This window comes from Mercenaria mercenaria, chromosome 4 (genome assembly GCF_021730395.1).
Source record: "Mercenaria mercenaria strain notata chromosome 4, MADL_Memer_1, whole genome shotgun sequence".
In the NCBI taxonomy this organism is placed as follows: domain Eukaryota; kingdom Metazoa; phylum Mollusca; class Bivalvia; order Venerida; family Veneridae; genus Mercenaria; species Mercenaria mercenaria.
In genome coordinates this window covers 3,839,888-3,943,030 of record NC_069364.1, presented here as the reverse complement: position 1 = coordinate 3,943,030, position 103,143 = coordinate 3,839,888, and the positions used below count along the sequence as shown (strand labels likewise).

At 35.1% G+C, this 103,143-nt stretch overlaps 2 protein-coding genes across 4 annotated transcripts; one reads left to right on the top strand and one right to left on the bottom strand.

Annotated features, from left to right (window-relative positions):
• Positions 1 to 3,430: 3,430 nt before the first annotated feature.
• LOC123550854 (uncharacterized) lies at positions 3,431 to 17,948 on the bottom strand. Of its 2 annotated transcripts, XM_045339271.2 has the most exons (13): positions 17,786 to 17,942; positions 17,580 to 17,682; positions 16,623 to 17,265; positions 15,567 to 15,821; positions 14,287 to 14,553; positions 12,525 to 13,069; positions 12,073 to 12,246; positions 11,660 to 11,767; positions 9,869 to 9,908; positions 7,009 to 7,086; positions 5,618 to 6,019; positions 5,101 to 5,230; positions 3,431 to 4,743 (listed from the first exon to the last, which is right to left on the bottom strand). In XM_045339271.2, the coding sequence occupies exons 2-13, from the start codon at positions 17,586 to 17,588 to the stop codon at positions 3,918 to 3,920; spliced, it is 3,477 nt and encodes a 1,158-aa protein (XP_045195206.2). In that variant the 5' UTR covers positions 17,589 to 17,682; positions 17,786 to 17,942; the 3' UTR covers positions 3,431 to 3,917. The 2 variants fall into 2 exon arrangements, with proteins under 2 accessions (XP_045195206.2, XP_053396165.1); XM_053540190.1 differs by lacking the exon at positions 17,580 to 17,682 and having other exon boundaries at positions 17,786 to 17,948.
• Positions 17,949 to 27,485: 9,537 nt separating this feature from the next.
• On the top strand, positions 27,486 to 90,225 carry LOC123550852 (uncharacterized). 2 transcript variants are annotated; one of them, XM_053540189.1, is made up of 14 exons: positions 27,492 to 27,619; positions 59,173 to 59,331; positions 60,307 to 60,423; positions 65,818 to 66,457; positions 71,911 to 72,165; positions 72,779 to 73,048; positions 73,389 to 73,873; positions 76,977 to 77,150; positions 77,771 to 77,878; positions 79,327 to 79,366; positions 84,339 to 84,416; positions 84,868 to 85,284; positions 86,194 to 86,323; positions 88,802 to 90,225. In XM_053540189.1, exons 3-14 carry the CDS (start codon positions 60,415 to 60,417, stop codon positions 89,649 to 89,651), a joined length of 3,456 nt encoding a protein of 1,151 aa, XP_053396164.1. In that variant the 5' UTR covers positions 27,492 to 27,619; positions 59,173 to 59,331; positions 60,307 to 60,414; the 3' UTR covers positions 89,652 to 90,225. The 2 variants fall into 2 exon arrangements, with proteins under 2 accessions (XP_045195203.2, XP_053396164.1); XM_045339268.2 differs by lacking the exon at positions 59,173 to 59,331 and having other exon boundaries at positions 27,486 to 27,619.
• Positions 90,226 to 103,143: the final 12,918 nt, after the last annotated feature.

Sequence of the window (103,143 nt, the reverse complement as noted above, 5' to 3'; positions counted from 1 at the left end):
TCCTATGCCCAAGCGTTAGGAAACCGATTGGTCTACAGACCGACCAACATCCATCATCAAACAATAATATTTACAATATACCCGTAGGGCAATCAATTTTCAAGTTAGAATTTGTCCATGTCTCTACCAATGAATAGTCGTAATAGGCAAGAAGCTAATAGAGGATAGGAGCGAAAGACAAAGAGACAATAATGGTTGGCAGCAATAGAAATCATCTACTCGGCATGATCAATCACCCTATGAAGTTTAAAAATTCTGGGTCAAGTGGTTCTCAAGTAAACCGTTTTCCATGGTTCAGGTCCCTGTGAACTTGAGAGCTCAAAATCAACAGGGGTCATCTACTCTGCATGTCTGCAAGTTTCATTATTTTGGGTCAAGTGATTCTCAAGCTAATAACCGGATGCGCAGGCTGGTCTGGATCCATGCTGGTCGCATATTCAGTTTACGCAGTTTGTACCTGGAAAAAACTATATTATTAAATAACCTTTATAGATAGCTGACGGACGACACGGTAGCGTAATAGTAAGGTGTCTGACTTCCACACACGTTAACTCGTGTTTGAAATCACCTCAGACCATTTTTATGTCAGCGTAATGCACAATTATCAATATTGTTTTTATCCTAACTTACATTATTCTATTTCACGAATTGTCACCGTTGGTCTTGTATATATGTTCTGGGAAAGCTGGTGACAAGTAATCTTTTTATTTAAAACACTTTTTGAATTTTTTATTCGATTTCTTCACAACGGTTAACTTGAATACAAGAGTATTGAACCATACAGCTTACAGATGAAAGTTGAAACTAGAATTGTGCCGAATGAATACGGATGCCCCCCCAAATATTGTGCTATCCTCTTAAAAGCAAACTTTTTAGTAAAGACCATCTTCACAAGTAGGATGTTCGACTAAAAGTTTGCTGCAAATTGTATTCAGATAAGGTTGTGCATCTGAGTAACTTTGATTCAATTCCTTCAAAAAGTGTATGAGAAGTTGAACACACGAAATTTCTTCACTATGGCCTATTTTGTGAAATTAAGATTGGGCAAAATTCTAGAAAGAATAGCCAAATAAAAGTCAACTATTTATGGTCATATTCACACGAAAGTCCTTCAGCTGAAAACTTTCAGGCATATCCTTTCAACAGCGTTTGAGGAGTTGAGACCCACAAGTTGTTTCTATATTCTTTAAAGCAAAGCTGACAAAGGGCCATAACTACGGTAAAAATAGCCAAAGCAAAAGTTTCTTCCTTATGGTTATCTGCACATCACGCTTGTCCATTTGTGAAAGTTTGAAGCAAATCGGCTAATAGTCTTGGTTGAGTCGGAAACACAAAAGTTTTCCCTATATTCTATATATTAAACTTATCAAAGGGCCATAACTACGGTAAAATAATTGAAGAGAAAAATCCTTCCTTTGTGGTCACTTACACATAAAGCTTGTTCATTTGTGAAAGTGTGAAGCAAATCAGGCAAATAGTAAGGGAGGAGTTGAGCATACAGTATATTTCTCTATATTCTATATAGCAAAAGTATCAAAGGGCCATAACTGCGGTTAAATAGTCACAGAAAAAATCCTTCCTTTATGGTCATCTGCTCATGAAGCTTGTTCATTTATCAAAGTTTGAAGCAAATCAGGAAAATAGTACGGGAAAAGATTTCGGGACTGACGTACGGACGTAAGGACAGCAGAAACGATAAATTCCCCACATAAATGTGTAGGGGCATAAAAAGACGTCGAATACGCAACCCGGGGATTGGCAGGTAAACGTTTTGTCCTACAAATGTGGCATTACGGAATTAATTAAGAATATGATTATTTTATGCAACAATTTTAGGCCTAAAAAAATCTTTGTTTCCGGTAACATGCTCAAGAAAATTAGGATAGGTAGGTCGGAATTTTTTTTTTTGATCTCTTTTTTTAAGGGAGACTTCGGAAATTATCTTTGTGTCAAAAAATGAATATAAATAAGGGGGTAATGCCTTTAGAGCATCAGTTAGTTGCTTTCTAGCACCACTGGCCATGTTTAAAGCATAACAAGAGGGCCAAGATGGCCTTAGGTCGCTCACCTAAGAAACACACCATAACAGTGTAAAACATGTTTGACCTAGTGATTTCATGGAAACAAATATTCTGACCAATTTTCATTAAGATTGGACCAAAAAATTGGTCTCTTGAGATTAAACAAGCATTTTCTTAGATATGACCTAGTGACCTAGTTTTTGACCCGAGATGACCCATGTTCAAACTCGACCTAGATTTTATAAAGGCAATCATTCTGACCAAAATTCATGAAGATCAATTGAAAAATACAGCCTCTATCACATACACAAGTTTTTTCTTTGATTTGACCTAGTGACCTAGTCTTTGACCCAAGATAACCCATATTCAAATTCAACCTAGATTTCATCAAGGCAAACATCCTGACCAAATTTCATAAAAATCAATTGACAAAATACAGTTTCAATGGCATACATAATTTTTTTTATTTAATTTGACCTAGTGACCTAGTTTTTAACCTCAGATAACCCATATTCAAACTCGACCTAGATTTTATCAAGGCAATCACTCTGACCAAATTTCATGAAGATCAGTTGAAAAATACAGCCTCTACTGCATACACAAGGTTTTCTTTGATTTGACCTAGTGACCTAGTTTTTGACCCCAGATGACCCATTTTCGAAATCGGCCTAGATTTTATCAAGGTAATCATTCTGGCTAAATTTCATGAAGATCAGTTGAAAAATACAGCCTTTATTGCATACACAAGGTTTTTCTTTGATTTGACCTAGTTTTTGACCCCAGATGACCCATTTTCGAACTTGGCCTAGATTTCATCAAGGTAATCATTCTGACTAAAATTCATGAAGATAAATTGAAAAATACAGCCTCTATCGCATACACAAGGGGTTTCCTTGATTTGACCTACTGACCTAGTTTTTGACCCCAATTGATCCATTTTCAAACTCAGTCTAGATTTCATCAAGATAATCATTCTGACTGTAATTCATGAAGATCAATTGAAAAATACAGCCCCTATCGCATACACAAGGTTTTTCCTTGATTTGACCTAGTGACCCATTTTCGAACTTGGCCTAGATTTCATCAAGATAATCATTCTGATCAAATTTCATGAAGATCAGTTGAAAAATACAGCCTCTATCGCATACACAAGCTAAATGTTGACGGACGACAGACAGACGACGGACGCCGGACATCGAGCGATCAGAAAAACTCACCTGAGCATTGCTCAGGTGAGCTAAAAGGTGCAGTTTTGCAAAGTTGAAAAAAATATTCTCCAAGGCAATATAAACATTTAGGGTCGGGCCAAAACTTTAGGGTAGGTCGGGATACCAGAAACAAACATCTTTTTACGCCTTATCGCTACACAGAGATATATGCCAGGTCAATACTTACGGATAATACTGATATAAAACATACCAGGTTTTATTGCATTATCGTAAAGAATACAGAATACAGATGATTTTTTGGGGGGCGTAGCAATGTCACAAAATTACTTCTGGGCTAATCTAAACAGTATTTACCCGTCTTTGAATATATGCAAATACAATATAACATAGAAAAAGGAAAATATTTAGATCATTTACCCTAGACATATAATATCGTGTTATAATATTACACATTCGTGTTATTGAAAGAGAAATGTAATATATAGAAACATCAATAAAATACTAACAACATTTAAGTAAATCATTTTCATCAGTTTACACAGTCATCAAGAATAAAAGTATTCAATCACAAAGTTGGTAGTGCACTAAACATTTCTACAAACATCATGTTTTGCATCCTCAACATTTATTTACAAAAGTATGTATTTGTGCAGTTTCGTTTAAAAGATTTGTATAATAATATGTTTCAGCTAGTTTCCCACAGGACACTCAGAATGTAATCATTGTCCTACTGAAGGTCATAGAATTTTATATGATCGTGGCTCGTGCACCCAACAATCATTCTACGTCTCCTGCTATCATAGCACAACAATTTCGTGTCAGACTTCTTCATGACAGTTCCAAGTACTCGTTCACCTCGACAGTCAACATGATGTACGTAGCCCAGCTTGTCCAGTACCAGCAGAGTGCCATCATCAGTAACGCAGACATCCTCAATATCTTTGAATCCGTCAGTCCTTAATGTAGAGAGATTATTGCCTTGATTGTCTATTACTGTAAGACCAATTAAATTAACTGCTACGTAAATTCTCTCCCCATCATTACTGACGGCAATACGCAAGAAAGGCCTTTTCTCGCAGAGAACTCGTTTCTGCTGGCGTTCTAAATTATAGGTGTATACTGCGTCATTGCAAGTGTAAAAGAGTGTATCACCATAACAATCTAGACCCCAGCACTCATGGTCAAGCTGGATAGTATTCTCCTGCTTCATTCTACCATATATACATTGTGTATTCACAAATTGAATACCAGTCTTCCTCAGAATCACAGCTGCTCTATTGCTACCAATATAACACACGTCACGAGGCGAATGGGTAAATCTACATTCACCGACAAACTTGTATGAACTGTCAAGTTTCTTAAGTGTGTCGTTTCTAGCATCCACAATGAGAATATTACCATTTGGTAGCACACATATGCTTCTAACAGTGCATGAGTCTTCTTTGTTAACTCTCACATCATACTCTCCTATCTTACTTGTGATAGACAGACTCGTTACATCCTTTTCCCTGTACGTTCTGTCTGATAGGACCTGCTTCATACCCATACATGATCTGAAAGTATTATAGATAATAAATTTAAGCGAATGTACAGTAATTGATACATATGTCTCCACTGGCGGGGATTAATGCATTATCAATCTGGTATGTAAGCAAAGAATGTAGCCAAGCAATTAGAGCAGACTCTATTTGATCGAGTCTGTTAGTGAGAGTTAACGAAATGTCCAACAACTGCCATGTCGAGACGCCAACATGTCATTTTTGACGTCATATTAGACGTCACAACTAAAGCTAGTAGTCCCACCAATGATACTGTTTTCTATATCTGATGGTATTGTATTCATTGCTGACGTACAGGCTGTATTTCAGGCAGAAAATGCGTAGGTATATAATAATAGAATACATTATTACCCGTGGTCCTTTTCCTTACAAGTTGAGCAGCAAAACTTGACATGGTCAGAACAATACCATCTGCATGGCGTACCGTCATGCTTTTCACAGGCAAAGTCATTGGGTAAGTCTTTCACAACACCCTGGTCACCTGTAAAGAAATATCTAGGAGTCTACATCCATCTCTCTTTTACAACGCAATGACTTATTCTTTCAGAACCTTCACGCACAATAGTGGAAAGAACTTTTGATATTTGCCAACCGAATGCATGTTAGTCATTTATATATAGGATATTAATTACATATTGAATTTATTAAGGTAGTTCTGCACGCTTGACAAACCGGAATAATAGCGTAATGTCACTTATCCGGAAAGCGTAGAATAAAGTCTGGATATTCGGCGTACGGAAATGAAAACCTTTTTGTTAATTTATGGCAACAGGTGGGTTCATTTATTACAGCGGCGACGTTACTATCTTTCTAAGACACTAGTTTTATAATATACATATATTAAAATATAACATTGGCTATTACTTACGAAGACTCTTTCTGGTAGCCTCTATACTCTTAAAAGAGCAGCTTGCAACTATTTCATACGGTTTTGCCAGTTCTTTTTCCAGGGATTTTCTCAACATCATTATCTTTTGGTGGAAGTCACTCCCATTTATAACCTTGAGAAACTCTTCAATTGCCTCACAAGTGAAACAGTTGATGTTCAATCCAGCAGACGACACACTGACAATCTGAAGATCTGCCATGGAGCCCAAACAATCAAGAAGTTGGCATACTGATTGGTCAGTAGACCGTTTTGTTTCTCCTTGCTGTAAAGACTGGTTATCTAAGTAATGTCTCATGACTTGATAAACACGTTCTCTTGCTCTTGTGGAGTCATCTGCTGTTGGTCCATCAACTGATACATGTAATATGAGTTCGAACGGCACTAGAAATATAATATAATAATAATATAACTATTTTCCTTCATCAGTAGTTGCCACATTAAGTCTTTTTTGCATTTATGTATTTTTCAATTTTGTAATTGGCCAAGTTTCCTTAATAATTTTAACCAAAAGACTGAAGCCGAGTGACTTATCTTATTTTGCTTGCTATCTCATTATTTTATTTAAACTTGACGGTTTGGAATATTGATTTTGTCAGATCCCCAGTAATTTTTCTCAGTTAACCTTTAGCCTGCTGGCGGCAAGTGTTTCTGCCTTTGCGACCAGTGCAGACCAAGACCAGCCTGCCGGGCTGATCATGGTCTGCACTGTTCGTTATTCAGTCTGTGAACACCTCTTCAGTGAACACCTATTTTCAGTGAACACCTTATCAAATGATAAATGGTACTGCCCAAATTGAATGATGGACCAGTCCATTTTAGAAATTTAGCAGGGAAAATGTTATATATTTAGCTTTCTAAGACCGCTTCATTGTGCGTCTGCTTTCAAAGTTATTCAACAATCAAGTTTTTAGTTAATAAAAAGAAACTATAAAAAGAAGTATGTATAAGACTGGAAGCTGGCTAAAACAGATCTCTTTTCTTAATACTTCCAAGAATTTTTTTATCAATTTTGGGGTCATTGTTCTTCTATTTTGCAAATGGCATACTTCAGCTTTTCTATTTTCTGATTCACCTGTATCATCGTATGTCAGACAAATTCCAGGACGTCAGACGACTAAAAGGATAGGCAATAATGATACAAAATCAGACACATGCTTAATTAACTAATATTGTGTATCAATGGATTTTTTTGTTAAACATTACGTCTATATAGATGATATTAAAGTAGTTTTCAACATATCTATTCAGTTAAATAAAATGCAACATGAAATATAGTACAAGCGGTGATGAAAGTGGTAAAATCGGTGATATTTAGGAAAGCGCCATAATTAGATTTCTTTGGTACTAATATAGTGCTAAACACTTAATACCTTGTCTGTCTATAGAGTGTTTACTTTTCCGAGGTGACGACCTGAGTTCGCGCATCAATTTAAGTTCCTGCTCAGTAACTGAAAAAAAATATTCTATTTCGTTAAATTATTTTTTGATATTTTCAGTTTTCAAACATAAAAGGTTAACTGGGTTTCGTCCAGTCTGATTTTAAATTTTGGAAATTACATGGTTTTGTTATGCAAACAAGAAGAGTTATGCTTGTCCGTATGGCAAATGTTGAACTTTTAAAATGAACTCTACTGCAAATGAAATAGTATATATGCACAACAGCTTAATATGCCATTACGATTTTAAAGTAAGATGTATGCCTAAAAGTGTTCATAGTGTACGCGATTTCTCTTTGAATAAGCAAGAACAGTGAATATATTATTAATGGAACGGCTTTAAAGAAAAAAAAAGGGTACTTGCAATTTCTATGAACTTGGGAGTAAATTGTTTGTTCTGTTAAATGGAAATAATCCACACTGTACTTAATTAAATTTGATTTCAGCATCTAAGTAATTTGATGACACATGTACATTCCGTAATTCAGACTTACAGTTTTTGAATTATTCAAAGTTTCAATAATAGTTCAGAAAAGAGATAACATTGCATTTATTGGTTTCGAAGTACTGTCCCGTTGCTCTACCAACGGAACTACCCGGCTGCCTACATATATTAATTTCTACCTTTTACACCCTACTGACGTCTTTTCGCCAGACGCTTCACATGCGTACAGCCACTCGCCTAATAGACATTTACGGATTAAGTCTACGTGGACTGTGGACACCTAAGGCGATAGATTTTTCAAGGGGACCGTCTCAACATAGTTTAATTATATTATGCGCGATATGAAAAAGAGTTTATAACGACAATAGGGTTCGAGTTATTATATCATCACTATGCGATATAAAATTTGGATGTGCCTGTTTTCAGCTCGACTTTTCGAAGAAAAAGTAGAGCTATTGCATTCGCTCCGGCGTCGGCGTCGGCGTCGGCGTCTCGGTTGGTTAAAATTTTTGATAAGGTCAAATATCTCTGTTACTGTCAAAGCTATTGACTTGAAACTTAAAATACTTATTTACTATCAAAGTCTACACAAGGAAGAACAATCCCCATAACTCTGATTGAATTTTTACAGAATTATGCCCCTTTTTAATTTAGCATTTTTGGTTATAGTTTTTGATAAAGTCAAATATCTCTGTTACTATCAAAGCTATTGACTTGAAACTTATAATAGTTATTTACTATCGAAGACTACACCAGGAAAAATAATCCCCATAACTCTAATTGAATTTTGATAGAATTATGCCCCTTTCAACTTAGAATTTTTGGTTATAGTTTTTGATAAAGTCAAATATCTCTGTTACTATCAAAGCTATTGACTTGAAACTTAAAATAATTATTTACTATCGAAGTCCACACCAGGAAAAACAATCTGCGTTACTCTGATTTGAATTTTGATAGAATTATGCCCCTTTTTAACTTAGAATTTTTGGTTAAAATTTTTGATAAAGTCAAATATCTCTGTTACTATCAAAGCTATTGACTTGAAACTTAAAATACTTATTTACTATAAACATCTACCTCACGAGTGGGCACCTGGGTAGAACCGCCGACCTTCCGTAAGCCAGCTGGATGGCTTCCTCACATGAAGAATTCAACGCCCCGAGTGAGGCTCGAACCCACATCGATGAGGGGCAAGTGATTTGAAGTCAGCAACCTTAACCACTCGGCCACGGAGACCCCCAAATATCAGAGGATGGGAGCAAAAGTTAAAGAACCTGTTGAAGTCCTAAGGAAAATGACAACAAAGGGAAGAAATTCCCCGAAAAACTCTTAGTCCACTAAAATTATTAACAGGTACAGATGTGTCAAAATACACCATAACTTTGCAGGTACCATCCATGTTGTACCAAAGAAAAGTGGTCTCGGTTTTTACCTACGGCTAATATTAAAAAAGTTACAAAATAACCTATTTCTAGTAACATAAAAGGGAAGTAATTCAATAAAAAATATTGTAAGTGAACTAAAAAAAAAAAAAATCTGCCAAATAAAAACAAGAGCACCGCAATGCAAAGCAACATAAACACAAAACAAAGTCATGTGACCTTTAACCTCTAAGTGTGACCTTTACCTTGAAGCGAGCTATGTGCTCTGCACGTCTTCTCAATGTGGTGAACATTTGTGCCAAGTTTTTTTTAAATCCTTCAAGCAGTTTAAGAGTTACACATCGCACTCGAAACAAAGTTATATGACCTTTGACCCCTAAGACGAACACACAGACAGACAGACGGTCATACGAACACCAAAATACGTTCCTTCGGGCGTATAATAACAACAAAGGAATGGAGACGCAAGATATTACGTTTTCTACAGTTTTCACAATGTTTTACCTGCTGACCTACATTTTGATCCCAGCTAACCCAGTTAAGATTTATTTTCATTTCGGACGACGACGACGATGGAATACGGATACATTGCGAACAGATAAGCTCATCTTTTCCACTTTGTCCCATATGCGCAACTTATAATATTGAAGAACCTTTCGGGAAAGTGTTATGACGCTAGATCAGATACTTTTTGCGATATGCATAACAAAAGACCTCTCTGGCAAACAGACAGACGGACAGACAAATCCAAATCTTATCCTGTGCGGTAACATAATAAGCCAGACCTTACCATCATTATTGGAATGTTTTCCTACCACACATAAATTAAAATTATCATGTTGAGACGGTCCCCTTGAAAAATCGATCGTCTTAGGTGTTCACAGTCCACGTAGACTTAATTCGTAAATGTCTAATACTAAGTCATACATGTATAAACAACGGATATATTGTGCTCAGTAATACATACGTTTCAGTTTTTCTTCCAACAGCTGAAGCTTTTTCATACTCTGTAAGACATAAAAAGAGAACTGATTAAATTGCTAAATGTCCGATCTAACAATTTGACCGAAGAGACGTCAAACTAGAACGACTCACTCAAAATGTTTTCAACCTTTGGTCCAGGTATGACCGTGACCTTTTATTCTATGTTCGAAACACGTTTATATGATAAATACTACATGAAGATTTTAACCTGCATCGAATTAGTCTTACAAGTGACACATTGTTTTGTAATGGTGCATTGTAACTTGCAGAATATTTTACTTTCCATTCTTAAAAGTATAAATGGAATAGATCGGGACGAAAAATGGCATACAGCATTTTACCTTACAGTAAAACCATGGACCTTGAGCTAGGGCAATGCCTTTTGCATGCAACATGTCATTTTGTTTTTATGAATGTGTGTGTCATGGTTTTCAGCTATATTTCACAATAACAGTTGGACACAAAATACCTATATGGTCTTTGACATCTAAATACGCCATAGCCCTTTGAGCATGGGGTCTGAATTTTATAACATTGAACGTCATCTGGATCATCTATAAAAATACCTTTTGGAAGGAAGCATAGAACACAACCAAGCAAAAATATTAATAAAATCTGTAAGAAGATCCTTTAGAAGCATAAAACGCAACCAAGCAGCAATAGCAGACTCGGTTTGATTGAGTCCCTCCATAAAAGGTAAAGAAATGTGCAACACGCCCCCCACCCAGCACCGGCTCCAGCTCTCTCAGGACCAGAAAAAAGAGCAACATTAAGTCCAAGTATGGAGCCGCCACACAGCACTTAAAGTCTGCTGATGCGACAGTTAATAAAATATGTATCCTTTGGAGGCATAGAAAGCAATCGTGCAAAAACAATAGTAGACTCGGTTTGATTGAGTCTGACTTGAGTTTTGAGCTAGTGGTTTGAGCTTTGCTAGCAACTCCTATTTTTGTTATGGTGGATGTTCGTGTTTATTTATACTGCTTTCCACCTGTGCATACCAGGAGCGTCTAAATATGAATCCTATCGAGTATTTAATCTTCTGCATATTCATGCAATTCAGATGAAAGCGTACATAGTCATGTGTACATACATGATATATGAACTTTCCCAAATACTTTAACCTGGGACGAAACATGAATTCATTTTCTGGAGTTTCTGTGAAGGGAGAACAACACGATATGACTACAAGACATGACAATCTACAATTGGTGTAAAGAAGGTCACGTTTGTCATATTCTTTACAAAATCAGGGTTCTGCTCTTTAAATTGAAAGAGGCAACTATACTTAGGTGCAGTTATACAAGTCTGACACAATGTATGCAACGCGCGCAAACAGTTTAATCTTACAAAGCCAACATTGTCATGAAATATTTGAAACAAGAAAATGCAATGCCTAACTCATAGCGACCTGGATCGTTTAGGGGATTGATCGATGAATCTGCAAAGTTATTTGAAAATCCATGTCAACATTATTTACCAGCTTACAGTGTGACGGACTACAACACTAATGAGCTGATGGGCACAGTGCCGTTAGCAAGAATGTTGACTAATACACAAACTAATTCTATATAGGCAAAAACTAGCGGAAGTTGTTGCTCCTCACAACAAAGATCGAAAACATAAATCAAGTAAAACATCAATACTTATAAGTAAATGTATTAATAACCATCAAACGTAATTCAAAAATGTACATTATTTTGGTATTGAAACTTTCTTAATAATTTGTAACAAAAACGTGTTTATGTCTAAGTACATAAACTGAGAGTTTTACCTCTTCTTGGAATTCTTTAACTTTCTTTGCGGCTTCTTCCATACCATTATCTCTTATTTTTTGTTGAAGGTCTTCTGTCGTATATAGTTCAATGTCATTCTGTTGTAACTTTAAAGAAAAATGTCCAAAATACAAATCAATAATTACATTTTGTATGTTTTAACGCGTAAGAAAAACGAGCAAGATCAATTTTTTTCACGTCTTTACCTCTTACGGTTAGTTACGTGAGATAATGCACGGTGGGGCACCTGGGTGCCTTCCTCTATCATCAGAATCTAGAAACCCGCCATTTAACCAAAGCTGTGTCGGTGTGACATGTATGCTTTTCTTCCAAGTGTTTCTTTTATTTCTTCAAATGATAAAATGAAAAATCAGTACATTAGTTTGTATACGAATATGTACAATATTTCTACCTCATTCAAACTGACGATAGCTTCTTTCACTTTTGGTTCCTGTAACAGTGGTGATCCGCCAGATTTATCCTTGACCTCCAGCACACTCTTGAACAAATCGATATAATCACACAGTTCAGCTGTTGACAATTCATAATTTGGATTATGAAGTAGTTCATTCCTCACATCTCTTGCCTGTAAAGTTACACGTTTCTTTACAATGTTAAGTATTATATTATAAATTAATTGATAATCCATGCCAGTCTAACTGTAAAATAGTTAATTACAAATGACTTTTGTTTACTTCCTACTATAAGAATAAGACATTTTAATAGGACTGATTAATGAAAACTGATAATGTAAGGAAAATACATTTACTCATTCAACGTGCTAGATATCTTCTCTTATTGCAATCTGACAAGCAGTGCAGTTTGCTTTTATTAGATTTAACTTAGAATAATATCTGGTTTTACCTTTTTAAAGCAATCCGTTTGACCGTCTATACCAATGTCACCAAGATCTGAGCTGAACACTTTGTTGTTGATAAATATACTTAATAGCCCCGCACAGTCTACCTCTTTCGCTGATGTTTTACCTTTGTAACCTGGGGTACTAATAAAACACGTTGCAAGGCTCCAGTGCTCGCTGCTACTCCATTTTTGTATATCTGTGTTTTTTAGCAATGGTTCATTATAGCGATGATCAGCAATTACAAAATCAAAATACTGGCCGCAAAAGTTGTTTGGACAGATTATTCTACCTCTTCTTTTACACAAACAGCTTTGTATTTTACATTTACTGCTATTGTGGGAAGGAACAACTGTTGCTGCAGTACATTGTGTACATTGTGTCCCATTAGACGAAATACCTGACAGATAAGTCGAATGTTGTTTCTTTATAAGTTTTTCTGTCACATCTTCAAGACCAGATTTCAGATATTTCAAACCTAACACACCTCTAATCCAATCTTTGAAAAGTCCTTCTTTTAGTTGCTTTTTATGTTCAGTATCGTAATCTCCTGCAACATAACAAAAGACATTCAAGTGTAACTAAAATCCGTAAAATCATTTATTATAAGTACTGAAGTAAAAATTGAAAACAATTCTATAGAATTACTAATAGGGAAAAAAATGAAAAAGGTGTCTGAGATATAAACCTTCAGGTATAAACGATGCCATAATGGCAATTTCACGTACAGTATAAATAAATTATTGGAGGTCCAAATTTAGGTGAGACAGACTTTAATATATTCAAGTAATAAAGTGGTTTTTATAAAACAATTGCGATTTTCATAGCTTTAAGAAGAGACTTGTTGAAAACCTAGTGTTCAAGCTATTCATGTTAGACCAGTCTTTTGTATGCGTAAATGCATATATTGACGTTGTGAAACTAAAATAATGCTTGGTGCGTTTTATTCTTCAGCAAATATATACGTGCCTAAATCGGTAACATAGCCAAATAGTCCCATTATAGAAGATATAAAATCTATCGGAATTTATATAAAAGTAATGAAGAATTGTGCCGAAAACACAGTTATGACTCAACTTACCTAACGAAATTTAAGCGTAAGGCGCAGATCTTAGGATGAAAACGATTTGAATTATGAAAATAACATTTAAGTTTTCTTGGCCTACATTTGTTCCCAGGTGACAGCAATAACAAACAAATATATAATAGGAACAATTAAATCACCAATGCAACATATATACATTTATGTATGTATCTAAAACAGATATTAATTCAAAAAGTTTTCTCTAGTTATCAATGAACTGTCCCGATACTACGTGTTTAAATGTGTTTAGATTTAGAACAGAATTGATATCTCCTGCTAACTAGTCTAAGCATGCTCGTTTGGAAAGAGATTCGTTTTTTTTAAAGTCAATAACACTTTGTAATATACGTTGCCCTGTGTTGAACCGACATTTGGCTTCAGATACCAGCTAAGGAATTCTAGCCAAACATACACGCACAATTTTTTAATAAATTTGTCCCCATATAGCCGACAAAATCAAAAGAGGACAAAAATTTTGACGTATAAAATCAGGGACAAAATTCCGAGTTTAAGGAACGATCGTGTCTGTACGGGTGAGTAAATGTCTGACGTTTTATGCAGTTTCCAAATCTCGATGCTAATAGAATAGAATATTTTTTGGCGGATGACTTTCGTAAATAATAGTTAAGGAGTTCGATGACGACCTATACGAACAGACGCCTTAACATGATTTTAAAAAGTACCTTTCACGGTTAAATAAGTCTTCAATGTCAAATCACCGAAAGTTACACTGTATTCACCATCATCTTGAAAGATTGCTCTCGAGATTGTAAGCCGGTGTTCCAAACGTAGTGAGGAGACACGTACTCTTCCATCTGGTTTTATTTCTTTGTTGTTGTGTCTCCAAATAGGTTTCTCTGTATACAAATATACTTTGCAAACAAGGGAAACATCCATATTCTCTGTGATTTCATGCTCAGCTAAATCCTGGATTACATCCAAGGGTTTGTCTGTTTTGATAGAAAATGTTAATATTACAACGTATATCTAAATATTTGCGTTTAATCATTTTCATTGTTTAACTGTTGGTAGTACTGTATTTATTCTTTTTTTATTTATTCAAAAATATTCATGAACTGTACTCTAAATAGGCGTATTACATATTATGACGTTAAATATATAAAGCACACTTGTCGGACGTTTATTAAGACAGATATGCAATATAAAAATATACCTTTTAGAAGTTCTTTGGACAAAAAGTTATAATAACGCATTCGCTTAGTGATCATGGCTGTTCATGACAGGTAATGGAACGCCCATCCGAACTAACCAGCGTAACATGTAAAATAAATGTGTCTCTGAATGTCTTTCAGAGTTTTCAATAGATATACTGCTATCGAAAAGAGTTTACACCTCTTACTGGAAAGCAACATTTTTCACTTTCAATATCTTTTGTAACAGATTTAATGAAGGAACAAGTCCGTTATTAAAAGCTTCATCCTTGTCAGGTATTTAACTTGTGTTGTTTCTTATTTATATGATTTGTAGTCACCTTCCATTGTGATTGAAATATTTAAAAAACGTATATTTTATTTATTTTTGTGAGTATAAAATTCCTTTTTCAAATTTCCGCTAGATATCAAGAATAATGTATAAAAAATCAACACTAACAGTAATGTCAGTTGTGCTTGCAAATGTTGACATACCAAAATGGAAATTTGTATTTCTACTCCACCTTACATTTTTACTTGTAACAATGTTGTTATCATTGAAACTCACTAATTGAAAGAATATTGTTTCCGGCAAGGTCTAGTCAGCATTTTACAAGGTCCATGTGTAATTTTTCAAGAAGATATTCAAATATTGACTAGCTGGAAGTATGACAATACTGCCGAATAAGCAATTATCAAGAATCCTATATTATTACACAGAACAAGGAAATAGACTTCAGTCACAACTATAATAATGGTTGGCTCACTGTTCCCTCTCATGTACTACATAAATTAGACGCTCATATAATTACCTGAAATTTTAAGCACAGCAGATGTTGAAATAGTTCCACAAACACAAGAATAGAGGCCTGAATCTTCCACCTTTGTATCAGATAGTACCATCCAGTGAGAACATTTATCGTTAACAAACTTCAAAGTATTTGTTTCTTCTAAAAGATCGTAATCTTTAAGCCATTTGACGGATGGTTCAGCTGTGTTTTTTGTACATACTAAAACTGCTGACTCACCAACGTAAGCAAATTTGTCTTGAAGTGCTTCTGTAAATACTGAAATATTTGATAAGAAACATTTTGTTTTATATGGATACTCCTTGTATCACCATCCTTACATATGAATTACAAATGTACATTGCATTTTGTCATTGATTTCCCCAATTTTGTAAATAAATTTTTGTAACAGTATCATCTAATAAAGATGTAATATACATGGTATTCTTCTGTTATTAAGCAACTGCCTACAAGTTAATCATTTCATATAGTAAAGGTCAGTTCTGGGTTATTTTACGTTCAGATATGATAATAAAATCTACTTGGGCACGTGAAAAGTCATATGTTAATTTATCTTATCATGTATGCTTATATGCAGCAGAAACAGTGAAATACGTATCTGAATGTTGATCTTTAAACGGGTGGTGTAAATTACTTCCAAACTGGTTTTTGAAGACAGAATTAATGTTTGAATAAAATCTGTGAAAAGATCCTTTAGAAGAGTAGAATACAACAAAGACTTGAATTGACCGAGTCTATTCATGAGAGGTAATAGAACATGTAACATCTAACGCCCCTAGCACCAGCCTAATCCTATTACGTAGATATTTAATGTACTCCACGACCCAAAAGAATCAGAAAAATAACAACACTGATTCCTAGTAAGGGGAAACTTTGAAAATATGAACTTTTTTGACAACAGTCTTAGAATATTTTCCATTTATAAGAAAATAACATTGAATTTATAAAGTCGGAGAATAATACTGCATTTTGTTAGGCTCTATTCAGACTTTATTTCAGTAGCCTTTTAAATAACATATAAAATGTTATAATAATTTAACTGATGTGAAGAATTGTTACCTGTTTCAGGCGTCATATCATCCATGTCATCAGGTTCATCAGTTTTTTCTTTTGTCCCATGTATTGTTGTAGAGACTTTCTCTTGTATCACCATTTTAAGTTGAACGTTAACATCTTTTGCCTGCTGCATCTTGCGTATTAGTGTCCAGTCAACATGAATGGGTTCCGAGTAGAAGGAATGCATCATTGTTTTACATTCAAGTGTGACTTGTTCATTAATACCTTTCATTAGTTCGAGTAATGCATGACTTAAGCTATTCCATTTACATTCAAACGTGCTGAAACTTAGTTCAGCAGAACGAGCATAATTGTCCAAGTCATTTTGCTGATCTCTTATGCATTTCACTGCTTCAAGTTTACTTTCGGATAAATGTGATTCAAACAGGACCAATGTTACAAAACAAATTAAGCGTATGTCCCAAGAGTCGAGATGCGTGTTCACTTCATTGTCTTGAAAGAGTTTCTGAAATTCCTCATTGTTGTTCGTCTTGATGTTGTCTTTGTGTTCAAGCAATAGAGATTCCAGAGTTTTCCCGCTCTCTGATGCTGTACAATTTATCACAGCCTTTAAAGCCAAAGGTGCAGCTTGTTCCAAAAGCAGAAGATGTCTGAGATAACGTTTGCTGTCACCAGTCTCTTCATTCTAGAAGAAAATCCACGTGCACGAAATAATATTTAGTTAAGTTAAACAAGCATCCTTTGTTTCAATGGTGAAATAGAAAAATACGATAACTATAAAGCTATATCCCTCTACTTATATTCATTTAAACAAAATGATCAATTTCCTTTCATGAAACGTTTGCTAAATCAGCGTCACGGCTCCGAAGTTGTAAATATTTTTAGACCAACCTTGACCAATTTATGCTGTGAATACTAGCTAATCTTGGACAAGTGCATTAATTGTATTACCACTCTAACACCTATCTAGCATAACAAGTATAAATATAAATACGATACCATTGCCATGTCTCCAGCTATTGTGTCTTTGAAATACTGGACACAGACTTAGGTGCTTACAGGTAGCATACATTCATTCAGTGCATATATATCTCAGACTGTTCTGTAAAATATGAAACAAAAGATAAACATTATTCAAATATCATTTCATGCCTCATTTACAGTTACCAAACATATTACCAAAATATTAATCTGTATTAACCTACCTTCCATTTCATTTTTTTTTATACTTGAAAAGAAGTACGAGTTTTTCAGAAATTTTAAGCTCCGACAAAAAAATACATATTCAAGTAAACTAAGTATATATAACTATTAAGACCTTGAAATATTAATTTAATGTAATCCATGCAAAGATAACTATCATAAATCACTAATTGAATATACAGGATATGCCTTAAAATTAAATGTAGAATGAAGATCGACAGGGAAAATAGCACGAAAGTATGGTGGCTGATTTCTGCCATTTCGCGTTTTCGCCCCGCGACCCCGCCGAGCGAAAACACGAGAATCAACAAGTTTAAATGGCGAGGGCGCGGGGCGAAAACTCGCTATTAAGCGTGGGCGCGGAGCGAAATGTCGCTGTTTAGCGGGGTCGCGGGGCGAGATTTAGTAACTGGTATGTCGGGGGCGCGAGACGAAAACGCGATAATTAGCGCTGCTTAAACGTCGAGTTTTCGCACCGCGCCCCGTTATTCCAGTTACTAAATCTCGCCCCGCGCCCCCGCTAATTATCGTGTTTTCGCTTTGCGCCCCCGCTAAATAGCGAGTTTTCGCCTGGCGCCTCCGCCATTTTATCTTGTTAATTTTCGTGTTTTCGCTCGGCGGGGTCGCGGGACGAAAACTCGCTATTTAGCAGGGGCGCGAAGCGAAAACACGATAATCAGCGGGGTCGAAAGGAGAGATTTAGGAACTGGAATGTCGGGGGCGCGGTGCGAAAACTCGGCGTTTAAGCAGCGCTAATTATCGTGTTTTCGCCACGCGCCCCCGACATACCAGTTACTAACTCTCGTCCCGCGACCCCGCTTATTATCGTGTTTTCGCTCCGCGCCCCCGCTAAATAGCGAGTTTTCGCCCCGCGCCCCCGCCATTTTAACTTCTTAATTCTCGTGTTTTCGCTCGGCGGGGTCGCGGGGCGAAAACTCGAAATGGCAGAAATCAGCCACCATACGAAAGGCTGCCACTTACCGCATGTAGATAGTACTTCAAGTAACAATTGTACGATATAGACTAAAACTGAAACCTACCCAGAACACTTAAAACTCCGGAAAATGATTCTTCAGTTAAGACTCCTCCATTGTTGTCTATTCATAAAAGAAGTTTATTAAAGAGGATTGACATAAAAACTCTTGACCCTCATTGTTTATTAAAACAGGTTGTTATATTTTTTTTGTCCTTTGAAATAATGGAGTGCACTGAGTTTTATTAATATAAGGTAAATGACGGGGGGTTACACGTTACCAATGGACCGTTTGTGAATAGACTCATTCAAACCGAGTCTGCTATCATTTGGCTTGCGTTATATGCCTCCAAGGGCTCTTTCTATAGATTCTATTGAATTACAGAGAAGGGACGCAACTTAAAGCATTTGGAAAAATAAATTTGATACTGTCAACAAAATATACAATAGAACGTCAACGAACACATTATTATGAAACGTTCCTGAAACGTTAACTTTCGCCGAACTATTTTTAGCAGATACAAAGCAGCCAATGTGCCCCTTCTTCAGCAATTCTTTGTTTTAAAACTTTTCACTGTATGTGCATGCCTTACACTATCAATGTAATAATTAATTTATTAACAATGAGAGGTCTGAAGTAAATGATAACATGTGGGATTCTTGGCAAAATCAGAATGAAACTGCTTGAAATCTAATCCTTATCATGCTGGACACGATTGATTATGCCTTTGCGACCAGTGCAGATCAAGATCAGCCTGCATATCCGTGCAGTCTGATCATGACCATTCAGTCAGTATCTTTTTGGTATGCACCCCTTTTAACAGTTAATGGTACTGTCCAAAATGAAAAATGGACAGAAATTTAGCAGGGTAAGGGCTAAGCATTTTTTACTGGTATCCTATACGCTGCCGAGAATAGAACAGAAAATACAACAAGAGTGAGTAAGTCATATACTGTATCACGCAGTGTTTATCTACGATAAAGTAAAACAATCAAAAGCCTTGAGTGATAAAGTAGAAATACTAAGGAATACTTTCAATTCATTTATTTCATTTTGTAAATATTTATAAATGAACAACTTGTTTACCATTATTATTATTGTTATTATTATTACATACCAACTCATTATCATTTGATTGATCATAACAAACCGATGTGTGATGAGACCTTAGTAGAGGATTAATCTTCAATGTGTAAACTTTAGGTATACCAGTTTAGTTTAACATCTGTTTGACATGTCGACTTACTTGCGGGGCAAGAACAGATTCATTTTGGAATTGAATTTGGGAGAATGCAGTAAAGTACAAAAGTAAAACTCGGTAATGTTTAGCCAGAGCCATTTTGAACAAGATAATGGATTTCACAGGTTAAGTCTGTGACTGCTCTACCAATTGAATATCTGGTTATACATAAAAACGCTTTGAAAACGCACACTTTTTAAAGTTCTGCCAAAATATATTGGAAATAAATGAAATATTTCATAATAAGATAATTTAGACCTGATTATGAGCAATTTCTAATGTTTAATTTTGAAATCACTAATGCATGACATTGAATATGATCATTTAGTGAGAACATCATGTTTCTAGGTCTCTACAACGAATTTATTGCGATATGTGTGGTAAACTCTCTTGTCTTAAAACTGCCACACGGAAAACGTTCCTTCTTTTAATAGATGTAGATTTTAATGGTAACATTTTCAAAACAAGGCATACGAAGGGTATACATAATTTAGGTAATATGGCGACTTTCCAGCTTTGGCGGTGGAGGAAGACCCCAGGCCTCAGCAGGGAGAGTCATTTAACACAACATTCTAAGTTAGTATGCACATATAGGCTTCTTCATCGGCCTAGAAACTGTTTAATAGGCATCAGAACCTACGCGAAAACTGAGTCTGCTGATCTGCTCTGAGTATCAGGTGAAAGTATCCTAATGAATGCGAGTCATTTTGTGACTTTTTATCTCCGCCATGGGTGCCCCTGACGAGTACACGCAAGTGAGTTTGCGTTTTTCTGTCTACGAAATTTTCACGAACATTCGTTTGAGATGTGCACACATTTAAGATGGATATTTTTTTAAAAAAATGTAACAATCACATATCTAATTTTTTTTATTTAACTGCTTTCTGAATATTGTTAAAGAACATTTTATAAGACAGAAAACAATGTGCATTTCAGTGTTATAAAATCAGGCATGAAAAATGTACTCTCAATGCAGCTTATAACTGAAACTGAATATTCAATATAAACGAATAAATGTTGCAGTTTAAAGAGCTTGTGTCGTGGAAACCGATTTGATCGCTACAAGTATTTGACCGTTTACTATACCCATTTGCGGAGGTCAGTGAATCACACGTCTATACATTAACGGCAAAATCTTTACTTGGAAAGGTCTGTAAATTCAAGAATGATTAACTTGACCTGTGCATAAACTTTTACTGCCATTTTATCTTTGAATATTTGAAAAATCTAAAAGGTTTATGTAAAAAATATTGTGTTGTCTGAAAAGCCCTTTTATTTTATTCTGTGCTGTGCCATATGTTTTTAAAATCCATATAGAAATAATGACATTATCGTTACAAAACTTACCTGAATCGACGCTAAAAATAGTAACAGACGTGGTCCTATCCCAGAACATTAGTTACATAAGATAGCCACTTGGGAAAGGATCACAAGTTGTCATTATAACATTCGGTTTTGTTCAATATGTTATTGGCATCAAATCAAAAAGAAAAGTAGTGATTTTAAATATCAAGTGTTGAGGTTGTAAACACTCCTCAGTTTGCTGTATCAACAATCTGATAACCTCGGCCTTCATGCTACGCAATAGACCTCTGACATAATAAGGCGCCATCTTGGACTACTTTCAGTCACATGACTTTAAAATGGCAGCCTCCATGCAATAACGTACTTCTACTTATTGATAATTATACTTTAAATTTGATAAGCGTCAGTGTTTCCATTTCATTTTATTTCCTTCTCGGAACAATTTGATTGAACATAGAGGGAGATGTAGAAATAAATCATCTGAAATCTACTGATAGTTATTGAATTTATTTCTTTGAACTGCTGGATTAACCATTCTGCTGGATACATGTATATTAAAGGATATATTGTATGATTCATCACAGGTTATCATCATTTGATTAAAAGGGAATTTTTAATTAATCATTGTTAGGCTGTGAGTTATACTAGTCTTACATTGATTAGATCACTTGAGGATAACCTATGACACCAGACAGAGAAGTTATTGGCAACTTATTCTGGGGAATTCAAATACCTGAGAAAATTGAGGTGGATAAATAAACTGTAAAATCATTTAAATCAGTTAATGTATACACCATGAATTGTGAATAGGTAATAGTTTGTCTTAGAAGATGCTGGATGTTAGTGTTTCAATTGCATACTTTCTTTTGTCATTGATTGGCAACAATGCTTCTGATGTGTTTGTTTTCATTAAAACACACACATCTCCTGTTAAGGGTTTTCTAAACTTTTCATTGTGAGTTTTACCATTCCAATAGAATTGTTAAGTTATTCAGTTTAAAATACAAAATTTCCTTTTAAATTATTAAAACAGAATTAATCACAAAGAGCTCCAAGTAAATGTAACCTAATTTACACATCTCTTTCTTTTTACTATATTTTAACATCAGATTCATATGTATATGTCTTCTTAGTACTTTGCACTCTAAGTATGACTAAGACTGTTCAAAGTATTAATTTATAGTGTTATATTTCATAATTTTCAAACAATACACAATCTGATTATGTATAAAAATTGGAAGTCCTTGGTGATAAAAGAAATAGTTCAGGTCATTAACTAAAGATAGATCTATCAATTTTTATTATGAAATAAATACCTTTGAAAACATAAATAGCCTTAGCGAAGATGTTAACTATAAGACATTAGGCTTAAATGCCATAAAAAGATTTATTGAAAAATGTCAGACTTGTTTAGATTATGACTTTTTTAGGAAATGAATATTCAACAACAGCTGTCTGTTGACAGCACACTTGACTATTCAAAGAATTAAAGTTAATATGGGGTCAAAATATCAAAATAAAACAAAAAGGAATACATGCTTTTAGAGGATTTCAACATGAAGCATGGTTTCTAGTTATCACTGGCTTTTCAGTGCGTAATGAGCCTCCCTGATAAAAGTTGCTCACTTCAGCTCTCCAAGATGCTTGAAACACTTTTTAAACCATACTCCCCTATGGAAAATATAAAATTGAAGGAGCAATATATATTTTTGAATATTTGTCAATATATTTTTGACAAAACTGGAGTTTATAAATGTGAGGACAAGTGCCAGATCAGGATTTGAACCTGAAACCTCCCCATAACATTGTACTTACATGTTTGGGGTGCTCTAACCAATTGAGCTACCTGACACAGAATGTCCACATTGGAAAACATATTGGAATTTTCAATTTCCAAGCAAGCTAGGAGATCTTTAAGTCATATAGATTTGCAATATTATGGAATAACCACATTAAAACAACAACACTATTTAAACATTACAGTATAAATTGACCACTCTGATATCATAACATTTCCTGTGAACAGAACTGTCTATTTGAATTAAGATTAGGAAATGAAATGAGCCGTGCCATGAGAAAACCTACATAGTCACTTTGTGACCAGCATGGATCAAGACCAGCCTGCGCAGTCTGGTCAGGATCCATGCTGTTCGCTTTCAAAGTCTATTGCAACTAGAGAAACTGTTAGCGAACAGCATGGATCCTAACCAGACTGCGCGGATGCGCAGGCTGGTCTTGATCCATGCTGGTCGCAAAGCCACAATGTTGATTTTCTCATGGCGCGGCTCAAATAGCTTTCTGCTAGCTAACAAACAGTTCATGTATTGCTGTATTTTACATGTAATACATTAAAAAAGAATCAAAACTACTTAGGTAGTTTGTTACAGATGTTTTTGTATTGATTATTGATGAATAGTTGATTCCTGTTTAGTTAATTTCTTTTTCATGACTGTTGTAACCTAGGCAAAGATATAAAAACAACAACAAATGTATTTTATCTAATGAAATACAGCTTTTTCTCTAGGTAAATCAAAGTCATAAGACAAGTACTGTCAAGCAGTTTTTGTACTAAATTAAGTTTGTGTTAACAGCAGTGTAATGTGCACTTTCCCATGCAGACAGTAGATTAAAACATTTTTTATGAATTATTGAAAACTGACCACAAACGTTTGGGGGTCACAATAAATTGAAAAGTAAGTCGATATATTTAATGGTTGAAAAATATCAATCAGCTTAAAGTAATATGTGCCCAGCACTACAAGACCAACGAGGTCTGACTGTAAATGAAATCTTGTATCTAGGCCATGGCTTTCTCTGACTCAGAAGATTATAGTATTGTGGGACTTCACTTGTGCTGTATTTTCTGTCATAAATATTAATTAAGGCCTCACCAAATTAAAAAGTTGTTCATCGGATTTGCCGCTCGTATATTTTCAGAAACACAAAAAACATATTTTTTTTTGTTTTTGGCTTGCGCTCGCCCCATTGAAAAAAATCAATCCAAAATTTTTTGGTGCACTACTTTTTACGGACGTTAAAGTGTATAAATGCTTATACTTCCAGTCCCAGATTGTTCTCAAATGGATTTTAATCAAAATAAATACATACTACGCACACATCGTCTATAATAAATCGTAATACTTATATTTAGTTGCATTAAAGTTATTTCCCCTTTATGCAGTTACGCCATTTTCTTCAAATGTTTACCAAATTACGTACTACAAAAATCGATTTATTTCATTGAAAACTGGATGAAGAAAAACATACTAATTTGTTTGATAACACCAATCTACATTATTTTGGTAAGGGTAAATACTTATTGATGCATGTCACTTATCTGTTTTCTGTTTTTTCCTGTCCAAATGATCAGCATTTGCATACGAAAGTTGGTGGGGTAAGGAATTTACATTACGAGTTGTTTTCAGGACAGTTTTGATTTTCAAATTTTCCAGTCATTTAGTAGACTAATGTTAATGCACGTTAATCTCCATTTCAGACTTTAATTGAGACTTTGTTTCAATAAATTTAATATGTTATGAAAGTTTAAAGTTAGAAAAAAGAGCTGTACATAAGACATCATGCTCGACTTTTCTAAATCAGAGCTTTGCCAGTAAAAGGGGCATAATAGTCAGAAGCTATTAAAGTACAGAGCTGTTGGTCATTATATAAAACTTAATTAAAAATATTGTATGTTAAAAAGGGGCATAACTCTGTCTAGATTCAGACTTAAGAGTATTGTTTCTCCTGGTGTAGACTTTGACAGTAAATAACTGTTCTAAGTTTCAAATCAGAAGCTTTAATAGATCTAGCAACACTCACATAGATATTTGATGTATCAAAAACTTTGTAAAGTCAGCTAAGAATGCTACATTTTCATAGCAGTAAATATTCGATTCAATATTTGATTACAGTGTACTGTATGACAATGTTATCACCTTTTTTCACGAGTTCGCTTCGTTGTGCATCTGCGGGTTAAATTTTTTCAATCCCTGGGGACTTACTTTTTAATTTAAAAGGGCTATACATTCTATTTTAAGGTTTTTATTAGTCAGTCGAGAGCCAAATGAAGACAAATATATTTCTTCGCTCGCTCCTGATTTTCTCAAAAACCAAAAAAAATATTTAAATTATTTTTTCGCTCGCCGCCTCAAATTTTTCAGAGAAAAAAATCCGATGAACAACTTATCAGTTTGGTGTGGCCTAAAGTAATAACTTGTATCTAAATGTAATGTAATGATGTTAAAATATATTCACTAAGAATACAATGTGATAATTCATTTCTACATGCAATTCTTTGTCACACTTCTGATTTTACCTGTTGAGTTTCAGGTTTGAACTTGTATTTGTATACAGTTAAATATTGCCACCTTAGGCATACAAGATAAGATAAATAAAATAAATGGTTAACTGTTCATAAACAAATCAAGAACCGACAGTCCTAGTGCTAAGCACTCTTTAATCAAAATATATATATGTCTGATGATGAGAAAATGATTATAATTTTCAGTGATGAAAACTTTGTATATATATCTGCCAAATCCTGCTTTCATATTTTACTTGAAAGGAGAAAGAAACTGTACAACAGAACATGAATTTAGTATTTCTTAGAATAAATGTAAATAAGGGTCAGTAGTACATTTTAGCTAACATATTGTCTTACTTTGATCTAGGGAGTAGTAGCTAATCAGTTCATTTACAAAAGGATTTTCAACTTTTTACAGACAGGGGATTTCAAAATAAAAAATAGCATTCTTATTAATACGCAAGTTATGTCTTATGTGTTCACCTTTGTTTTGTTTTAGATACATCCTTTTAATCTAATTTCATGTCAGCATGATTGGCAGCTGCTCCTTAGTCTTACTAGTCTCACTATGTGATTAGACAGATTACCCATACTTTATAATTTTCAAGAACAATATTTTGTTTCTACCATTTGCCAGGTAAGCATTAAAGCGGAACCATATTGCTTAATTCAGTCGTCACTGAGACACACACCTATATAAATATACTGGGCGTCATTGAAAAGTTACTACTTAATATATACCTATTTTCTTTTTTATACTATATCGACGTCATTTTTTCATGGCCTGTGCGCGGTATATTACTCATAGACCCTGTCTGATCATGTCTCCTAACCCATTTCATGACTGTCAGGTGAGAACAGCACATACGACGTGCAATTTCACGACATGAAAGTTCGGCGTCAACCATGCCAATGGCACGATGGCGTTGACCGTGCCTTCATTAAACGTGGCATTCTTAGCAAGGATATTCTGTTTTTTTTAACGTATTCGTTTTAGTCTGTCGACTAACTTTCAAGTGCGATGAATGATTTGCGATAGAATTTTCGTACATGTTGACATTGCTGGAAAAAGTCGTTTTGCACGTGCAGCCCGTGCCTCAAATGGAGTTAATCGAATTTGACAAATCTTTACACCAGTGACGTCTCAGTTGCGTCAAATTGTAGTCGTGTTATGCTTTTAACACAGTCCAATGCGATTTTTAAAATATAAGGGCCATTAGGGTGGTAACTTTTCAGTGACGCTGAGTATATATCTACCAAAAAGTCTTTCACTCATCCACCCACTCATACAACAACTTGTCATTCACTAATTATAACTACATTTATCATCATATATTCCTATGGTTAAAAAATGTTTTAAAGACTTATTTTTATCCAAGTGTTGTATTTGTATAGCATCTTCGATATATTAGATTGGAAGGGATTTTGCCCTAAAAGACCCCTTGGACAAACTGTTTCAAGAGTTCACCAAGGGCAGACCCCGCTCAGATATGCCCACCCTTTGAAATGGACCAAAAATTATGTAATGATAGTAAATTTATATCGGCCACTTCCAACAGCCTTGCTGTTGGGTTAACAATTTAGCGACGTGGTCAGAGTGCCCGCCTACGGATCATGAGGTTCGGGGTTCCAGTCCGAGTAAGGACCTTGGTCTTTTCTCTGGTAGAATTTTCTTCGTTTCGTGGGGGTCTGATTTAATAGAATTAAAAATATAACCTGGAATAGCCCATTGTCAAACCTTAGACATTTTATTATGCCTTCTGCATGTGAATATCTGAACAATTACCTATTATTAAGACTCGTTTGGTGGTACAGTTAACGTGTCTTTAAAAATCAAAGTTTACTTCCGTGTTTGAGAGGACTGTCATCCGCGATTTTTGTTGTTTGTATACATGTATTTTGACAATACAAACTTTGTACAATGGTATGGATAAAATGTTAAACATCAGACTAATGTAAAAAGATTTAAGCTGACATGAGAAGAATGAAACGAATTTAGAAGTAGCGTTGAATGGTATGTTATTTCTATATAATAAATTGATAAATGTTTAGTGCTTAGATACTTGTTTTCTAAATTTTATCATGCAACTACTATGCAAAGTGCCTGATATCACTTGCCTGATATTTTATTTTGTTATCAGGCCCCGTGTTCACAAAGCATTTTTCGGTCTCAACTAAGTTTGAGCTTGAAATTGTAATTGTAATTTTACTAAAACTTCAAGACTTAATTCCAATTAAAACTGAGCATCAATACTGAAAGTTCATTTGAAAATAGTTATTAACTTAGAATTTAGTTTTAAACATGCTATTTAGATATAAATGACAAATAAAGTTTCATTATCAAACTCGGCTGAGACTGAACATGTTTTGTGAACACGGGGCCATGTCATTGACCTGATTCGGTTCCCTCACCCCTTCCAGCCCATATCAGCCTCGACCTGATAACATTGATATCAAAAGACAGTAGCCTGTTATTCTCTATAAAGCGTATTGGAACCACATAAGCCAAAATGTTCAAGCTTGCTTAGAGCATCTGTACATAGGATAAGAAAGGTGTTTATCGTGTTATTTATTTTATGAAAATTAACACCGCTGCATAGAGTTAAACAGTTGCTGATAAAAAAATAATTTCCGCAGTCGTGTTATTTATTTTATGAAAATTAATACCGCTGCATAGAGTTAAACAGTTGCTGATAAAAAAAATATTTTCCGCAGTCGTGTTATTTATTTTATGAAAATTAATACCGCTGCAGTTAAACAATTGCTGATAAAAAAATAATTTCCGCAGTCGTGTTATTTATTTTATGAAAATTAACACCGCTGCATAGAGTTAAACAGTTGCTGATAAAAAAAATAATTTCCGCAGTCGTGTTATTTATTTTATGAAAATTAACACCGCTGCATAGAGTTAAACAGTTGCTGATAAAAAAATAATTTCCGCAGTCGTGTTATTTATTTTATGAAAATTAATACCGCTGCATAGAGCTAAACATTTGCTGATAAAAAATAATTTTCGCAATGGTGACAAGGTGTCATACAACAATTTTATGGTTTTTTTTCTCTATTCTTTATTAATCTACTGGACTACCATGAAATATGTATTTAACCAAAGAAATGTTTATAAACAGTATTAAGAATACGTGCAAAATGTCACTGAAACTAAACTAAGAACTATATATCTTAAAAAGGATGAAAAACGGCGTAACTCGTAACCAGGCACAGATGCAAGCAATTTGTACAACTTTTTACGGTATTTGCTGTTATATGTATGAGGTTAGTGAAAATAAAAATGGAAAAACGTAAGAGATGTTTTTAGTCGTAAAGATACAAACGGACGTGATTTAAAAAGAAGGTTCACTTGACTACGTTTGTTAACTTCCCCAATCACAAGTCGACCACATCTTCTCAAGTGTTTATCTTTTCCTTAAGTAAAGCGCTGTTTTAGTATTCACAGTTTTGTATATTTTATCATGCAACTACTATGCAAAGTGCCTGATATCACTTGCCTGATATTTTATTTTGTTGACCTGATATCAAAATTAAGCTCCTCCCATATTGACGGACTAGTTTTTTTTACATCAGTTTCCTTCCAGATTGAATTTTATTACCGAGTCCAGTTTCGATGTTGCACAACTTTTTTCTAAATAGATTCTGTAATCTCAACAAATTTCCTTGAATATGGTTGTCTCTAATTTTATCACACAGGCAATAGCACTGAATGACGTCATTGTGAAACGTTCATCATGACATCACAATGTTTACATGGATCAATTCTTGGAAAGGTTTACAATACACTTGACAATGTATGTTATTATACCTCACTTTTGTCTACAATGATAAAATCCCATTACCCATAAAAGAGATATTATGACTATCAAACACATTTTCAAACTTTTTGCCACGTGACCGAGCGAAAGTGACTGTCAGGTCATGTGACCGCGCTGATATTTTGAATGTCATATAAAGGCAAATAACTGCTTCAATGTTTTCAGCCAAATCATGAAATGATTGCCTCCCTTGTACACATATAGTAGTGACGTCACTGTTTAATGTGTAAACAGACGATTCAGACAAAAGTTAAAACAGTTGAATAAAATGAATTAAAAACTTTTTTTTTTAAACTTTTTTATGTACTTAATTTTGTTCGGTATAATAAAATAAATATCATATGGCAGCGTGTGTGACATTGATATTGTCAACCCTCGAAACAGAATGTCACCACTCGGCTTTCGCCTCGGGTGACATTCTGCCCTCGGGTTGACAATATCAATGTCACACACGTTGCCATATGATATTTATATAATATACTTATTCTTGATTTATGCCTTATTTAAGGCATGCACATTTATTAAGTATTAGCAAAAGTGTTTGTGTTAATTATTATTCTTGAATCAGTTAATTATAATTCTTGGATCAGTGTAAATTTTAAAAACTTTAAAGTCTGGAACTGGAAGTGAAATTTTCAGCGCTTTGGACATGTACAGTAGTTGTCTGAGTCAAATGTTGTATAATATGGAAATAAAGCATGTTCTGGTTTATTCAAGAGGATGATTTTTGATTTTTACGCAGGTAAGAAATTATTTCAATGTTATTTTTTTTACAAAAATATCAGAAAGTCAAAACATTGTCGAAGTTGAATTCAATATGGCTGCTGTATTCAAACAGTATTCACGGGTATGAAACGTTGCCTGCGGCACAAAATGTGCCGCACTGAAATGAAGGCATCGCACCTCCGACGGCGCAGGCATTGCGCAGGATGTTTACAAAAATAACGAGCGAGGAGAGTAAAATTGAATGTTTTTGGTTATTGTCTTTTTACAGTAAAAACTTTTTAGAAATCGGGGAATGCAGCGGGATGTAGTTGTGTCTTGCCGACAAATCCATGCCCAGTTTTTGAACAAATATGTAATATTGTTATTTTGCGCGTGTTTTTCATCGGATACAGTAACGTGAAAATTACAAAAGCAGTGAATATTCCGAGTCATTTCACCTCCTGCTGGGAAAGGAATGATGTATTTCTGTAGTATATCATATAAATACATGATATCTGATGGATTGAGATAAAATACATGCCTAGGAAAAGGCATATCCCTTCGTTCTGCCGACTTTTCAGTCCAGTGCCGCAGGCATATCGATGGTGCCGCAGACATCGTGAGAGGCGCAGTCATCTTTAATACTATTGTAGTCAGTAGTACGTGTAATTTCGACCTTCTAACATGTATTGAAGTACAAAAATATCAATAACAATGTTGTTCATCCAGTTATTGTGTAAGATAAATCTGCTTAATCCGAACTTTGTAATATTAATAGCTATTTTAAGAAGTTTGCAATATTTTTTCTTGCTCTTTTGGGGGATGGGACCAGGTGCCTCCCAGTTGAGAAAATAACGTCATTTTGTATCGAATTTGGATTATTTTCTCCTAAAAAAAAACAATATTCAATTACCAAACATTCTCAGTTGTAACAATTATTGATGCTTAGTTCAAAGCAAGGTATGAAAACCAGCATTGGAGCACAAAAACTGTCATAACTTTTGTCATTTTTCAACCAATTTTGATGTTTTTGTTTCAGCATCAAGTTTTGTTGTTTTATTTTTCTTTACAGTTTGTGCGTACTATTTTGATAAGCGATGAGCTGAATTTCACCCCCAACCCCCGAAAAATAAATGGCGAACAATCACTGTTTTGGCTTTCCGAAGAAAAGGAACGCAAAAAAAAAAAAACACTCCAAAAAAAACCCCGTAAATTTAAAACATGAAACTTCCCTTAAAATGTTACCGTTTCCAAGTTTTGTGTGGAAAAGAAGCAATGAAGTTATTGATAGTTAAATATCCTGTTTATATTATATTTTCAGATGGATGTACATGCATTCAGTGTATATTAAAAATAAAAATAAAAAATCATTTCTCCTTATGATCAGACGAAAACATTATGTGTACAGTCAGTGCACAGACCTAAATCATAGTTGAACGACAAAGAGTAAGTAACATACGTTAATATTTTTGTAGAATTTCAGAAATAATTAGAACAAGAGCGCCGCCAAGCGGGGCAATATACGCCCGAAGGCTTACATCATAGGATGGGAGCAAAATTTTAAGAACTTGACTGTTGTAGCCCCAAAGGACTGGAACAACAAAAGGAAAACTTCAAAAAACAAATCTAAGTCCACAAAAAAAATATTCAAAGTCTACAAAAAAATCCTTATCAGGTACAAGTATGTAAAAATACACCTTAAAATTAGAGGTACCATCCATGTTGTACCACAGAAAAGTGGTCTCGGTTTTTCCCTATGGCCAATAATAAAAAAGTTTCAAAATAAGCTATTTATAGTAACATAAAAGGGAAGTAATTAAAAAAAAAATATTGTAAGTACAAAAATGAGATCTGCCAAATAAAAACAAGAGCACTGCAATGCAGAGCAATATACACAAAGCAAAGTCTTATATGACCTTTGACCCTTAAGTGTGACCTTGACCTTGAAGCAAGTCATCCGGAGCATGCGCTCTGCACATTGTTACAATGTGGTGAACATTTCTGCCAAGTTTCTTTGAAATCCTTCAAGGGGTTCAAGAGTTACAGAGCGGACACGAAACAAACTGATATGACTTTTGACCCCTAAGTGTGACCTTGACCTTGAAGCAAGTCATCCGGAACATGCGCTCTGCACGTCGTCTTGGTGTGGTGAACATTTGTGTCAAGTTTCTTTGAAATCCTTCAAGGGGTTCAAGAGTTACAGAGCGGACACGAAACAAACTGATATGACCTTTGACTCCTAAATGTGACCTTGACCTTGAAGCGAGACATCCAAAACATGCGCTCTGCACATCGTCTCAGTGTGGTGAACATTTGTGTAAAGTTTCCTTGAAATCCTTCAAGGGGTTCAAGAGTTACAGAGCGGACACAAAATTGCTAACGGACAGACACAAAATTGCTAACGGACAGACAGACAGACGGACACCAGCGTCATAACATAATACGTCCCTTCGGGCGTATAACAAGTTAAGCCCCATTTTGGACAATTTTTTCATTAGTTCTTTTCTACACAAAACTTGGGAACAGTATCGTTTTAAATATTCTTCGTTCCTATCTAAATATCTTGACTTAACAGTGAAATTTGTGCTGATATACTGTTACAGAAAAACATGGCGCGAGCTGAGTGAGAGAATTTTTTATGTTTTTATGTGTGTGTGTGTGTGTGTGTGTGTGTTTGTAAACATAGCCAACTGGGTAATTTCGTATGAATACACACCAACAAACCGGGGATACGCCACGAACCGGGGAATTCCCCAGTTCAATCTAACAATGCCATGTTAATCCTGACCTTAAACTTAGTCATCTCTCGAAATTTGAGCCTATTCTGAGCGATAGAAATTTATTCCCCGGTTTGCAGGTTCTAATCATACACATATCTCACACACAATTAGAATTTTACCAGAGTGTGTACCCTTCGCAATTTTCTGCTCTTCCCCAGTTGACCTGTATACAACTCGTAGTTCATACACTCCAAGGTTTAAATCATTATCACTGATCTAACACATGTTTTCGTCATTTTAAGCTCATGGGTGAAATTATAATGTTGATAATTAATGAGTTACCAATTATATATGTTTTCACCTTCACAAGACGATATTATATATCTGTGTTTCCGAATATCTTGTCCGGCTTATCGTTTCACCATTTCGCTGTTATTTCCATGTTAATTAAATGTTTGATAATAGAAATATTGAATTGAATATATTATAATATTCAGGAGCATCACTCAAAAAATATAGTTTATTTATGATCTATCAATATATATTCATTTTACAAACTTTCAACTTCAAGCAGTGCTTATAACATATATGCATTGCTTTTTCCGGAAATATCTGTCAGTATTAGATCTATAAAGAATTCGCAACGGTTAATGCAATATGTTGACAGATGACACCACTACAGCTATAGTTGTTAAAAAGATCGTTTGAACCCGCTAAAAGAAAAGCAATATGAATATATTGAACAAATTTTGTTCGAATAAATATACTTTTTCCACTTTATTTGCATTTCGTTACCTCTTTTAAATTCTTGATACCATGTATATCTTTATTTATATTTCGTCAATTCTTCTAAATTATTGATATCATTTATTTCTTCATTTTAAGTTTACTTGTGGTAATTTATTCGGTATACAAACGGCCTGTTACCTGTAAACTGAAATTTATGACTTGCAACTTAAATCCGGCATGAATACTTATTTTCAATGAACTTGCTATGTATTATTTATAGGGTTAGGTAGGGGCACCCGAACAGTCACTGGTATTTCAGCGGGATTCACACGGTTCCTGTGCCCTGTTTGGGGATTATGTGTGATTTCATAATTAAGCCAATTCTTTTTAAATTCTTCAACATTTCAAACCTTCATCTATATATAAAACAATTGAGTGGTATTGATCATATCAATAAAAGCTATCGAATAATCTTAATTATTTCCTGTATAGGTACAGCAGTACTTTAAGATTTTTCGATAGAAAATAAACTTTACACTAAATTTCTAGCGAAAAAAAAAAGGTTGTCGGCCAAATCAGTTCTTTTAATTTGGCCATATAACACTACTGATTGAACAATACTTGTTCATTCACAAAGCCAGTACCTTAGTTTTTTTGAAATGCAATAATTATATTTTTCAGCTATGTTTTATTCATGTATTTTGTAAATATTCGCACTAACTTATATTTGTCTCCGCCAAATAGCGGTTACTTTGAGTACAAAATTGAGTTTTACATTGCATATGTTGCCTTTTTAATACCGTTTAATTTAGGGTCTCGGGTTTATTCATCTTCAGCCGACATAGGTGCTTATTATTGTTAAAAGGCCAAAGTTTGCATGTCTCTCAAGGCCTCCTTTTGGTTAAGGGAAAGAAATAAGTTTCATACCTCTAACTTCACTCCAACAGTTTAGCAATAAAATACAGAGTTTTTGGTCTCCCAAAAGTAAAGTAGATATACTTACACCTCCCAAATTACTGTGCTGCATTTTTCAAAACGGCTGCATTTTTTATGTTCATTACCTCCTACGATTTTTATATAATCAGCTGTCTACTAGTAATGCAATTATCTATGTCAACAGTAATAAATACTGCAAAGCCGAGATATTTTAACAAAGTTTTATTTATGAAGTATTTGTCAAATTTAGAGACCACAAAAATCATAACACTAGTACATTATCTGAGTGATATTATCTGCCACAAATCAAAGAAAAGGTCACAAGGATCTGACTCCAGTACGTTGTTAATACTGTTTAAACAAGCCTAGATCATAACTAACTCATGCAATTATCTTAACACGGAATTTTCATGCTATTTTCGCGCGGTTTTTGTTCAGCGATCGCCATGTATAGATATTCATGTTACAAAAATATTTCAACAAAGCATAGGCTACGAAATGTGTTGCACATGTCCGAAATATTTGTAGTTTACGACGGGTTTATTAACATTTGTCAAAATATGGAGATCGTGAGACATCAACTAAACACATGAAAACCAACAACAAAACAATATTAAGCTTATATTCTTATGCAAAAGAAAAATACAAAAAAAAAAACTTAATATAATTAGATGTTCACGTTACGGACAGATATATCCTGTGGAAAAATTGTCAGTTCTACAGAACCGTCTATAATTTGCTGTATTTTAATAAACGTCTTATAGTGGACGCAACTTGACCCCGATGGTTGACCTTTGTATTAAAATACACAAGTCAAAAGATTTCCTGCGGCCAGAAGTTATACAGACCAGAAATTGTTATTAATGTATGTGTGACCATTCCGCCTAAAAAAGAAACTTATGGGTGAATAACGTGCTTGTTCATATCGAAAAATCGATAATGCAACAGGTATGATCGTTATCGCCCGTACATTTTACGTAAACTTCCGAGATTAAGCGGGGGTCATAAGTCACCTCATCTACAAAATCGATATTTATTGCCTTCAGGTCATTACTCTACATAGCATTTATGTTATAAGCGAATTAAAGACACTTGTATAGGGATTATGTGACATCAGCGAAGGAAAAGTAAAGTTTGAGATATAATAAAATTCAAAGTCAAATAATAAAGAAAATAAGTACTTAAAGTGCATATCATATATTTCCCTTGCGTCTTTATTTACATATTTAGTTGGTAGTACCAGAAATGTATGTAGTCGTTCCAGGTAGTACTTAAAGGTCTTTTTATCCGTGAAAACATTTTATCACATAACTGTGTAAGGCAACATTGTAATATTTCAAAATTTATTTAGCAATATACATTTTTACATCAACACAAACTATAACAATGTACGTATATAATAACCATAAAAATAACTTCAGTTTCATTTATGATCATAGCATACTGAAAACATACTATGTTAATATGCAATAAACTTATAAAGAAAATACAACTGTGTACGCATGTTAACAACTTTTCTCTTTTTTATATATTGACCAGTATGAAAATAGAATGGCTTAATTCACAGTCAAGTCAAACGTTTGTTTTAATTTATAACTTTGTTAAGTATAATAAACTCGGGAACTAACTGAGGATATTTAACTAAAAAGGAAATGCAACATTGTGTATTTTGTCCATTTCTTTCTGGGCCTAATAAAGCGGAACGAGACATCTGTTTGAAATAATTCAAATTATCATTGCTATGTATAAGAAATAAATACAGTTTTATTTTGAAAATAGAAATGAAAAACCGACGTTAAGTTGCAATACGTTTTGTTTATTGGATATACACATCATCAACAGCTTACAAACGTGTAGTATTTTTTCAGAGTAGAAAGTATGACATATATAAACACATTGTAAAGATATAAAGAACTGACAATCATTTCAGCTTAAACGTAGAACACGGCAAAATTTGCAGTTTCCTGTGTGCCTTACACCCAAGTTTCACGTGCAAAATATGTACTTGAAAGAGGGGGACAAAGTTATTCAGAGATTGATGCCCACGGAGCGATGTACCCTGTTTTCATGTACGGAAGCCTGCACACTTCAGAAATTGTAACATTCAATTTAAAAATCAAAAGTGTCGCTTGAATAAGCAATAAACAGAACAGATAATGATCTTGAATATGGGATACAAGCGAAAGCGTAAACTTACAACATTTAAAAGTATATCATCATTTAGATGAAAGATTAAATCAGCGAATGCCACCGAAGCAAATTCGTTATTTTAAACCATTTAAAAGACATAGCGAATAAATCGAAATTATCCTTCTTTATCTAATATATCAAAAAACCGATAATATCGATTATTGGAAAAATTGAAAGTTCAATATGACTAAGTAGCCATTTGAAGATAATTATTAACTTAAAGTTTAGTTTTGATAATGCTATTTAGATATAAATGACAAATAAAGTTTCATTATCAAACTCAGCTGAGATTGAAAATGTTTTGTGAACACCGGGGGGGGGGGGGGGGGGTCCCATACACCGGCTACGCACTTGATGTACTAACATCAACTTCATCCTATCCCAGGTATAAAGTTCAAAAGTTAATATTTATCTAATTTTTATCATATTGTTCGTATCTGGTGATAAAACGGGGTGGTATGTGAGGATATAACCGTTCCCTTAAACTAGGAGCTGGTAAGTCATTTACTCTTTGTTTTCATATATTTATTTCTACCCTCATTAATAACGTCATGGTGCCTGGGAAACAGATATTTTGATCCGACATTTCCAATGAATTTTGATTACAAGTCCCCTCCCAAGCACCAAATTATTAATTAGCATTTGTGTAATAATTAGAAAGGACATATAATGTACTTAGTTTATATTAATTTATTTTAGCTCGACTGTGATGAAACTTTGACACTTATTTAAATTGCTCTCGAGCTCGTTCCCTTGAAAACAATCCAAGTACTAATATCATTTGAAAAGACGTGGTCATGATCCAAGTGGGGCCCGAACACTTGTTCTCCTGACTGAGCGGCCGATAACCTTACCACTAGATCACCGTCAAATATAATTTGTATTTGATTCTGGCATTTCCGAGTTTTGTATCTGAAAACGAAATTTATGTCTTTTCCCAAAGAGTCTCTTTTTGAACTGTCTCATATGTAGGTCACTGACCGTAGCTGACTTGCATTTCACTGCATAATATTCTATTCCCCGGTTCTAAGATATTTTTTCGGGGGAAAAAGGTATAAGACTGAGTGAGTCTTTAAAATATTAAAAAGCTGGCTGGGGAAAGACTTAAAATTTACCGTAACTGGAAACTACCTGTATACCGAGTCGACTGCTCGCATTCGGAAAAATCCGGAAAATTCCGAGTCGGCCCGAGTCTTCATTTTAAAAGTAATAGTGATGTTATAAAACACTCAAAGGGTAAGTTAAATCAAATATTTGTTTTAAATTATTTTTACACAGTTGAGTCGAGCGATAATTTTTCTGTAGAACATCACCGAAACAAAAACGATATTTTTCTCCGTTTCTCGTACTTTGTACAATATATAAACAAAACTTACCCTAAATTTTGGCAAAAAATAGACATTTACAATTGACATCAATGGAAAACATGGGTGGTACGATTAAAAGTCCAAAGGGTAAGCGAAAGCGTAAACTTACAACATTTAAAAGTATATCATCATTTAGATGAAAGATTAAATCAGCGAATGCCACCGAAGCAAATTCGTTATTTTAAACCATTTAAAAGATATAGCGAATAAAGCGAAATTATCCTTCTTTATTTAATGTGTCAAAAAACCGATAATACCGATTATTGGAAAAATTGAAAGTTCAATATGTTTTTATTATACAATTACGCTTTAATGTAGGAAATATTACTCCATTCTACATGATTTACAGGTAGATCTATGAATTATGTATTTCTTAATTTATGAAGGTTATTGTTTTGAGCAAAAATAACTATATTCCCTTTCATGTATAACATAAATTTAAGCTCAATTCACATTCCTTGACTATTGAAATACTTTACTAGAGCTATCACAAATGTGATTCATGCCTTCACCTGGAATTCGTTAACATAGAGAGCAAGACAACAAAGGAGAATAATCCAGGAAACTAAAGAGCCATTTAAAATATCCTTTATGCACAACTAGGTATCAATATTTATCATTGCTGAAAGTTTGAATAAATTATATGAAATAATGAAAGAGGAATTCAGGTCACAAATATTTCTCTATATAGAGTGCCAGCTTTATCGCAAAAACGGCGTTCTACAAATGCGATAAGCCAATCGCATATCGGTAAAAAGTCACGTGAAATCACCCAGTTCCCATGTGCTACACTACTTGTTGCATTCCAATATACCTGCGGCCTTTAGGCCGCAGGCAATAAAGCCCGAAACGCGTGAAAATGTTCCGAATGTAAATCGGGTGAAGTAAGCGCTCTAGATTGATTAAACTGGGCGAGTCTACTTACTTATTACTTGAGGATGAAAAAAAAAACGTGTTTTTTAAATGTTGCTCTTAAACAAGGGTGGCGGTTGAACTACTAAAAGTACAACAACAGTTAATTCACAACAAATCGTACGGTATGTTTTATAATCAGTAGAAGCGAGTCGTATTTACGCTTATGAGACCTGTTTTACCCACAAGTAAAGAATTGACAGGTCCATCATGAAATATTTTCCCCAGCGCTTATATACTTGACCTATTCAATATGATCGCGGCCGCGATCAATAATGAGGCACAACCTAATATTGAAAAGGAGTGTACGTGAAAACACGAGCTGCACGAGAAAATGGAAATATAGATTTGTGTAAATATAAATTAGTGTATTGAAAAGTTTTAACTGGTAAAATGTAAGTATACATACTTTGATACTGCACTGTATACAAACTAATTCCATATAAATACACACGGTTACCCTAAGCACCCCTTATTTCTACAATGAAATAATCGATATGAATAATCAGCCAAAGGTCAACCATCGCGGTCAAGTTGCGACTACTATACCTTTGTAAACTATCGCTTTTAGAATTATACAAACAAAAAAGTTCATGCGCGGATGCAGAGGGGGGACCGGGGGTCCGGACCCATCCCCCCTTCCCCCCATCACCGGAAAATCCTAAAAATAGGGAAGAAAGAGAAGAAGGAAAGAAAATGTTGTTTTTTCGAAATAATTACCTTAAAGGAAACTAAATTTCATCATTTTTCCCAATTCAACAGGTGAGCTCATAAAAATGGAACATAAGGGGTATACTTTATATAGAATTGCAGTGGAAAAAAGTGTTCTTAAATGCTCCTAAAATGCCCCGGAATGCATATAGATTTTTATTGAGTAGAAAGCTTTCAAATACATAACGACATTATTTATTGTTACATATAAGATTATTTCATACTTTATTCATGTAACTGACCACAAAATAAGACATTTCCCTATTCGATGACACACTAACGCTGTATTTATTATGGGTGCAAGTACATTTATTTTAGTTTTGACAGTGACATACATATGCTTTACTGGTATTAATAGCATTGACATACTTCTTTTTTCTGGGAAACACAAATATGTCATAATCATGAAAATACTTAGGGCATAAAAGTTTAGATAAAACAAAAACAATATCAAATGCATTTAAAATACCTATGATTGATTCATTTCACTCTTCCTTGATCAGAATGGTTTTTACACGAGCATTACTACATGAAAGCATTTGATAGAAAATATAATATACTTTGTATTGCGGTAAATTCATTTGTTTCTTCAGTTTTCATTCTCCTACCTTTGTAATTATACTATATATACCTTTTCGTGATTAAAACTCTAGTAAGTATTGCTTGCAATTAAATCATGTTCAGTTTCAAAAAGGAAAATCGTCACAAAATTGGGAAAAAGATTTTCCTAGTGTGGGATCCGAACCTATGACCCTCACAAATTCTGAAAGATTAACTGTGTAAAGTAAACGTACTAGTGAAGCCTGGTTTTCTAAAAATAAGACAGAAACAAAAACTTCTTATACGAAAATATATTGGTAACCAAAAATGCTGTTTCTTTAATTCTTTGTTAATATTAACTGCGATTTTCTCAGGCAAGAAATAACGATTTTCCTGCCAAAATCAGGGACTGCGTATCATTGCGGAGGTTGAATGAACGATTCCCCGATATTTGATTCTTGTTTCCACATATCAAACCTGAAATTTTACTTTGCAAATATGCGCAAAAGTCTTTTTCTAAGAAAATCAAGTTTTCGTTAGCCTGTTGTCGGATAAAAATAAATGCTTTATCACTGTTATTCTTCCTGATTTAAGGTTACGTGCTATCTTATTCAAATTAATTACCTCGATAACTCTATTGTTTTCGTCTTAATTTTAACACAAATTTGCCTTCACTCTCAGCGAGGGTCATAGGTTCATATCCTACTCTGGGAACGTCATTTTTTACCATTTTGTAATATCTTACTTTTTGAAACGTATCATGATTAAATAGCAAACGGCACTAGAGTTTAAATCCATATAATGTATACAGTGTATATACAGTTGTATAATAATACAATATTTCAAAGGTAGGAACACAACAACTGTCATTGGAACGAGTAGAATACAACTGCAAATGTAGCATGTTGGTCTGCAATATTGTGTCTGTAAATCAATTCTTTTACTTAGACAGAATTGAAGGAAAAATTGTCTGCTAGCACAGCTTTGTAAATGCCTGATGGAAATTTTAGTTAAAACATGAAGAAGGAACTACAATATACAATATTACTTAATATCGAAGTTCAGCAATTCTTGTAAGCATGAAATTGATACAAACAGATACTGTTTTGTGCTCTATTAATGTAAACATTTGACATAGACAATTTTGATTGAATGTCGAAGGATTGACGTACTACATGTACTTACAAACAGAATATAGAATTTCCTCTATTGACTGATCGCCTCTATGTTAGGGTGGTTAGAGTCGCTGACTTAAATCACTTTAATCTCTCACTGATTAAGGGGCAGGGGATCGATCCCTGCAACCGACCGTATCACTTCATGTAGGGAAGATGACAGTTTCTTACGGAGGAGGGGTACAAGTAGTGGATCTTTCCAGAACGCTTGTTGGGTAAATGCCCTTGAATAACTGAAATACTGTTTAAAAATGGCGTTAAACCCATCAAATCAAATTAAATCCCTCGACCGACTTACTCATATATGTTATGTAAAAAGGTGCTTCGCATACACCATTTTAATTATGGTGTACGAACTGGTTCCAAAATTCTCAAAAACCGCATCTTGCGGTTTTAGAACCGCATCTTCCGGTTTAAAAACGCATCTTGCGGTTTTAAAACTGCAAGATGCGCTTTTTATACATTTGAACCTGTTATGCATGTTTTTTTATAAACCCATCATGCGGTTTTTTTTTATCTTCCATTTTCCGGTGATGTTACCAATTTTACGATCAGCCAATCAGAATGCCTTTTACATTTTTATGGCGCCGAAAAGCAGTTGGCGCCACATTCAGTTGGTTTAAACAATATTTTTTATTAATCACAATTCATTTACAACATGTATATATATATCAAAAAAAGCATAAAGGATTGAGTAGGAAGCTGAAAGCTTATTTGAAACTCTCTCCTTAAATATTTACGTTTAGCATGTTAAATCACGGTAACTTATAAAGTGATTGATAATGTAAATTGCTTGCAGTTTATTCATCTACATTTGTTTTGTTCTTATTATAGGTTTTTAGGTTATAACCACGTTACGCGTATGAACGCAAAAACAAAATAGGAAATAATATAACATTAAAGTCATAGGTTGTCAATATATTAATTGTTATAAAATGTGTATGTCTATGTGGCAAAGAAAAGAGGTAGGAGGCGAAAAGTAGGAAATTAGAGAAGAAATGAGTTGAGTGGTCGCTTTGAACTCTGTCTGTATACCGTGTGTAAATATATATGGGTTAGTATGGTAGTGCATAGTAATTATGTTTCGAATCTCCTTGTTTTTTGTATGTACTTTTGTATGTGCGTGAATATTGAGCTGTTGTGTGTGTTTGTAATAGAGGTGTCACCATAAAGCAGTGTGTGTAAAGTAACAGTTGTTAGTGGTCTGATATTGTTGAAGAGTTCAGTGCGTTCCATGATATATTTTGGACAAAGAAAGAAGTAATGATAGGTGTCTTCCGCTTCACCGCATGAGCATAGAGGACTGTTGACAATATTTTTGGAAAAGAGGTGTTCGTTAAGAGAGCTACAGTGAGTCCGAAGCCTACAGTGCAGTATTTGATATTTGATATTTGATATTTGCGATCTCCAATATAGTAATGACAAGGAGGTTTGTGTATATCAGCAAATAGTCTTCTTTTGAAGGTTGACAAAGTTGGACAGTTTCGAATGTCTGTTGGTAATTGGTTCCAATCAGTTATAGTTGATGGAAGGAAAGAGTTAGCAAAAAGTTGAGTATTACATTGAAAGTTTCTGGTGTTGCTGGCATTTCTAAGATTGTATGCAGAGGCCTGTCCAACAGTGTGAGGAACTAGTGTAGAGAGATACTCCGAAGATAGAAGATTATACATTTTATAGAATAGAATGAGTTTATGTTTTTGTCTTCTGGTTTTAAGAAGCTCGAATCCAGTGTCTGTGTAGAGATTTTCAAATGAGACTAGCTTTGTTGCACCGGTGATAATTCGACAGGCTTCTAACTGAATTTTCTCAAGTTCTGTCTCTTGTTGTTGGGTTATATTGCTCCACACAACGTCCGAATACTCCAGAAGTGGCCTTATGAATGATAGATAAATAGTTTCAAGTGCTTTTATCTAAAATGAATTTTAAGGATCTCATGACGTTTATTCATTTCCAGGCCTTCTCTTTGATGTTTTCTATATGTTCGCGCCAGCTTCCATCGTTCGAAAATGTAACTCCAAGATGCTTATGGGAATCAACTTCGTTTATTTGGAAACCATTCATAGAGAGAGGAGGATGGATAGGTTTGTTATGTTTGCGTGATATAAGAAGAGTCTCTGTTTTTCTTGGATTGAAATCGACCAACCAATCATTCGCCCAGTTGGTGATTTTCAGAAGATCAGAATTAAGAATATCCGCAGCTGCAGTTGGATTATCAACAATGATGTATAGAATTGTGTCGTCAGCAAACAGTTTGATAGTAGAGTTAACGTCCTTGACAATGTCGTTGATGAAAACGATGAAGAGAAGAGGACCAAGAATAGAACCTTGAGGGACACCAGCAGAAATAGCAACTGTGTCAGAAGAGCCACCAGGAAGAACCACTTTCTGACTTCTATTTGATAGATAGTCTCGGAACCATTCCAGGAGACTTCCAGAAATTCCTGTAGACTCGAGCTTATGGAGAAGACCTCTATGCCAAACACGGTCAAAAGCTTTGGAGATATCGCAAAAGACTGCACGGACTTCTTTCCCTTCGTCTAGAGCTTGACAGAATGTATTGTATATGGATACTAATTGGTTTGTTGTTGAATCATTAGGTACAAATCCAGACTGAAGAGAAGAAATTGTGTTATTCTGTAAGAAGAAATTGAATACCCGCTTATGAATAATTTTTTCTAGTGCCTTGCTAATTGTGCTAAGTAATGATATTGGTCTGTAATTTGAAACTAATTGAGGGTCATTCTTTTTGAAAACAGCGCTGACATGTGCTAGTTTCCATTGTGATGGAACTCTGCCGTTGCTTAGTGATTTGTTGAAAAGTTTGCAAAGTGGTTGTGACAGTTGGTGCGATAGTTCCTTTAGAATTCTATTATTTACATTGTCCGGTCCAGAAGCCTTTCCAATTGATAATGATTTTAATGTAGTAGCTATTTCATCTTCTGTTATTGTGATTGATCTGAGTTGCGGATGATTTGATATGTTATGTATATGTGGCAGTGCTTTGTTAGTGTCATTTAAGATAGTTTGTGATTGGAAGAAGTTATTTAATATGTTAGCCTTTTCTGTGTCAGAGGTGATAAGATTACCATTGTGGTTCAGAGTTTGTACGTTTGTATTTGGTGTTGTTGGTGCAATAAATTTTTTTAAGATTTTCCAATAGTCTGTTGTTTTAAGGTTTTCATTTTTTAGTTGATCTGACAGTTTTTGTGAGAGCTGTGATTTTGCGTTTCTGAGTAGCTGGGTTGTTTTATTACGTAGTTGTTTGTACTTGTGCCAATGTTGTTCATTTTGCGTTTGTTTTGCTTTGTCATATGCCCGTTTTCTTTTTCTGATGTATTTGCGTATGTCGTTGTGCATCCATGGCGGATCTGTTTGTCTTATTGTGGCTATTTTGTTAGGTATATGCTTTTTTGAAATAGATAGTATGTGTTCAGTCAGATTGTGTGCATGTGTATCAATGTCATGGTGTTCAAAGTAGTCCCAGTCAGTAGATGCAGCCTCTTGTCTCAGACTGTCATAGTCACCCTGGTCAAATTTCCATACCATTCGCTTGTAAGACCGAGATTTAGGTTTAGAGCAGCTCAGACAACAGAATATAGGACAGTGAAATCTAACATGTTGATCAAGGAAGGGATCACCAACTCCAGAGGTGTAAACACTACACGAAGAAGAGACAAGAAAAAGATCAATGAGAGAGTTAGAAGATTCAGTGTAATGAGTAGGTTCAGAAATCACTTGTGTCATATTATATTGTGTCGCGATGTCGCTGATTTTTTTTTTTGTGTATGGAGTTTTCTCATGTCTAGATTGAAGTCCCCTGCGATGACAATATTGTTTATGTTTGTGTCAAAGGCAAGTCCGATTGAGTTTTCTATACTAGACAGGACAAGAGGAGAGGAATTTGGAGGACGATAGAACGTTCCATAAAGAAACTTTTTATTATTAATTCGAATTTCTACCCAAATGCACTCAACTCCGTCGGGTTCAAGATCATGTCTTCTCACAGCAGGAATATAGTTTTTCACGTAGACAAGAACACCGCCATGATTATCTCCTGGTCTGTCTTTTCTAAACGGAGGGGCATAGTTGTCAAAGCAAATAGAGTCGGATTTGGTGTTGTGACCGAGCCATGTTTCAGTGAAAGAAATGACGTCAAAATGATTGAGTTCCCCTTGTAAGGTGTCCTGTTTGTTAATGAAGCTTTGAACATTATAGTGTACAAGAGATAGAGAATGACTGAAGTTTTCCATGATATCAGAAACCGAGGAGGAAGTTGATGTCGAGATGTGGGAATCAGGACCAGGATTTTCGTGAATATCTCCGGCTCTAAGCAGAAGCAATGCCATCCAGGTTAATAATTCAAAGTTAGTGAAATAGCGCAAACCCTCCTTTGTTTTCATTTGACAGATAGCAAAAAGTCCAATCCTCACCCCATATCATATCAATATAGGTTATTCCAGGATTGAAAATGTAATTGGGCGAGGATACCCAGAACCAGAGCCTAAAGTGACCACTACATGAGATAGAGATAGAAAAGTAAAAGAGAGGATAGTAGTTGAGGTAAAGGATTGAGGTATATGCAAACATAATGTGTTTTTATGTTTGTTTGGTCATAACACACGACCAGAACTAAAGATTTTATATTTTAAGTGTAATAAAAAAAAAAGAAAGATATTCATACAGTTGTGTATAATCATGTTTTTCTTATGGCGATTTTTTTTTGTACCCCATGACCCTATGTTACTTAAATATGACAGGTCATTTTAGTTGAAAGTCGGGTTGATTGAGGGCGCTTTTGTTTGTAACAAACTCAGTTCGGTTTCAAACCGGTTTGCCAAACTTTCGATTTGTTTTGTAAAACTGGTTTTGATCTCGAAAAGGTTTGTGTCATTTGTTTTCAAAAACCGCTAACCGGTTTGTCAAACCGACCAAACTGCCCCCGGAGGCGGTTTGTTCGGTTTGTTGTATCCGAAATTTATTGCAGTTCGAGAAAACATGGCGGACCGTGTGGACCAAAATGGAAACGGGTAAAGAAACAAGTTAAGAATTGGTTCATTTCTGGTGAAAACCCTTGGTAATCTTTATGCTCAGCCGAATTCATTTGTCAATAATTACTTCTAAAAACATTCTCTTTGATTGGCATACATCGTTTTCATCAGTTTCTCTAACCATCGAAATATTCCATTCATTTCGTTCCAAGATTATTCGACCTCCAACAGTCCAAAATCCAATTACTGTTATAAAGTTTTAATTTATAGTAAATGTGTCTGTTTCTGAAGGATAACATACATATGCAATATTTTGTATTTAAATAAATGTCTCTGTTGCTAAGCAAGGGATCACTTCTTGTAGTGTAAAGAAACACACTTATTTTGAATAAGAATTCTAGGTTCAAGTCCTAGCAAGAAGCCCTATGCACATTGACATAACTTTATATGCACATAAACATCATTAGTATATAAATACATATGCAAAGCAGTTCTCTAGCCTGACTAAAAGATGCAGTTTTAAATTTTAAGAGCAAAATGAGTATTTTTTTTTTATTTCCATGCATACAAGGAGGCATCGAGGCATTCAAGTGTGCCATTCAGGCTCACGATTAGAGCGCACACACCCCCGAAGTCATACGCCAGTATTGGTTTCTGCTTCGTAACCTACAGATACAGATACAACTATTCATATCAATGAACATTTCATTTTCCAACTAAATTTTCATTTTTTATCCCTGACAATATATTAATTGAAAGTAAATTGACTGACAGCTCTAGGACCTCTTAACTTATGCAGAAAAATGGCCGAAAAACACTGCAAAGTCATTTAAACACTTGTGGGGGACTAATTTTAATGGATTTCATAGTTGTGTAATTAATTTCTAACAAGCCAATAAATACCATCGTTTTTATCTTCAAAAGTTGAATTCCATAAATTCGTGTCCCCATGAAATAGCCATTTCAATATAGACAAAGCAGTTATCAACAACAAAAATAAAATGACTATTATGTCTGTAAAAAGAGCTGATCCTTGTTGTCAAATGTTGTACAATTTATTACAATGCTAACTTCGGAAACAAGTTTGCACAAGTTTGTTTCAATTGATAATGCATTGTCTCGTTAATGCCTTGATGTTGGTGACTTTCTCCTTGTAACTCACAGGTTCTGTTGGTTGTCCTGACTGAGCTCCTAGCTTAGCCAGTTTGTCTGCCTCTTCATTGCCTGCAAGTCCACAATGGGATGGAATCCACTGAAGTGCTACTTTGCAGGTTATACTCAGGCTCTGCATTCTCCTGGCTAGCTGCGGAGCTTTATTGTCGATCAGAGCTTCCATGACAGACAGTGCATCTGTGAGAAAGACGCCTGAGGAGCTTTCTTCTGTCGAGTCTTCAATCATTGAGACGGCCTTCATGAGTGCTTCAGTCTCTGCCTTGTAATTGCTGCAGTGTTTTCCTGTGGCTGCGTGTAGTGTAGAGAAATTTCAATTCACCAAAATACATATAATTATATACATAAGTATCAATTATGTTTAATAATGTATATCCATGGTTTCTGGTCCCCCTTAATACAGTGACATAAAAGTTCAAAGTATTAAGTATTATCTGATCAAGTCAGGGGTGTCATTGGATGCCATCCAACTCATTGTTGCCAGATTTTGGATGTACAATGTATCATCAGAAAAAAATGTCAGAGATTAAATATGTCAACCATTTTTTGAAGAATCTTAATTAATATTTATTTAAACAAGTTTTTGTGAGGTGAGGTAAGATACACTCGCTGGCCTAAAATACAACTGGTTACTTAAATCAGTCCAGCACCAGAATCAGAGTATATGTGCTTTGCTTGAACCTTGAGTAGTTAAACATCATCTATTTTTGCACATTAACTACATCACAACTGTCAAACTTGCTGATGTGGTCTAAAACAAGGAAACAGCAATGATTTCAATTTAGGTTATCCCTGTTACAAAACACTTAATCTCTAATTTTCAGCAAATTGAAATAAAAAAAGTCTGCTGGATAGTGGATACAGTTAAATGATTACATCTCAGTCTTAGTCTTTGTGGCCGGATGGTTTAGGGTAGTTGATTTTAAATTATTTGTCCTTCACTGCTGTGTGTTCGAAACCTTGCTCAGGGTGTAGAATTCTTTCATGTGTGGATTTTTAAGTAATCCAGCTGACTTAAAGGACAGTGGCTTAACCTAGCTGCCCGCCCATGCCTTAAATAATGCATTGAAAGTTGATATATGACCTATAATTCTGTCAGTCTGACATTAAACTTAACAAAAACAAATACAAATGTATTTGTATTCACTCAATTGGTCTAATGGCTTATGTTGTTGAGTGCAAAAGGCAGTGACTCAACTGTCTATGCCAGCCTTGCTATATATAAACATGTTAAATAGTGTCGGCACATGATGAGTACTAATAGTAGAACATGTTATTTAATATGTTTGGCTCTTAGATACAAAATCTGTCATTTATCTCCATTTAGAATAAATTTAATCACCAGTTTTTCTAGATTCGTCATTTTGTTCATACAAACCGCCTGTTTGTTCAAGAACTCATTTTAACAGAAACCAGTTTAAGTTTATCATTATTTTTTATCCAAACCAAAACCTAAAACCCAAACCGGATTTTTGCAAACAAAAGCGCCCTGAGTATGTATATTTATTGACACATAAAGTGACAGGCCAGTTGAGGTAAAGCAATCCGATTGGTCAATAAATCGGGTAACACAATAGATATGGTGTCTATTTCATTGATGTAAACGCTTGGATTAATTTGTGAATTTTTACACATAATTGTGAATGAGTATTTCGATGGGATGTTTACTATTTCATTTTACTATGCGTTCACGTATTTTAGTAAAAATGTATTTTAAAGAATACTGTTCTTGACAGTTAATTCATAAATGGAGCTACTAATTTGGAACATAGGAATTTATGTTTTAATTCGAACGTCGCTTCAATGTGGAATTAAATACAGAAGTGGCGTAGCTGATTGTTTTTCGTTAAAAGCAGAACAGTTTTCGTGTTAGTTTGTTCGAAATTATAGACGTACAGTACAGTGTTTTGGTTACTGTTATATACTAGTGACAACTTGACAGTGATGCAATCGATATGTATATTTCATTTTGTTTACAAGTGGGATTTACTTTTTGCGAATTTCTATGCTAAAAGAGTACTTGGAGAAGGAGAAATTCTTGAAGATGTACAATGAGATAAGCTTAAAAGTAAGTGTATAGAATTTATCATATTTGTCAGTTTAGTTTGAGAATATAAGGTAGGTGATGTGTAATATCAAAATATATGGATTATACTTTCTGTCAGATGCGCAGTTGAGAAGACCGCACGGTCTTAAGACCACACGGTCTTGATTTTAGATATTTACTAACATTTTCAACAACTAAATTGGGTGAAATCTATAGGCAGCTAAAAAGAGGTATTTTCTTTACAATTTCAAGTGCTGTAGGGATGGAGTTTGATTTATACTCATACAGAAATGCATGCATTTTAAACAATGGTATTGTTCTTGAGAAAATTCGTTATAAATAATTACGTACTCAATGTAATAAGCAGCGGACAAATTTAGATTTACTAAATTGCAAGCATAGGCACTGTTACTATTGTTCTAAGACTATTGTCCACATTCAGTTATTAACAGCCACCAGGATATCTTTGCAAAACCAGGATTTTGGCAAACTTCACTACCATTTCTAAGTGACTTAGAAACTTCTATTTATGTTTGGATGGTAGTTTATGGACCATTGAGCAATAAATGAATGAGTTTTGTAATATTTCAAAATTATTTATGTACAAAAAAAAAATCAATTAGAAAAGTTGTACGATCGAAAATTCGATTGGATATATGGTGTCCGATCGGAGTTTTTGAAAATCCAGTCGGACATTTTTCCCATATTTCGGCGTGCTGGATTTTTTTCCGAATTTTTATCAAAGAAATAAATGGTATATTTAACTAAGTTTTCTGTTGTACAGTAATTTTGTCTGGGTTTGAGACGAATTCAGCGATAAATAAAAAAAATCCCATTTTAAAAGCTGGAAAAAAATCCGATTGGACATTTTCAGGGAAAAAATCAGATTTATTGTTGGCGGTAATTAATATGATAAAATAAATACTCGTATACATAAAATGTTAATTATAATACTTGTTGCAATTCTTTGCGACCAAGTATGTTAATTTGACCTTGATCCCTCTCCCCCCAAATATGCCCTTGAAATTTGTCGTTCTGCTATTCTGCTGGAGTTATTCTGCTATTCTGCTGGAGTTGTTCTGCTATTCTGCTATTCTGACCCTCTGTTGATCCGTAATTTTCACACACAAATTCGTCACATGTGTGAAAAAGTTGTACGAATTCCTCACACATGTGTGACATATTTGTGAAAATTTCGTTGGTACTAAGAGGTGGTTAAAAATGGGGCTCGAAAATTTCACAATACCTACTTGTGACATATTCGTACGTATTTGTCACACAGTGTGTGGGGAATTCGTACGAAATTTTCACACGTGTGACGAATTCATTCGTGTGAAAATTACGGTTCAACCAAGCTTAAATGGATCAAGTGAGATAAGGACCTTGGATCCTATGTTACATTTAATGGCGACATCTCAGATTGGTCTAACGTATATAAAGGCGACCCTTTGTCTCTTTACCATCTTTATATTATGTTTTCAAGGTTTCAAGTAACAATTTATGATAAAAAAAAAACGTGCAGCTAGGTCAGGGCAGATTCATATCCTTTACATTAGAGTATTTTGTTCGGGTTAATAAAGAATTTAAACATTTCAGTTAAATAACCAGTTATGTTAAGAAACATCTTTTATTTTAAATTGTTGCTTGACAGACAAATACATATCTGGAATAATTATTGCATAGATGCTTCTTACACTGCACACATTACCTCTCCAAGCTTCCATTTTGAGGGTCATTCCTAACCTTAAACTTACTACAGATTAGGGAAAAATTCCTCACAGTGCCATGAAATTTTATTTATTGACAAATAATGTATGTAATCTTTAAATGTTTAAAGAATTATACCAAGACTTACTGTCTTTATATCTTTACTATTTTGTTATTGGCTAATTTTGTAAACTATCCCTATAATATATTTAGAAACTCGGCACATAAAATGTCTGCTAGTTTGTTTCAAGGAAGATAATTATTGCAAAACTTGGGAACAATATATTAGACCCTATTACAAAGAAACTATTCACTACTCATGTGCATGAGGGTTGTGCACAACATTTCATTACTTCATGGTCAGAATTTATTAAACCAAGTACGTTTTATGTCTGCTTGGTTGCGCAAGGTGGGCGTACTTGCAGTGTTGCGGATTCCATTCAATGTAAACTCCGATTAAGCCAGTATAAGGGTGCATGAGGGTGTTATATATTTCAATACCTCCCATTATTAGACTTAATTAAATCGAGTCTGGTATTATTTTCTTGCTTGCAAAGGTTCTTCTAAATATTTCATTCAACAAGGATTACATCATATATTGTTTTATTTATATCAACATCTCATTGCATGTATACTCAAGATCCATTACATGATACAACTGTTGCAGGCTTTGAATAGTTTGCAAGACACTTAGGCTATAGAAACTGGTAAATATGAATTATAATTTCATCCGGGTAGACGCATTTGCAAAATAGAGATTCTATTCAGCGTTTATCCGTAAATATATAATATTTCTAAATTACATACGTCAGTAAAATATTGTGATTTGTATGGGAAAACAAAAAAAAATATGTTCTAAAGGCCGTTTGCAACCGAGTGGGTAGATGCGTTTACAAATTTCTGTTTTCATGAAGTGAACACAAAGAGTTAATGATCCCGGATTCTGTTTTAAATAAAGTGAACAAAAAGAGTTAATGATCCCGGATTCTGTTTTCAATGAAGTGAACAAAAAGATTAATGATCCCGGATACAGAGTTAAAAAGTTGACAATTATCAACACATTCCGAAAATGATTGTCAATGGCGGATATACGCTTAAAGGGTACATTCATGAGAAATAAACCTCGCTGTGTCAAATAGTTTCGCTGTTTTAGTATTTAGTTTCACAAAAGTTTTCCTAACAAATGCAAAGTTGTGACAGGAGACCATGTATTTTAGTTCTAGTACGTTAGAAGTGCAATTACAAAGAAAAAATATGAAATTTGAATTGAGACTACTCATCGTGGGTTAAACATAAGACTTTTTGTTTTCAACGTCGCGATATATTTTTAATGACCTAAGTTATGTTTTCAGATTTTTTCAATTCAGTTGATTTGTGTATGTTCGGTCTTTTTTTTTATATATAAATACGGCTTAAGATTTTTCAGATAAATTATTATACAAAACACATTCTAGCAAAATATATTGATTTCTACTTTAGAAATATGTATTGTTTGACAACTTGTACTCATTGTTATAACCAGGTTACGCCTGTTTACGCCTAGCTTTGGATTCGTCTTACGCCTGTTGGTGAAAACGTGGCAATTAAAACGGCTTAGTCGTTGTTACTCCTTTGGTCCCGAATTAAACGAAATTTACCAAATGTTCAAATTAAAATGTTTAATAATATCTAAAATTAATTCAGTATCTAAACGTGGAGTCGGTATACCAGGGCACACCACAATACAATAAACATATACATAACATATAAACCTCTACGGACAAAAGGCACGCTGAAAATGGGAACATCGTTTAGAAATGGTCAGAAACCTTGAACAGTGAACAACCTCACACTTTAGGATCTAATAATCAAGAAACACATTAACAAAGCGGTAAACAAAAAATAAAACAAGTGGGCACAAAGAACAAACTAGTTGGACACCGTCTTGCTTTGCTTTGCGTGTTCGTGCGTGCGTACGTGCATGTATATTTGTATGCGTGGACCTTTTAGTGCCCAGTACGGGTTGTTTGGAGGTCCGGAAACCGGACCTCTAGATTCCGGGTCTAGAGGTAGCCACTTGTGGATAGGGATGGGCATTTTTGAGGGGGTTTCTTACTAGCCACCATGTACTCAGTTTGACAGAAAAAAAAACAACAATTATAATCTACAAACCTTTTTAACTCTTGTACTACTTCCATGGCTTCTGACAAGTCGGTCAAAATGTTTGCACATCCGGGATTAGTCTAAATATTGAGACCTCGGGTAGACTGATTTTACATTTTAATATTTCACGCTGTCTACCTAGAGGATGGGGATATCGAATATATATCCAGCGTAAAAGTTAGGGGCCCAGCTGTTTTCTGCGGGAAAATAAGAAACTATCAGTGGTTTAGATGTACATGATTTTTAATAAGTATTGTAATTAATTCCTGCTGAAATACATTAAGTTTTCAAACACAGAGCACTCATCAAACTCGTCATCACTGTAACAGTCAGAGTCAGAACCGAAATCGTCCTTTTCTGTAACTGAAAATGGCATAGGGCTAGGACAGTCATTGTTTATATTTTCTGTTTGCACTCCAGTTTCAATGCCTACTGAATCATGTGGCTCAGTGTCAACAGTTACATAATCATGCACAGGCTCTTTAGCTCTGTTGTCCATAAAAAGTGGACGTCTGCTGCGATTTCCAGAATTATTCCAGTGATGGATGGAGTCAGTGGGATCAAAATCCTTGATATTAGGGGCTTCAAATTTGATTTCTAATAAATAGTTTAAAATATGCTGAGAAAGCTTTGTCCTAAGTCTTGTTTTGATCAGCTTTAGCTGTGAGAATCCTCTCTCTGCCTCAGCACTGGATGGACTTATAGTTACGATTAGATCAACCACTTGGAGTATGTTAGGGAATCTAGAAGACAGTGCATCACTGATTGACACCCAGTCCGTCAGTTGACGTTTTCCGCTAGAAAAAGAAAAAAAATTGCATTACTACAGCAACACCTTAGTACACTACTCTTACAAAATTTATGAAGTAATTATTGTAAATATTTTCTACAAATTGAACTGACTAAATTATAGTAATGAATTAATTCTTTTTAACTTTTCAAAGAAGATACAAGAACATATTTTTTAACTGTAATAATGACCCCAACATGACAAGAAGAAATAAAATATTGAAACTGACTTGTTTAGCTATGGCAATTTTTTACAAACTTGAAAAAAGAAAACCTACTTGTCATCGAAGATTTCTTTCTTAAGCATCGTCCATTCTATTTCAGCATCAATAACATGGACCCCAGCGTTCTCAAGTACAGTGTTGAAATGTTCAAGTATTGTTTGTAACTCCACATCCCCAAAACCTTAAAAATTCAGTTAAGATTGGAATATTTGCAAGAACTTATTTAGTACATAAATATAAATCATGTAGGATATTTGCTTGTTTCAATGTAAGACTGAAACATCTTTCAGGAGTGAAAACCAGATGCAATATTTTCAGAAGTGGGCATAGCCATGAGTGAAAATGTAAGATATGGTGTTCATGAGTGAAAAATGTTATGATCTTACATTTACTATTCTAGCACTTTGATTTAGATACTTCATTCATTATTGGTAACATTGAACACATTTTCTTTATATTTCGTCTTTTAACTTAATTTACCCATGAAATGAGAATCTTGTCCTGCTCTTCAGATAATAAAAAATAAATTTAACTAATTTAGTAACATAACTAAATTATTATAACTAACACAGTTTAAATGAGCAATTGTAACAGCAAAATAGAACTGTAATCTGAAACAAAAACCAAGAAATACATAATGTATAAACAAAACAAACAGCAAACCAGATGAGCAAGATAAATGTCAACATAACAAAACTTCTTTCTGCTAAGACCTCTTAAAGTATTCCAAGAGTTTGGCCATTGCGTGAGATCAATAATCTTAGTGGCTGGCACAACACCTGGTGAAGAGAACTCTGAATATCTCTTATCCATGGCCGTAACTGTCTGTTCTGTCAAGTGCTGCCTTGCACTCTTAAATTCTGCATCATTTCCAGTCATATTTTGTGATGCAGAATCAGTCACCTGACGTAAATGAGGCCCGTCACTGTTGAAAAAAAGTTTATCGTATACTCAGATGTTGTTGTTCTTTTAATGACAATATTAAATCATAAAACTATAATAGTAGTACTGTACTTAAAAATTTATATAATAAATTTAGGTTTACCTTTCTTTATATTTCATTACAACCTCCATGCAAGATGCTAGTTCAGCGTGTTGCGTGCCAATAACTGCTTGTCTGTCCTGAAGTAATTTTGATAGTCTCTTCAATCGTTCAAGGACGTCCAAGAGGAAATGTAGGAATAGGAAAACACTCTTCGACCGAAGCAACTTTAGAAAAGCTTAAGCTTTACTTTTCGAATCACTAGACACTCGTTCCATTGGTTCTGAAATCTGCAATAAAAATGTTTTTACTTGAAAATAAATGTTATTCATGTTATTTTGACATATAGGGTACCACAAAAAAATCTAGTGTCAGTTACCCTTACTACAAAAAGTATTTTCATATTAATATTATCATTAAAATTATTTTTACAGAATTATTTATTCCAGGCAGTGTTTGCTGTTATTTTATTATTATAAATACCATTTTCATTTTTCTGATCTGTAATGCAACACTGAAATGAAATCTGAATAATTTTGCTTTACTCATTAACAAAAAATGAACTTGCCTGTTCAAGATGTGCGACAATGTATTTGTAAGAACTGGTTATATTGGTGATTGCCCGGTAAGTGTGTCCAATCCAACGTGTCTCACCGACACGAATTGGCAAAAGCAGAGTCCTGTCGGACTCCTGTTTCAGAGCAGAGAAACTTCTCTTCAACATAGCTCTGTTGAGACTACTATTGTGGTAAAAATAGTATAATCCCATTAGTAATACATTTACTGTTTTTTCATACATTTTAATTTGTTTGCACATATCCTTTAATGTCAGTTCCAGTCTGTGGGCCATACAATGAAATGTTAATAGAGATGGCTGACTAGACCTTAAAATAGCTGCTACACCAGACCGACAACCTATCATAACACTAGCACCATCGCAGGCTAATGCAACAAGTTTGCACTGAAAATCAGACCACTCACAGCACAAATATTTCGAAACAGTATCTGTTAATCAATTAACAATACCTTTGGCATCTGCCTTTTCAGGGCTAAAAACACCTACAAAATGAATACTAATGTTACCACTGTTACAAGTTCTTGCAAACCACATTTCTTGTTCCTGAATAGATGAGTCCGTGCTCCCATCACCTATCAAGCAAACGAATTTACTTTTCATAATTTTTTCTGACACTTTATGAAATTCATTTTCAGCTATGGAGCAAACAAAATTATTTACAGCAATGTTGTTGTTGTTACCACTGTAAGTCTGGCCAATAACTAACCCTTTTGCCTCATCAAGGTCACAAATCCAGTTGAAGTCGGAAAGAGGACGATCATTCACTACGAGTGCATGACATGTACGAAACATATAGCTAAGTTTCTCAAACACAGATGCATTCAAAGTTTGAATAATTTTAGCGGCACTTGAGGACGATAACGGTTTTTGACGAGCTTTCTGGATAGCAGATGCACGCTTATGTACATCCGAATTTTCATGTTTTGTGACACTGTCGACTTTACCGGATTCGCAGCCTGTAACAAAATTATTGTTGAAACCGCTGTCCGTGCAAAAAGTACACACCATGCCGCGATCCGTGTTTTTTAGCCAAGGCCTGTTAATACTCCATTTTTCGTTGAAAGTCCTTGGCGGCCTTTTAGACTTTTCATATTCGGCAAAATAATTCCTTTTATCGCCGCGATCGGCTTTTGTAGGTTCTTTGACGCCCTGTATAAACCTCCACATTTCTATTTTTGTACTACAATGGGCGCAGCCATTTTTGGTGACACAGTAAACATATCGCGCAGTAAATAAACCGCGTAAGCCGATTGGACGTAGTATATATCGGTTATTCTCATTGGTCGCTTTAAGTGACGTCGCGCATATTAATAAGACAGTTTCGGAATACCCAGTTCATGTATATTGTTGACATTAGCCATTCGCCGGCTGGGCGACTATCTTGGAAGGTTGACTCGACCAGCTTTAAATCTGGTCGCAGTGGGCGACTGGGCGAGTGTTAATTTATATCCCTGGTTATTCTCTATAAGTAGAAAATGGACTACATTTGTGTATTGTATTATTATAGGGATAATGCACCATTTTTTGTGTATTATCTGCTGTAGTCCGCGGGATTGTTGGTTATCAACAGAGAAGAGCAATTTTGTGTTTTACATGCCATGACATTTGTTACTGTTGCCTTTGTTAGTGATTCGCCTGGCATGGAATAACATTTTTTACACTATCCTGTGACTTTAGAACATTGTGGGGTGGGGGAGGGGGTATGTGAGGTTAGGTGCGCACCATAAAGCGGTTAAAACTCCTCAGTGGTGGGGTCGTTTTGCCACTGACCTTTCCAAGGCGGTGCCCCACTGAATTCCTTTACCTGTTCGTTTTGTCCTCGTGTATTTGCTTTGTTTCAGTCTGTGCGTGTGTTTGTCTTTGTGTGCTAGTCTTGTGTACGTCCACGTGCTGTGGATTTCGCTTTGCAGAGGCTGCATTTTCGGGACTTGGCTGTACCTGTTGGATATTCATTCTCGTTTGCATTGAGTCTGTTCATAAGATGTAATGAAATGTACAACACCTCACGCCCTCTAGCATCGGCGTAAAGCGGAATTTTATAATAGTAAAGTTGTATGTACTCCATGATCCCAAAGGACCAGAAAATATAACAACACTGAGATTAGATTACATTAGTCTACTTTTGAAAAATATTAGGCTGTCAAAATGTAAATTATCGTAATTGTTTGAAAATTAAATTTGAATCAGTTGCATAGAAAACGGACAAAAGGTCAATGAGAAGGTCCTATGACAGGATAATGTTTTTCTTCCTGGTTCTAGTAAATAACTGAGTGGTTAAAGGGAACATCGCAAATGACTATTTTTGAAATAACCCTCACTGAAGTGAAACTTGTAAATTAAGAAAAGATTTGTTATCATATATTTAGGTTGTGCTTCTTATTCCCAGTTTGATATTTTTATCAGTGCCATTTAAACATGTTGTATAACAATAATTATATGGCATCACAATTAATGTCATAAAACAGTAGGCTAAAGAAAGGAAAAACAGACTGAATAAATGCACACTTACAGTCTAAGACAAATAGCATAATTGTAAGTCAATGGTACATTCTTTGTTATCCCGTGTTTTTAAAAACAATACACAACGAGAAAATACGCCTGAATATGGTGGCTAATTTCTGTCATTTCGTGTTGGCGTGTTGGCGAGACGAAACCACGACAACACGAAAACACTAAAACTCGACAAAAACCTAATTTGTCGAGTTTTCGTGTTTGTCGTGTCGGCGGGGCGAAAACACGACAGATTTTACGCGAAAACTCGACGTTTAAAGGGCGCCGACACGACAAATTTATCTGTCGAGTTTTCGTTTTGGCGGGTATAAATATGTCGTGTTGACGCCCTTTATTTGTCGTGCTGTCGTGTTTTCGCCCCAGCTACACGAAAACTAAAAAATTAGGTATTTGTCGAGTTTTCGTGTCTCGTGTTGTCGCCCCGCCAACACGACAAATACATTACTTGTCGTGTTTTTGTGTTTTTGCCCCGCCGACACAAAAACTCGACAAATTAGGTATTTGTCGAGTTTTCGTGTTTTCGTGTTGTCGTGTTTTCGCCCCGCTGTCTTATAAAACAGTTAACTTATTCTGAAAACAGTGGCATAGAGATTATAAAACAGTACAATAATATTTCAGATGTCAGTTATCGTTTTAAGAATACAAAGTGTATGTATAACAGACCCGGATCCAGAAATATTTCATTTGGGTGCGGTGAGCGGCAACAGTTAAAGAATGAAGGCGGCATCGGCGAGCGGAGTTGGGTTAGGTACGGAAGGGGGTAACTCCTCATATTAGGTAGGTCAGGGCGTGTCCGCCTGGAAATGTTTGAAATATATGAATAAAATAGTGGCCCCTGCTGAATTTTTTGAGTCCAAAGTTTGAGGTACGGGGGTTAACCCCCTCCGGACAGTGGAATCATAGGGTCTCTCCCTTGTCATTTTTGAAATATAGGTATGAAATGGTGGTCCCTGCTGTTTTTGTCCAAAATTTGAGGTACGTGATGGGGTAAGATGATATTCCCACGGACATTTTTGAAATTTAGGAATGCAGTGGTGGCCTCTGGTGCATTTTTGGGTCTAAATTGTGAGAAAATATTATTTTGATATTCGATCTTCGTCTTTCGATATCTTTTTATGTAACAAAAAGGTATTCGGTCGAAATATACACGAAAACACGAAATGGCAGAAATCAGCCATAATACCTGAAAATATATGTCGCTGGTTACGATTTTTGTTGATTAACCAGAACAAGTTCAAAATAATATGTCAATGTTTTACACCTGAATACATTATCAGATATCCTCATATTCGTAATTAGTAAGGATTGGTTTATGTTTACTGGTACACATAAACATAAAATTTTGGTCGGACATACTTTCTATTTTCTATTGTTCTAAGCATTATCTAATTAGTTATCACCTACATATAGTTTCTGGTGGCTGCTGCCACCATTGTAATTAAAAATGCATGTAGTTTTTAGTGGCTACTGCCACCAGTGTCAAAATGTATACTAAGTTTGAGTAATCTGCAAGTTCTTAAGACCATCCTAACAACAACACTGATATAGTTCCAACGGTAGATATGCAGTGCTACCAGGTATGCCTTAAAACCATTTTAATGTAAAATCGATGACTAAAACAACATAAACAGAAGTCTACGTTTTAACTAAAACAAGATTAGTGTCAGGTGCAATACACTGAAATGGCTGCCTTAACAAATTAACCTTGCTACAGAGTATATGTACCACTTTCTTGATGTATTTTTCATGCAGTCTCAACAAGTATGACACGAATGATGAGTCTACATTCAACTGGATTACCTGCTATGATGTTGCTAGCTCCAAAGGCAAACATAACAGACAAATAAAGACTAGACTGAGATGGATACGGTAAAATATTAACGTTATTAATATTTTGCTAGCAATAAACAATCTATTATGATATGCTGAATGTTTTAGTTCTTGTGTTGGAATAGATATTCAAAGATTGGATAATTCTAAAACTGAAACATCTGACTAGCTATTTGTAAGCATAGTTGGGAAATTTACCACTTTTAAAGACTCGTTTCAAAGTTTCTGTAACCTTAGGATGTGACAGATATACTGTATGCAAGTAGTTTTTATGAAACTGCGTCGTCAAATATGTACAGTCGCCTCCGGTTTTAGCGAACACTTCGAGACAAGCAAACGTGTTCGTTATAGCCAAAGTTTGTTATAAACATATAGCGAACAAGCTCTTTAACGTGCATTGAAATTACTTCACCGGTTGTCTTTGCAGTTTTATAAAAGGTACTTTTTGCATATTATTTCATTATTCTACTTGATTTGATTGTTTACTTTGTAATAATCCTGAACATGTAAAATATTAAATACACACGCCGTCTATGTTTACGATTAGTATGCCTAGAGTTTTCAAAATTGTGACTTACGTAGGCATTCTCTGAAGATGGACGACTACCATGTTAAACGTTATCTACTAGGTGCCACAAGAAAGACTTGCCCGGTAGTCACCCTTGAGAGGCCCTTTATAGTGAAATAAACGAGGTCAAAGGTCATTCGGTGCATATTTTCATGCGTGACACATAAATACCTTGTATCTTGGTCATTTATCGGTGTAGAATAACAATAATGGTATCAAAATGAAGCCAGGGCTTTGAACATTTATTCACAAACACTTAAGCAAAAAAAATCTAATTTACATACTTATGAATATTCATGAGAACTTAAAAAATGGGCAGATAATTCGTTAAAAATGATATTTTTAGATAATACAAAGATCAAATCTTCACTATTTCTGTTTATTAATGGACAAAAATAAGCAATAATACGTTTGAAACATTACTTTATATAAATATATATCTGTTTGTAGCATTATTTATTGTTCGTAAGAATAAATACTGTCAAAAGTGGGTGGGGTATGTTAATCATTAAAAAAAAGAAATATCTAAAAAAACTAACAATATTTACATATCTCATATATAAACCATATTTTGAGATAGTAAGATGTTTTGATTTTGGAATAATGTTCTTCCTAAATATTAATTAAGACTTTTTCAGCTCATTTGCATATTCATGAATAATAATTAAAATGTATCAAATATGCAGTTAAAACGTTCATTTTGTACAAATATATCTGTTCTTAACCATTGATAAGAATCTTATTTTTAGTTCTTAGTTTTATAAATGTCCAAGTAAAGCTTGTAAATATTCCATGCATTAAGAATATAATTAGTATTTAACACTTATTCAAATACTGTACAACGTAGTTCACACAGTTCAATCTTGCTCATAGTCTTTTCTCTATAATACACAATACCAGATGACATTGTTCTAAAAATGTCACAACTTTAACGTCCTCCTTGCCATGTACATTTCTACAGTTGGTATAAAAATAGCCTCGCATGCACATTTAAACATGCAAACCTGGTTGGATCGGTAGCATTTGCACATTTAACTGCCCCATTTCGACTTGCAATCCACATTAGTATATGATATATTACTTTGGGTGTTATAGAAATACAGTCATACATGTCACCCGTGGTATCCTTTGTATGCAAGCAAACTTAGCTCCATTATTTTACGCTATCGATGCAAAGTTGTGAAGCGTAATTAGTATATGTCCAAACTGGCATATATGTAAAGCTATGATGGTATGTCTGTATACACAGGATACACATGTGGTCAGTCTGTATAACCCTGATACCCAAAATAGCCTGCATCTATACCTAAGGTACCGATAGTTGCCTCTTTGCATGCCTAGGACGCTCAATGTGTATCTGTATCTATCGCTAGCCTGACCTGTATGTATCTCCATGATACCCAGAGTGATCTGTATACATTGGATACATTGGCGGTCTCTCTGTATACCAAAGGTATCCGTATTAGCATACATATATAGCCCTGATAGCCTGTATGTATACAATGGATACCACGAGAGGAGGGCTGTTTGCACACCTATAGTTTTCTGTATATATAACCAGGAAGACCTATATACCCAGCATACCCAGAGTGGTCTTTATGTATAGCAAGTTTACATATAGCGGTACCCAGGATCCAATTTTGGCCTGTATTTATAACAAAGAAGACCTGACAGTATACCAAGGATACCTGGATAGACCTGCCTCTATAGCTAGGGTACACCGGTGGCATGTATTTATACCCAGGATATTCATAGTGGTAACATTAAGTAAACGGTCAGGATGGCCTGTTTGTATACCCAGGATACTCAAGGTGGCCTACCTAGGATGCACTCAGGTGACCTGTCTATATACCAAGCATACTCAACGAATATACAGGCCTAGTGTATAGCAATGATGGTCTGCCTGTATACCCAGGTTTTTTACCCAGAAAGCGGGATATCCATAATGGCCAGTATATATGGCCACGATGACATGTTTGTATATCCAGGCTACACAAAGTGGCATGGCTCTATACCTTGGATACATAGATAACCTGTCTATATACCAATGCCATCCAAAGTGACCTGAATGTATAGCCATGATGGCATGTCTATATTCCAAAGATACCCAGAATAGCGAGTATGTAAATCAAGTTACCCTTGGTAGCCTATATATACAACTGTATAGCCAGGATGACATGCCTGTATACCCAGAATATCCAGAGTTGGAAGGAAACTCGGTTGGCCCATCTGTATGTCCAGAATACCCAGAATTGCCTGTCTGTATATTCAGTATACCGGTATTTGCCAGTATGTATACAAGTGTAGCCAATATGATCTGTCTGTATGTACAGAATACCCAGATAGGCCTTTCTGTATATCCATAATACCCATAGTGACCTGTATTTATAGCCAAGGTACCCTTAGTGGACTGTATGTATAGCCAGGGTAGCTATACATGTATGCATAAAACACGCAGAGTGAATGATTGTATAACTAAAATATCCATAGTGGAATGTACATGTATGTATACCCAGGATAATTTTCCTAGGATTTCTAGGATACCCATTTTATCTGTCACTGTATCCAGGCTACCTGTTGTTGCCTATATGTATAGCCAGGTTTTCCCTAGCTTTCTGTATGTATTATAGTAAGAAGGGCCAGTCGGTATATACAGGCTACTCAGAGTGGCATATCAGTATACCCTCGATACCGATAGTGTCATCATTATTTAGCCTGGATGGCGTGTCTGAAAACAAATATCAAAAATGGCTGACTTTATATCACTGATACACAGTTTGCCTGTCTGTATCCTAAGAATATCCATAGTGGCCTGTATAAAAAGCAAAGTTTGCCTGCCGATATACCGAAGATATCCATAGTTGCCTTCTCTATACCTCTAGATACATTGGGTGCCCAGTCGTTATACAAAGAATACTATTGATACCAATTAAGGCTATCCTGTCTGTAAACCCAATATATGTTTTAAAAAGTATATTGTTTAATTATCCGTCAAAATACTGTAAAACCTTTTGTACATTCTCCAGTATATTAGAAGAACTGAACATACTGACTTCTTGACGGCCATTGTGAAAAGTGGCTGTCTTATTGGTTGTCAGAGATGGTGTCAACCTGATTTAAAATAGCAATGTTTTTTTTTTCAATCACATTACTATACTAAACTACATAAAACAACTCTGTAGACTCTATAACATAATGCAAAGAAACCTTAACATATCGTCACCTCAGCGCAAGAAGTGTATAACTGCATTGACTTAAAGAAGGACTTATTCACTTTTTGCGCTAAGGTGACGATATTGACTTTTGGCAGTCGTTTCGAAAAATGAGCACCATATTGGTTATCTGAGGCTGTTTACATGGCAGCGTAAGGTCTTATTATCAATTTTATTTATCAATGTTAATACCGCAATACATTACATTAAAACATATGTAAACGCTCATATATATGCATACTTTTGAACATACTTACCTTTGGTGGTCATCTTGGTCGCCATTTTTGAAAAAATGGTAGTCATATTTGCTGTGTGACATAGGTTCACATTTTGAACAAACCGGCAGATATGTACCTAATACAAAATAACTGCCTTGCAATTGTGAAAACAAATATACACTTGTGCTGAAATAACAGTTGGTCAGAAGTCAACTCACCCCATCCACTTCAAGTAGTATCTACACATATAACACATATGATGGCGTCAATAGATAAGTATCCTACATATCATGTGTTACCTTTCTGTTTGTCCAAATCATGAACATTATATATAAAACATTCTAACATGGCTCGATTTGATTCCAGTTAAACAAAGAAGGAAATCAAGCTCTGTATATTCTGCGATAAACAACGGTTGACACGCGGACCGGTAAGAGATAATTATGACGTCAATTATGACGTCAAAATGCCGCGTGACGTACGATACATTACTCCTCGGGTAAATGAAGTCCAGCATAATATCTATTAAAATATGTCAATGGGTATGTCAGAATGAAAACAATCAAGGCCTTCGTGTGATTTATCGTCTAATTTACCACGGTTCATCGTTCAGATGCTTCCGTATTTAACCACTCGGGATAACGCCCTCGTGGTTAAATTCATACACATCTGAACTCTGAACCGTGGTAAACTAGACGATAAACCACTCAAAGGCCTTGATTATTTGTTAAATAAATATTGCACAGCTGTACATACATGCCAATTTTTTATCGTAATTTTGTATGATTTTGTCACTTTCATTAATATTTATAAATATGCAAATGAGCTAATTTGCATGTAGTGATTTTATTTCATAGTTTAATACATTGGCTTCAATTAAATACCGTTTTTGTTCACTTATTTCATCAAATGGCGAAGATATAAAGCAATATAAGTGAAATCTGTAAAAACTGCACTTAATGACCTTTGACCTAATTTCTTGACCTTAATATGACCTTAGAATTGTGACTACCGGCATCAATGAACTACTTATATCATATACTTCACACATGACACATAAAAGTTGCATCTTCAAAAAATGCCTACGTGGGTGTTATCCAGCCACATATTTGAAAGTAATTGGTAAACTAGATTTAAAAATGCAAATATCTATAATAAAGTTATAATACAATGTCAAAAATTGATAATATTTTGGTTAAAAAAATCGACGCGATTCATCTTACGTTTAAAAGCTTTTGAATAAGGCATTTGGCCCAGATGTGTAACACTGCACACACATCATTACAGAGAACATGTACCGCGGCCGAGATTTGAACCTACCATCCCATTATTCTAGTGTTTTGTCTACTGAGCTAATCGGGCGGGATTGAACAACATAATAATCCATTTAAATTATATAGTGTGATTCATTATAAGTTTGTGATTTTGATTTCAGACTTTAACAGATGACAATGAACGTTATCTTAGACATCTTCTACTTCTTGGACAAGCTACGCCATTAGCTGTAAAAGCTGTTATAAATCATGAGATATCAAAGCGCGGGAAGACTCTTCGCTGCCTTTTGCTTGAGAAGAAAGAAACAATTCAGAATATTTACAATAAGGAGTTTTCGAAACTGTTTCCGGAAGATGAAGTGAATGCGCATCTCGATTCTTGGGACATACATTCGAATTGTGTTGCAGTACTGGTCCTGTTTGAATATCTAGCCGAAGATAAACTTGAGGCAATAAAATGCATAAGAGATCAGAGAAATGACTTGGATGAGTATGCTACCACTGCTGCACTTAGCTTCGACGAGTTTGACAACAAATGGAAAACATTACATAATGCTTTACTAGCGTTGATCAAAGACATAAATGATCAAGATACTCATGAATGTAAAAGAATGATTCATTCGTTTTACTCGGAATCTATTCTTGTTAACTATGAGCTAATACTCAAGATGCAACAAACAAAAAATGTTGACTTGCATGTTCAAATGGCTATACAAGAGAAAATATTTCCAGAAATACAAAGTACACTGGACGATACTGATGAACCGTGCAACACAGCGGAAACAATCCCATTTAGTTTAGGTATGTGTTTCTGTAAATATGTTTTAAGCCGTAGCAAGAAATTGAACCCGCATCAACAATGCAACAGCGCCTAAATGTTGAATACTAATTCGATTGCGCCATCGTTATCACGCGCACGCGCACGCGCACACGCACACGCACTGAGTTTGATACCATCCCTGTATTACAATTCAAGTCAGCTAGTTTTTGTGCATTATGCAGAATAAAAATATGTTATAACATGCTCTTTGTTTCGTTATTATGATATGTCCACAGTTCGTGGGAGAGAGATCAGAACACAACACGTGATTCTACTCTATACTATTTACTGTAACGACTGACTAGCGCGGGAAGCGCTCTCAGAATATGAAGGGGCATTCACGCATGCGCATTTAACATAAACAAATGTAACATCCCCTTTGTTTTGAAGAAAAGCAACATTAACAAAGTATAACAAATATAACAGAAAATCAGATTAAACAGAATAATAAAAACCATGTAGTACATTGTATTAATTGATACTTGTGTAATATCAAGAAATTGTTTTAATCAATGATAATGTTCCTAACATAGTAACTAGAGTAAATTGTAAGAGAGATAGATTTTGAACAGTTTCTATGAGTAAACTGTTATCATCCAAAATAGTTTCATGACACAGAGAATTAAAAGTTTATCATCAATGGAATTCCATAGCTAATTGTTTAACTGTTTGTTTGACATTAAACTACCCAATCGCTGCTTGGGAAAGCTCTGAGCGATTTTCTCACACTCCGACCAGATCGTGTTACATAACTGTGTGTAAACATTTTTGGATTTGTCCTTGATGCTGGGCAGAGCGGTATCAGGGGTTCTCAGTGGGGAATTGTTGTTGTTGTTTTGGCGCGAATTTGCATGATTTGATTTGGACTTTCTAATGAATATGCGATTGCGCCTGTATCTTGCGCCATCGGATGCCTGAATTTTGTATGACCTTTCGTTGTGCTGCACAAGCACTTTCCCTGGTTCCCATTTTTCTCCCGGGGTTTTCTGAAATGTGATATTTTCCCCTGATTGCAGAGAAGGGAGTGATCGTGTGGATCTGTCATAATAAAATTTTGACCTTGTTTGTTGTTTCTGCATATTTTCTCGGGCTTTCTTTGCATTAACAGGCTTTGGAGATAATTGTTCATGAGTTGCTGGGAGAATTGATCTTAGCCTACGTCCTTGTAGGAGTTGGCTAGGGCTATAACCAATTGCAGGTAATGGGGAATTTCGAGAAGAGGCAAGTAGGGGTCACAGTTAGCGTCTTTTGCTTTTTGTAGTATGCGTTTTGCAAGCTTAACGTATATCTCACTCAGTCCGTTTGAACTTTGATTATGTGGGCTTGACGTGACGTGCGTAAAATGCCAGTCTCTAGCAAAATTGCTAAATGGCTCGGATGTGAATTGTGGTCCGTTGTCCGATTTAAGTTGTTCAGGTATGCCAAACCGACTAATATGTACCTTTAATTTGCGAATCACCGTGTTACTTTGGGTGTTTGGTAGTAAATCTATTTCGAAAAATCTGCTGAATGCGCATACAGTAATTAGGTACTGTTTGTTATCGAATGCGAAAATGTCACATGATACGTTTTGCCACGGTCTCTGGGGCACCTCATGGGGAAAGAGTGGGTTTTTTTTGCGTTCGCAGGGCGGTATTTCTCGCATAACGAGCATGCTTGCACGTATTCTAATATTTGATTACTCATACCTGGCCAAAACATGATATCACTAGCATGCCCCGTTGCTTGGTTGCAGCCCTGGTGGCTGTTGTCGTGAACGGCTTTTATCATGTCAAAGCGTTCTGACCTTGGCATGATTATCTTTTGTCCCTTAAATATAAGGCCATTTTCAAACGATAGCTTATCTCTGTGGTTCCAATACTCAACTACAGATTTGGGACAGTCTTGGCGCATACGTGGCCAACCGTTCCTTATAACCTGTATGAGAGTTTGAACCTGATCATCATTTTGTGATGCAATTCGAATTTTTTCGAGCTTTTGGTCACTGACTGGTAACTGTTTGAGTACAGTATGTACATGTGCGTCCAGGTCTACAAGTAAGTCCGGATGTGTTTCCGGTACAAAGTTGCGACTTAACGCGTCTCCGAGTGGTATGTTCAAACCTTTTTTATGTACTACTTCTATATCGTACAGTTGCAGTTGTAATAGTATTCTTTGCAGTCTGGGAGGTGCTGCACAAAGGGGTTTCTTCATTATGGCGACAACTGGAGCGCAGTCGCTTTTCAGTATTGTGTGTTTGCCATATATGTACAATTTAAACTTCAATACTCCAAGGAGAATGGCCAGTGTCTCTTTTTCAATTTAAGACCATACTATTTGACTTTCGGTTAACGATTTACTGCTGTACGCTACTGGTTTGTTGTCTTGCAGACATACCATGCCAATGCCCTTTGATGAAGCATCAACTTGCAGCGTAACCGGTTTTGCTGGGTCAAAGTATTTTAAGACTGGTGCCTGTGTGATGACCTCTTTGACCTTTGCGAATGCCGCGTCATGTTCTGGGTTCCAGATGAACGCCGTGTCCTTTTTTAGAAGCGCGCGCATAGAACTTGTCAGTTCCGAGAGGTTTGGCGCGAATTTAGAGAGATAAGTAAGGGCGCCAAGCAAAGATTCTAGTTCTTGTCTGTTTGTGGGAGTGTTCATGTTTACGATAGCAGACACTTTGTCCTTGTCTACAGACAGGCCTTGATCCGTGATTACGTGCCCGAAATAATTAACCTGATTTTGACAAACGACAGCCTTGTCGGGGTTAAATTTAAGTCCTTTTTCTCGCGCTCGGCGTAAGCACGCTTCTGAGATTTTCATCGTGCTCGGACTTTGACTTGCCAAATATGATCAAGTCGTCGACTATACAGGCCACGCATTCGAGCGGCTCCAGAATTACGTCCATTTTCCGGTTATAGATATCTTGAGACGACTTTAGACCCATGGGAAGTCTTAGCTAACGGTATCGGCCGAAGGGTGTTGCAAATGTGGTGAGACGTGACGACGCGTCAGTTAGCTCACACGAATAGTACCCTTTCATTGCGTCCAGAACGCTAAAATATTTCGCGCCCGCTAGTTTTGCAGTGACGTCATCGATCGTGCGCATAAGATAGAAAGGTCTCTGAATGCATTCATTCAATGCTTTTGGATCTATGCAAACTCTAAGACCTTTTTTTGTTCGGTTTTTCGACACATACTATAGCATTGACCCATTCCATGGGCTCTGTTACTTTAGCAATTATGCCTTTTGACTCCATTAAATCGAGCTCTATCTTTAACTTATCCCGTATGGCATGCGGTACTTTTCTTTTGGCGCATAAGACAGGCACAGAATTATCTTTAAGCTTAATTGAACAAGTGCCTTCAAAATGTCCAATTCCTTCGAAAACGTCTCTAAACTCGGTCATTATTGGATGAACCGTAGTTTTTTGTTGGTCAATGGCATATGTTAACTGAATTAAATCTAGATTGCAGGCTGTTTGTAGATTTATCAATGCAGGGGCGTTTTTCTGGTTTACAACATAAAACTCTGCTTGAGTTGACCTATCTTTGTAAACACAGCGAATGTGTTTGTTTGTTTGTTTTGGGTTTAACGCCGTTTTTCAACAGTATTTCAGTCATGTCACGGCGGGCAGTTAACCTAACCAGTGTTCCTGCATTCTGTACCAGTACAAACCTGTTCTCCGCAAGTAACTGCCAACTTCCCCACATGAATCAGAGGTGGAGGACTAATGATTTCAGACACAATGTCGTTTATCAAATAGGCACGGAGAACATACGCCCCGCCCGAGGATCGAACTCACGACCCCGCGATCCGTAGACCAACGCTCTACCTACTGAGCTTAGGGGCGGCAGCGAATGTGTATTTTACCGATAACAGTCAGCTGATTTCCACAATAGGTTGTTAATTTTGATTCGGGGGGTAGCAAAGGGCCATTAATGTTTAATTTTCGGAATTTTTCTTGTCGGAGTATGTTGACCTGACTTCCTGTATCAATTTTTGCATCAAGGCTTGAGTTATGAATCTGGATATGGACAATGGCCTGATCTGGTCTAGAATGTGAATGAAAATTACTTACCGAGTGAACGAAAAATTCATCCTCACTCGAGTCAGTAAAATCCAAATTTTCACAGACTGAATGCACATTTTTATCTATTTCTGTTCTACACATTTTAGCGAAGTGATTAAATTTCGAACACTTGTTGCATTTTAAGCCAAATGCTGGACAGTCTGTTTGTTTGTGTTTTTTATTTCCGCATCGTGAGCAAATGTTCCTGTGTGTCTTCTGCATGTCAGGTCGGCTGCGTCTCATGGGTATCCGTTCGGGCTGGTCACGCTTCTGGTATGACTCTTTCCTTTGTTTATTTAGATTTCGTCCTCTGTGGGTATTTGACTGTGCGGCCCAAGATCCTGCTTTCCGGGATGTAATCGAATCTATCTCTTTGTCGTGAGCTTTCATAGCCTCTATTTGTTTTTTATTATATTCGTATGATTGTGCAATTTCCTTTGCCGTTTGTAATGTTAAGTCTTTTCCTTTTTCTATCAATTTTTCGCGCACCCGTTCTGATTTGCAACCAAATACTATTCTGTCTCTTAGCAATTCGTCTAATTTATCTCCAAAATCACAATCCTTTGCCTTTATTGATAGTCTTGCGATAAATTCGTCGATGGTGTCCTCGTTCTGAATTTTATGATAAAATTTATATCTTGCGAAAACTGGATTTGCTTGGGGCTCAACAAATTCCTTGAATTTGGTAAGAATGAACGCCGGGTCTTTATTTTGAGACTCCGTTAAGTCCCATGACTCGTGTACCGTGCGGCCTCTATCGCCAACCCATAATAATATGTAAGCACATTGTTCTTTTGGATTTTTCCCTTTAAGGGGTCCATCGAACATCAACTTGCTGTGTCTTTCAAACTTACTCGATTGGTTGACTCCCAGTCCATAGATGGGTGTTGTAGACAAGTGCTTTCTGTTGCCATTGTCAGTGTTCACTTTACAAGCCTTAGGTTATAGTATTTTTGTTTTATATCCAATTTATCACTTCGAGTCGATTGCACTTTTAAGTAACTGATTTAAAATCCCGTTTCTTACACCATGTTTCGTTATTATGATATGTCCACAGTTCGTGGGAGGGAGATCAGAACACAACACGTGATTCTACTCTATACTATTTACTGTAACGACTGACTAGCGCGGGAAGCGCTCTCAGAATATGTAGGGGCATTCACGCATGCGCATTTAACATAAACAAATGTAACACTCTTAAGATGGATATTCATGTGGTTAAGAATATGTAATCGGAAAGGATGTAATGTTTATTTTATTTTATTTATTTTCATTTACTGTCTGCACTGTCAATATTTTTAGAATTTTCAAATAGATTTTTTTTATAAGATATAACACTATTTTTTAAATAAATTTTTACAAAACGTTTTTTTTTTCAGAATTCATAGAGGAACTCAAGGATACACTCGTTAGCGTTGGTGAACCAGCGATCTTAGAATGTAAATTAAACAAAGCTGAACAATCAGTCAAGTGGATAAAGAATTACAAACCGTTTGTAACAACAGATACGGTCAAGCTTCTAAACGATAACTGTTCTCACTGGATGGTAGTATCCAAGGCAAACCCAACAGATTCAGGTCTCTATTCTTGTGTTTGTGGAGGTATTAGAACATCGGCTTCTCTCACAGTGTCAGGTAAAACAGTTTGTAGTAAGTTGCTGTTTATGAAGTTTCCTTTTGCAATGGAGCTCTTTAGTTGTAATGTGATTAAGGTACACACAGCTTTAATCTGATACAATAGATTGACGTTTCCTTTGCATCATTATAATCTGTTAGAAGTTACGTAAGTTACAAGTCATAGCAATCATGTACACAAAACATGTTATCAAAAGTGTGGTTTATACGATTTAATTTTGGATGTCAATAATCGGTAACAGAACAAAGTTCCTGATATTATTAAACCCACTCTATTTTTTTCCGATCGTTAAGTCCCCTTCAGTATTTAACTCTGTTATATTTAAGTACGCCAATTACTTGAAATCTTTAATATTCGTGGGGACGCTTTTTTGTGGATTTTTTTGGTGCGTCAGTTCATGAAATCTTATCTTAACGAATAGGTATATTTCCGTTTATTTGTATCATTTATGATAGAAATAAACGAATTAATGTTCCTTCGAAATAACAATGTTTGCAGGATTCACATAATGTTATGTCTGCGAAATGAAAAGATTTCACAGTATATTTTGTATAAATATTAGCCTCAATGTCTATGATGACAATAGTAATAGTAACATTGTGAAATTAACAGAGGACCCAGTCAATGTTATCCAAGATTTAGCCGAAGAAGAAGAAGTCATGGAAAACATGGACGTTTCCCTCGTTTGCAAAATCTTCTTGTTTAAAGAAAAACCGATTTGGCGACACAACAACAAAGAAATAATACCAAGCAACAGAATCATTGCCTCTTCATATAAACTAGAACACAAGCTGACGATCTTAAATGCAACGTTTCTAGATGATGGTGAATACATGGTTGATTTTGGTGTCCGGAAACTGAAAACAAAGTTAACAGTAAAAGGTATCTTTCAGATCATGCAGATATTAGGAAGGAAATGAAAACGCGATTAAATCCCAATGTATCAGATTCATTTGCTGCAATATCTAATCTCTCTCAATCCCTCTTTCTGTCTCTCTCTCGCGTGCGCGAATGCAAGCACTGGCTGAAAATGTGAGCCTCTATTTACAAATTGCACATAAATTTGTTTTGCTTTTATTGGTGATAAAAGAGAAAACTTCTTTCCTTATTTCATGAATAGTTTGTTAAAAGACATTGAATATTTTTACCTGTGTTTGCTTACTTATAAAAGCAGTGAAACAGTTTAAGGACTTTCAAGCTAATACCCGCTTCTATTTTGCAGGAGATATTGACACATTACACCAAAAACAACTGAAGGAATGCCTTTTTAAAAACTGGATAAGAGCTGTCTTAGGCTTAAAGTATCTGAAATCTGGTCTAGAGGATGTCTCTGATGAATTCGTGCAAAATCAACATGTAGAATTTTTACGTAAATTTCAAAATGCAAAACCATGCACACAATGTAATGAAGCAAGTCTTTTAAAAGGTAAAAAGTGTCCGAATAAATTTTGCAGTGAATTATATCAACTTATAGTTGACGAGCATCGCTCAAAAAAGCCAGAACTGAAGAACACGGTCATACAAAATTGGAGCAGCAAAGATCCCTGGAACCTTGCATTATGTTATATCAATACCTTAGGATATACAGGAAAGGGCTCAGCAAAAGAAATAGACTGTGCTGGGTTACTCAGCATATTCATTAACAACAAATATTTCAATGCCAGCCTTGGTAACGTTGATATAGTTGGACTCAAGTTATTCAAAAAGGTAAAGTAATTCTTACATTATGTAAAACAAAATGATGGAATATAAATGTTTTAATATGCTTTAAAGGTCCAATACTAAGGAAAGTGAACATTTTAATTTCTTTTAAAAAGCACAGAAACTATTTCATTTTATTGGAAAATGAAAGTTGGTATGTAGAAATTCGAAATAAATCGCAGTATATGTACAATTATTTTTCTATGAAGTATGAAGAAAGTTAAAAAGACCTGGGGGGTCATTCTGTCGATTCATTGAAATTTCAACATAATACACAAACATTTCTTTGAGTTCCAAAGACCTTCTGTAAATTTTGACCTGCCAATCTTCATTATTTAGTGTCTTGCAGAAGTCTATGCACTGGCTATGAAAAAAATTGCCAACTCACTTTCCATTAGTAATGGACCTTTAAATAAGGAATTATTATCCATAATAAATTTAGCTTTTGTAAGTTTTATCAGGAATAGATGAATAAACTGAAATGACCAATGTTGCTGAAATATACTATACTTAAACTACGTTTCAAGAAATCGTTTTGTTTTATCGACATATCGTTTCTGGGGAGTTATTGGTTATCTCTTACATAAAAATCACTAAACCATATATATAAATTTTCTTTTTATGCTTGTAAGTGTATTTCTTTTGAATTGGCATTGACCTATTTGAAATGAAGTCTTCAAATAAATATTGTAATTGACTATAAACAGTAAACATCTAACACAACATTTGTTTATAAATTTTTATATGGCTTTTTAAAGAGGACATCTTCAGTTATTCCTTTTGGTTACTTATGTTCTATTGCGGGAAGCACGTGCATTCACTAACCACAAGTTGTGGTGTTTGCACTTGACCATTCCTAGGCGTTGCCCCTCTATGTTCCCTTATCTGTACGTTTAGTTCTCGATATCATTGTCTTTCACTTTGTAATTGTTTCTTTTAGCACATGTTAAAGTGTTCACATCCATACAAACACCGCCATGCGAATGCGGTTTGCGGAGTCTACTTTCTTGAAACGTGAGTAGTAAAGGGCGCTGATATGGTATCCTGGTCATGTTACTAAAAATAGATTATCAGACGGATTATATCACCCTTGGATTTTTAGTGTTTGGTGACATATCACCACTCCACAATCTCTTACAAGTAGACGATAAGAAGGTACTTCCCTTGTAAATGAATTGGAGTTGCCCTGAAAAAGGCCGTTGTGTTTGCGAGCTGTTTACTTCTTGTCCTTACTTTAGTTGTTGATAGATTGTGTGCACCTCGCTCTTTCATATTAATCCTTTTATTGGACCGTGTTTTATTATCCTGCCCTTTGTCATGCGAACTAGGTCTTTTGTTCGTCTGTGTACTGCTATCCTGACCTTTGCTGCTGACTTGTATCCTGTATTTCCGTTGTTGGAGAGGTAAAGTGAATAGCCATCGTAGGTTGATGTGCTTTGAATTTGACACCACATTCCACATGATGCCTTCGTCTCTCCTTCAGCTTGACAAGGTTGATATTGACTTTCCTAATCTCTTCAAGAATGGACGTTCTGAGATTACTGGGGTATGTTATGGAATACGAATGTTTTAATATGCTTCACTCCGATATACAGAATACACATTGATCTTAAATTAAGTCGTAGCTTCTTCAGAAAATGCAACTTCACCATAAACGTGCCACCAACAAACTGAGCTGTCTATCCGGTGTCGCCCCTAGTAATTATAAAGACTGGTTCCGACATTAAAATCAACTCCGTAAGGAAAAGACTTTTCATCTCCGAATAAACATCTTCTAGATTTTGACTACATCCCCCTAAAAAGTAATAACGCAGGATAAAGATATACACCCGTATGTTTATTATCAGCACTGAATTTGATTCTTTCCTTTTGTTTGGATTAACCGTTATGAAACTCAATGGAATTCGTATGGAAAGTTTCTTCTAGACCTTCTTGAATGGCATTATTGAATTTAGTATTGACATGCTTTTGGGAAGAATAAACTCCAGATTTGATAGAGAAATGAGCAGTGTGTTTATCATTGATTGTCTTACATTTAGGTGAAAGATGTCCTTTCATAGTCTAGGATGGGTTGTAACAATTTGAAAATAAGATTCCTTCTTCATCACATTGACAATTTGAGAAGGAATGACGAGTTCAATCGAAACAATTTCCCTATCATCTTTATTGACATGAACGGGTTTTGGTAATTTTGTCCGGAATTTACTCTGGGTATTGTTAGGAAACATGCCCATACAGCTGTCACTTAGCACCGTAATGTAAAATGAATTCATCGCATCTGACCAATAGACAGAGTCTGTGGCGTAGGTTGTTTAAATGATTTTAAACATGGGTTAGGTGAGAGTTGGTCCTCCATGTAAGATCAAATCTCCGGTCAGCGCAGCCTCCATATGAACAACTACTTTGCCCTTAAAGCTTCTGCTTGTTGTAGGCCTACTTTGCAAAGCATGGCTGTATGGCTGTGGGGTGCTCTGTACTTCCGGGAAATCTTCCCTTACCTTTTATCTTTTATTTTGTGAAATGTTCATAATGGAGTCCATTGCCGAGCAAATAAGAGTTACAACAATTTGAAGCCAGAGCTGCCGTTATTCAAAACAACATTGTAGATACACTTAGAAGAGAAGAAGACCGGTTGAGGGAGACACAACGAAGGACGAATGAGGTACTTGGAACACCCGGTCCTTAAAAGATAGAGAAGAGTGGAGGCGAACAGAAGGGCAGAGAATGGAGGAGAGATATATGGGACGACACTATGTCAGGGTTGTACGAGTTCACCCCTACATCCAAAGTGCACCTGCTGATATCATCACTGCCTAGAGATACTACATAAATACAACGATCATTTTCGGGGCCAGTTTCATATTATTGTCTACTTGTAAAAATATGGTACTATGTGGGGTGGGGATATGTCCCCAAATACTACAAATTCCGTAAGGTGCTATAATCCGTCCGATAATTTATTTTTAGTAACATGACCAGGATGCTTTTTCACCGCCCTTTAAGTACTACTAACGTGGCTTTTCCTTCTTTGTTTTATGGATATGCAACTAGATCGATATTTTCAAAGTTAGCATGCTTTTAGATCATACATGTAATGAATGCTTTACAGGCAAAAGATATGCGCAATGCTTTACTTCACAGTCCAAATTATGAACAGTCAGAGAAGCAACTGAAGCATTGTATAAACTTGTTCAAAAGTGTACTTGAGGTCAAAGACATATCTGGCAAAACACCGCTGCTAAAAGAACGAAAAGTGCAAGAAGCGATAGTCAATTTAAACGAGGTATTATTTTTAGTAACAAACTTCCAATGTAAGAGATGGAAAAACATTTGAATACAATAAACACTATATATATAATCAGACAGCGCTCATGTATTGTTGTTTACACGTGTTTTAATGTCCATTTTAGGCCAGAAACAACAGCAAAAATTATGTGTCGACTTCTTTTATTTGTAGACAACGACATCGATATTGATGCATAAATAAGATGTACTTTTAATTGAATCTCAACATAAAGTCTATACTTGAACCATGCAAAATATGGGTTTGTGGTGGAAAACGATGAAGCAAACTTTCCACTGCTTTTTGTTTCACCATAGGGTAATCTCTCGAATCCGATTAATATCTTGAGATACAATGCTTTCATAAAATTCAAAAGCATGATATCTTATGACATTAAGATGTCCGCTGCTGAATTCGGAAGGATCTGTTTGTAAAACCCGAGAATGGGTTGTGCTATGACAATTGATAATGCTATTTAAAAATGATGCCTATGGATTTTCAGTTATGTATAGTATATAGCTCCCATTGAAATTACCACCAGAAAGATATGCCTTGCCAGTGGTAAATACCTCCTTGCAGAGGTTTTACTTGAATTTTAAACCAGATTAGTTTTTTTTAAGTTGCAACAGAAAGAGATTGATTTGCTCACATCCGATGAACTTCGTCAGACACTACGAGACCATGCCATGTCAGAAGCTGCTGAAAAGGTCAAGGAAGCCCACAAGCAGGTAGATATAATTTATTTAAAGAATCGTGATTAAAGTTTAATACTGCAAAGTACAAATAATTTGAAAAGTATATAAAGAGACCAGAAGCCTCAAGTACCTCGGTGTTGATAAATTTTCTGGTCCTTCGGAATCATGGAAAACATCCAATTTTACTATTAAAGAATTCCGCTTCAACCGATGCAAGGGGGAATGAGGGATGTTGCACATTTCATAACATCTCGTGAACATACTAATCAAACCTAGTCTGATATTATGTTGCTTGGTTGCTTTCTATGCTTCCGAAAGACCTTTTCACAGATTTTATTGCATACTTCCTTTAGTAACTGGCAAGGAATTAAAGTGCATAACATGACGTAAATGTGCCTAAAGTCCAATGCGTGTTGGTACAGATTCTAGTGCTTTTATTTCAAATATAAGAAAAACTGAGGTTTTGTAATTGTCTCAATTTCATTTGTATAGTACCAGTAATATATCTGCATGAAAAATACCAAGTGTCAGCTTGATTCAATCAGTTTTCAAGGTTTTATTGCATTTTCAGTAACGCGTGTCTCTGCGACAATTTTCTTCCAAAATTGATGTCGCGACATAATTAGTAACCTGTTCTTCCAGCCTGAGCTTATTTTTGCCCTATTTTATGTATTTTTACTATAATTTGCAAGCAAATTACACACTAACACTTTGAAATATACCAAATGTCCCCTCTGCAAGATATAAATGGGCAATATTTGGTGTGCAAGTGTGCATTTAAAAAGAAATACACCAAAAAAACAGTGAAAATGTGATTTGTTTTGTTTTTATCAATTTTTGTAGCAAAATTTCAATGAAATGCTCATTTTCTACCAAAATCTGACCAAACTAGCCCATATCAATATCTTGACAAATCTCATTTTTTGCCCACATTTTCTTATAGGTCACACTACACTAAATAGTATTCCTTATATATTCATTATAAAACTGACATTTTTTAAAGAGCTACCAAACATAGATAGACCCATTTCAGAGAACAAATCCTTACCTAATTTTAAAGAGTAATGATAAAACTGACATAAAGTGAAGAGAAAAGTAGGGGTCATATATCTTCTAAGAGAGATTTCTCTTGTCACATTTGCTTACTGTAAAATCACAATGAAATCACACTTCTGTTACCTGAAAGTACTACTCATACTAAAATTGAGTTTCACTACACCAAATACAACCTCCTCTCCTATTTTTATTTCTACCAAAATGTCAAAAATACATCCACAATAAAATTTAAACAGAAGCAGCTTTAATCTAAACCTCTGTGGCCATGCCAAATGAAAAATTAGTGTTCAAAAACCTGTCCGCCGACTGGACCAGATGGCTCCCACGCCGGTTCCTTTGCTATAAGCGCATGTAAATACAAGATTGTAATACCGTAGATTTTTTTTAGATTTCATTTTCAGTCTTCTTTTCATCTGTGATTTCAGAATATGGTGAAGCTGCAGCAGTTGGAGGAAAAGTTGAAATGTATGTTAAAAGTTTAGATAATATTTTCTGTTAAACAGGGGCCTCCGTAGCGGAAAAGATAATATCACTGGCTTCGAATAATTTGCTCGTTACCGCTTTGGCTTTGAATCCTGTGTGTGATTTAGAATTCAGGTTCCACCCTCCATGTCTTCACTAAAATACTATAACTTAGGCTTTATTAAATCATATATACACTCAAGAAATTTAACAACGCTACACCCAATCATTAAAGTAAGATATTTTTTAATATGTACATTATGCACATGTTATCATATTTGCATAAAAAGTACGGGTATCAGTGTTCTTATCCCAGTGCTACTTAAAGCGTGACAACCCTTGTGAAACTCGTATTCGGATAAGCTTCATTTGGATATACAGATATTCGATCGCCGGAAAGAATTATCGAATATCCGTTAATGTCGTGATATCACATTGACCAGGACTTCCAGTTTTGAAAGTTTGAGATGATTATTACGTTGCAAAATATTTCGAATGTGAAGTTCGCGTTACTAGAAACATTGACGTGTTGATGTCACACATAGTTTTCTACATCGCAGTCTGTGCGGTTTACTTTATGATTTCCCCAAATGGTGACTGGTCTTGCGGCAACGCTTCAACAAATGCCTACTTTCGACAATAATTAAAGTCAGTACCCATTTCAATATTAATGAATGAATTTCTTAAATATAGAGTAAAATGGAGAATTTGTACGAGCTAATCACCACTACAATATATCAGACCAACTGCGGCTAAGCGCCTAGCAGTACGGACGAGCGTGCACATTCCGCAGCAAGTTTACCAACATATAAGATACTCTATATACACATCAGAATTGTACTACACATACGAACTGGTTCATAATGTGCATATATACAAAAATCTCTGTTATCCTGCTCACAAATCAGCAGTGACAATTTAGTCTTTTTTACTGATTGGGACCAGAGAAGCTATATTTTCTCTCTGAAAAAAATACCTGGATCTCGAAGATACAATAAATTTATACAGATAGTGTGTATAAGAGATATAATTGATATACCGGTATATTATATATATACACAACATACTGGTCTCTACCAGCTAAGAATATTTTGATGCTGTCAAGAGGGATGCTCCATTATAAACAGATTAGTATCTACTGGCTAAGGATATTTTGCTGTTGATCTGGAGGCATGTTTCTTTACCAACATATTAATACCTACTGGCTAAGAGTATTTTGATGTTGATCTGGATGCATGCTTCTTTAACGTCATACTAGTTTCTACCGGCTAAAGATATTTTGACGCTGATCGGGAAGCATGCTTCTTTGTCAACATATTATTTTCTATCTGCTTAGGATATTTGATGTTGATCTGATCTAGAGGTATTCATTTTAACATTCTAGCTTAGAACTCCTGTTTTTGTCGTTTTCAAGGGGTGTTTTAACAAAAGCGTCAACGTGTGTTAACTGGGAGTTTCTGGCGCTTACGAGCTGTTTAAATATACACTTTATTTTACATATGTGAGTTCCGTTTCAAAGCGTACACATATTACGGCCCTATAATGGATAATGGAAAAGGAAATGACCTCAGCCCTGATATTCCCGCATATTTCAAGGAAAATTAACGAAGTTGATAGATAATGTATTCATTTTATATATTTGATGCTAGAATAGAGTAAGCGCATGTTGATTTCATATTATAACATGTGTAAAATTTCTCGGGAATCGTTGCTACACTCGCCCTACTGAGCGATACATATATACATGTCATATTATCATCAAGTGGCTATGGATATTTTAATGCTCATCTGGAGGCATGCTTTTTTAACATCATATTTGTACCTAGTGGCTAAGGATATTTCTGTGCAGATCTGGGGGCATTCTTTTTAACATGATGTAAGCATCTACTGGCCAAGGATATTTTGGTATGTGTATGAATCTTTAGCAACATATTAGTATCTACCAGCTAAGGATATTTTGGTGTTGCTTCTTTAATCTGGAAGCATGCTTCTTTAACACCATACTAGGATCTTCTGGCTAAAGGTATTCTGATGCTGATCTGGAGCCATGATTTAACACCATATTAATATCCATTCACTAACGATATTTTGTTGTGCTTCTTTAACAACATATTCGTATCTAACAGCATGCCTCAAAATCAGCATCAAAATATTCTTAGCAAGTAGATACGAATATGCTGTTATAGAAGCATGTCTCAAGAAATACACGAGAATATCTTTAGCCGATAGACAATAATATGTTGTTAAAGAAGCATGTATTCAGATCAGCATCAAAAGGTTAAAAAGAATGCCTCAACATCAGCGTCAAAATATCGTTAGCTAGGAGAAACACATGTGTTGTTAAAGAACCTTGCCTCCAAACAGCTCACAATATCCTTAGCCAGTAGTTACAATTCTGATGTTAAAAAAGCGTGCACCAAGATAATCATCAAACTATTCTTAGCTGGTAGAAAATAATATGTTGTTGGAGAAGCATGCCTCGGAATCAGCATCACAATATCCTTAGCCAGGATATAACAATATGATGTTAAAGAAGCCTGCCTCCAGATCAGCATCAAAATATACTTAGCCAGTAGATATTAAAGGGAAAGGCAATGTTGTTTTGATGTTAATTCCATCTGATGGGATTTCTGTAATCATTAAAAGAAGAGAAAGAATTTTCAAAATCGACTTAAAAATAAGGAAGTTATGATCATTTAAATATTTTATCAAAATGGCGGCCATTTTGTTTCCATGGCAACAAAAACATATGGCGGATTTATTAAATTTCTAGACACATATTTGAATTGTATTTACTTATTTCTGTAAAATAATTTCTCTTCTTTTTTCACCTATAATGAAAGAAATTACCATGCTTTACATTTTACACTCAAGAAACATATAAAATTAATATATTTAAAAGGTTATTTGCTAAATAAAAAATTCAGCAGTGTGAAAATGACGTCATAAACACACAAAATGGCTGCCTCCATGATCAGTAATTTTCTTAATTTTCAAACTGCCATATCTTTTTCAATAGTTTTAAAAATTCTTTCAGCGTTATGAAAGGCTTGAATACGGCTTTCATACGAAATTAACTTATTATCAGGCTTTCCTTTAATATCTTGTTAAAAAAGCATCCAAATATCCTTAGAAGGTTGATACAAATATTTTTCAAAGAACTGGTAGATATTAATATGTTATAAAAGATGCATACCTCAAGATAAGCATCAAAATAGCTTTAGTAAGTCGTTAAAGAAGCATGCCTCAGGATCGCATCAGGTATTCTTAGCCAGTAGATACAATTATTATGTTGTTGAAGAAGCATGCCTCAAGATCATCATCGAAAAATCCTTAGCCAGTAGATACAGATGTATTGTTAATGAAGCATGCCTCAAGATCGGCATCAATATATCGTTAGCCAGTAGATACAGATTTGTTGTTAATGAAGCATGCCTCAAGATCGGCATCAAACTATCGTTAGCCAGTAGATACAGATGTGTTGTTAATGAAGCTTGCCTTCAGATCAGCATCAAAGTATGCTAAGCAAGTAGATACTAATAAGTTGTTAAAGAAGCACCAAAATATCCTACACATGTAGATACTAACATATTATTAAAGAAGCATGCCTCAAGATCAGCATCAAAATATCCTTAGCCAGTTGAATAAAATATGTTGTTAAATAAGCCTGCCTCCAGATCAGCATCACAATATATTTAGTTGGTAGTTACTAATATGATATTATACAAGGATGCCTCCAATCAACATCAAATTATCCCGAGCCAGTAGATTCTACTATGATGTTTAAAAAGCATGCCTCTAGGTCAGCATCATAATATCCTAGCGATATATAGATATATGTTATTAAAGGGAAATTAAAATATCTTTAGCCAGTAGATAAAATTAGTTGTTAAAGAAGCTTGCCTCCAGATCAGCATCAAATCAGCCTTAGCTGGTAGATACCAATATGTTGTTTAAAAACATGCCTTCAGATCAGCATCAAAATATCCTTATCTCTTCGAAATAATGTTTTGTTAAAGAACATCATAATATCCTTAGCCAGTAGATACCAGTACGTTGTTAAAGAAGCATGCCTCTAGATTATTAATATCTACCTTATGCTTTACTTCTGAGTTATATAAACAACATTTTTGCCTTAAAACTAGATGACATTGATATCACTTTAATGTAAATATGCATTTTTCTTTCTCACAAATCTTCGAAGAGGAATATCTATTATTAAATATATAATCAGTTTCAACACGAACCATTAGTGTTATGTTATAAAGGCTCTGCACTCAGATTAAAGCTATATTTTTCTAGTTGAAAACAGATGTCATAATCCCCTATGTTTTTCAAATATTATATTACCGTTATATTATGTCAATAATAGATGTGATATTAATACAATCAGATGTGTTTTATTAAAGTTAAGTATTTTTTTTTCCATTTGCTATCAGTTTTAAAACATAATTGTAAACTTTATATTACGGAACAAAACTATATAACAAAAGAGAGATCTTATTGTTTGAATCAACATATCATGAGATACTAAGAAAATCCAGCAGTACCATTTGGTTATTATAACAGTACCATTTTCAATCTTGTATTCGGCTCGAGTGGATTTTTCCAGGCCTGGATACAATTAGGCGCTTGCTCCCGGTGTAATCAGACCTGGCGAAATCCACGAGAGCACGAGAGCCTAATTCATCTTTGCAGATCAAGGTACAATTTTAATGACCCTTTTATTATACGTATATACATATTTCCAGTGTTATATCAGTCAATGGTGTCTAAAATTGTAGAACAATAAGACTGAAAACTCGTTTGAAACGATTAACTTTTTGACGCATGTAGCGTCTAGACGCCATCATTCCGTCATTTCCTATTGAATATTTATACGTATCCGATGAGATTTTGTTTTCGTTAATGAAATACTGTGCTATATTTGAAACAGAAAATTCGTAAGTATGTAATAAAAAAAATTTTTTTTCAGTCGCTGAGCAGGAACTTCGACTGATGCATGGTGTTAGAGCAGCATCTCTTGAAAAACCACACACCAAAGCTGAAGAAGGTAGCGTGTAAAGTATTGTCATGTTTACAAAGTAACCAAATGTCTTTTTATGTGCTGTAACTTTATAGCAGTAATACTACTGTTACTGCTTTACAGGTAACTTCGTCCCGGTCTTATCATCTACAATCTGACCATTATCATTAAATACCTGCATAGGAATACTATTTTCCTTTTGTTATTTGCATATGAAACCAATATAATCGCTTTACCAGTCTGTTAAATTCTTTTAAATAAGATTCTTTTAAGAAGCGTATGTATTAAATCTCAATATCAAATTCTGAATTCATAATTCATTGAAGCAAGATGTTTAAGTTCTGCTACCTTGTCAGTTTGGCTGCTAATTCATGTAGTATTCGAATTATTAACAACGCAAAATAAAAAATACAAGGTCAATGTTTTGATGTATCAAAAGGTTAATTGTATACAACTTAATTTACCTTCTTACTTGTAGTGCCATTCAGTTTTGAATTACACATATCAGTTGTTGGGCCAACATTTGAAACAATGCAAGCGAACCAACGTGTATATCAAGCCGTGGCACAGTATGTAGCTAAGCACAAGTTCAAACCAGGAGAGCGTATACATTCAGCAGACAAATCAGTATATCAACTTCTTGCTTGTCTAAGCGCCATTAAAGATCTCCATATCGTCGATATGTTGAAATTCGAGTCTTCCGCTGGTTTGAAAATCCATTGTTTAACTTGTGAAGCAACAGGGGAGTTTCTCAAGGCATTAAATGGAAGTGAGTTCCAGCAACAAGTAATGATGTTAAGAAAATGTCTATTGATAGAGAAAGAGATGGCAAAGCCTTATGATGTGGTAGCAAGCTGCTCGTCGGCGAGTTTAGAGGATATCAGAAAGCGACTTCGTAAGTAATCAATGATAAGAAAATTAGGTCATTTTCACACGAGTAATAGCTTCGTAAACTTTAACTTGAACATATTTGTAAAAATATATCGAACGGCTTTGACTTGTGAGGCAATAGAAGAGTTTCTCAGTATTATACATATACGTGAGTTCCAGAAACAAATAATGATATTATGAGAATTTCTAATGATGGAGAAAAATTACCAAAATAAAAAAAGTGGAAACTGCAGGCTCGATGTGTTTGAGCCTGTTCATGGACGGTAGTGGAATAGCATGCTACCAACCACGCCCTTTAGCCCTAGCTTGAGCAGAACTCAAAATTTGCACATGTTACAAGTACCAAAATGGTATTGGAGATATCTATTTAGAGACATTTAAAATCAGACACCATATCCCCAGGGTGATTAGACAATACCCAAAGCTATGAAAGCGGGAGTATTGGAACCACCCAAGCCGAAAGCTAAGCTAATTATTACTGTTATGTAATATGTGGTAGCTGCAGCTAACGTTAGAATTGTATATTTTAATTGTTATATTTGTCAGAGGACGTTTAGAATTGGATCTCGGTTTCAAAGCCAGCTTTATTGTTTGGTACTACCCATTAAGTTTTGCAATTTGCTCAAACAACGTCGAATATTTAAAAGTCATGTTGACTCCAATACTAGATTATCGCGCCCTAAACTAGGCCCGAGTCTGTAAATGACCTAATAAATAGCAAGCGTATATCATTATACACATTTAAGTGAGATATTTAAGTTCTTGAGTGTGATTGTATATAGAATTTTTTTTTTATGTTTTAAACGCTCTGCAGTTGGTTTGTTACCTATTGTATTAATAACCTAGTACTTTACTAATAAGCGCACAAAGAGCATAGTGTTGAGGTGTTGAATACTTGCTAGTTTTGTTTCAGCTGACAAAGGTATTGACAAAGGTTTGACTAATGTATTTATTTGTGAGGAACATGATGGCACGCACTGTGAATGGTATTGTTCTGATCACGGCAAGGTTTGCTGCTTACATTATAAGGATAAATACCACAGGTAACGATAACATACGATGCTACGTAAAGTACGACACACATATAACATATATCACTGATTATACCATTAAATGATGTTTTTCAGACACTTCTCCATATGGCCTTGTTAGTTGCACTCTTCAAACGTTTTCTTTGCGTTTAGAAGCTATCTAAATTATAGAAATCAGCAATAACAGTAATGCTTAGAACACAATTAGTAATGACAGCTTTAAACAAGATGTCGACAAAAGATAATGTACCCATCTTTTCAACTACCTCACTTTGATTGTTTATTTCCGTTAACGCAAGACAAATGCTAATGGAACTTTGAATATATGTGTGTCAAACAATTGTACTTCTACGCACAGTTTTAATATGCAGATATATGCACGTAAATTTTCTCGATATTTCTATAAATAAACGGTTAAAGTGTAAGTCATGTGTGAATTGTTTTTGAGTAGGATAATATGTCACATAAATTTAGTTAATTATTTCTTCTGTCTGATCTGGAAAATGTACTATTCTATCTTTCTTTTACTTAAGGTAGTTGCTTTTGTGTATCTCTAGTAACTCTTTAATGATTTGTAAGACGCCCAAATCTGGTTTATACCCGTGTAAACGGACAAAAATAGCAGCATTTACATTTTAACGGTAGCTTACTACAAAAATAAGTAGTTTGCTTTTCAAGCGTATCAGAAAATCAAAATAAATGTCAGGTTATCAATCTTTTCAGTATCTAACAGAAAAGCAAAAAGATCAACACACGTTAAATTTCATTCGCCTTCCGATAAAAATACACTTATTGATTTTTTTTTTATCTATTATATGCTAAAATCCAAGAAAAAATCATATAGTCGTATATTTTGATCTTTACCGTCTGAAAAAGTTAAGTTAGTGTTAGATAAAAGTTAATATTCTTTTTGAAACTTTATGTCTAATTTGTAATATTTTCCACACGATGCCATTTTGTTCAGGTATTTCTGCGAATGACGTTAAATCGCGCGTGCAATCACGCAGAAATGGCCACCCTAGATATAATTGCAGCATTATTTGCCTTTCTAAATAAAGCATATATAGTGAATGTAAATATTAAGAGGTAAACCCCTTAAGGTAACAAGATGTATTCACGTATGTCAAAGGTACCTGCATGCAGATCAATATGCATGAATGGCAGGAAGGCAACACTGTAGTATTGAAAGGTACACACGTCGATACCTTGACCGTAACGTTGAACATTCAAAACTTATTTTGTGTAAATGTCCAAACGATATTTTAGAAAGTCACGACTAGACTGATGAAACCTCACTTCAACGATGTTGATTACACCCCTCAATTTGCAACCATAGCATACTTGGATCGATAGATAGAGTTCATACAAATGCAAGGAAATGTGCAACATTTCGCACACCCTCTAGCACATGCTTACTATATTGTGTTGAAATATTATGTTTGACTTTTGATTAAGTAGTTTATCATTATCCATTGAACAAGGTGACCAGACCAACAGACCTTAAAAAATTAAAATCAATTTCATTTGAAACATTCTTGCTTGCGGAAGTAACCAAAATTTCGTCCTAAACACAAGAATTTTACGAAGTTTTATTTTAGTTTTGAATATCATTTTAAGGCAACACTGCTTAATAGTTTATAAATAAAGTATTACATTTATATCTTTAATCGTTTGTTTGTAACATACTGACTGTTCAACAGTGTTACCGGTTGGTTTACGAATGCTTCCCAACCTATGCCGTAATATCACGGGTATAATACGTTTTAACTTTAAACAGCACGTAATGAAATGTCATATGGTACGCTGAGTTCAGTACGAAATAAGCTGAGATACCCTCGATTATAGTTTTGTTGTTTCGGTTTTTTCCAATCTTAGCTTAGAATTGTCACAATCAAGCTTTCGACTATTTAGCTTAGCATTTTATTTCGTCTTCGATGCCTCCAAATTGTTTCAATGTTTCACATCACGCTCTCTCTCACTCTCTGTCTCTCTCTCTGTTCATTTAACATGCTTTTTATATTTATCAGGTTATCAGATTAATAGATCCTTTACAATTAGGGTTGCAAATTTGAATACTGTAGGAAAGTAATTTAGTTGAAATATTCAAATGCAAGCGCTGAAAATAAAGTAACTTCTGCACAGCACCCAATATAAACTATTTCCAATTAACTTGGTGTTAAAATATTATCAATACCATGACTTCATTTTAGCCTTGTTATTTTTCAGAAGGTGGTACTATTGGCCCAAGGCCTAAATGAAATCAATTGATTAATGTTTTTTTCTCAACTCAGTTTAACAAATCAATAATCCTGTATTGGTCCTATTATCCCATATTTGCCCTTAAGTTTTTATATTTGTCCTGATTTTCTAAAACTGGCCCAGTTCAGATTTTGGTTTAGCAGTGTTCGTTATATATGATATATACACTTAAGCTAACATTGTATCTAGTGATGCATAGTTGAATAATAATCATCTCCATATGAATTTCAGGTCTTGTGTTGGAATGAAACAAGTCATTTACGAAAGAACTTATGACAAAGAAAATGTAAAGAGTTTAACTGTTAAATGTAAGAGAGGGGATTATGATGTGAGAGTTAAAACAAAATTTAACAGAGAGGACAAGTGCTTTGTAAGGAGCATTTGTGTGCTGCCAAATGGAAATCTTTTCCTCATTGATATTGAGAACAACAGCATAAAGAAACTAAACAGATCGTACAAGTTAGTCGGTAATTGTAACTTTGCACGGAAACCCTACGACATGTGTTATATAGGTAACGAAAGAATTGCTGTCAGTCTAGAGTTCTGCGAAATTCAGTTTGTGAAAGTTTCAGGTAAAATGAAGCTTGAGAAATTAGTAAAGCTTGATCATAAATGTTGGGGTCTGGCCTGTCATGGTGCTACTCTCTTTGTAAATAGTGGACGGGAAATATATACATACAATTTAGAGTGCAAGCAACAACAATTTCTCTACAGGAGCACGGATTTAACAGATGCGTACGGTCGTATTGCTGTCAGTGATGATGGCAAGAGAATATATGCCGTATTTTTTTCTGGTGTTCTTATAGTGTTAGACAAAAGAGGAAAGCATCTGTCTACACTACAGATAGATGTTTCCAACCAAGTCACAGATGTTTGTATCGTTGGCGATGGTTCGGTGCTGGTATTAGAATACAGAGGCAGTGTGTATCAGGTTGATTATAGAGGTGAACGCGTACTGGGCACAGTTGTGACAGAGTCAGATGGTCTGGAAGATGTAGCCTCGTTTTGCTATGATAGACAGAGATGTAGAATGAATGTTGGGTTTAAGAAGGACACTGTATCAGTCTTTGAACTTCAGTAGATAAGAAGTGTTTTCCTGCGTTAGTTTTAACGATTATTTCACGTGTTACTGGTATATAGATAGGCACATATCACAGTGCTACCTTCTGATCTTAAATATCAAAAGAAATAGAACTATTATTACAATGAGTAGTAAACCTAGCCATCAGAGTTTGTGGTCATTTTTCATATGTGTATACGTAGGCCTAAAGTGGAAGATGAAGAATCCATTGTCCAATTTCAAATATATAAACCAGTGACTACACATACGCAAAAAGGTGTAGCTGCAGAATCAGTTGAATTTTTTTTGTAATATAACTTTTAGCAGACATTTATTTAGTCTGAATTCTTGCTGTAATGAAGCCAATTTTATTTTGTGAAAACTCATTGACAAAGCACCTTATTTCGGTTTAACATACGTATGAATACTATCTCGATAGCCTATTGGTAGAGCGTCCACCTCAAGCTCAAGTGCGGAAGGTCGTTGGTTCAATCCCGGCCGCCTTATACCAAAGACGTGAAAAGTGGAACCATTCGCTCCCTTGCTTGGTGCTCAACAATAAAAGGCAAACAAGCTTGTCTTTTCACATGCCCTCGTGGTGATGGCTTGTATCAGGAAGGAGCTGTCGAGAGTGATAAAAATAAGTTGTAGAACTTGCTTCACAATCAGCTTAAAATTACGACTGGTATAAACTATGGATACCATGGACTTAAGGAATTGAACCTGTAATTATTTTTCTGTTAGCCAAGCTGCACTGCATTTTATATATTATCACTCTTGTAAGTTTGCTCCAGCATAAAAAATGCATGTTTATATTAATATTATTTGTGTAGTGCTTAGCAAAGTATAGTTGTCACAGGAGTGACGAATTATACCCCCACAATATGGCCTTGTCACAGAACTAAGCAAGTGTCAAAGCTGAACTTGCTTGACCTTTGACCTACTGACCTCAAAATCAATAGAGGTCATCTGCTGGTCATGGTCATGATCAACCTCCCTATGGCGTTTCATGATCCTCGGCCCAAGCGTTCTCAAGTTATTGTACGGAAAAGGTTTAAATGTTCAGGGTCACCCTGACCTTTGACCTTTGGAACTCGAAATCAATACAGATCATCTGCTGGTCATGACCAACCTCCCTATTAAGTTTCATGATCCTAGTCCCAAGCGTTCTGAAGCTACTGTCCGAAAACCGTTTAAATGTTCCGGGTCACTGTGACCTACGGACCTCAAAATCATTTGGAGTCATCTGCTGGTCATAACCAACGTCACTGTCAATTTTCATGATCCTAGGCCCAAGCGTTCTCAAGTTATCATCTGGAAACCGTTTAACTGTTTTGTGTTATAATGACCTTGACCTTTGACCTACTAGCCTCAAAGTAAACCTTGACCTGTATTTCATGATGTTACATCAGTGTACAAAAACATATGATCCTAGGCCCAAGCATTCTCAAGTTATCATCCGGAAACCATTTAACTGTTCCTAGTCACTGTGACCTTGACCTTTGACTTATAGACCCCAAAGTCGAACTTGACCTGTATTTTATGATGTTACACCTTTGTACCAAAATATATGATCATAGGCCCAAGCGTTCTCAAGTTATCATCCGGAAACCGTTTAACTGTTCAGGGTCACTGTGAACTTGACCTTTGACCTATTGACCCCAAATTCGAATTGACCTGTATTTTCCGATGTTACACATGTGTACCAAAAATTATTCAAATCAGTAAAGCCTTTCATGAGTTATCATCCGGAAACCACAAAAACCAAGAGACCGACCGACCAACCGACCGACCGACTGCCAAACTCGCTCCTATATACCCCCTCCCACCCCCCCACCCGAAACTTCGTTTTATGGGAGTATAATGAACCATAAAGTGATTGAAATAGATAAACACTTTAAAAAGTGAAATACGATATTATTTAGATCTTACTATTAAATAAAGTTTTCTGCTCATTGACAATAGTTCAACTAAAATGTAATTATTCAAGGAAACTAATATTTAGAAATGATCTTCGTAACTGTTACAGAACTACTGCCCAGACTATCTGAGGATTTAACAATTCACCGTTCTCCTGTCTGTCCCTTGCTTCGTTATATGGATTTCAAACCTTTCCCAACATGACGCTGTTATGAACTCGAATAGCAATATATAATCTCAAGTTCAGAGACAGTGTTTAAGAGATAAAATGTAACGGTAGATTCTCCGGAAGCACAGAGAACCCCAAACACAGCCATAATAGAGCCCTGCATCGCAACGGCAAGCCTGTCAGAAGCTGTTTCTTTATTTCTTTACAGAAGAGTACTTGAACAGTTTCCCGTGATTTAATTGCCACATTCATTCCTGGTAGGATAAGAACATGAACGTCGGCAATTTTTACTCTTTAAAGATACGTGGAAGTCATTTTTCAAGTAATTTCCTTGTTGAATTTTACGCAGGTAATAATTTTATCTGTCTATTAGATTTCTAATATAGATTGAAAAGATACATTCTGTATATGTCGTGGGGCTCATGTTTCCACAATTACACATTCTAAGCAAGTATAAATAACGGTGTCATTTTCCACGATATTAATGCCATAGTTTAGTATGACATTTATGAATTTAAAAAAATAACACTGTATTCTATCATATGTCAAAGTGTTAAGTAACGATGGCAAGAAGTGTGTTTTAAATAGCTTATATCTTGCATATTTTTCATTATCATTTAGAAATATCAAATATTTTTCCTGTTTCGTATGTCATTATATCCTAACATTTAAATTTCTGATTAAGTAATGTATTTGTTTTGTAGCCTTTTCCGTAACAATCAGATTCTTTGAATACCTCAAAACTAATCTAGATGATATCTCTGACCAGAGGATACTAGTCTGGGGAAACAGTAACTTCACTTTATCTACAACATTGTCTATTGGCCGAAAGATGTTAACTATTAGTAGCTTTCCACCCCCCCCCCCCCCACCCCCCGACCACCACCACCACCACAATAGTTGAAAAACTGCAAAAGGCGTGTAACTGTTTGCTCTCATTAATGACATGTAGAACAATTGCAATTTTGCTGAAATATTAAAATATTACTCGTTAGATTTTCCTCCGGCGTTGGGTTTGACTACAAGGCATTCCCTACTGTTCATGGAAATTGCATCAGCAGTTGAATTATGACCAGAAGCAATGCACATTACTATAAGTACTACTGCATTCAGAGACATTGCCAATTTGTTTATTGATAACTTATACAAGAGCCTGATTATCGAATCGCTAGATTACTGTTTTGGGAATAAGATTCCACCATACCATCAGTACTAGAAGGACATTTCCACAAAAATATCTTTAAGAATGCTGTCTCCTACCAGTTATATGGCCACTGAACGAATTCCCAACAGGCTGCACCAAAGACTTCGCTATCGATAAACCTTTATTTATTCACTGCTTAGTCACTCATCTTCTAGAATGTAAACTATCCTATTGAATTTTAGCAAGAAAGTTATCCGCATGTCTATATCAAAAGAATGTTTGTCGTAATTTTGGGTGGTGATTTGGCTGCTGAATTTTTTAAAGCTATTATATCACAGAAAGCTTCAGAAAAAGCCCTAATAGAGTAATTTTGTTTTACTTGCCGAACAAGTTTGATGTTAATGTTACTAGAGACTGCATCAGATTAGTATTTCCTTTTGCAACACATCAGTGATCATGTTAGTATATTCTGAAATTTTCAGTTGTGAAACACGAATATTCTTGCATTTTGTGTCAAACTCAACACCTAAAGATATGTGGCAGGATCAACCGATCTAGAACATCTTATTCCTTACATATATCCTTACATCTATCATCAAAACAGGAAATCAAACATTCACATTGACCAAGGCTGTTTTCCCCAGCTGAGTTGGAATTGTCTAGAAAGTGATCTAAAGCCTCGGTGTCTGATCGCATTGCAATAAGCCAGCGCAAAAAAAAAGGTTGCAAGAAATAGAGCACCACATGAGAAGCATGTGATTGTAATAGTACAAGCTTCCAAGTTGCATACCTAACAAATAAAATTTTACTATCGTAATTCTGCTTCAGTTTAAAAATTTAGTATTAATTTGATTGGGATGTGGTTTACAAGATAAGATTTTGGGCCATTGTCATTTTCTAACTGTTTGGTAAAATTATAAAACGTTTTACTAAAAGAGTTTACGACCCAGCTGTTTTGAGACACACACCGCATGTTTAGTGCTAAACCCGTTTTCAGATTTCAAATCCCACCAGGACTGGACTGTTTTGATTTCTGTCTTCTGGTCTCTTTCGTCGGGCTTTAAGGATGTTTCTCTTCTGCAAAAGCATTGGATACATACGTTTTTGTTCTTAAGGTTTGCTTTTGTTATAATAATACAGGAGAATTTTTGTGTTTTACATGCCATGCCTTTTGTTTCCATTGCGTCTGTTAGAGATTCACCTAGCGAGGATTAGTTTCATTTACACTGCCCCGTGACTTTAGAACATGGAGGGGGTAAGAGCGCGGTTGAATGTGCACTATAAACCGGTTTAATCTCCCCAGTGGTGGTTTTCCACTGACCGTTCCAAGGTGGTTCCCCACTGTGTTCCTTGAATTGTTCGTTTTGTCCTCGGTGTGTGTGTTTGCAGTGTGCACATCTACGTGCTGTGAGTTTCGTTTTTTGGGAGGCTGTGTTTTTGGAACGTTGCATTCCATGTTTGATGTTTATCCTTGTTTTTAGCGGCTACTTTATTAAATGAAATATCTTGAAGCGAACAGGTCAGTCCACCATTCATATAAATGTTTTTGGGATATGATAGGTGAGTACTGAGACATCAACCAAACAGCACCTATATGAGAGATATGTTCGTATGTGGTAGCCACTTTGAGGGCCAGCTATTCTACCAAGTTTTACTTCCCTCAGAATCTATAATCAACATTAAGATAAAGGTCGGCATAAATGTTAAATATTTTCGTTTGATGTAACACGACGCTGACGAGATTATTGCAGCTTAAAACCTTTGTTAACCAGTCAAAGAAGGAAATCGGCGTCATTTTTAAATTATACGTGCTTGGTGTTTCTTTAGCTTACTAGTTATAATTTGAGAATGATCTAAGCTCAATAAATTTTGGCACCGAACTTTGTTGCCTTTGTGTTTTAGCCACTGACCGTCCCAAAACAGTGCCCGACTGTGTTCCTTTATTTATTCGTTTTGTCCTCGTGTTTGCTTTGTATGTGAGTGTGTGTGCTGGTAGTGTGCACATCAGCGTGCTTGAGTTTCGCTTTAGGGAGGCTGCGTTTTTGGAAAATGGCATTCCTTGTTCGATATTTATCCTGGCTATTTTATACTAGTAAATCGGGCCGGATAGCTGGATGATTGCCGTAACATAAAAAGTAGACATGTTTTGAACGCACTAAGAGAACGAGCGCAATTACCAAGATTGTAGTCACAGCATTTTTGTCTGATAAGTGTAAAGTCGTTGTGCAAATGTTGAGTCCTGCTCAACACGGGGCTAAAGGGCATGTTCATTTTCATGTGCGATGTAGAACGACCTATGGAGAGTCCACTTTTTTTCTAGTAGGTTTGTTGTACCGTGTGGAGGCCGTTAAACGTTTCTCCATATATTCGATCAGAGATGTAATATTTCGATCTTTTCAAATCATTCAGCACGACATTTATGATGTACATGTGTAGTTGGGGTAGTGTCTTGTTTTTCATCTTGGACATTTCGGCTCAAGTGGTTACAAAAATCCTGCTTTCATAGTTTTGGGTATATTAAAAACCATTTTGGTATGGTGATTTTTTTTTAAGTTTTGCTTTTGACAGTGTTTACGATATACAGTCCCATAACCTCAAATAACCTCTCTTAATTCTGTTTTGTTTAGTTATACCTATTGTTTTCTGGTACATGGCTAGTCCATATTTTTACCTGGGAATATACACCGCTTTTCATGGAATTGCACTCTAGTTGGGCATTTCTGTGAACAGTCTCAATAAAACCAAGCTTGCAGCTTTTTTCATTTTTTTTTGTCATGTAGGCTTACCTGTGGACTTTCTTCATTTTTCGATTTAATGGACTTACCGATTTTATCTTTAAATACGTTTTAAGCTCAACTATATATCAGCTATTTGACAGGCTATCGCACTCGCTCATGCAATTTATTGTAGTATTTTAAACAGAGAACACTATCATTGTGGTTACTGAACCTATCGTCTCGCTAAGGACTCCAACCAGTGTCTGCTTTGACCGCTTACTTAAATCGTCTTACCTCCCTTTAATCGTGAAAATGTCACGTTTTCGTCAAAGACCACAGAAAAATCAATGCAAGTAATATTCTCAATCATTTTATCCCGAATCATACTTCACTTAATACTACAATTCTGCAGTTGAAATCCATTTATTTCATTTTTCCATGGAAGGTTCTTTCTTGTCGTTTGATAGTTTATAACAATGTTTAATACAAACTGTTCACTAACCGAATATCTTCAAATGGGTATTTCATCCAGAGAATAAATTTCAACAGGGATGAATCTCATCTGTTAAAAATTTACTAAAAAGAAATGACACCGTTTTAAGTACACTTAATATTTTCTTAACATCGTCATTAATAGGAATCACTGTTCAGTGTTTTATTACCGCACACCCTGTTACATCTTGAGCAGTGTGGCGTGCCACGTTTATACATTGTCACTTGTAAGCAGTTTTTGTCCCCTTCTCTGTTTGTAGAACATCATGTCAAACTGGATCATTTTTAAAAACGACATTTTCTCCAGAAACAACGCCAGTCTTCTCGTTTTGGTTATCTCCCCTTTCCGTACATCACGAATATTACGCGATAATGAAAATCGCTTGACATTGAAATTCATACCTTTTTTATTTCGTTATGACATACAGTCAAACGGAGAGCTAATTAATAAATCAGCAATATGCTTCATGCGTATGTGATGGTGGCATATCTTTAGCATGTTCTTCATGGCTTTGAAGAACTCGATCCTTTTCTGATGTTTCACACAGACCAAACACGTTATTAATATTTTAAGTATATTTTGTAACTGAGGTCTCTTCCGGGATGTTTCTAATCGATGCCTATTGATAGGGTAACAAAAATATCTTTCACATTTCTGTTTTTACAGGATATTCGGCTATTTCTTGTGTCTTAAAACACACTTGATTACATGTTGTTTCGATACGTACAAGTTCACAAAGTACAATCCATGTCTGTATCAAATCGGAAGCTGTAGACAACTTTGCTGACAGTGTGCAATGCCTATGTGTAAGACTTGTAGGTCAACATCTTGAATAATTCTGAATACTGAAAAGAGTGTCTGTTTCTATTTTCTGATTTTTTTTTATTTCTTTCTAACATTTTGTCAAGCTATGATTCGATTTTTATTTAATTCATTTAGGCAGAATTTGATATTTTTAATAGAAGCGGAAGATACAAATCATGCTTCCAACAGTTTTTTTAGCAGTTTGGGATACATAGCGTTTGCAACTGTTACGAGAAGCACCTTCAACCGACATGCAAAACTCTTGTTTAATAATACATCTTGCTCATGATTTTCGAAAGGAAATAGTAAGTGTTATTGCCATACGGAGTAACGATCTTTAACAAACTGCGCACAAAAGATTCGGACAAAATCATGTTAAAAGTGATTTGGTTCAAGCTTCTATTGGCGAGTCTCATTCCTCATAGGTCTAAAAGAATATGACATTCTGGTGTTTACATTAAGGACCATTGCTTTGGAAATTGTTTTACTCAGTTGCAACTGAAAAGCACATTAGAACGTTGTTTTTTTTCCTACAAGCGTACCTTCTCTTACCTTTTATGCTTGCTTTAACTGTGTGTTTTTCCCTTTACATTTGCTTTTAGTTTGTTAGTACTTTACCACTGTCTTTCCGGAAATAGCTTTTAGATAATAATATCCGACGTTAAACAAAGTCTCTTGTATCTTGCGTTTATTAAAGAATACTAACTGGCAGAAATCTACATTTTTAAACCTTTAAGCAAAGAGTCCTTTACAACAAATGGAAAGCATTTTTTATACTTCAAGAGTAATATAAGATATCAAATTTCAAAATGGACATTTGAAAATTTTCAGCTTCTATCTAATTGCTTTGCTTACGAAAATTCAAATATCTGAAACAATCACCTGTATAGAAATGCTTTGCATTTTGTCGTTATAGCAGTATATAAATACTGGATATCAGGTAAACTTTAAAGGTTGTATAATTTTTCTTAAGCAATCGTATTAATGCTTGCTACAGTGAAATATCCATTTGTAACCTTGTCTCATCGTTAGCATAAATATGTATACATATAGCTGGTACGTTTGTGTTCGATGCGCCGAGTGACAATTTTTATCTATCAAGATCGAAGCTTTCTAACATTAGTGGAACCCAAACACCGTGTCGTTTGAAGTAACAATTGTAAAACAATTTTTTAAACGAAGCTAAGTTAAATATCATTTTGTGTTTGTTGTCAAGCGTCAGGTGTGACATTAACCGAAGCCATATCATTTAAATGCGTTTCCTAAAACTAGATTAAAAACTAAATCACGGTTTAGTAGTTTTCAATTTGTATAAGACATAAATTGGCATGATTAAAGCAATGGAGACAGAGTGCCTCGACGTCTACTTTATACCCATACATGTATCTCATAAATAGAAAAACCACTGAAGAAAAGATGCACTAAATACTGGTAATAAGTGACTAATTTTACACAACAATTATCACCCTTACATAATCTTTAATGATATAAGCATGTCAAAATGAAAATTCCACCGTCACCAACCCACGTATGTTTTCTAATACCCACATTGACAGAATCCCACCAGAGTAGGGACATTCTGAAATGCACTGCACGCATTTGGAATAATATCGAAAATTCTAAACCCTTCATTCAAACAATTTAACTCATAACCATAGACACTTTTGCAAGAACATCTATTTAAATCCAAATAATTTCTTTTCACAAGAAATATCAACATCAGTTTATTTCATTACGAAAGTTACATAAATTATCTTATTGCTGAAATTAGAATATAATAAACTGGGCAATGTCTACTCAAAATTCAGTAACTATGAAATATCTGTGATCCTTATTTACCCGTTTAACAATGAAATGTAGTTGAAATAAATGCATTTGCTGTGGATATTCAAAACAAATTGTTACATCATATTAATTAATATTCCATAAAAATCATTATATTAATTAATATTCAACACTTATTTTAACATCATATCAATTAAGATTCAATACAAACAGTAACATCATATCAGTCAATATTCAATACAAATTGCTAAATCGCATCAATGAATATTCAGTACAAATAGTAACATAATATCAATGAATATTCAATTCAAATTGTTACCTCACATAAATGAATATTCAACACAAATCGTTACTGTATATTAATGAATATTGAATATGAATGGTTAAATTAATCAATATTGAATACAAATTATTCCAATATATTAATAAGTATTCAATATAAATTGTAATTTCATATTAAAATGAGCATCAGAAAAAAATACCCATTTTACCAGCTATGAAGCAATTTGATCAAAATACGATAGGTGGTCTTCAGTTTCATTAACAACGATAATGAATATCATTTTTTCGTAATCTTTAAAATGATATATTTATGTGTTATCATTTTGAAGTTTAAATTCAGAAATGTAGTAGAATTAAGTATTTACATGAACATATCATCATTTAGTGGGAATAAGTGTGTACCAAAATTGCTCATGTGTTTTCCTTGACAGTAATATTCAAGCATATTTAGATTATCGTATACAATAAGTGATTAAACCAATGATTTCATAAACATACTGCAAGCGTACCCTTTTTATTGTCGATTATCGTATACATTTCAATAAATCCAATGAATGCAAATTTCCTCTTAAATTAAGTTAGTTTTAAAACATTTCAGAAAGGAAACCTTAAAAAAATCATTGTATTTTTTCTTTATTTTATTTCTGTTCTGGCAGACAATTCGGCATATAATATTATCATCATTTTACGCCTGCACTATATGATAAGTCCAATCATCGAGCTTAATAGCACTAGATCCTACACTTTGAATCCTTCTGATAAACATGATTTGGGTCACAATCACATCACTCAAGTTTGCAGTTCCAAAGTCCGCACAGATTATCAGCAAAATAAATTTTCACCATGCACTGCACCTAGAAATTGCATAAGCATTTATATGATGCTCGTTTCGTCGTTACCCCAAGCTGTTGTACATCTCCTATTACATAAAAAATTTTAACGCCATGCCTCACAGTTACAAAACTATAAAAGCCCACGTGAAAAGATTTTTTATCAAATCCCATATAAACATCCTTTGCAAAATACTATTGCAAAACAGAGTCATCATGACTTAAACTTTATATACAATTTTATGGGCCTCCGCGGCCGAGTGGTTAAGGTCGCTGACTTCAAATTACTTGCCCCTCGTCGATGCGGGTTCGAGCCTCACTCAGGGCGTTGGATTCTTCATGTGAGGAAGCCATCCAGCCGTCTTAAGGAAGTCGGTGGTTCTACCCAGGTGCCCATTCGTGATGAAATAATGCACGGAGGGACATCTGGGGTCTTCCTCCACAATCAAAGCTGGAAAGTCGCCATATTACCTTTAATTGTGTCGGCGCGACGTTAAAACTCAACAGAATAAATTTTTACCTTGTACAAAGGTGAACTAACTGCTTTAATTCAAAATACCTTTTGCTAGGGTGATTGCTACCCTTTTTGCAAGTAATACAATAAAGCTTTTTTACTCCAGCATTTCTAAACATAATATCATGTGGACTTGCAACAACTTTTCAACAAACACTCTCCTTTTCATTAAACAACATTTATGTCGGGTTTGGGAATGCAGATTTTTTCTGAGTGGTGACTGGTACTCGTATAGGAACTAATTGTGCACCACATGTCGCAGATATGTTTTTTTTTGCCTCCGGACGTTATTACTATATTTACTTATATATCACGATGTTTCAATGATATCCTCAGTAAGTTTGGATAATCTATTTGACAGTGTTAGATGTATAACCTATTCGAAATATCTAAATTAATTGAAACATGTTTTTTTGTCATATATACGAATTAACTTATTTCCGTAAAATAGAAGATTGATAGATTGATGCAATATCAGAATACACGATTTGTCAAATAAGAATAAATTTAATGCGTTCTAGAGTTTCATATTTTTTGTTTCATATTGTGTGAATACAATCAGGCAAGAATAAATAGATGATGGTATGAGTAAATCAAATAACCTTTAATTGGTTGGAAAACATAAAGATATCTTACAGTAATGTGTTTACATTATATATGCTTGTTTTTTTTTGTCCTTCCAATATCTAAGCCCAATCACAGTTTAGCTAGAAAATGCCTTATGGAATGAGCTTGATGGTAACAAAATTGAGATTGCGACTGCAGAGGGAACTGTTGTCTCCTCACGCGCCAACAACGAGACTGATTAATGTGATTATAAAATATTTAAAACACATGTACTGATTGATGCGTTTCTATAAAAAAAATGTCTGACACTGAATTATAGAGTAACAGAAGATCTATCATTTTTGTATGAAGATAGATTATTTACCCCTTAAACTTAAAGCTATACCTCATTCTCCCTTTTTGCAGGCATCGGTTTCTACATTTATTCCTTCTGTCGGTTTGGATGATTCTCTAGATTTATCTACGTTGTTATGATCTTGTTAGCGCCGATTTAACTTGCCTATAGTATTATAATCATTCTTTATTCGTTTTGTCCGTGTTGTCTGTCCGTGTTGTTGGTCTACAATAAAGATTTAAGTACCTATCTGCGCAAACGGTTACATACATACCAGGGGTTTTTGTTTATCTTGTTATTGGTTAAATACGAGTTTGAATGTTGTTCTTTTTCAAATATATATTTTTTTGTAATATTACTACGACATAGGTATGGCCGAACAAGGCAACCCAAAACTTGGGTAAAAACGGACAGAGGTAAAACTGGACCGAGTTTATGAAAAACAGAGGCAAACAGGTATTGGAATACAGAGGCAAACAGGTATTGGAACACAGAGGCAAGACTGGAATTAGTCGTTTCATAAAGTCGTTAACAGTACTGGATGTAATGCTTATGTCATTTATAGTCGTCTTGGCTGCTTACAGTGGGTCTCTATTGTTGGGAAAAATTCATTACGTTTAAGCACCAACTGAACGGCTGAGGTATTTAAACCGTCCAAGTGTTCCAGTGCTTTTCATTCCACAATGCTAGAAAACAACCAATTAAACCAGGCTGGGATATAGCTGATAAACAATAGATGTCTCACAATCAGATGAAATGTGAAACTTAGTTTAAAAATTGGGCTAGATGACATTATTCGTATGTAGAATTCGTTGAACATAACTCACTGTGATAAATGCATCAAGGTGCTGTTTGGCAAATAGTACGTTGATGTATCTCTTTGTTGCATGTTCATACTGCACATAGCACTTTTATGCGTAATGTTGTGACATACATGCATATATCACATTGATGAATTAATTATTTCACCTCCAAAGATCAAGGATACAATGCAATTTCTTTTACAAGATGTAAAATGCAGTTTGAGTTGTTTCTGGCAAAAAAGTTTCTTTCATATGGTCCTTAATATAGCATTGCTTAATCCCGAGAGGTCAGAATCTTACACAGGAAGGTAATTTATTCCAGTTTATTCCAATTTATTCCCTTGACTTCACCCAGTAAGGTTCGAGCCTCACTGGAGGTGTTGAATTCTTCATGTGAGGAAGCCGTCCAGCTGGCTTACGGAAGGCCGGTGGTTCTACCCAGGTGCCCGCCCGTGATGAAATAATGCACGGAGGGGCACCTAAGGCCTTCCTCCACCATCAAAGATGGAAAGTCGCCATATGACCGATAATTGTGTCGGTGCGACGTAAAACTAAAAAAGATTACATCCAATAAATGAAAATTACTTTATATCAAAACATTTCACCTTAGGTAGAATACAAGATACATCTTCACTACATCCTGTCTCGTACTTATAAAGAGAGTCATAGGTAACAAAATGTTGGCCCGTTTAATCAAACTTAAAAAAAGTTTTATTTAAAAAAAATATGACGGAGTATAATCTGTTCCTCTTTTTCAAACCAGTAACCAGTTCAGTGTTTTAAGATGTTAATTACTGATGTAAAAACCTATGTTCCAAATTGAGTACAAACTTTATCAATTTATTTTTAGTAACCGTAAGAATGCCAACTATTCCTTTTTAGACTGTGACACCAAAAATTAATAACAAAAATCGAAATAACAATGAATAAGAGATTTAAACAAGAAGTCTCTTAATATGCTCTGTCAGAATATCTCGCATTCTGAATGGTAATTTTAACCTGGCACTGACTTTTTTTATAACATAATGGGCTATGATTTCACCTGATAAACCTGGCCGAAAGGGACACCTATACTAAGTGTTTGACTGAGGAAGCTAGACGAATAACCTGGTCATTACATGCAATGTTTAAGCCAGTCCTTGACTTCAATA

Excerpts from the sequence above, each read along its gene's own strand:
- LOC123550854 (XM_053540190.1), bottom strand. Across the intron at positions 13,070-14,286 it reads GACTTATTTAACCGTGAAAG|GAGATTACGATACTGAACAT; the intron begins GTACTTTTTAAA and ends GTTATGTTGCAG. Across the intron at positions 9,909-11,659 it reads TTAAAGAATTCCAAGAAGAG|AGTATGAAAAAGCTTCAGCT; the intron begins GTAAAACTCTCA and ends TATGTCTTACAG.
- LOC123550852 (XM_045339268.2), top strand. Across the intron at positions 73,049-73,388 it reads AACAAAGTTAACAGTAAAAG|GAGATATTGACACATTACAC; the intron begins GTATCTTTCAGA and ends TCTATTTTGCAG. Across the intron at positions 73,874-76,976 it reads GACTCAAGTTATTCAAAAAG|GCAAAAGATATGCGCAATGC; the intron begins GTAAAGTAATTC and ends AATGCTTTACAG.